The sequence below is a fragment of the Eleutherodactylus coqui genome, chromosome 10, assembly GCF_035609145.1.
Source record: "Eleutherodactylus coqui strain aEleCoq1 chromosome 10, aEleCoq1.hap1, whole genome shotgun sequence".
Lineage (NCBI taxonomy): Eukaryota > Metazoa > Chordata > Amphibia > Anura > Eleutherodactylidae > Eleutherodactylus > Eleutherodactylus coqui.
In genome coordinates, this window is record NC_089846.1 from 26,160,048 (window position 1) to 26,281,943 (window position 121,896).

Below are 121,896 nucleotides of genomic sequence, written 5' to 3' on the forward strand. Positions count from 1 at the left end.
TCTCATGAGAACAGAATTAGGTCATAACTAGAGATGAGCGAGCACCAAAATGCTCGGGTGCTCGTTACTCGGGACAAAATTATCGCGATGCTCGAGGGTTCGTTTCGAGTAACGAACCCCATTGAAGTCAATGGGCGACCCGAGCATTTTTGTATATCGCCGATGCTCGCTAAGGTTTTCATTTGTGAAAATCTGGGCAATTCAAGAAAGTGATGGGAACGACACAGCAAAGGATAGGGCAGGCGAGGGGCTACATGTTGGGCTGCATCTCAAGTTCCCAGGTCCCACTATTAAGCCACAATAGCGGCAAGAGTGCCCCCCCCCCTCCCAACAACTTTTACTTCTAAAAAGCCCTCATTAGCAATGCATACCTTAGCTAAGCACCACACTACCTCCAACAAAGCACAATCACTGCCTGCATGACACTCCACTGCCACTTCTCCTGGGTTACATGCTGCCCAACCCCCCCCCCGCACGACGCAGTGTCCACAGCGCACACCAAAGTGTCCCTGCGCAGTCTTCAGCTGCACTCATGCCACACCACCCTCATGTCTATTTATAAGTGCGTCTGCCATGAGGAGGAACCGCAGGCACACACTGCAGAGGGTTGGCACGGCTAGGCAGCGACCCTCTTTAAAAGGGGCGGGGCGATAGCCCACAATGCTGTACAGAAGCAATGAGAAATATAATCCTGTGCCACCGCCATCAGGAGCTGCACACGTGGGCATAGCAATGGGGAACCTATGTGCCACACACTATTCATTCTGTCAAGGTGTCTGCATGCCCCAGTCAGACCGCGGTTTTTTACAAATAGTCACAGGCAGCTACAACTCCGCAATGGGAATTCCGTGTGCACCCACAGCATGGGTGGCTCCCTGGAACCCACCGGCGGTACATAAATATATCCCATTGCATTGTCCATCACAGCTGAGGTAATGTCGTGCTTAATGCAGGTGGGCTTCGGCCCACACTGCATGCCCCAGTCAGACTGGGGTTCTTTAGAAGTGGACACATGCAGTTACAACTCCGTGTGGACCGACAGCATGGGTGGGTGCCAGGAAGCCACCGGCGGTACATAAATATATCCCATTGCAGTGCCCAACACAGCTGATGTAACGTCAGCTGTAATGCAGGTGGGCTAAAAATTAATTTGATTACACTGTAGGCGAGGGCCCCCAAAAATTGGTGTACCAACAGTACTAATGTACCTCAGAAAAATTGCCCATGCCCAACCAAGAGGGCAGGTGAAACCCATTAATCGCTTTGGTTAATGTGGCTTAATTGGTATCTAGGCCTGGAGGCAGCCCAGTTAAAATAAAAATTGGTTCAAGTGCAAGTTTCAACGCTTTAATGAGCATTGAAATGTATAAAAATTGCTTACAAAAATTATATGACTGAGCCTTGTGGGCCTAAGAAAAATTGCTCGTTCAGCGTGATTACGTGAGGTTTCAGGAGGAGGAGCAGGAGGAGGAGGATGAATATTATACACAGATAGATGAAGCAAAAAGGTCCCCGTTTTTGATGGTGATAGAGAACAATGCTTCCATCCGCGTGTGCAGCCTACGTATTGCTTAGGTATCGCTGCTGTCCGCTGGTGGAGAAGAGACGTCTGGGGAAATCCAGGCTTTGTTCATCTTGATGAGTGTAAGCCTGTCGGCACTGTCGGTTGACAGGCGGGTACGATTATCTGTGATGATTCCCCCAGCCACACTAAACACCCTCTCTGACAAGACGCTAGCCGCAGGATAAGCAAGCACCTCCAGGGCATACAGCGCGAGTTCAGGCCACGTGTCCAGCTTCGACACCCAGTAGTTGTAGGGGGCAGAGGCGTCATGGAGGATGGTCGTGCGATCGGCAACGTACTCCCTCACCATCCTTTTACAGTGCTCCCGCCGACTCAGCCTTGACTGGGCAGCGGTGACACAGTCTTGCTGGGGAGCCAGAAAGCTGTTAAAGGCCTTAGAGAGTGTTCCCCTGCCTGTGCTGTACATGCTGCCTGATCTCTGCGCCTCCCCTGCTACCTGGCCCTCTGAACTGCGCCTTCGGCCACTAGCGCTGTCAGATGGGAATTTTACCATCAGTTTGTCCGCCAGGGTCCTGTGGTATAGCATCACTCTCGAACCCCTTTCCTCTTCGGGTATGAGAGTGGAAAGGTTCTCCTTATATCGTGGGTCGAGCAGTGTGTACACCCAGTAATCCGTAGTGGCCAGAATGCGTGTAACGCGAGGGTCACGAGAAAGGCATCCTAACATGAAGTCAGCCATGTGTGCCAGGGTACCTGTACGCAACACATGGCTGTCCTCACTAGGAAGATCACTTTCAGGATCCTCCTCCTCCTCCTCCTCAGGCCATACACGCTGAAAGGATGACAGGCAAGCAGCATGTGTACCCTCAGCAGTGGGCCAAGCTGTCTCTTCCCCCTCCTCCTCATCCTCCTCATGCTCCTCCTCCTCCTCCTCAACGCGCTGAGATATAGACAGAAGGGTGCTCTGACTATCCAGTGACATACTGTCTTCCCCCGACTCTGTTTCCGAGCGCAAAACGTCTGCCTTTATGCTTTGCAGGGAACTTCTCAAGAGGCATAGCAGAGGAATGGTGACGCTAATGATTGCAGCATCGCCGCTCACCATCTGGGTAGACTCCTCAAAGTTTCCAAGGACCTGGCAGATGTCTGCCAACCAGGCCCACTCTTTTGTAAAGAATTGAGGAGGCTGACTCCCACTGCGCCGCCCATGTTGGAGTTGGTATTCCACTATAGCTCTACGCTGCTCATAGAGCCTGGCCAACATGTGGAGCGTAGAGTTTCACCGTGTGGGCACGTCGCACAGCAGTCGGTGCACTGGCAGATTAAACCGATGTTGCAGGGTGCGCAGGGTGGCAGCGTCCGTGTGGGACTTGCAGAAATGTGCGCAGAGCCGGCGCACCTTTCCGAGCAGGTCTGAGAAGCGTGGGTAGCTTTTCAGAAAGCGCTGAACCACCAAATTAAAGACGTGGGCCAGGCATGGCACGTGCGTGAGGCTGCCGAGCTGCAGAGCCGCCACTAGGTTACGGCCGTTGTCACACACGACCATGCCCGGTTGGAGGCTCAGCGGCGCAAGCCAGCGGTCGGTCTGCTCTGTCAGACCCTGCAGCAGTTCGTGGGCCGTGGGCCTCTTCTCTCCTAAGCTGAGTAGTTTCAGCATGGCCTGCTGACGCTTGCCCACCGCTGTGCTGCCCTGCCGCGCGACACCGACTGCTGGCGACTTGCTGCTGCTGACACATCTTGATTGCGAGACAGAGGTTGCGGAGGAGGAGGGTGGTTTAGTGGAGGAAGCATACACCGCCGCAGATACCACCACCGAATTGGGGCCCGCAATTCTGGGGGTGGGTAGGACGTGAGCGGTCCCAGGCTCTGACTCTGTCCCAGCCTCCACTAAATTCACCCAATGTGCCGTCAGGGAGATATAGTGGTCCTGCCCGCCTGTGCTTGTCCACGTGTCCGTTATTAAGTGGACCTTGCCAGTAACCGCGTTGGTGAGGGCGCGTACAATGTTGCGGGAGACGTGGTCGTGCTGGGCTGGGACAGCACATCGGGAAAAGTAGTGGCGACTGGGAACTGAGTAGCGTGGGGCCGCCGCCGCCATCATACTTTTGAAAGACTCCGTTTCCACAACCCTATACAGCAGCATCTCCAGGCTGATAAATTTGGCTATGTGCACGTTTAACGCTTGAGCGTGCGGGTGCGTGGCGGCGTACTTGCGTTTGCGCTCCAACACTTGCGCTAGCGACGGCTGGACGGTGCGCTGACAGACATTGGTGGATGGGGCCGAGGACAGCGGAGGTGAGGGTGTGGGTGCAGGCCAGGAGACGGTAGTGCCTGTGTCCTGAGAGGGGGGTTGGATCTCAGTGGCAGGTTGGGGCACAGGGGGAGAGGCAGTGGTGCAAACCGGAGGCGGTGAACGGCCTTCGTCCCACCTTGTAGGGTGCTTGGCCATCATATGTCTGCGCATGCTGGTGGTGGTGAGGCTGGTGGTGGTGGCTCCCCGGCTGATCTTGGCGCGACAAAGGTTGCACACCACTGTTCGTCGGTCGTCTGCACTCTCAGTGAAAAACTGCCAGACCTTTGAGCACCTCGGCCTCTGCAGGGTGGCATGGCGCGAGGGGGCGCTTTGGGAAACAGTTGGTGGATTCTTCGGTCTGGCCCTGCCTCTACCCCTGGACACCGCACTGCCTCTTGCAACCTGTCCTGCTGCTGCCCTTGCCTCCCCCTCTGAAGACCTGTCCTCAGTAGGCGTAGCAAACCAGGTGGGGTCAGTCACCTCATTGTCCTGCTGCTCTTCCTCCGAATCCTCTGTGCGCTCCTCCCTCGGACTTACTGCCCTTACTACTACCTCACTGATAGACAACTGTGTCTCATCGTCATCGGCCTCCTCACCCACTGAAAGGTCTTGAGACAGTTGCCGGAAGTCCCCAGCCTCATCCCCCGGACCCCGGGAACTTTCCAAAGGTTGGGCATCAGTCACGATAAACTCCTCTGGTGGGAGAGGAACCATTGCTGCCCAATCTGAGCAGGGGCCCAAGAACAGTTCCTGGGAGTCTGCCTGCTCCTCAGAATGTGTCATTGTAATGGAGTGAGGAGGCTGGGAGGAAGGAGGAGCAGCAGCCAGAGGATTCAGAGTTGCAGCAGTGGACAGCGCAGAACTCTGGGTGGACGATAGATTGCTGGATGCACTTTCTGCCATCCACGACAGGACCTGCTCACACTGCTCATTTTCTAATAAAGGTCTACCGCGTGGACCCATTGATTGTGAGATGAATGTGGGGATGCCAGAAACGTGCCTCTCTCCTAATCCCGCAGCAGTCTGCTGCGATACACCTGGATCAGGAGCTCGGCCTGTGCCCACACCCTGACTTGGGGCTCCGCGTCCTCGCCCGCGTCCACGTCCTCTAGGCCTACCCCTACCCCTCAGCATGCTGTATTACCAGTAATGCAGAAACAGAACGTAATTAAATGTGCCGCTTATTGGCCTGTGGTTGGAGGCTGACTTCGCTTGCGGAACGCCAGGAAATAATTTTGCGCAAGCCTGCTGTAACACTTAGCTGGCTGCGTATGAATTAGGAGGACTACTACACCCAGCACAGACCCAGAACACTGAGGACAGTCACAGGCAGCCCAAATAGATTTTTTTCCCCAAATGTTTTTGCAAAGGCCCACTGCCTATATTTAATAAATATGTCTTCTGTCCCTGCCTCACAATATATGTCTTCTGTCCCTGCCTAACCACCACTTCTGGCCCTGGAGTATTACTGTAGGGCGCAATGCTCTGCACGGCCGATATACCAAAAAAAAAAAGTGCAACACTGCAAAAAGCAGCCTCCACAGTACTGCACACGGTTAGATGTGGCCCTAAGAAGGACCGTTGGGGTTCTTGAAGCCAAAAATACGCCTAACACTCTCCCTATAGCAGCTCCGGCACCAACAGCACTTTCCCTCCTCTATGTCAGAACGCATCTGTGGCGAGCCGCGGGAAGGGCCGATTTTTATACTCGGGTGACACCTGATCTCGCCAGCCACTCACTGCAGGGGGGTGGTATAGGGCTTGAACGTCGCAGGGGGAAGTTGTAATGCCTTCCCTGTCTTTCTATTGGCCAGAAAAGCGCGCTAACGTCTCAGAGATAAAAGTGAAAGTAACTCAAACATTGCGTGGTACTCGTCACGAGTAACAAGCATCTCGAACACGCTAATACTCGAACGAGTATCAAGCTCGGACGAGTACGTTCGCTCATCTCTAGTCATAGCCAATCTTCTCACTCTGGAATGTAAACATGAATGGTTTTATTCACTGACAGCAGTCAGAGATTTGAAGATGGTGACGAATGGAAACACAAAGAATATTGGAAAGTTGCAGAACATTAGACACTGACTGAGCTTAAGTCACTGCAGGTAGGAGAAACCCTTTAATAGATGATATCTTTGACTGATAGCTGCACTATGAGCAAAGTAGGATAAAGGTCACCAGGAGAATATAAGATAACACTAAGACAACACAAAGTAATTTCAAGGTCAGTAGTGCAATAAAGAGATGATGAATCAAGGAAGAACTTGTAGTTTCATTAATAGTACACCTCAAAGAAAATCTCTGTGGTGTCAGATTAGACTCTTACTTTGATTGAACCCAAAAGCCAGGCCCTGATCACATGACGGTGACCTCATGAAAGATCCTTCATCTCGAGTCAATGAGTTACATGCTCCGCCCCTGATGACATGACGGTGATGTCATCACAAGTCGTATTCCATAGCAACTGAGGCTGCAGGAGTTTATAGGGGATACATAACTCACTCACTTGGGATTACCTCCGGATGAACTGATGATGTCACCGTCATGTGATCAGGGGCCGAACATGTAACTTACTCCGGAAGATCAGGGATGGAGTAAGACAGTGCTTCATCTGGAGTGAGTGAATTACATGCTCCGCCCCTGATCACATGACAATAGCGTTATTACAGATCCTAAGAACTGTGGAATAAGTTGGCGCTATACAAATAAAGATTATTATTGTTCCATAGCAACTGAGGCCGCATGGGTTTGTAGGGGATGCATAACTCACTCATTCGGGATGACCTCCGGATGAAGGACGTGTGATGACGTCATCGTCATGTGATTAGGGGGTGGAGCACATAACTCACTCCGGATGATATGGAGCGGAGCAAGAGTGGGTTACATGCTCCGCCCCTTATCACATCACGGTGACATCATCAAAGGTACTTCATCCTAAGTGAGTGAGTTACATGCTCCGCCCCGATCACATGACAATGATGTAATCACAGTTCCTATAAGCACACGGCTGCTGTCTGGCTAGGTGTTCATTAGTATTCCATAGCAACTGAGGCCGTTGGGGTTTGTAGGGGTTGGAATACTAATGAACACCTACAGCAGCCATGTGCTTCCAGGACCTGTCATGATGCCACCGTCATCTGATCAGTCACCTGTGGGAGAGTAGTCCGGGGTCACATGACAAGGGGGTGATCAGTGTGTGCACGACTCTGCTGTGCTGCTTTTCATCCCTGTTGTATGAAGAATGTATGTAGCAGAGCTTATGTGATGTACATGTAGCAGTGCTGTGTGTGTGTGATGTGCATGTAGCAGTGCTGTGCGTGTGTGACGTGCATGTAGCAGAGCTGTGTGTGTGACGTGCATGTAGCAGAGCTGTGTGGCACATTGTGCCACTAGAAACACTGGTACTATATAATTTCCTAATAATTACTAGTATGTTTTATATCTGTGGCTAGGTCAGACTGGCACACCAGAAGAGCAGGGGAACCTTCAATGGTCCCAACCTCAACTGGACCAATGAGGTCAAGCAGACATTACCTCCCTGGACTTATTGCAAAGGGTGAAATCAGTGCTTAAAATCTGCAGCATAAATTCATATGCTACAGATGTAAAATCTGCACTGCTGATCCATTTACACTGCAGATTTTCTACCACAGCATGTGGACAAGATTTTTTTTAAATCTGCAGTGTTTTCACTCTGTGTGGATGGACCCTTAAAAGAGTTCTATATACTGCAGACTGGAAATCAAAAAGTCTGGATATCTTACCAGGAGACTGGCATCAGTACAGATAGCAGGATCTAGCACTGCATTGTGCTCTAAGGACCGGGTATGACAACTACTTCTGCATCCACTAGCGCTATGCATTGACTAGACCAAAGATGTTTCGGCTGCAAATTCTGAGAATGGTCTGGGCCGAATGGTTTACATCTCTTTCATCAGGGAGTAATGGGCCATTCACATGGGACAATTATCACTGAAAATTCTACGAATTTGAGCGCTAATCGTGCGGTGCGAATGCAAAAACATCGCTCACTATTCGTTCACAGTTTTTTTCCGCTGGATCGTTGACTTTTAGTTCCGTGTAAACGCGCAGCGCTTCACAAAGAAGATGAAGTGCTGAGCAAGAAGCCCGCGATCCAGCGGTGAAGTCACCTAGTGTAGCATTGTAAAGGCCCATTTACACCAGCTAATGATCGCTAAAAGATCGCTCAAACGACAGTTTGAGGGTGCATTCACACGAACGTATATCGGCTCGATTTTCACGCCGAGCCGATATACGTTGTTCTCATGTGCAGGGGGGGAGGCTGGAAAAGCCCAGGAGCAGGAACTGAGCTCCCGCCCCCTCTCTGTCTCCTCTCCGCCCCTCTGCACTATTTGCAATGGGGAGAGGCGGGAGGGGGGTGAGGCTAATCCACGCCACTTAGCCCCACCCCCATCCCGCCTCCTCTCATTGCAAATAGTGCAGAGGGGTGGAGAGGGGGTGGGGAGGAGGCAGAGAGGGGGCGGGAGCTCAGTTCCTGCTCCTGGCTCTTCCAGCCTCCCCCCCTCTGCACACAAGGACAACGTATATCGGCTCGGCGTGAAAACCGAGCCGATATACGTTCGTGTGAATCCACCCTGAGTGACAGCTTTGAGCAATCATTTTGCATAAACTATTAAGTAGCTACTCAGCTACTTAATAGCAATTAAGTGTGCAAATGAAGCCTTAGCTGAAAGCAGTTAATAGCCCGAGGGCGATTATTTGCGCTCAGATCCTTTGTTCTCCACGGGGAAAAAATGCTATCAGCTCTACCCGTGGAGAACTGCTGATAAGGCTGACCGATGATTTTTAGGTCGGACTGAATTTAACGATCAGCAAGCAATGCCCGAAAAGCACACAATGGGCGTGCGTTTAGACACACCAATGATTGCTAAACGATGTAAATGGGCCTTAACATAGTATGTCAGGCTGAAAATAGACAAATGTCCATCCAGTTTGGCCTGTTTCCACCCCCCCCTCACCCTGCCGCTCCTGTTGATCCAGAGGAAGGCAAAAAAAAAAACAATGTGGCAGAAGCCAATTCCTCCCCGACTCAATAATGACAGACAGAATAATTCCTGGATCAACATTTGAGATCAACAACCCTTCTGGTTACTTAATGTTTATATCCTATAATGGCATAGTGCTCTACAGTAGCACAATGCTCCGCACAAGCTCTAACGTCCTTAGTGGTGCAGCCGTTTACCCGACTGTCGGCCGTGTGTAAGAGGGCCATAGGGTGTTTTTTAATTGATTCTGGAAGTTGTAAGTAGGGGGGCTGCATTCAGCCAAACCTGCCCAGCAGGGGTGTAACTATAGAGGATGCAAGGGATGCGGTTGCACCCGGGCCCAGGAGCCTTAGGGGGCCCATAAGGCCTCTCTTCTCCATATAGGGAACCCAGTACTATGAATAAAGCATTATAGTTGGGGGACCTGTTACAAGTTTTGCATCAGGGCCCGGGAGCTTCAAGTTACACCTCTGCTGCCCAGGGCTCCAAATCACCCTGTCCTGGCCCTGATCCTCTTTCTCCTGCCCTGGCTCCGTCTCCTACCCTCTGATGTTCTAAATCGTTGCTGTAAGCCTTTTTTAATTTATGTTATGAGTTTGGCTCTGGTGCTGTATTTATGTTATTATTTTGGTTTTGGTGTTGTATTTATATACTGAGGTTGTATCTGGGGCTATTTTATGTTATGATCTTGCTTCTGGTGTTGTATCTATGTACCGAGCTTGTTTCTGGTGCTGTTTTTATGTTATGAGCTTGCTTCTCGTTCTCTATTTATATACTAGGCTTGGTTCTGGTGCTGTATTTATAATCTTGGTTATGGTGCTATATTTATGTCATGAGCTTGGCTCTGGGGTTGAATTTATGTACTGAGCTTGGTTCGTCTGTTGTATTTATGTTATGAGCTTGATTTTGGTACAGTATTTATTTCAAGAGCTATTCTGGTGTGGATAAGCTACTATCTTGCTGCTTTGTGCAGAAGCAGGCTGCAAGTAGATTGCTTATCAGTGTACTATATACAGTTTTTTTTTTCTTATGCTGAGAGGGCAGCAAAAAAAATTCAGCACAGGTCCCATCTTATCCTAAGGTCGACACTGTACACATTCCACTTTGGAGGTGTTCAGCGGGTGAGCCCATGTAGTAACAGACCACTTTTCTGAGTAAAGAACTAAAAATTTTCAAAAAAACCCTATATTTCTGGGACCAGTCTGATTGTTTTGCGAAACGTTTTAGCTTCTTAGCTTTTTTCTTAACAAACCCTAAGCAGCAAAGGGTTAATGTATACTGCATGGGTCAGGTGCAATACAGATGAAGGCAAGAGTGACACCTAGGGGCGCTTAGTGGAATTGCTTTAAATTTGTTGGTACATTACAGCACAATTGTATTTTCTTCCTACCGTAACTATACTTTTGAAATATTTCCTTCTTAGTAATGAAGATTAGAGGATTCTCAAAGAGCTCACATCCCATAATGCAATGTTGTTATTGTAATTGCTGCCTTTATTAATGATACAGCAGGACATCCATATCTCCAGCAGCCTGGACATTAGAGTAACAGGCTGCTTTGTTTCCACAGACACAACACCTGTCTGGTATTTCAACTCAACCTCCTACAAGTGACCAAGACCACATAGAAATGTCCCATTGAAGGGAATGTGTCCTCAGAAAATGACCTTTTGTATAAATCAAGTTTTCATGTTATACGTAATATTTTTAAATATATATATATTAATTTTTGCCTTCACTATATATATATTCTTTTGAAAATCCTAAAATCTTGCGTTTTCACACTAACTGTTCTGTAGACAGAATTACAATGAAAAGTAACACCTCTCTACATAGTGCATGGTCATTCTGGCTTTGGCTCACAATTCCCAGTCTTTGTTACAAGGCTCATTTAAAAAGTCTAACACTGCCTTGCTGTCATCCATAGTTGGCGCTGCAGAGGAATTGTTCCATCTTTCCATTTCATATTTTCCAGAGCAGCATGGATGGCCTTATATGTTTCCTCACACATCTTCTAGGTGCTCTCCTTAAGGAGAAACAATATTCTTCCTGGCCTCTATATTGATAACACAGGATCCACCATGCACAATAGGAGAGGGTCACAGCTTACCTCCTCCCCTCCCTGCAATATGACCTTTGCATGTCTAGAACAGTCTCCCATAAAAGTCAATGTGTCAGTTCCTGACCATTGTGTCTGCAACCCATGATTTCTGTTGTAAAGCATATCTCTAAATGCTGTCAACTGCAGTTCAGGCAAGCCCAACCCCCACCCCTCCCATAGTCATGTACAGACAGTAGAATTAAATAAATCTACACTCAGAAAATAAAGTAATTTTGTAGATATGATATGGTACCTTTTAATGGCTAACAAAAATACTTGATGTTAATGCGAGCTTTTGGATCCTGAGGAAGGGTCCTAAAAGCATCTGAAAGCTTGCTGTGATATCATGTATTTTTGTTAGCCAATAAAAGGTATCATATCTACAAGAGTACTTGGTTTCTCTTACTGAGAACAAGCACATTTCAAACCAGGTAGTGGAACATTTTCCATTTTTCTAATTTGTAGATTTATTTAATTCTGCTGTCTGTACATGACTAAGGGGGCGGCCACACACCTAGCTTTACTGCATATGCGCATCACACACCCACACACACACAGCTTTACTACATGCACGTCACACACACGCGCAGCTCTGCTACATGCACGTGTCACAGACACACACAGCTCTGCTACATGCGCACATCACACATGCACAGCTCAACTACATGAGCGCATCACACACACACAGCTCTGCTACATGTGCACGTCACACATGCACAGCTCAACTACATGAGCGCATCACACACAGCTCTGCTACTAGCACGTGTCACACAGACAACTGAGCTACATGCGTGCATCACACACACATACAGCTCTGCTAGATGCATGTCACATATACACACAGCTCTGCTACATGGGCACATCACTAACACACAGCTGTGCTACATGTGCATGTCACTCACACACAGCTCTGCTGCATGCATGTGTCACACACACACAGCTCTACTACATGCGCGTGACACACACACAACTCTACTACATACGCGTGTCACACACACGCACACTGTTTTTCTACATGCATGTGTCACTGACACACACAGCTCTGCTACATGCACTTGTCACACACACACACAAACAGCTGTACTACATGTGCGTGTCACAGACACACAGCTCTGCTACATGCACATGTCACACACAGCTCTGCTACAAGCGTGCGTCACACACACACAGCTCTACTACATGCGCATGTCAAGCACCTACACGCACACAGCTCTGCTACATGTGCATGTCACTGACACATACAGCTCTGCTATAGGCGCGCTTCACACGCACAGCTCAGCTACATGCACGTGTCACAGACACAGCTCTGTTACATGCGCATCACACACACAGCTCTGCTACATGTGCGTCACACACACAGACACAGCTCTGCTACATTACATGCGCATGTCACACACACAGCTCTGCTAGATGCACATGTCACACACACAACTGTTCTACATACATTCTTCATCGGCCTCTGCTGATTTAGGATCAGTGATGATATCACCATCATGTGACCCTGGACTCCTCCCACACAGATGACTGATTACATGACAGTGACATTATCACAGGTCTTGTCAGCACACGGCTGTTGTCGGACTGTGCAGGTTTTTAATAAGGTGAAGCAGCTGTGATGATGTCAGCGTCCTGTGATCAGGGGCGGAGGTCAGAGCCTAGGTGACTGATCACATGACGGTGACATCATCACAGGTCCTGTGAGAACACGGCTGCTGTCAGGCTCTGCATGTTTTATGCTTTAGGACCTGCAATGATGTCACCGTCATGTGCTCAAGGGCAGGGCATTTGAAGCACTCACACACACACTCACGGACAAGTGGTCGTTAGCACTTTGACTGTTGGTTAAACCACTAGAAATCCTTCTAATGAATCATTTCAGTGGGAAAGTCCAGTTTTCAGTGGAGAGTTCCCCAGTAAATGGACCAGAGACAGATCCATGCTTCACCTGTATGGGCTGTCCCTTAGCATCTCCCATTCCTCGCACTTGGCACAGTTAGGTCCGATCCAAAAGGCAAAAGGCAGCATTGATGAACTCAGTAGATTAGTCATTATGAATCTCACCGGAGTGATAATACGCTCCACTCAACATTATCGAATTACTACCTGGATTATCAAAACGGGTGGAAAAAAAGTTTCCTTTCTATGCAGAGATTGTACAAGTCAGGGCCGTACATAGACCTCATGAGGCCCCACTGAAAAACTTGGATAGGGCCACCCCCCGTGTGGCTCCTGCTCAGTATTAGTCCACCTGTCTGACCCCTAACCACCTGCTGAACCATTCTCCCCCGAACCAATGGTCGACAGTAAAAATGTAATTACATACAGTACTCGCACTGATGCTGGCCGGACTGGTCAAGGCACCATCTGACTCCTCCCCAGTCTCCTGCACACTGCACGCTGACAGCAGGAGAGGGACGAGTCAGACAGCGCTCCAGCTGGCGTCAGCACAGCAGTGCCAGAACTTTATATAATCACATTTTTACTGGGGAGATAAAGGTTCTGCGAATGAGGTGGGGCAATTTGGCTTCCGGACCCCCTGCCTTGTGCGACCATAGCAGTCATGTGGTCTGCCTCTATTGGCAGCATGCCACTAGGACAAGTAGCCTCTCTCTTGCTTAAGCAAGGGTTTCAAAATGCACCCCTCCATCCTCAGGTCCCATCGGACCTGGAACCAAAGTATTATTAACTGTGAATCGGGTGGATGGTACGTGATGGCGGGGTGATGTCAGACGGAGGCAGTGGCACTACATTTTTATCAAAAATGACTTTATTGACCAAAAACAGTATTTACATCATGACACTCCATAGGAGGGTTTTTCATACTTAAACGCTGCGTCAAAACTTTCGTCTTAACTTCTCTTAAAGTAACAGTAAAGAACTATCTACTAAAAGGGCAAAACACTATTTACACCCTCCTAAGTGGAAGCAGCAAGGCACATACTGTAACAATCTGGGTTTCTGACTATGCTTCACTCTGATGCAGCACAACCGTTACCACGAGCATCTTCATCTGTAGACCTGACCTCTACCACTTCAAAGAAGCTGTGTCCTTTCTGCACTGGACACCCAATGTCATAGTCATCATTTTACGGTGGTCATCACACATGTCTTCGAATTCGCACTGTCGCCCTCTATCAGGTGTCTTGCTGCCTGATTAGAACTAGAATAAACATTATATATTACGCATAACATACATTATCCTAGCAAGTAATTACGCAAGGCCTTGCTCAACATATGGTGCCATATTTAAGTATGCTTGCCCTCGTTTAACAGTCCCCATAGGTGCATAACCCCCAGGCTGGCCAGGGATTTACACAACACAGTCCCAGGTGAATATCACACTCAAGCTTCTATGGGACTACTTTTGCAGTTTGCTGCCTCTTATATCTTCGCCTGTGAAGCATCCGCTATGCAGACCTTTGAGCGTCTGTTGCGCCTCTGCAAGTAGTGAGATTCCTTCTCCTCCCACGTGCTGCAGAATCCTTCGTCACAGTGAACCGGCCCCTGTCTCCTTTGGTGTCGCTTTTGCATCTCATGTTGCCTCTGGTCTCTGTGCTGTTTCCCAGCATGCAGACATGGCCTCGGCAGTCTCTTCAACACGGCCTCCACCACTTTAAACAGCTTCTGCTGGCTGCTCTGCTTTAGTAACTGCTGCGTCTACTACTCCTCACTGTGGTGCAGCTTAAATTCCTTTTATATGGTGCCTACAGTGCCATGAACTTTTGGGCGGTGGGCAAGGCGTGGTCCATGCCCACTGTCCTCATATTGGGCTGTCTCTCAGTCGTGATACTTCTAGATGCATCGCCGCTGACAGTATAGGTGGTAGGGCCTCATTGCTTGCAGCGCGGCCTCAGACCGTTTTTCCGGTGCTTCAAAGTGCCTATGAGTTCCCTCTCCACCCTGGCAGTGTTACTTTCCAGAGCACTAGGGGCATCTCCAATTCCCCTCACTTTCCCTTCCAGCTGCATCACAGACCAGAAAGGCGGGACTTAGCGTGGCACTCCGTGCCACTTTAATAAGAGCCGAGTGGGTCACTGCTCACCAGGAATGGGCATTATTACTAAAAGGGAGCCAGAAGGGGCATTATTAATAAACTAGGGCCATGAGGGGCATTATTACAAAACAGGGGCCATGAGGGACATTATTACTAAACTAGGGCCACGAGGGATATTATTAGTAAAGAGGTCCGGGATGGGGCATTATTACTAAAAGTGGCATTATTATTACTAAGTTGGACCAGGAGGGGCATTACTACTTAAAAGATGCCATGAGGGGCATAATACTGAGCGGGGGCATTAAAAGGGGCACTGTTACTGTGTAGGGGCACTAAAAGTTGCATTTAATGTGTGGGGCCTACAGTAAGCACAAAAAGGGGATACTATTCCTATGTGGTGCACATGGCATCGTACTGTCTGGGGCACCACGGGTGGGGGATTCTGTAGAGGTGTGGAACATGAAGGCAAGTAGCTGGAAAATTAAGGAGTTCTGCAGCTGCGGATTTGGGTGCAGCCTGCGGGCTAATTCCGGCCGGTGTTAAAGCACCCTTAGGCTGGGTTCACACAAGGCGGATTTGCCGCGGAAATTCCGTCCGGAATAGCGCCGCGGCAAATCCGCCTGCGGCTGCTAATCCTGGGATCAGCCAGCCATGTGGCGTGCGGCCAAGCTGCTCAAAAACCTCTGGCTAAGTTCCACACATTTTGAAGCAGCGGTTTTTCGCTGTGGGAACCCAGCCATAGAAAGTCTCTGACTCGGGTGTCTCCATAACCCCCATAATCTCCAGTGGGGACAGCTATGTGCGTGCACGGCTGCGTCTCCTATATTGGGCTGCAAGGGCGGGTCAGACATGGGATGGCGACGCTTGTCTGCAGAGATGGGACGGCGACGCCTGTCTGTTTTTCTGATACTGCAACAAATAAAGTGATGCAGTGCCCAGGTCATGGCGCTCCAGCATGCCTTCCTTATCCGTCTTCTGATAAATGAGGAGCGATCGCCGTGGGGAGCAGGAATGAAAGACGAGAAAAGAATGTTTCCACAAACTGGCATCATTGACCACCCGGGGAGTACAGCAGGCTGAGGTGCAATGTGATGGAGGGGGTAATGCCGTATCCTTACCCCTATATACCGTGAACGTGGCATACGCCCGTGGACGTATTCATAGATCTGGGTGCAGCCGGACCTCCATCTGCATGTTAATGCCTCGCACCATCCCTCCCGGTGGCTGGAAACCTCCTTGTTTTTTTTCTCTGCAGAAAAACACTGCGCTTTTCACGAGTTTGTCAGACGTGACAAGAATTGTACAGACTTGGATTCCAATTCTCAGACATACTCCTCCTAGGTTTATAGTGAGGGAGTACTGCCCCCTGCTGGGATCAGTACAACATAGCACTGGCTAGCCAGGACTGAGGCCGTAGATGGATAGGCGCTTTGAGTGTTGCAGAATTGTCAGCCTTTGGGGTGCGGAGACGAATCGCTTCACCAGTACTCCAAAGGCAGCTCCGTCTTAGATTGAAGCTATCAACCTCCCCACCGTTGGGGCTTCTCAGACGCCTGCAAACATTTTTTAAGGGCTGTTTTATATAAAGTTGTTAAAATGACCCCCTCTGTGGGCCACTGTTGGCAGCGCTGGCTCATAGAGGGGTCTTCAGGGAAGGAATCCCACTATGATATCCATGGTGGGGGGATTCTACAGATCCTATGGCCAGGGTGTATGTAGCGGGGGAACTCGGGTCCACTTCAGTTTCGGGCGTTTGGGGATGTTCTGGTGTGGCGCTATTACTTTAGATTGTCGGTATAGTGGCGCAGCACAGAGACGGATCAGTAGTGGTCCAACCGCTGGGAATCGTGTCCACACCTATTTCACAGTCCACAATCCCATGTCTGTAGTGGCGAATGGGCTGCTGGTCGCACATGCGTGGCAGCGGCTCCATTCATTTCAATGGCGCAGATATATAGCCGTTCGCCAGCCCCATTGAAATGAATAGAGCGGTGTCGCTCCATTCATTTCATTAGGACTCATGGATTTAGATGAGCGCTGCGCTCGGCTATCTATGTTTGCGCCATTTAAATAAATGGAGAGGCGAGCGCATGCGTGGCTGCAGCTTCATTGATTTCAGTGAGACAAACATAGATCGCTTTGTACAACGCTCATCTAAGGCCGCCCGCACACGAATAGATTTGCATTGCGGAATCCGCACTCGGTGTCCGCACCGCGGTTCTGCAGCAAATACCATTATAGGAAAAACTGCAGCAAATAGTATGTTATAGGAAATCGCTTCTTCCTGCACACTCGCAGAAACGAATTGCGATTTCCACAAGCGGAGGAAGAATCGCAGCATGCTCTATTTCTGTGCGGTGTTGGCACAGACAGCTTCCATTGAAGTCAATGGAAGCCGTCCGGTCCGCGGTCCGTCCGCAATTGACATTGTGGATAGGTCGCGGATGCCGTATCATTGCCTACCGCTGATGATGACAAAGAAAGGTACGCAGGGTCGCCGGCTGAGCACAGGGATGGATTTGGCTGCAGGCTCCCGCATGCAGAATCCGACCCATTCGTGTGCAGGCAGCCTAAATCTGTGAGTCCTAATGAAATGAATGGAGCGGCACCGCTCTATTCATTTCACTGGGGCTGATGAACGGCTATATGTCTGTGCCATTAACCCTTTCCAATCCACTGTCTGACCTCCGAAGACATTATGATTTAAGGCTGTACAGCTCCGATGTTGGAAGACGTCTGTCAGGGTTCTCTTACTGTATATTGCCAGCCTCTCTGCTGTCAGAGCCTATCCAACGTGTCACTCATGCAGTACTGGCTTTAGCCAGCAGATAGCGCCATTGTATAACGGCAGAAAAATAGTAAGCTCCCTAGGAAAATCTGGATACAAATTGGATTGGAAAGGGTTAGGGTGAATGGAGCCACGCATGTGCGATCAGCAACCCATTCACAACTACGAAATTTGGAGAAATAGGGGGACACAAGTCCCTCCTTTCTCAGGATTGGTGGGGATCTCATGAGATACCAAAGACTCGGTGCTGCGCCACAAGCCTGATCGTTGCCAGATCATAAACATCAGATGCTCCGACGATAATGTTCAGTTCTTTGGCAACGTATATTCGTTAAGTCTATGGTCTCATCTGATATGGCCCATTGCCACCACTCTGCTCGTGGCATACCTTCTGTTTTAGGTAAACCATTAACATCGGAATACACCTTTAATTGGTGTCCTAAATCCAATTGTTTTTCGTCTTCACATAATATTCATTATGGCTTTTATGGATCCTGATAATAAACCGCAATATCAATACTCCGCAATTCCTCCCAGTGCATGTACCCATATGCAAATAGTTCTTACTTGCAATGCCTCAGCCGATATATACACATATATATATATATATATATATATATATATATATATAGAGCATCCCTTAGCACTGGCTTCCACACACTGGCGCTGTCAGGTCACCCACATTTCCCTCCGCCTGCTTTATGCTTTCAGAAGCCAGCCGGTGACGTCAGAGCAGCTCCTGACCTGTTTTACTGTACCAGCCTCTCGCTGTAACCTGCCAGCTTCATTCATCTTTCAAGGCACCAATTCATGTTTAATGCAGGCTTTAGAAGAAATGTGATGAGAAGCCAAGCCTGGCTCTGGCGATAACGTCTTTGGCGCTGGAAGCCCGGTAGCAGAACATAAGTAGAGCATGGCATTCCATAGACCTGTCGTCTTTGGTCGTAAGGAAAGCTCATTAATGACCAGTGTTATTCAAGGTGAAACATGGGGTTCTGATTTAGTGCCACGCATATAACATCTGATGGCAGTCAGACCCTAGATTGTAAACCTATGCCAATACAGAAGAGCGATGGGCAAGCATACTGATCCCAATTTCTGTTCTACACATTTTCCAACTACTGTTATAGGGATTCTCTAGTATTCATTTTGCACACACCATATAGAACCAGGACCGCTGACCTTGGGTTAAATGGCACTCTGTGTGAAATTTTTTGTGTACCTCCCCATCATATGAAAACAAAAGATATATATTATACTGATAGGTAGTCTGCTGGTATTCTTTTTGTGTAGAAAGCAGCAAGATAGCAACATGCACACATCAGGACAGCTTAGTGAATACAGTACCAGAACTAAGCTCAGACCATGAATACAGTACTAGAACCAAGTTTCTAACATAAATACAGTATGAACCTACCTCAGTACATAGATACAGGACTAGAACCAAGCTTATAACATAAATATAGTCATAGAACCAAGCTCAGCACATAAATACAGCACCAGAACCAAGCTCAGCACATAAATACAGCATGAACCAACCCCAGTACATAAATGCAGAACTAGAACCAGGCTTCTAACATATATACAGACCCAGAACGAAGCTCAGCACATACATACAGCAGCAGAATGAAGCCATAACAGAAATACAGCACCCGAACCAAGCTTGTAACATACATACAGCACCAAACCCAAGCTCAGTACATCAATACAGCACCAGAACCAAACTCATATCTTAAATACAGCATGAACTAACCTTAGTACATAGATATAATACTAAAATCAAGCTTATACAATAAATACAGCACTAAAACCAAACTCCGCACAAAAATACAACACCAGAACCAAGCTTGTAACATAAATACAACATGAACCCACCTCAGTACATAAATACAGTACTAGAACAAAGCTTATAACATAAATACAGTCCCAGAACTAAGCTTAGCACATAAATACAACATCAGAATGAAGCTCATAACATAAATACAGCACCAGAACTAAGCTTGTAACATAAATACAGCATGAACCAACCTCAGTACATAAATGCAGATAGATCCAAGCTTCTAACATAAATACAGTCCCAGAACCAAACTCAGCAATACATACAGCAGCAGAATGAAGTCTATAACAGAAATACAGCACTCGAACCAAGCTTGTAACACAAATACAGCACCAAAGCCAAGCTCAGTACATAAATACAGCACCAGAACGAAACTCATATCATAAATACAGCATGAACTAACCTCACTCCATAGGTATAATACTAGAACCAAGCTCATAACATAAATATAGCCCCAGAACCAAGCTCATAATGTCAATACAGTAGTAATTAAGCAATTGTACTTCGGGAGTGCTGACAGGCTGACAGTGGTACCTCAAAACATCAGAGAGAAGGTGACAGAGCCAGGAGGAGGATGATTCATGTAGCTCCACAAGACACTGCTGAATGAGGGAAGAAGATCAGCTAGTTGGGTGGACCTAAGGGGGTGATTGCCTTCAGCCTACATCCACCTGGTGCCCCCCCCCCCTAAAAGTGGTTTGCCAACACCCTGTGGGACCACAAGAGATGCACGTAGCTAAGGCCAGCCATGTTTAAAACCATAACGACTAGTGGTATGAACAATGATGTCAGATACAATTCCTTTGATTCATAATGTAAGGACCACTTAGTTCCGAGCATTGGTGCCAGTTCTGGTTCACTGACCTTGTTGTCATATGCGCTATCCTACCAAAAGTAATTGAACACCTGAGCAAGAATCAAAAGTAGTATATATTTCCATATGTTAGTGGGGCTTCCTTTGGCCCTAACGTCATCTGATACTCTTCGTGGCAAAATAATGTCTGAAATACTTCAGCTGGTATTTCCCTCCACTCATCCTGCAAATGTCTGTCGACTTATCTCAAAAAAGATACATCGGCCCGTCTACAATGGTGCAAGAAGCATCGCCATTGGATAGTTGAACAATGGAAGAACATTGCATGGAGTGATGAATCACATTACTCCAGATGGACATACCTGGGTATGGAGGACACCTGGAGAACCCCCTTCTACCTAAGTGTGTTGTGCCAACAGGTGGGTATACTGGAGATTCTGTTATGGTCTGGGGATGTATTACATGGCATGGCCTCAGTCCATTGATTGTAGTGACAAGAACACAATAATGTGCTGCTGACAATGTGAGAATACTCTGGAAGTGGTCGGCCATACTTCCAACAAGTCAACGCGCCTTGTGACCACACTGCACCTACATGCTGTTAAAGAAAGCACCAGGATCACCTACAGAAGTGATGGCAGGGCTGCTTATTTTTGATGCACTATTCGCAAGAAGATGAACCGCAGTGTATCATAATGAGTATTAGATAAGTCATTTTTGTTACTAACCTGTTACCAGAGCCATATATAGAACAGAGCGGGCCTTGTAGGAAGGGTCAACATGGGCCACCCAGGACAAAAGTGCTTTTTATTTGTTTCCTCCTCTATGTCACAATTCTCCACCTTGCTAACAATGTCGTTCCTTCAAAACAGGTAGTCCTGCACAGGAACTCATTACTCAATAGTAATGGGGCGGGACCATTCAAGCTTGGGCTCTTATAACCCAGGGGCCCCATAGTGGCTGCATGATCTGTATTTGTGGCAGGAACACCCTTGCCTATTAGATAAGTCACATTGTAATACAGGATATAGTCAAAAAGCCGAATCCAGCGCTATATCTCAATACTGGTGTCCTTTATTGCCATAGTGTACTTGACTTGGAAGACATGGATGCGCTATATGATAGTATGGGGGGCCCTGAGGCCCCTGGAACATGGATTTCAATTTTGTATTGTGGCCCCAGTAACAGATAGAGAGTAAAACACAATTGCAATTTTGAAGAGCAGTATGTGAGAAGCAGAAATCGGCTTTCCGCTTCCCTCTAAGTCCAGTGGGACCGCTGCTAGGACTGACGTAAGGAAAGTGTATTCAAAGTTGTCCCCATCTGCTATGATACATATGCAGAGCCATCGTTGGACCTGTGTTCATTCTGGGGACTCTCACCGTGCCTAAATCTAAGTAAGTAAGCCAGAACTCATTCAGAAGTCTGCGCCATATCTCTGATCCGATGACCCTGAACCTACGCCCTCATGGAGCCTTGTGACAGCACTTGTTGCCTTATCGCGTTGCGCCTTGCTGACTCCAGAGAGACGTATATCAGACATTCCGGGAATAATTCCTGGATACGTTGACATTGTGTTACAGTGACCTGCTGGTAGCGATTACCTATGTCACAGACACCAGCAGCCATTGCCACTATGTGAGATGTAGCAGAGCTTAGTGTGTCATTACTGCTCAGCAGAGCCGAATTGGTCATCCGGTTCTAGCTCCGAATTGCACCTTTTTTCTCTGCAGACTATTATTTCTGCATCAGACAGATGTGCGGGAATGCTTTACGGATCCGACGAACATTCCTAGGTTTGCTCACCGCATCCAGTAATCTGCAGAGACTTTTTTTTTTCTTCCAGCATTGTCCTTATAAGGATGGACCCCTTTAAGGGAGATGGATGATAAAGGGGTGGAGAGAATGGATGATAGGGAGGGAGAGGGAAGAGAGAGCTACAGTTTGCTGGCCTGGACTGTAGGGGATGAGAATGTTTTAAATAGCATGGAATATGTTCACACAGTCACACAGCACTGCATCACTCCAGAAGGGCAGCGTTCCTCCCGGCAGACAAGGTTAATGCACTATTGATCACAGCCAGGTAAGTTGCGCTTCCCGCATTGGTTGGAGAATTTAAAGGGCAGCTCCAATTTCATGATTTCAGGATACAGATTAAATTGGATATTGAACCCTTCTTTGCAACCCATTTTTCATCCTCTCGTATACCGGAGTCAGATTTTTAGCATTCGCTCTCACGCTGCTTCTGATGAATGACTGCAGAATGTTTGTGACTTGTTGCAGTTTGCTTTGTGACAGTGTTTCAGTGAACTTGTTCCAGGGTATACATTGTTCTATACGCTAGGACTTGTCTCTCTCTGTGAAGTTGGTGCAGCGTTGTAATCTACGCCAGGTGTAGCAAGGGGTTAATCGTGCAAGCGAGGGGCGATCGGACGTGTCCAGACACCCCATGATGATATTAGGGGTTGGAATCTCCATTGTAAGATGGTAAGCCGCGTTATGTGTCTTCATTCTACGTCTTCATATCTGCTTATTCCAGGAAGCTGAGACGGGGGAGTTATTTGACAGGGTCTTCTCTTTGATGGTCCTGTAGATACAAAATAGCGGGAGTCAATGATAGGTTTTGTTCCCCACCGTATTTGGAAAATAAAAGACCATTAGAGACCATCCTGAAGAACGGACCCCTCAGCTCTGTAGGGAAAGGGCATATTAGGGTTAACTCTTGCTGTATAGATCACCTTAGCGACTTCCTAAATGTCTTCAAGGATTCTTATATTTTAGGAGAATATGTTTTTGACAAAGAGATATTCAGTCTGGAATATAGTATATTGGAATACACTAGACCGCGGGGGAGAGGGGGCTGGGTATTTTTGGCTTATCTAATGGAGCTCTGATAGATGAAAAAGTAAGACTTCAAGTTTGAGTGTGAGGACCTTAGAAGAAAGTAGTCCCAGGTGGCTTACGGGGTTTTTTCTTCTCTTCCTGGTGTCTCAAACAGGGATTGACTGGTATTTTGGGGCAATAGGGCAGTGGTGGCCAACAAGAACAAGTCCTGGTCAATTACAACACTCCTTAAAGGGGTAGTCCAAAATTAGATATTTGTTGTATATCCCTAGAATATGCCCTAACTGTCTGATATTTAACGGTCGCAGATTCCTTGTTCCGATTTTGAGTCCAGCAGAATCCGTTTGCAAAGGCGAAAGAAAGTGTCTGGTTCCTAACTGCATATCAGCACAATCCATGTATTATCTATCTATCTATCTATCTATCTCACATCTATCTATCTATCTATCTATCTATCTATCTATCTATCTATCTATCTATCTATCTATCTATCTCATATCTATGTATGTATGTATATCTATCTATCTATCTATCTATCTATCTATCTATCTCACATCTATCTATCTTTCTATCTATCTATCTATTCATCCCATATCTATCTATCTATCTATCTATCCCATATCTATCTATCTATCTATTCATCCCATATCTATCTATCTATCTATCTATCTATCTATCTATCTATCTATCTATCTATCTCATATCAATCTATCTCTTTTATCTATCTATCTATCTATCTAATATCTATCTATCTCATATCTATCTATGTATGTATATCTATCTATCTCTCTATCTATCTCACATCTGTCTATCTATCTCATATCTATCTATCTATGTATATCTATCTATCTATATCTATCTATCTATCTATCTATCTATCTCATATCTATCTATCTATCTATCTATCTATATCTATCTAATTCTATCTATCTATCTCACATCTGTCTATCTATCTCATATCTATCTATTTATCTCATATCTATCTATCTCTTGTCTTTCTATCTATCTATCTATCTATCTATCTATCTATCTATCTATCTATCTATTATCTCTGTCCGTCTATCTATGTCTAAGTTTCATACACCAGTCTCAGTAAATTGTGCGCCTATCTGCCAATGACAAATATATGAAGAGGCACAAACCTCTTAATACATTTGTTTCATCTAGCGGCATCCCCATGTGCCCGGTGAAAAGCTTATGCCAGTTAAGAGCCGGAATAGTTTTTTTGTATAATCTATGCCCCACCCACTTTTTGAAAGCATGGCGGGGCCTACGTAAATGTCAGTAAAAATTGCAAATTTGTTACTTGCGCAAAAATTGCAACTTTACCACCAGAATTCTGATGAAAGTGAAATAATGAATACGCCCCCTTGAGTCTGCTGATGACTCTGCAGGGTTAGTTGGGTTTTATGATATTTAGTGCAGCCCTGCATGGTAGTCTTTGAAAAACTCAAGTTCAAGAAGTACACATAACCTACCGGGAACTGCTGATTGAGTAATTGCCCATTATATCCCTGAAAGTGGCCCTAAGGGTATATTCACACAGGCATTTGTCAATTTGAACCGTATAAATTGGTCCAATTTTGTAAATGATTTTTCTGAGATTTTCATACTCAGTTTTGTTGTGTGATTTCTTTGGTGCGTGTTTTTATGACATAGAGCTCCAAATTTACATAGACTTAAAGGAGTTCTCCAGGACTTTTATGATTGTGTAAGAGGGGTGAGTAGTGCCCTCCTCCCCTCTTACTATTCACAGCGGCTAAGCCACTTTAATAGAAGGCCTGATGGGCATGTTTAGTCCCACCCCATCCGGCTAGTGATGCGGCCAGAAAGGGGATAGGGAGAAGACATAAAAAGATTTTGAGCTGCGCCACAGCAGGGAGAGACACAGCAGCAGTGAGAAGTAGGTGTGCAGGGACTGTAATGGAGACAAAGACAGTAAGTTGGGAAAGGAGACCTAAAGAGCAGTTCCCAGAGCTGCCAGAGGGAGATCTTTAGGCCCTGAGCTAGAGAGGGTCAATCAACACCGACAAGGGCACTGAGCGAGCAGCACTTCTGACCCGCCCCAGACTATGGGGTGGGATCACTGAAGTTGGTAATAGCTGCGACTGGCGCACAACAAACTGTAATTGGGGCCGGCCTCATCACAGATGCTAGATATGTATAGCAATAGGGACAGATACCAAGCAGGCCTGCTGTTGCATATATGGATTGCACTACAGAAACTGGACCGTGATAGACGTTTGGCATTGCGCGGCTTTCTTATTTACGGACTGAGACATTCTACACAGGGAAATAGAAGTCAAGGTGAAGGAGGGTTAACCCCTAAAGGAGAAGCTGTGTGTTATACTCATTACTCTGTATTTCTCTGAAATTGTACTGATATTAACTGAGTGTTATTGATATTGTTCACAAGGTATTACTGTAACTACGCATTGCTGACAAAGTATCGTTATTCCTATGTTTTAGTTAGCAGGAGATAGTGCCTAGGTACTCTAAAGTAAAAGCTCAATCGCTTAATCACTATTATTCTCTTGTTCACTTTTATTTTGATATTCTTAAGCAAATATTCTAAATTTTGGTTACTCCATCTGCTGCGTCGCTACACCTCCACCCAAAACAACTGATGACCTATTGAATTCAATTGGAGTTGTGTCTGTAGTACCAAACTGGGCTGCTGTAATGTTGGCAGCACTATCTACTTCCATTGCTGCCTGCATTGACAGTACCAGGAATCAGCTGATCGTGGGAATCCTGAGCGGTTCACCCCTGCTGATCTATTATTCATGACCTATCCTAAAGATAAGCTTTCAATAGTAAAAGTGACGGACAACTCCTTTAAAGGGGTTGTACCAAGATACGGAACCCCCTTGAGAATGTAGGGCTCAGGATGATGAGCTGATTACAGAGTCCCGCTCTTGGTACTCTTGGCAAACAGCTGATTTTGCCAGAGAAGCCATAGCCAGTGAGACATTACAAATCTGGCATTGCAGGACGGCAGAAGGTCAATCAGGATGGGAATTGCTTTTGCTGCTGTATGATGTTCGTATACCCTAATAGAGCATATGAACTGAAGATTCCTTCTTGGCGAAATTCCTTTAAATGATTCCTTTAATAGAATTTTTGCTGCATGCTGCCACCAGTAGGGGAAGCTTACTGTATACTATGTTATTATTAAGCTCAGCATGTAACCAGTATGCAGTAAACTCATAAGCTCCCCCTAGTGGTGACTGCAGGCAGTGAGAATTTCATTGCAGTTCCAGCTCCATATCGGAAAACAAAAGCTCCTATCACATCACAGACAATGTTGTTCATCAGCCACACTGCCGTAGAGCTCTCTTTCCCTGTTACAGAGTCTAACATCATGCTGAGTTCTAGATGGGGGCACACGTTGCCTTCCTCATGCTCTGCGCAGAACAGAAACGTTGGAGCTGCCAGGCACAAGCTGTTTAAGAGATTTTGCTGTTCATTTCTTAACTGCAGTGCTAGGAGCCCATATTTTTAGCAATCAGGTATGAGAAGCCAGGCAATTACTTTCAGCACATTGTGCATGCAGCTCTGGAGGTTATTAACAAGCTGTTAATGCACAAGGCAGACAGAGAGCTGGGATAAAGGAAGCCTTAAAATCTGCGTATCACTTATTTATAAAGCATAGAGGGATCGTATGAGAAGGTCTGTATTTTCATTCCAGAAACAGCACCACTCTTGTCTATGTTTGGTATTGCAGCCATATAGCCCTGTTTATTTGAATGGGGGAAATCTGCAATACCTGACACAGCCCATGGGCAGGAGCTGGTGCATAGCTTGCTCCTTTTGAGTTCTCCTTCAAAATTTGGGATTTACATATATAAATCAGGGTTCAAGCCACCTCATACTCATATTCTAGAACCAAAATTCAGTACTTATTCATTATATCAACCCTGGTAGCGGCATAGTGGCCCAACACATCAGTAGGTGTTCTTCTGGTTGGCCCAAATTTTATAGGGCCAAGGATGAATGGGCTGGAGGGGCCTTCAGGCCTGACGCCAGCTTATCATCAGGTTTCGAGCAAGCTTAGTTGAGTGAATCCAAGGGCAATGTCAATGGCTTTGGAGGGCTGCGGTGAGAGCCCCGCTCCAGGAAGTTTTGGCTAGACTTCCGGAAGAAGTCATGGTTACATGCCGTAAGGTGCCAAAACTATCAGGTTCATGCCACATTTTGCCAACATACCATTTATTGGAAAATAGTTTTTGTTGATACACAGGTCATGAGTTGATTGTAGGCAGTTATGCATGTGGCTCGCGGTGGTCGGAATCATGCCGAGATACGCCTTTCCTTACCACGTTCGTCAATTACAATTAGCATTGTGGTTCTTCTAGCCAACAGCAAGTAATGCTTTCCCCACTGCCTTCTACACTGGGGTCTTCACCTGGCTAGAACATGCCTGCCTACTTTGCTTGCTTCCCTTAAACTGCACCACACCAAAATGGTGCTAACTAGAGATGAGCGAGCGTACTCGCTAAGGCAAACTGCTCGAGCGAGTAGTGCCTTATGCGAGTACCTGCCCGCTCGTTTCAAAAGATTCGGGTGCCGGCAGGGGAGAGCGTTGAGTTGTGGGAGTGAGCAGGGGGGAGAGAGTGAGAGAGAGATCTCGCCCCCCCGTTCCTCCCCGCACTCCCCCACCGCTCCCCGCCGGCAGCCGAATCTTTAGAGACGAGCGGGCAGGTACTTGCATAAGGCACTACTCGCTCGAGTACGCTCGCTCATCTCTAGTGCTAACCTATCATTATATCGACTTCCGCCGGGCCACCTACAGTCACCTGACATATAAAACACCATTAAACAAATATTAAGAACACAATAACTAGAATGAAAGGGAGACGGGGATATTACCCTTTTACTCCGGTTTGGACGATATAGTGGTCCAGCCATGGCAGAGACCATAATGCCCACCAAACTGTAATGCCAAAGAGGGGCTACAAAGAGAATCTGGCAAGGAGGGTGTTCTTATCTATCATGTACTGGTAGTAGAAATGTACTTGGAGCTTGTAGAGAATATATTACCTTAGTCTGTCCCCTCATCCTCTCAGACTTGTCACTACTGATTATGGTGCGATGTAATAACGAGCTGTGTTACCATTAATTATCGTACTCATTATTTTCGCCCATAGCTTACATAATAAGAGAAGAGCCTCATGAGCGACTATAACAGAACATCTCACATTAACCAGACTCTACATCTTACTTTTATATAACAAGGCCAAAATAATATAGAAATCTGTGCGGACCGAGAAGTGTTCACGCTCTAACGTTGCAATATACAGTATATGTATCACAAACTCGGCATTACTATGTCCATGTAAGCAGCTCCCAGGGTGACCTATGTACGTAGAAATGCCAAACTCACCACCGGTAGATCTGTACACATGATGGGAGATGTAGAATTAGATGGTAGGTTCAAATATATGTTATATTTGTAGCTAAAATACCCCACAAATACCCCAGAGATACATAGTAACATAGTTCGTAAGGACGAATGAAGACAATGTCTCTCCAGTCCAGCCTGTCTCTCCTGTGTTGTTGATCCAGAGGAAGGCAAAAAACCCCAAGAGCAGAACCCAATTAGCCCTTTTGGGGAAAAATTCCTTCCCGACTCCCTAATGGCAATTAGACTGTTCCCTGGATCAACCCCTAATAGTTCCTACCTGCCTGTATACCCGGATTAACAATTAACCTAAGATTTATAACCTATAATATCCTTCCTCTCCAGAAAGACATCAAGTCTCCTTTTAAACTCCTCTATGGATTTTGCCATCACTACGTCCTCAGGCAGAGAGTTCCACAGTTTAACTGCTCTTACAGTAAAGAACCCCTTTCTATGTTGGAGATGGTAATATATTTGTAAGGATCTAGGCAATGCTGTTTGGGGCTTCCAACTGTACAAACAACAGAGAATAATTGATCTGAAAGATCTCACCATGTGGGGTCTTCAACTTGTAGCACTCCAGCTGTTATAAAAATTCAACTTCTAGCCTGGGGTTGTCACAGCATTCTCACCGTTGCATGAAGAAGTGACCCTTTTGGAATGACCTGGATCTCTGCATTGATTACTAATAAAATGGGGTCTGATTGTTATCCAAGTCGACAAACATAATCTAAAGTACTGTGTTTCCCTGATAATAAGCCCTACCCCGATAATAAGACCTAGCTAGACTACATGTGAAAAAAACCCAATACTCATCTAGCAGCCGGTGTTTGGGTCTCTCGCGGTGGGCTGCGGCTAAGGTTGCCACCTTTGCCATGAAAAAATACCGGCCATGGTGAAAAAGGGGTGTGTCAGAGGTGTGACTTGAGGGCATAGCTTATCACAGCTTTTTTTCCCTCCTTTATCTCCTGGATCCCATCCAGTGGCTGTGCACATGTGTGGGATCCAGGCCATCTACTCGCGAGAACACGCTGCAGATGCTCGCATCGCATACAATCTACACATATATAATTATATACATTAGATACCCAGGTTACCCCAGCATGGTCCATATCACTATATACAGGAGATATACCTCCCCTGTATATAGTGATGCTGATGTAAGGTAGATATGTCCTGTATGTAATTATATCTACAGCTGGTATAATGTATACCACCTAAACATACAAGATCACATGCAGTACATGGTACATACCTCGTATCGCATGTACTGCTCCTCCACTTTCCTCCTCGGGTCCCGACATTGTCACTGCAGCGCCGGCCGGACATCCATCCTGACCCCCCACACATCGCACACACACAACTCAACTACATCCATCCGAATCCTCACACATCACACAGACAGCTCCACTACATCCATTCTGATCCCCACACACATCACACACACAGCTCTGCTACATCCATTCTGACCCCCCCACACATCACACACAGCTCTATTACATTCATCCTGACCCCCACATACATCGCACACACAAAACTCCCCTACATCCACCCTGATCCCCAGACATCACACACACAGCTCCACTACATCCATTCTGACCCCCACACACATCGCACACACAGCTCTGCTACATCCATTCTGACTCCCACACACATCACACACAGCTCTGCTACATCCATTCTGACTCCCACACACATCACACACAGCTCTACTACATCCATCATGACCCCCACACATATCACACATACAGCTCAGCTACATCCATTCTGACCCCCACACACATCACACACACAGCTCTTCTACATCCATTCTGACCCCCACACACATCACACACAGCTCTACTACATCCATCCTGACCCCCACACGCATCACACACACAGCTCAGCTACATCCATTCTGATCCCAACACATATCGCACACACAGCTCTGCTACATCCATTCTGACCCCCACACACATCACACACAGCTGTCGAGTCTGCAGGTCTGGATTTACCCGGATGTCAGGAGGGTTTCCCCTGCTGGAGGAGAGTTAACCGGCGCTAGGGGGCAGTGCAGGCTCTGAAAATACCGGCCTGTAATAGGGCTGGTAAAAAAAATTCCGGCCCCAGCCTGACAGAAAAATACCAGCCAGGCCGGTGGCTTACCGACCGGGTGGCAACCCTAGCTGCGGCACTGCTGCAGGCTGCTGTCTCCTTCTGCACACTGACAGAGCAGTTCTTCCTGGTAGCAGGGCTTAAATACCCCGCCTCCATCAAGCTAATGCTCTGATTGGTGAATCGAGCACCAGGTCAGCCAATGAACGACGGCACTCGATTAACCAATCACAGCCATTCAATGATGTCATTCAATGAATGTCTGTGATTGCTTAATCAAGCGCCGGCTTTCATTGGCAGACGCGGCACTCGGTTAACCAATCAAAGCATTAGCTTGCTGGAGGCAGGATATTCAAGCCCCACTACCAGGAAGATTTTCTCTGTCGGTGCGAAGGAGGACACGGAAGCCTGCAGGAGCGATGGAGACCAGCGCGAGGGACCCGAACAACGGCTGCTAGGTAAGTATTATAATACACCCCCAAAAATAAGACACTGTGCTTCTTTTGAGGCAAAAATTAATATAAGACAGTATCTTATATTCAGGGAAACACGGTAGTAACATACAAAGAATTGTACCGATCTTGTCTTGAGTACATTGACATTCACAAAGCAGGGAGAAAAAGTAAGTGAAGCCTTGAATAACCTGTAGATGCAACTTGAGCAACAATCACCTCCACTAAAGATTTCCTGTAGCTGCAAATAAGATTTACAAAACATTGAGGAGGAATTGTGGACCATTCTTGCCTGCAAATATGTTTTAGTTCATCAGTATTCCTGGGATGCCTTGTGTGCATAGTCCTCTTCTGGTCATGCCACAGCATCTCTATATGGTTAAAGGGGTTGTCTCATGAAAGCAAGTGGGTCTATACACTTCTGTATGGCCATATTAATGCACTTTGTAATATACATCGTGCATGAAATATGAGCCATACAGAAGTTATTCACTTACCTGCTCCGTTGCTGACGTCCCCGTCTCCATGGCTCCGTCTAATTTCGCTGGCTTCTTGCTTTTTTAGACGCGCTTGCGCTGTGCGGTCTTCTGCCTGGTGAATGGGGCCGCTCGTGCCGGAGAGCTGCTCACCGCGTCGTCATCGTAGCTCCGCCCCGTCACGTGTGCCGATTCCAGCCAATCAGGAGGCTGGAATCGGCAATGGAACGCAAGGAAGGAGAAGAAAATCCACGGTGCACCATGGGAGAAGACCCGCGGTCCACCGTGGGAGAAGACCAGCGGCGCCATCTTTAAAAGAAGAATAGAAGAAGCTGCAGAACGCTGATACTGGTAAGTGCAATGTGCTTTTTAAAAACTAACCTATGCTTTCTTTTTAACAGGGCAGAATGCGGGGGTAAGTGAAAATTTTTTTTTTTCGCTTTCGCCGCGAGACAACCCCTTTAAGGTCAAGATTTTGATTTGGTCATTCCAAAACACAACTCTTTTTTTCAACCATTGTTTAGTTTGTCTTTTTTGAGTCATTGTCTTGTTGAATCATTTCAGGATTGCCTATTCGTGCTCTTAGGGTGATCCTAAAAGGCCTCCCAGGGAGAGTAGCAACAGTCCTGGATTAATAGATTACACTGTGTTACAGAAAAATGTTTTTTATTTTTTTCTGGACAAACATTTTGTGTTTTACAGAGTTTTGAGTGCCGATTTGCAAATTTGTGCTCAGGTTCTGACTCAGGAACAGATTTACAGAGAATAACCTCAACAGTAGAAAAAAGAAGTGTAGATATAATCACAAGTAAGAATGTTTTATAAATGTCATTATGACCAGTAAATCCTGAATTGGGTAACAGTTATAAGCAAGACATGGTTACAAGGTGGCAGATGAATAATAAAGAACTTCCAAAAGTGGCATGAAAATCTGGGAAGTTAGATGTAATGTTTGTATAAGTCACTTATTTCTTTTATGTCTGCCGGCCAGCCGGCATCGCAGGCATCCACTTTCCTTCATACTGTTTTTCAATTGCACATATGTCTTGGTGCAATCTTTCACCATGCTCACCTGATAAATCAATGCAATGGGCAATAAAAGCAGTTTTACAGTTGTGATAAATGAGGTAGATGGTTTTAATTGTCAATCTTTCTTGCAAAGAACAGATCTGTCAGTAACCAGGCTTTGTGTGCCTTTATTTAATAGGCAAAGAACCAGTAAAACTCACACATCCAATATTATCCCCTTAATTGAACCTTTTTCCAATTAGCTCTTGGAGAAGTGATTAACTATGAGGTTCACTTACTTTTTCTCCCTCCACTGTGGATACTACTCAATGTGCTCAATAAAATACATGAGCACTACAACATTTTTGTGTGTGATTAGTTAAATTGTGTTTTGTGACTTAGATAACAATCAGATTACATTTAATTAGCAATCATTGCAGAAATCCAGATCATTCCAAATGGTTAATGTACCTTTTGTACAGCTGGGGAGCTGCAGGTTGGAGACCACTGCCTTAGATAACCCAATGGATGCAGAACATGGAACAAAACTCATTACTGAAAAATGCACAGTTGTTTTTTTTCCCACATTTTCTTGACAGCTAAATCTGACGTCTCACATCTGTTACCAGACAACAATGATAAATAACTGAGCTCCTCCATAAACAAAGAATAACGTCTCGGGACATGTAGGCATCTACTTGGCCCAGAACACAACTTGGTGGACAGATAGATCATCGGCATGTCACAATGTTCATCATTATATCTCCTGATGGGAATTGGTGTTTCAGTGAGATATTATGATTGTTACGTTCGCACAGGACGCAAGTATGGATGTATGGCGCCTTCCACGGAGACTCAAACATGACAATCCACTACATAATAAATGTCCACAATGGACCAATATAGACATACAGGGGGTGGACAAAAATATGGAAGCACTGTATGAAATGCATACTTTAAATTCCATGGGATATATGAATCATATCTTAATAAGGCATGTAGAGACCAATTTAAAGTGGAAGTAATATGATAAAGATGCTGCCAGGCAGAAGTGAACATCTGCCTGAGCAACGGGATTCCATTGGTCAGGGGTTTGAACCACTCAGCTGCTGTTACCAGGTGGTCTTAAAACCACCCAGAGCAGGGCAAGAGGTGACGTAAACACAAATTTGGCAGATAAGCTTTCAGCCAAGCAGGGCTCAAAAGGGCAGCTCAGTACTAATGATTAAAATCTCATGCATTTCTTAGTTGTTTCCATATCTTTATCTACCCCCTGTATATATATTACCAAGATGTGGGAAATACAAAATAGGGCAAATAATGGTAACAGAAATACGGTAATAAGAACACTGTCCCTTATCAACTTTGGTGTGGCATACCCTGTCTAGAAGCAGGGCGAGCGCCACGATAGGGGCGGCCCCATGTCTGGAAAGTAGTGGACTTAGTCTGTCCGTAGATGGAAGATAGGGTAGATGTTTAATGCAGAAGGAAAGAGCAATATAAATAACACAGTATTTGGTTCAAGTGAATCAGCCTCAGGCTACCTACACACGGGCAGGATCGATATCGGGCTGAGAAGCTTGGCCCGATATCGTGTTCACCTATGTGAGTTTTCATTCCGCTGTGTGTTTTACTGGCAAAAACACCTCCCATCACGTCTGTGAAGTAGCGATCCTCCGGCGTGGCTTTCAGGCTCGTTACAGGATCGGCAAGTGCTTCCACAGCGTACAGTGTGTTTTACTGTCCCATTGAAAACAATGGGTGACGCATTCCAAGGAAGGCAAAAAGATAGGACATGCCGCGATTTTTACATCGCTCATGTATATGACTCTATTCATAAGAAGGCCAGTTTCACACAGCCGGGAATTTCACGTGAGATTTGTACGCTGCGAGACTCACAAACCTCTTTCGAGATTCTCGGCCGTGTGAAACCGGCCTCACAAAATGAATAGTCACAGGTACTTTGCCTCACCGAACACCTGAGGCAGGACGATAACCAGCACCCATGCAGAGGCGGACCAGGAATAAATACACTTCTATTATGGCTGATTGACCAGGTAGAAGAAACCTTTCTATGTCAGCCAATCAATCCATACAACATAATAACAAATAGTACAGGATGGACCTATAAAAAAATCCCAGAGCTCCAGATGCAGAAGATTTGTAAGCAATGAAGAACTTACTTCACAGGGGTGCCTCCCATCCTATACTATTTGATATTGTCTCCTTTTTTCCGAATACGTGTGCTTCGGATTCACATCGAGTCTCACCCGAGTGGATGTCCTATTGGACCAGTGCTTATGCTCATTGAAACTAGCCAGGATTTGGGGTGTATCAGAGCACCCATCCTTGGGTGACTCTGCTGCACCGGGTGTGTCCAATTAGGCACATGCACAGGATCACGTGGACTGGTAGGGACGCCGTGACGTAACCCTGATCTGATTCCTTCGCCGACATGCCATGACAATGATATTCCAACAGTAGGACATATGTATCTAGGCCATTCTTGGACATGAAACTGCTACCTTCAGGCAATCCCATTATATGATCTATTGGAGCAGCCAATAATACGGTGCTCCCTGATTAGAATCCCTGAAAGCTGAAAGACATGTCCACCACAGGAGAACAGCGGCTGTCCATTACTTGTAATGATGCTACGATAAAGTGGGCAAGGAACAGTTCCACCATAATGCCCAAATAGAACTGTAATAACGCTTTACAATATAGCGATATCAGTGCTGAAGTTTCATGCCAGGCAGGGGCGTAACTATATAGGATGCAGGGGATGCGGTTGCACCCGAGCCCAGGAGCCTTAGGGGGCCCATAAGGCCTCTCTTCTCCATATAGGGAACCCAGTACTAGAAGTAAAGCATTATAGTTGGGGGCCCTGTTACAAGTTTTGCATCAGGGCCCGGGAGCTTCAAGTTGTGCCTCTGATGCCAGGCTTTAGAAATTGGTACCATAGTTAGACCTTGCTATGAATCATTCTGTCAATCACTTTCACTGAGGCAGAAGAATCAAAATAATTTTAACAACTTTCACCAAATTGATTCTAAAACGTAACTTTTAATAATCTACATTAAAAAAAAATTTCTGGACTCATATGAACGAAAAGGCACACAGCGAAGGCTCAAATAATTATAGCCCGCTATGTGCTAATGCATCAAATAATTAACAGCAACCCACACCACCAATTGTAACCAGTGTACCCCAGTGGAATAAAATATTAGGTGTAGCATCACATACTGTTTCAAACTACATGACTGATATTGGACTGATATTGATTTACACATAGATCTAAGGGGAACTCAGATGAAAAAAAAGGCATCTCCCGGATAGTGAATTGCCCTATCAGAGCACACCTCTGATGATACTATATTGATCTATGGTAATAATCCAGCACACTAATATTTTTATTATAGTGAAGGGTGCTTTTCTGTCACAAACCCCGGTTGATCTAAATATGATCAGTGGGTTTTTATTATCCTGAAGAGAATATATGGTATATAGGTTATTGCCTTCTCCCACTGAGAGGACAATACTAAGGGTGGTGGAAGTACACTTGGGTGTATTGGTGCTTTCTGTATATACAGTCCAGAAATACATTTTAATGTAGATAATTAACCCTTTGCAATCCAATTTTATTCAGGGTTTCCTAGGGGGCTTTATCTTTCTGCCATTTTACAATAGCACCATCTGCTGGCTAGAGCCAGTACTGCAGTATGTGACATGCCGGAGAGGCCACCGACAACATTGCGGCCAGTAATATACAGTAAGAATACTCTGCCGGGCGTCTTTCGACTACAGAAGCTGTACAGCCTTCAATCATAATGTCTTTAGACGTCAGACAGTGGATTGGAAAGGGTTAAAAGTTAAGTTTTTAGAATCAATTCAGTAAAAATTCTGTCAATGATGGTTAAGGCCCCAGGTCCTGGGGTATTTGTCCCTTTTGCCATCCCTACAATGCGGTCCTTATCAATACCAGTCTGTTAGCAGACGTGAATGCCAGCGGCTGCCCTGCTCCAGCTGCTGGTACATTAGTCATGAGATGATCCCATACGTGGTGCAGCAGGAAATGTCATTTGTCATGGACTTCTTGTTCCTGTCAAAACTATGTTTTAACACTTTAAAATATTTATGACCATTCAATAATGCAAAAATGAAAGATGTTCTATATACCAAGCGTACGGGTTATCATTCTTGGCCCTGGAATGGTTTCTTGTAACACTCTGCTTTAGTTAACCATGCATGGATCACTTTTCCTGAGTAGTCACCCTATTGGGGTGCTGAATATTTTAGGGACATATGTTGCTAAATATATCGATGGTGACATTTGGTGGACAGTAATTTGTGGTAAAACCTTGGCATTACCACCAAAAGTGGCACACCACCCCAAATATGGAATTGCAGTAATGGCCCATATTTATAGGCAGCGGAATGTCTCCGTGAAGCCTTAGATTGCCTGTATTCCCTATTAGTGTATATGGACGTTATAGAAGAAGGGTTCCTCTGCCTGGAATCCTCTTCTATGAGCCAGATCAGTAAACCGCTCGGGCAGACCCAATATGTCCTTGCATTAAATGGATGACCATTCGTTTGCAGCTGTAGTGGAAATGTATAGCAAGACTATAGCTTTGCTGGAGGGTCACAGCTCATCACGTGGCCGAATCCGCATGACAAGACTTAAAGGCGCACACTAGCCATAATGCGAATAGTGTACAAGTAACGTGCGATGGACAGAATACACACAACCATCCGTGTGCTGTCCAATATACACGGACTCCGCACATTGACATGTATTGGCATGTCTTATTTCTCATCCGTGAAATGGACAGGAATAAGACATGCCATGAGTGCTTTCATGTGGACTATGGGTTCCATGCGTATAGCCATGTAGGCCGTAGTGGGCTATGTGCTGTCCATGGATTAACATGAGCAACACAAGACCCTAAGGGCTTCTGCAAACGAGCGTAGGCATATATATGCTCTTGTGACGTTATCGCGCTGTGAAGGGAGCGCAATCATGGGCTTTCGAGTGCGTATCCACACATTATATTGTATGTTTCCAAGCTGCCGAGCCTGTTCGCATTGGCTCGGGAGATACACCTGATTAAACTTGTTCAGCAGCCTAATTAGTCCCTGGTGTTATCAAGTAACACTGCAAAATCAAGCAGTTACGTGCACAATTTCGTGTAGACGGGGGGGGGGGGGGGGGGGGGAGGGGGGGGGAAATGGTGTCTTGCGTGCACAAAAATAGAGGGAAAAACCAATTTAAATCAATGGGTTCCATTGATTGCGGTTTGCGCATGCGATTTTGTGCATGCGAAAATGTGCGCAAAAATGCTTATCTAAATATGCCAGTGTTCCGGTGGCTTTAATATGTTAGCTGTATGGCCAGTATAAAGGTGACGCAATGTCTATAGATGGCCGTAATGGCTGATTTATAGAACTTGCTGTCAACTATCGCCACCTTTTCATGGCGTGAACAGCAGAATGACACAGACTATGCAGAAACCTCACTCCACATGTTCATTTGCCAGGTGCAGGCATGGGCATAATTAGAATGATCTTGGTAACTACGACAGACTGGCCCCAGTGGTCATTTGCCAACGGTTTTATCACCTATGAAATTGCTCTGTGCCATATTGGGGACTTTTTGATGTGATATATCAAAATGTACCCAAAAATGTCAACCCTTGTAGACCAACTATTTATTCATCATGTGGACATCTAGGATCTCTGGTTTATGAGCGCCTTCAGTCAATGGAAACTTTCCTTATGTCATCGAAACCTTGACTACTCCGATGCACTGCGCATGCACTGAAAGATCTGTCCAGAAGACAACATAGCACATGCGCGAGATTCCATTGCTACTAGCACTGACGTCAATACATGAGGGGAGGTGGAGAGTGGTTGGGTTTCTCCTGTGATGCCCTGACTTGGTGCCACCTTTTTGACTAAGGATGGCGCATTTGCATACTGGTTGCGCAACATTCAAAGTAAGAATTTGTGGTGAAGCTCCCAGGCTCCTTATGTACAAGACCACAAGTGCCCTGCTTGTGCCATGCTGCGTAGTGCTAGGGCGGTGGTTTTAGAATGTTTTTTCTGCTGATAGGCTCAGTTTAAGCTTAGTTTTTTCTTCAAGGAAGTTGAAGGTAAAGAGATTGCAACTACAAAAGCCCGAGCAATAAAGAGTTACATTCTGATGATCGGTTTCTTTGTCATTTTTCTTCCACAGGTCTCCAGTCACACTGAGTTACGGCCATGCCTCTCGGGAAAAATGGAAAAAAGAAAATTGAAGACATCAATATGGTGTACAACATCAAGGAGAAGCTGGGAGCGTGAGTAGCATTTAGTTCTACACGACTGGGTTTCCTCCTTATTGCATCCTTAGGACTTCTGATGTTAGTGGGTCTTCTCCTTACTAAGATATACGAGAGTTAGACATTGGTGAACCCAGTCTTCAAAAATGGCGCATATACTTGTATGATAGGTATAAAAGCTGCATGAGACCTTTTTGCAGAACTGTCCACTGTGTGATACACGGACAAGGCATTTTACAACCTTGTCAAGTGTTGGCAGACATTTCTTGCATTGATTGACTAAGTACTGGTGTCCCTTGAGCTTATGCCTGTTTGCGCGCACATGAGCGTTGCGTATTTGCCGAATGAACAATGCTTTTTTTGGTGCACGTCGGTGTATTTGGCTTAAATCTGCCTGCAATTCTGCAACAAAATTCACAGTTAGACTTGTGGATTTAGGCGCTGAATTCCACATCTTGGGGTCCGTCCTGGCAGAAAAAGTCAGCCGGTATGAAAGGTCACTATGGTCTCTGTGTCAGCAGGTTTCTATTGGTTTGCAGCATTAGTATGGTTGGATATGTAGGTAGGAGAAGGCACCCTGGCTTCTGGGTGATTGAGTGACTTGCTGGCATTCCTCTGAGTATTTAGATATAGGATTAGGCAAGGTGACGGACAACCTAGGTAGAACTCTGTAATATGGGATGATGTTATGGCTTTATATCACATATCACATGACCAAGCATAACCAGACCACCTTTATCCAAGGGCCCCCTGGGCTAAATCTATGGTATAGGATGTATAACAACCTATATATTTATGTAGGGTCAATTCTGTTAGAAAGGGAACTTTTATTTCCTATATTATCCTAGAATTGAGAGGTCCCTTATGGAAAAATGACATTTCGAGGTCCACCATAACAGAAGAATCCAAGTCTAAGAAAAAGAATAGAGATATCGTCTTCCACTTGTTACACCACCCATAATCATTTCTTGTGGGCATGTTATTTTAGGCAACGCATTGATATAAGGAGTAGAGAGTAACAGACAATGGGACTTCAAAATGATTTAAAAAAAATAGGATAAGAAAGGGTAAAGGTGCTGAATACATCTTCAGTAATTGTCAGCTGGACACTTCTTTGGCCAACAGCTAATTTCCCCGACTCCTCCGGTTTTTCCCATGAGGAAAGTTGAGAAAGCCACAATTTGACTTCTTTGGTGGTGGCCTATCTCCAGGAAGAACAATAGGTTGAGGTGTTAAAATTCATTGCTGCCAATCTTTCTTTTCCCTCTGAGATCATCTCTTGGGTGAAAGTCATTCAGTGCTAAATGCTACGTCGTAATCAAGCAAGGGAGCTCACGAGGTTTCTACTGAAAATGATCAATTAATGGGTGGCCCGATGACTTCCATGTTGTTAAAACAAGTAGTAAGTGTCGGCTAGTTGCTTTTTTAAGCTTCATTAGATGTGACCATGTGGTCCTTCGTGAACCATCAGCTAAAGGTGACATGCCAATTACAGGAAGTACGCTCTTCCGGCCTCCAGGAGTTAACTTTTCATTGGCTGAAGTTGGATCCACTGGGTAATAGGTTTATACTGAGAAGCAGAACCCTGCTGGCAATGAAAGACTGGGAAGAGGAAAGTCAGAAAGTATGTCCTAGAGGTCATCTATTTTTGGCGGCCTCGACCCACTACGACGTCCTTCAACAAACTATTTTCAGACAAAATGTTGTATTTGCTAAGAAGTTGAAAAAAATAAACATTGGAGAATCAACGTCGCAGTATAGAATCTTCTTCCCATATCAGAATAACAACATGATGTCTATATGGAGCCTAGAAAAAGCAGTGAAGGCAGCGTGGAGATTATTCATATTTCTGCACAATATACACTACTCTACCAAAAGTATTTGGACACCCCTCTCAGTAGAATGGATCGTGTTTTATTAGTATGTCACGTGTTCTAAACCACACTACAGAAGGTGTCAGACATAGTTTGTGATGGAAACTGAACTTTTATTGGATATACTGGTTATTGCCACTACACACAAGCCGTCCATCGCAAAGTGCAATGCGTCAGCCCATCTACAATGGTGCAAGGAGCGTCTTCATTGGACAGTTAAGCAATAGAAGAACATTCTATGAAGTGATGAATCACACTACTCCGTCTTCACATCAGATGGAGGTACCTGAGGAACGTCCTCTACCTGAGTGTGTTGTGCCAACAGTTAGGTACAGTGGAGGCTCCGTTATGGTCTGGGGATGTTATACGTTGCATGGCCTCAGTCCGTTGGTTGTAATGACAAGAATCGTGAACACGGAGGTGTACCCTGACATTCTAGACAATAATGTGCTGCTGACAATATGGCAATACTCTGGGAATGGTCAGCCATACTTCCAATAAGACAATGTGCCTTGTCACAAGTCCAATGCTGTTTTCCATTGCCTGGATGATATAGATGTTCCATGATTGAACTGGCCTACACAGAGTCACAACCAGAACCCTTTGGGACAAACTGGAATGTCAAGTCAGAAAATATGAACAGCAATCTTCTTTGAGAGAACTCAGCAGACGTTTGCAGGATCAGTGGATGGAAATACCAGCTGAAGTTAATCATACATTAGAAGAAAGTTTGCCATGGAGCTTATCTGATGTCATTAGGGTCAAATGAGTCCCAATACGTATTAACATATGGAAATAAATACTACTTTTGATTCTTGCTCAGGTGTCCAATTACTTTTGGCAGAATAGTGTAGACGCTGCTGTAATCAGGGCTAGAACAAGCTCCCTTGGTGTCCACAGTAGGGGTTGTGGACTTTGCCTCCTGCCCTTTCCTAACTGACAGTGGGGTGGGAACAGGTATCTGGTGGCTGTATTTGGACCTAATAATTTTTAGTGCTCACGTTTTCCCAACAATTGCTGGGCTGAACCTGCAAACTATTACACAGTGTTAACGATGCTTATATAATAGCAACTTAACTGCATTTTCTAAATGCCCTATGGTCATTGCCAGGTTGGACTTGACCATACCCAAATAGCTCTTAGTGTGCTGGCTGTATGCAATATACCACTACAGCAATGAAAAAATAGGTGTTACGTTCGTGTGGGCAAGTGAGCAGCTGGGCCACGTTGAACGTTACCAAAGATAGGGAACACCAGGTGAAACCACTACCAATTAACACCATTCCCTATCTTCTACAACGGAAGATGACCAAGGACCTACCTGAGTGGGGACATCGACCCAATAGGGGGCTGCCCAGCGGTCTTCGGATCTAGGACCTTGCTGCCCCTAGGAACCCAGGCCAAGACGCATACACATGCCACCACCGACAGGGACAGCTGGACAGAATAAGAAGACACAGAGAGCCATAATCACACCATACAGCAGCCAATATGCAAACGCTAGTAGCAGATGTTATTGCTATATATGTCAGGTATTAGTTGACATTTTGGCCAAAATATGGAAGCTAGCGGGCCACGTCACGGCTTCTGGCTATACTGCTAGTCTCTTCACTAACCAAGAGTCCAGCGAAATAACCAAACAAAATACAAACCTTTCTTGCAGCTACCACACACAGAACCTGCTCACACCACAGAGAGAGAGAGAAATGAGAACAGAGAAAGCTGACCACACCTGGGAAGACAGGTTCTATGTGTACTGACCTGGAGTGATTGGCTCAATGGAGACACACACACGCTGAGTTAGCACAGTCCCCCACACTTGAGCAGGACAACTCCAGAACACCTGTAGAACCACAGGACTCTGGAGACAGACTTGACACTAGACAAGCAAACTCGCAGTTCGAAAGAGTAAAAGAAAATAGTGCCTATTCTTGGTGCCATTCATTCAATGGTTGCTGGTCCTACAGTGGGCACTACTGACACCCTATTATATATTCAAGGGACGATCACTATACATCAGTGCAGAGTCTAGGATAACGATCCCCAGCCTGTGGCTCTCTAGTTGTTGCAAAACTACAACTCCCAATTGACTCTGAGTATAGACTATGAGCATCTTATATTTTCGCAAAGAGCAGGAAGTGGGCGCTAAGTGCTGCCCATCTGTTAGTCTTGTTTTCAGCCAGGATGGGCTTATGAAATATTCGTTTTTATACTTGGTTTTCATATTGATAGTGTACATATGGAAATTAACTAACTGGCAGCACTTTTCACACTAAATGCCATCTGAATTTGAAGATGCCTATAAATACAGACTGTTATTTATCAAAATGTCGCACAAACACCGGAGACGTCTTCTGTTTCCTTTCTAGTAATTGCATCTATTTATCATTGTCAAAATGGCCAGTACATGGTGCGAGAGACATTATTAAATGTACATGAAAACTATTTAGACTTGTCAGTCAGGAATATACTGTAAGTATGTGAACCCACAAGGCAGCCTAGTGTCTTATTAATTTCTTAAAGTCTATAGGTGTCAGTAAGAACCTCTACTTTGTCTCCCCCTTAGTGCTAGGGCAAGTAAAACAATGGGGCAAATTTACTATTGAAAATTCAACAGCTTTCTTGCGCAAATCGTGCCAGGAAACGGTCTCACATGCTTTGCACCACAGTTGTTATGTCTTTTAGATACTTTTGAACACTTTTTTTGACTTTTTCTGACAAACAGGCGTGGTTTGTGGGAAAAGGGCCATGGCATAATGCAATATTGAGTGCCTGAAATAACGCCCAAATTAGTTTTAAAATTTGATATAAACTAAGTGAACTAACAGATGGTACAAACTTAGTCTAAAAATGCACCAAATTTATCATTGAGTATGAGATAGTGTGATAAATCTGGCACATTATAAGACTGTCTAGTCTAGGTTTGCACTGCCTAACTGTAAGCGGATGTATATGGTGTATGTAACTGGCTCAAGTGTGACCCAGAATAGCTCGACCGTGGCCATGAGAATTTATTGAGTCAATTGCCCATATATGCCAATAAAGCCACCATGACACACATAATGGTTCAAACGTTTGCCCAGACTGAAGTGAACATCCTGTTCCCAAACCTGACATGGACTATTTCACCGACCCATCTTTCCCCAGACAATAGAGAACTACCCCAGCCTGAACCTTGGTCAAATCCTATATAACTATTAGATAATATCAGTAAATCTGCCCTAGCCAAACTACTAACAACCACTTGTCAGTTAGTATGTGAGTGCTTCTGATGCTCCACCCCAGTAATGTCATTGCTCCACCCCCTGGTGACACCATCGAAGGTCCTATAACATAGATAAAACACATAGCCTGACCAACAGAAGAACAACATCGTTAGGGCTCTTCAAAAGGAAAAGGGGAGGACAAAAATAACAAAATGAAAATACAACTTATTATCTCAGATACAACTCATTTGGGACTGGAAGACTTTGTGTTTTTTCCCATTCCATACTCTTTACAATAAACCTTAGACTAATTCTGTACGTCCTTGCTCGCTAACAATGCAGTTCCTCTTTGGAAGTAGATCCTAAATATGTTCTAGCTACCCAGTTGCAAAACGAATGGGGCAATCAGAGCTAGGGCCCTCTCTTTCCAGGGGCCCCATAGCATTCTCAATGTCTGCCTCTACAGTACGTATCCCCTTGCCTACAGGGCTGACACGTAGAGCAATGCTCATTCACCCAACCTATCATACTAGACTTAAGTTCTATGCAATCAAGTAGTAAATTAGTCAGAACAAACCTCTACAGATTCTACGGATGTAGCAGAGCATTGCAAAAAAATTAGATCCAAAAAAAGGAATTTTATTGTGCAAAAGTGGAAAAAACTAAAAAAATATATAATTTTGGCATTGTTGTAATCGTACCAACCAGCAGAAAAAATGTTTAATGTCATTTATACTTTATGATTAATGCTGTAAAAAACCAAAACAATGGCAGAATTTGTGGGGGTTTTTTCCCCTGATCTCCCAAAAATTTTTTTAAAACGTTACATTTTATGTACCCTGAAGATGGTACTAATAAGAACTACATGTTGATGAAAATATAAAAAAAGGCACGGGTTTTAAAAATTGGAGATAAAAATCCCCACAAAATTGTTATGTCCTTAGGCCCAAAATAGGCCATGTCAGTAAGGGGTTAAATGCTGCTTCACCTACTGTATATGGAGTGGACTCGGCTGCCGATCCCGCTCTCTGCAAACTTCACGCACCCAGGATCTACATATGTCTTTGGGTGCTAATTAGAGATGAGTGAGTATACTCGCTAAAGGCAATTGCTCGAGTGAGCATTGCCTTTAGCGAGTACCTGCCTGCTCGAGCCTGAAGGTTCGGGTGCCGCCGGTGGGCAGGGAGCTGCGGGGGGGAGCGGGGAGGAACGGAGGGGAGATCTCTCTCTCCCTCTCTCCCCCCCCGCTCCCTCCTGCTGACAGCTGCTACTCACCGCTCCCCTGCCCCGACACCCGAACCTTCAGTCTCGAGCGGGCAGGTACTCGCTAAAGGCAATGCTCGCTCGAGCAATTGCCTTTAGCGAGTATACTCGCTCATCTCTAGTGCTAATGGGTTCATAAACAAGGAGTGCCGTGACCTACTCTGTGGCACTTAGTTCCATCAATAAAAATAGTATCTGGCTACGGAAATATTTTGGCGCAGGGTACTGTATAATCGTAGCACCGTAAGTGAGTCATCACTTTTCCAGTCTGGTGGAAGCCAAGGCCAGGGGCATAACTACGGGCTCTCCTGTTACTTTGCCAACATCACAACTCATACATTTATCAGATTGTTTAACCCTTCAGGTGTGGATAGCAACCACCTACCCGGTCATCAAACGGGCAGCTCAGAGGAGACGCTTAGTGCAGAGCGACCGTGAGCATCTCTTGTCCTGTGACGGGAAACACAACAGATTAGAGGGTGTTTGCGCCCCGCAGACTGAATGACAAGGGTTGGAACATGCTGTGAGGGACGGGAGCAGGGAAAGGTCCGCTCACTCACTTCACACAGCGCTGTCACACACGCTCTCCTGTTGTCCGTCACTTTGTGTCTGCAGAGCCTTTATCATGTCTCTTGTTATTGCCATCTTTTTTCCTTTGTCTCTTCGACTGCATTTAGCAATCATAGGATAGACAGACCGCAGCTGAAGGCGAACGATTCCGAATCTCTATGTAGAATTATTAGAAGAGACAACCAGCAGCCCTCGGGAAGTTATAAAGTACGGCTATAAATCCCGGTTCATTAGACCAGAAGAGACAGTCAACACTTATCCAGTAACGGCGGGTAGTTACTCTCATATCATGTGGCAAGCAGACATTTGGAAGAGTAAATAAAGGATAGTTGTGAAGGAATGGAGAAGTTCTTCACCGTCCTATATAGGAAAACCCACTGGGTTTTGGGGGGCAATCTAGGTCATTATGTTCTACACTTGTCAAACCAAGACTGGAGTAGACATAGGCAGCATTGGCCTAAAGCTGCTTTAATGTATCTCAATTTGAGCACCAATCAAGCCTAGTCTAACCCCTTCCCGGCCGCATCGTGGTTGTGAAGGGTGTATAGAGTGGGCTCAGAAGCCGGGTCTGCGGCTATCAGCTGCTGCTAACAGCTGGGATCAGAGTTAGCTCTGATCACTGGCATTAACTGTTTAGATGTTTGCTGCGGTCAAAGCTGGCCACACATCTAAACAGTCAGTGGGACAACGGAACCCCTTCTCATGCCCCATCAGCATCCTCCACAACACAATCAGGGGGTGCTGTTGGGTTAATATGGGAGCCTGGAGCCCACTGAAGAGCTTGATAGGCAACATCAAAAATAGTTATATACTGCAATCCTGAAGTACTGCAGTATATAGTGCTGGCGATCAAATAATAGCAAGTTCAAATCCCCTGGAGGGACTAAATAAGGGTGTATAAAAAAGATTTAATAAAGTTTTTTAACAATAAGAAAAAAAAAATATTAAAAGTTCAAAGAACCCCCCAATTTTCCCATAAAAAAATCTAAACAATTAGAAAACCCCCACATATTTAGTATTGTCGTGCATGTAGAAGTCTGAACTATTAAAATATCAAAATGTACATCCTGCATTGCAAAGGTAGTAATAAATAGTACAGAATGGCAGAATTGCATGGGTTATATTTTTTGTTATCCTGGGCCCAAAACCGTTGACTAAAAAGTAATCAAGCGGTTGTATGTTTCCTAAAATGGAACTAATAAAAACTACAGCTCACTCCAGATAAAAAGAGCCATCAGTTAGCCCAAATGACAAAAAAAATTAAAAAATTACAGGTCTCAGAATATGGCAATGGGAAGCAATTTTTGTTCAAGAATTTTTTTTTAGAGTTTTTAAAAATAATTTTAAAAAACGATCTAAATTTGGTATCACCCACATCTTACTGACTCATAGAACTTAAAATTTAAAAAAAAATTGCGTAATTGCATTTAAAATTTTTTCTAAAAGCTAACCCTCATACATCTATGTCAATGGAGAAATAAAAAAAGCTATGGCTCTTTGAGTCAGAGACAAGAGAAAAAATTTAAAAAATTTAAAATCTCAGGTTCTGAAGGAAAAAAAGACCTTCACAGACCGATACGCTTTGTATTGCAGACAAGTGATTGTTGATGGGATTGATTGTCCCAATATAGTACAGTGTTATCACTGTCAGCAGCACACTCCCCATTCACACGGGGAGATGTGCTGCCGACAATAATACATTCTTCGGTTGCACAAAAGATGTGATCAGCCAATGAACTCCTGCTTGCTCATTCATCAGCTGATCAGGTACCCGGTGATTGGGCGAACAAAGGTTCCTACAAACGTTCTTGCTTGATCATTCGCCCATGTAAATGGAGACTTTAGATTCAATGATGCCCTCTCCAATACCTTCTAATCATGCTTCTTTCTTAGATAGCTAGTAGCTATAGAAGATATCAAGCAGGTCACTGCTGCAAACTAATGTCTAGTAACCCCAGACCCCTGAGGACGCCACTACGTTGGCAAAACATGGTGGGGGGCAGGGGCGTAACTAAAGGCTCAGGGGCCCTGAAGCAAAAGGTGAGCTGGGGCCCCCTTCTATCTGTATCTGTACCCGTACCCATATCTAAACCATGCTGCTCAGAGGCATAACTTGAAGTTTCTGGGCCCCAATGCAAAATCTGAAACACGGCCCCCAACTATAATGCTTTATTTATAGTACTGGGCTCCCTATATGGAGAAGAGAGGCCTTATGGGCCCCCTAAGGCTCCTGGGCCCGGGTGCAACCGCATCCCTGCACCCTCTATATTTACGCCCCTGGTGGGGGGGTCTATGCTTCTTTTAGCTCCAACACGCAGACCTGGCGATATTAATTAGGCCGAGTCATTAGTCTGTAGCAACGACCTGCTATGATATCTTCTATATCTGCTAGCTATTTAGGAGAGCTCTATAAAGCACAGTATACAGCATATTGCAGCAGCACTGATATGTATTATAGGGGGCTCAGCGCTCCCAGGTTTGCTGGGCAGGTATTTGTATTTTTAATCCCTATGCCTCTTAGTATTTTCATTTGGTTCAATTAAAGTTAGATTTTAATGAGAGTATTCAGCCGGGAAATTTCTCGCCCTTTGGGCAATTTTGGTGTTAATTACAAGTTCTGGATACGAAGCAGCGTATGGAATTACAAAATATACAATATTTATTTGCGAACAAGGAAATGAGAATGAATAATGTCCTAATAACAGAAGCAGTTTACCTTCGGCCGTAGATTTACCCTTTGCTGACTACGGCTAACTAAATCATGAGAGTAATAGTTTATGCGCAATGAGAAAACAGTAATATTTCGCTCCTAGTATGAAAGTTATAAGGCCAGTTATAACAATAATGCGGTTTGTCGCCAAAGTAGTAACACTCCACCGCTCGCAGATTAGTAAGGCAGTAACGCTGACGGAATAAACCTGAGGCTTGACTCCAGTTAATGTCACGATAATAGTCCAGTCCTGACTGCTTGAGCTCAAATAACTAACTGTTACGTTGATGCACGTCTTATTCACCTTGCCTGCACAATTGTAATATTTTTAAACTAAACGGGGTGACCCGCGGTGGTTTGCTGGCCGGAGAAATCCACGCTCTCAGCCAGCCAAATCAACCATGCCTACAACAGTGTGTTCTTGGAAGTACCTAGTACTACAGATCTCAGGAGCAGCACATGACACTAACATTAAAATACCTATGGCATTTACTGAGGCCAGCCTCACTTACGACCAGAAACTCACAAACTCCTCGATGTCCTCTTTAGGTCTTGATTCATATGCTCTCTAGTACACACGTCCCACACTCTATTTAGCTGGCAGCAGGCAGTTTCAATTTCCTCTCTCCCTTTCTCATAGAAGGCTCCCACTGCCTTCTCTCCCCTGCCAATAGCAGCAGTCTCTATGCAGATTGTTACACCCTTTCAGCAGCAGCCTCTAACAGCACTTCAGCTCTACACAATTGATGAATGTTCCCCTGTGTTGCAGCAGGAAATTATTATTTTATAGTGTTGACATTATCTCACTAAAATGTTCCCACGGAGCATGCTCAGTTCAGTTTGGAGCAGCTATCTTGGTGCTACATCATGAAGCCCAGTACACTCTTTAGGCATTGCCACACTTTCAGTCCTTTCAGAGGCAGCATTAATCACTTAGGGGTAAGTCCTTTACAGTAGAGATAGGTGATACCAGCCGTGGACATAGGGTCTATTGTGTCTCTGTTGTCCAAGGGCCTTCACACAGCTATCCCTGGATTCAAACTCCCTTGGGTGTTGTACACCTCCACTTAAGCTCTTATGTAGTATGGTGGTCACCCTTATGGTTGGCGGGCCCAAGAGTCATTCCACCCTTTTCTACTACAGCGAATGGGAAGGGGGTAAGATACAAACCACATTTTTTCGACATGAAGGCTGCACACTCATTGTACAATGTCAGAAACAGCCGGGGGGTCAAGGAACATGTTGCTTGGTCCTGCGCCAAACAAAGCATTTCAGAATGACTGCCATGTGTGAAATGAAGATGTGCAGCGAGCCTTCTGCTTCAGTGGAAAGATCTTATCATCAAGGATTTCCCCAGCTAGAAGAAAGCTTTAAGAATACAAATGACTTCTGTATTGTTGGTTGTATCTAACACTAAGTAGTTAATGCAACGGCTTACAAGATGGAGACGTTATCCGGGACTCAGATATTGCTGACCTATCCTTAAGGGGACTTTATACGGGGCAATTATTGCCCGAATACTCCCTGGAAACAGTGAATTTGGGTGATAATCACCCCATGTAGATGCGTCCACCGACAGGACACTGAGTAAGAAATCGCTCACTTGCCGGAGTCAGAACTACAAACCAAGCGACTATCGAGCCATGTAAACAGGAGCCGCTCAATGTATCTGTATGAAAGCTTTTGTAATGTGGCTAGCTTAGATACAGTGACTCAGGTCTAGTGGACCTTTATATGATGCCGCCGCTGTATAATTCTCAGTTCCAAGTTCTATATAGCGATTGCAGTGCAGTTATCTCCATTAATCACAGGTGATCTAGGTGAAGTCTATATTCAGTCTTCTTCTCTAGCTGGGCCCAGACTGCCATAAAGACTTTCAGCCGCAACTCGTCTCACACATGCCCACTCTCTCTCCATCCTGGCACTACTCCCTCTTTTCAGTGTCTCCCTATAGTAATAGCGCCTTCTTTTTAATCCCAGCACTGTAACTATTCTCCTTAGTACTACACCCTCCACAAGGTAGTACTGCTCTGTGCCCCCATATTGTAATAGTGGCCCCTTTGTGCCCCCATTTTCTAACAGTGGTCCCTCCGTGTCCCAATATTTTAATAGTGGTCTCTCCATGCCCCTATATTCTAATAGTGGCCACTTCTGTGCCCCCATATTCTAATAGCGGCCATTTCTGTGCCTCCATATTCTAATAGTGGTCCCTTCATGCTCCCATTTTCTAACAGTGGTCCCTCCGTGTCCCAATATTTTAATAGTGGTCCCTCCATGCCCCCATATTCTAATAGTGGCCACTTCTGTGCCCCCATATTCTAATAGCAGCCACTTCTGTGCCCCCATATTCTAATAGCAGCCACTTATGTGCCCCTATATTGTAATAGTGGCCCCTCCGTGCCCCCATATTCTAATAGTGATCCCTCCGTGCTCCCATTTTCTAACAGTGGTCCCTTCTTGTCCCAATATTTTAATAGTGGTCCCTCTATGCCCCCATATTCTAATAGTGGCCACTTCTGTGCCACCATATGCTAATAGTGCTCCCTCTATGCGATCAAACCTTCTGTAGCACCTTCTGTACTTTTACCCCCTAATAGGTCACTATCAGGGTGTAAAGGCACAGAAGAGGCCACAATTAGGGTGTGAGAGCACAGAAGGAGCCACTATTAAAATATGGGGGAACAGAAGGTGCTACTATTACTGCCACTGTGGCCCTCTCTGTGCCCCCATATAATCCACATTTTAAAAGTAGTAAACCCCTGACAGGAGAAAACTAAACCCAAACTTTCTCCGAGTAGGACTTATTCTGATCCCTCATCCCAATACCAATCTCTCACACCACAGTGACATTCTGAAATTCCTCCACAGACAGGCAGACGTGGGCACAAGAACACACAACGCTTCACAATGTATAACGCACCTCGGCTCCTCCCTCTCGTTCCCATCAGTACAGTAAGTGACGGAATCAGGGGGCGGAGTCGAGATGCATTATACACTGATAATCGCTGTGTGTGCTGCGAGAGCAGGAATTTCGGAACATAACAGCGGTGTGAGAGATCGACAAAGGGAATGGGGGGAAGCAGCGATGGCTCTTATCGTGGCATGGGGGCCTTTTGATCCTCCAGGCTTAGAGGTCCGGTCGTAATAGCATTCCTCATAGCTACACCACTGACTGACGAAGATAGCCATGCACTTGGCTGTTTCCGTAAGCCCCGTTGAAATAAATGGAGTGGAGCTGCACCTGTGCAACCATCGATCCATTCAACCTCCACATCACTGCGAGTGGGTGCAATGACATGGGACCTCCACTCTCTGGATCGGTTGGGGGTCCAGTGAGACCCCCACTGATCAGACTTTTATCACCTATCCCATGCAAGGTAAAGAAAAGAAGACGCTGCTGTAATCTACCAATATATTATGACCGCGACTGACTGATAAAAATCATCCTTGTTTTGCCTCATTATCGAGAGCCGAAATATGAAGAGGCTTTAAAGACGCGAGTGAAGACAGTGGGAGACGTCATTAATGGAGAAGGAAAATTAATTTCTTTCAGCCAAAAATGAACAATAAAGCGGACGGATCTTATTTTTATTATCTCAAAATATTTCGTAAGTTAAAAGGGCTTTTTGGACAGACTGCGGAGCCGAGATACAGAGTGAACTTAGAATCCAACGATTTAATGAGTATATCAAAGAAGAAGGGAAGAATATCAAATATATCCAAGATATCGCTGTGTTGTTATGGAAACGGTAAAATAGAACAACACATTGGCTCAAAATGGGGAAAAAGTTTGAAAGTAGATGAAAATATAAAGGTAATATACAATAGGATAATGAAAGCTAACCAATATAGAAGAAAGTGAGATATGAAGAACGCTTCAATGAATGGACACTCTATTAGAGACCTTCACCTAGAAGCGCGTTGGACCTCCTTTGGCCTTCCGTGTGTAAACTAAATTCTTGGAGACCAGTCTCACATGTCCTAAGGCTTCATTCTTCTTCTGGTTCATGGCGCCATCATTTACTTCTAGGGCTGAGTCCTGGGGAGGAAAGGAGCCTCCCTCTCCATCCACGCAGCCTGTCACCATTTTCTTTAGTGCAGCAAGTCTAATTGTAGCAAGGGTCACCTAACTGCTACTCAGAGGGGATGCATCATTCACCCATAACTTTAGAGATGCATCCTAGCTTGTCTTAATTCTCATCCATGATACGGATAAAAATAGGACATGCGATGCTGTTTTTTCACGAGGACCAAAAAATGCATGTGCATAACCCCATAGGCTATAATGGGTCAGTGAGCTGTCCGTGAATTAACATGGACAGCACACAGACCCAATGCTGGAGGCCTTATGCTGCACTCCGGGATCACAGTCCTAATTTCTATACAGAAAAGCTTTAATCATGAAAGGGCCGTTGTCTCTAAGGGTCCATTCACAGCTGCATTAGGGCTCTGCTAGTGCTTTCTGTTTCTCTGTTACATTTTTTGGAAAGAGAAATGGAATTAAAACAAAAATAAACATTTCACATTTTTCCCCATTGATTTCAATTGGTTTTCAAAAAAAATGGAAAGCAAAGGAAGGTTTTCTGTTTGCTTCTGTTTACATAAGTTTCCATTTTAGCTGCAGATTGCACTACTTTTCCATCCATTTTTTTTGAAAACCCACTGAAATTAATGGGAAAAAGCGGTAATATTTAATTTAATTTTAATTCCATTTCTCTGTTCCAGAGAGACAGGAAACCCTAACGGAGCCCCAGTGGCGTAACTTTAAGCTTCTGGGCCCCAATGCAAAACCTGTCACAGGGCCCCCAACTGTAATGCTTTATTCATAGTACTGGGCTACCTATATGGAGAAGAGAGGCCTTATGGCCCCCTGAGGCTCCTGGGCCCGGGTGCAACCGCATCCCCTATAATCACGCTAGTGTAGTGGCGCAGAGTTAGTGGGGCCCCTCCATAATGTTATATGTCTGTCTCGTACCATTGTTTTGTCAGTGTCTTATGTGTAGTATGCATTTGGATTGTGTGTATTGCACCTCTGCAGTACTAAATGGGTTCATGTCTGGGTTATGTCTGAAAAATGTTTTGTTGGGTAAGTCATGTGACTATGTTATATATGTATATGTATGTGTTCGCAAGAATGCTTGGAGAAGTCTAGTCTGTGAGTGTGAGAGAGCAGAAGAGAGATTTCTTGCAAGAGTTAGTCTAGGCTGGTTGAGAAGTTCTGCTGAGTGAGCCACACAAACACTGGTCAGTCCATGTGAGAAGAGAATGGAGGAAGCTGAGCGATTCCCTTCTGCTTCCCCTGGGACTAGTCTACCCAGGGTATGCCAGTGCTGCCACTAAGCACTGAGTGAGAGAGAAGGTCTGCTGCTTGGTGAAAGAAAGGCACAAGTAACGTGAGTGTTGACCAGTAGAGAGTTGCCAGGAGCAAGATCACACAGATAACTCGGACTGTGGATCGACTGGAATACCCCGAGAATCCTCCCTGTCGCACCACCTTATCTTGTTGTATCTGTGCCAGCTCTGTTGCTGTAAATTGGACGTTACTTAGTTACAGTAAACAGACATTACTGACCGTTCCTGGTTTGTCCAGAACGTTTTCCCTCTGTGTGGATTACTTTATTTCATCGTCAAAATTCACTGCAGAGGACAGAACAGTGGCGTGACAAATGGACTACAAGTAACCTTCTGTTACTTTTTCCCTGTGATCTTCCCCAGCAGTAACTTGGTCGGGTCCCGAGCTACTCCCAGGGGAGGAGATGGTAGAGCCCTGTAACAAGGTCTTTCTCTACTCCGCTATCTCCTCGGCTGTGGACCCGCACCTCGGACGCTGCACTAGTGTGAAGCCCTATTGTAGGTGTGGTATGGCCCTAACAAAAGTGGGCATCCATTGTATGTTGAAAGGTGATACAGAGTTGAGTCACATTATTATGACCACCAGTTAGTATCCAGAGTAACCGTCATGTACTGCACGGACAGCAGCTAAACAAGCTGGGAGTAACTCCATAAGGTGCTGGTAGTGCAGCGACCGAGACACAAGGCACACCACTGAGAAGATGGCTGGGGCAGTTGTTAGGGAAGTCACGGTGGCACTACCAACTCCTTCCCGGAGGGATGAGTGTGACACTTGGCCAAGGAGCTGGCAGGCCTCTCAAGGCAACACTAAGGCAGCAATTACCTGAATAAATGGTGTAGTGGATGGGAAAAATCTTGTTATGGGTGATGCCACCGTTCCTTGCTCTGTAGGATATCTGACGGGAAAAATGAGAGTCCACACATAGTTAACTTGAGAAACACAAATCCTCGGAAAGGTCAACAACTGGAGCTTTACTTGCAGAAATACGTCTTGAATATACACTCACAATTCTTTGTAGGATTTCACACACCAGTGCAGGAAAGACAAGTGCAGGATGTCAGGGAGGAAGAACACAGGATGACACCGGGCCTACAGTTGAGTTATCTGTATGACTCCACTCTTGGACACACACACTCCAGAGGAGGACACGAACACTCCACTAACACTCACTTGCTGACGGTTTCAGGACACTGCAAGGCGGTGTTACGATCGTGTGGGCAAACTAAGCACAGGACCCACACGATCGTGACCAAAGAGAGACGGATACACACAGGTTTCAGGCAACTTGCCCTGTGCTACCGGGGAGGATGGCATGGCCCTACCTAAGCGGGGACATCGCCCGCAATAAAGGGCGGCCCAGTGGTCTTTGGAACTGGGCCCTAGCTGATCCTAGGAACCACGCGTCAGAACAGGAGACATACAAATGCCACATAACAGGGACAGAACAACAGGGCACACAGAGCAGAGAACACAGCACACAGCAGGCAAAATGCAACCACTAGTAACAGGTGATAAGCTATATATAAATAACAGGTATTAGTTGACATTTTGTACAAAAATGGAAGCTAGCAGGCCACTTCATGACTCCTGGTTATATTGATAGTCCCTACGCTAACCAGGAGTCCAGCTGCAACAGAACAGATCACAGGTCACGCAGGAAGCTGACACAAAACTGACAGAAAATAAACATACAAACAGACATGAACCAACAAGACACTTCACACAGATAAAACTCACAGTAAGTCTATGTGTCCTCATACAGGGGGGACAGACAGTCAGCCACCGAGCTGACATAGGGAACTGTGTCAGGGATCCACCAACTGACACACAGAGTGAGACATAAGACGTTGGGAGGCCGCACCTGTAAAGGGGAAAGAAAAAGGGAGCTGCATGTAACTGCAGACCAGGACTACAGGTGTCCAAACCATCTTTAGGGAAGCAGAGAGACAGAACAGACCTACTTGCAAACACAGATCTGAGTGGGAAAATAACAGATACATCCGAACAGTACAAGACCCCTTTAGACTGACAAGAGCTGGGTTTATATGTGCTGAAGGCTAACAGGGATTGGCTGCTGGAGAATACTACACCCAGCCAGCTCAATTAACCATCAACCACCTGTGGAGTTTTGCTGCTAGGAAGCTTAGAACTACAGATCCCAGCAGCACACGTAACAGGCGGAACCTATTTCTCTCTTCACTCGCTCTATCTCATAGGATAGGAATCCTGGAATAAGATCATCAGGGAAACCTCTCTTTTTTTTCATTCTTCACCACATCAGGGTTGAAGGTACCCCCATGTGACCGGAACGCTCTCTCCACACCCAACTGTTGAAGCAATGGAAAAACAACAACCCACATTTTCACCTTGCACTCGTATATATACTTGCATACTCACGTGATATGACAATTTGTTACAATTTCCAGACATATCCCTGACATTAACCTCTTACATGCTGCAGCTGTGCAATACACATAACTAATGACAAGGAAATTTGCAGAGTGCATCCACACTGAAGACATGACCTGTGAGACAAATACAAGACAGTAACAGAGGGGCCCGATATATGTGTTTTGGGCCCTAAAATGTGGGTTGTTGTTTTTCCATTGCTCCTTAAGGCCGCCTGCAGACTGGCGGAAATTCCGCGGCGGGATTCCCCACAGAATTTCCGCCCGTACACGCCTGCATAGGATTGCATTACAACACGCAATCCTATGAAGACAGCCGTGGTTTGTCTGCTCGAAATCCCGCGCAGAAAACAAACCGCGGCATGCTCTAATTCTGTGCGGGCTCTGCGAGCCCCACACAGAAACGTCACTTACCGGCCGCCAGCTCCGCTCTGCGCGTGTGCCGGCAGCCGGCACATGAAAGAGCCGGAGCTGCGGGAGCGGGTGAGTACGCGCTGCTCTCTGCAGGCGCTCGGGTCGGGTCCTGCTGCGAGAACTCTCGCAGCCGGATCCGACCCGGTTGTCTGCAGGCGGCCTAACACACGCTCATTGGTTGCCGAGTTCACTGAACGGACATAAATATGTGACAGCAGTCTTCGAGTGAACGTTCACTGTTATGGTCTCTCGCTGGTTTGACTAAACACTTGATGCTGCAGTGATTGTATCTTCAAAGACCAAAACCAACCAGAGACAGCAGCAGGGAGTGTTCTTTCGAAGACCAGCAGGGACTCTTTAGTTGCGTATCACCTGGAAGTATTTATGGGTTTTTGGGAACCAATCAGTGTTAAGTGGGAGGGCAAAATGTTCAAAAAAATGCAGAAGCCAATCAGCATTCGGTGGGAGGTGCAAGCTTAACAAGTGCACACCACCTTGCAAACTTGTTGACTAGTCGGTGAAAGATAACGATTACCTGTTTACCCCAGATGAGAATTAATCAACCAGTGACTATTTTAAGGTCAGCTGAAACAAGGGACTAGTAATGGAAATGATCGCTTGTCACCCTGTGGGTGGCCGTGTCTACACAGAACAATTGTTGCTTACATTTGCTCTATTCAGATGGTAGTTGTCCTGTGTAAGGTCGCCCAAAGTCTCAAGTTAAACCTTTGCTACATCTGTAACTTGTTTGTAACTAACAGGACAGTAGGCATAGTAGCTGCTATAGGGTCCCAGATTTAAAGGGGCCACCTCTATGGTAAAAATATCCTCAGGAGTAAGGGGTAGTTAGTGTTTACTCTGGATGCTGGAGAGGGGCAGAGGAGTGTAGAGCAGAAGGAGGGAGACAGCGTATGATGAAATACAGACAGACCAAGAAGGAAGGAACTCACTTGGCAATGTTGGTCATGGCTAAATAGGGCCACACTAATTTTTTCATGATCGCCACTTGCTAGCAGGGTCGGGACAAGCTACGTTGGTGCCCAAGACAGGAGTTTTAGAATATGTACACCTTAAGCCTTTGCGACATCCGAAGCTGAGGCAGGCCGCTGTGGGGGAGACCACTGGGAAAGCAAGATGGATGTTACGGGTGGCTCTGCAATCTCTCCCGGCAATGGCATGTAACAGGGCCCAGCTCGGTCACACACAGTGGAACAGGGTGCAAAAGCAGTAACAATTCTAACAATGTTGTCACGTGACGCCAGTACCTTTGGGGGATGAACTCCACTTGATGGTTTGGAAATAATTGAAATGAGTCCGCGTAGCTTTGTTGCAAACCGCAGGTACACAATTTACTAGCTTTTTTGTAAATGTATGTATTATCAGTTCAATTTACAGCAGTGCAGACTTAAAGTGCATTTATCTATATGATGCTCCAAATACTTGAATAACGCATTCAGCTCTACTTCAACGCTCTCACTCTCTTTTGGTCTAAGGTTACTCAAGGAAGAATCCCACCAGTCTAAGTTATCCGAGGGTTTGTTTCCAAAAGATTAGCTTAGCAGAAAATGGAGTAACTAGGATAGGGCAGCTTGCACTTTCCCTGACTTTTCAGGGACTTGTACAACTCACTGTTGTGTAGACAGTTCTTAGTTCCGCTTTTCCTCCACATTGCACTTGATTCTGTAGCTCTCCATTTCAGCAACATGTGCTGCAGCAGCACGGTTGCACATCTCTCTCGTACACCTCCCGATGACAACCTCCTACCTCTCTCCTAACTCCTCCATCTCTGCCACCTGTTTCTCACGCTCTTTTTTTTCTAACCACGCCTCACATCCTGTCTCACCCGGCTCATTCCTCCTCCCTCTACCAATCAGGGATTTTCTTTGGCAGCAGCCAATCCAGAGCAAGCTGTTACCGGGCAGACTAGTCTAACCCCGTGAAGAAGGGAGGGGGAGACAGGGTCCCTCCGCCATACAATACCCTCTGTGTCTCCGTAGGAGCACATTGCCAGGTATTTTAGGACTTATGCTTGCGTGACTACCCTCTAGGACCCTCCCGGCCACTACACCTTTGTTCCTGAAGCATCCAATAACATGCATGTTTTCTTCTGCTGAGCATGCATGTTATGTCCATGCATGTAATTTTCATATATGAGAGTACAGTTGCGTCCACTACATATGTGATAATATTAAGTTAGACGCAAGACTTATTTTATTTCCTAAGTTGTGTCCCATCCGAATGGAGCCCTAGACAACTACCTACTCTGCCTATCCCCTGCCCTGGCACTGCTTCATTGTAATGATAGAAGCCAATTTAAAGACACCACCTTTTTGCACCCCTCTTTGAAAGTACAATAATGGAGTGACAGTCACACTGATTACAGTGATATGTTTGCTCTGTGGATCGTTGCAGTAGTCTCAGTGTGTCGCCCCACCATAACTCCCAGACAACATGCCCGTTCTCTTGAGGGTTATATTCGACTCTGATCTCTCTTTTACCCCCTACATCCAATCTCTGTCCCGAACATGTCAGCTGCACCTCAAGAACATCGCAAGCATCTGCCCTTTTCTCACTGTAGACACACTAAAAACGCTCACTTTTGCCCTCATCCACTCACGGCTCGATTATTGCAACTCGCTGCTGATCGGCCTCCCCTGCACCAGACTCTACCCCCTCCAATCCATCCTGAATGCGGCAGCCAGGCTCATCTTCCTGTCCAGCCGGTACTCAGACACCTCTGCCCTGTGCTGATCACTGCACTAACTGCCCGTCAAATACAGAATTCAATTAAAAATCACTACCTTAATTCATAAAGTTTTCCACAGCGCAGCACCACCCTATATTGCCTCCCTCACCTAACCACCTAGTCTGCACGCTCTACTCCGCTAGCGAAATCAGATTGATTGCCCATTTAACTTGAACCTCTGATTCCCACCTCCAAGACTTCTCCAGAGCAGCACCAGTCCTCTGGAACACACTACCCAAAACTATCCAGGCAATCACTGACACAGACAACTGCCAGCGTGCCCTAAAAATGCACCTCTTCAGGGAGACATACCGTATCCCCTAAACCAAGCCCTTCTGTACTCCGCCTGATAACATGCTCCCTTTCCTACTGACTGCATTCCCTGCTAGCCGTAATCAACTGCCCCCCTGCAGTCATACCAATTCAGCCATTATACAGCCTGACCATTGTCTATGTGTACAGCATCCCTCACTCTCCACCTTGCCATACCGGGCACATCTCCAGCCCCTATACCTTCCATATCACCCCATTATCTGCAGTATGTAAGCTCGTTGGAGCAGGACCCTCACCCCCACTGTCTCCATCAACTGATTACTACATGTAATCATGGTTTTGTTTCTGTTCCTCCCATTTTGTAAGCTCTGCGGAACATGTTGGCACTATATAAATAAAGATTATTATTAGTTTTGGAGAAAATTACATTTAATTAGTAGCAGCAAATACATAGAGGATTACTTAAAGTAGTCCTGGATATTGATGAGCTGCAGGCTAGCTACACCCACCCCACCCTCCAGCCAATGATTAACTGCTACCTTCTGATTACTCTGCATGGAGAGAGAGGGCTGCCAATCATTGGCTGGACAGCGGGATGGGTGGGGTAAGATGCAGCTCATGAATATACAGGACTACTTCTGGGTGCTACTAATTAAATGCAAGTTTCTCCAAAAGTACTGCACAGATCCACACAGCAGACATATCACTGTAATCAGTGTGACAGGCACTACCTTGTGGTGCTCTCAGTGAGGGCGGCAAAAGATGGTGATAGAGTTTCAATTTTTGACTAAACTCGTTTTTATTTTTTTTTTTTACAAAACTGAAAATTGGTAAAAACTGAAAAATAAATAAATTTTAAAAAATTGCAGTCTTGATTGATTTGTACTTTTTATTTCTCGAGGTCTTTTCTTTATAAGATAAATATCTGCCTAGATGTTCCTTGCTACCGCTCAGATATGTTTTTTCATGTTTCGCCTGCTGTCTTAATTATCTGTTCTGCCCACGATGTGTCACGGGAGGGAAGGCAGGCCAGTCATGCGTGCTTAGCTACTGTACCAGACATTTACTGTATCGTGAGGCCGCTGCGATCACGGAAATCAGCAGGATCCTGGATGTAGAACGTTGTAGCTTTCCTTCCTCCAGCTGATTAATCCAATATCTTCTCCTCCTCCGCTTTATTTGCCTGCCATCATGTCAGCCCGGCTGGGTGCTGTTGTCACTGCCCTCTTCTTCCTACGCAGTGCCATCGTCCGTGGGAGATGATGCCAGCCTTCCTCTGCTAATGAGAAGGACTGCTAGTTAGTGAGCTGGGGATATGTTGTGCGTAGGCTTGGGAGCATAGTACAGTGAGTGGGTGGATGTCCCTTCAGAAGAGCACAAAGTCACAAGTAAGAAGCGAAGAAGCAGTGTGAAACAATTACCGGGGAATGGCAGTGATTGGGGCGCTAATACCTACTGGCTGGATTCCGTTTCATGCGTTATGTAATAAGAAGATACAAGTACAATGTTCCTGAAGACGTGATGCAGACCCTTGAAGAATGTTTAGAAGTGTTTTTCGAACTGGCCGTAGACTTTTTGTTAAGCAGTACTAGATGTTTTTGTGGTCAGCTCATAATCTCTATCCCATCAACTAGACAACTACAACTGCAATTTATGGTTTTCAAGGATTTTTTTATGTTGGATCTGAGTATCTTGCGCTTCTTAGGTGCCCAGGGCCAATGGGCACAACCTCTGCATTAAAGACCAATACATAAGAGAACTAAGGAAGGGAGGTGGGGGGGACATTATTGAAATCCTAACAATGAGTACCAAGAGAAATTGCCCGGTCCCTACTTTCCAATTAGCCACATACAGTATATACTTCAATATTAAAAGGGTTTCTGGGACCAAACAGCTAACGCTCAAATACCTAGAACTGCAAAAATTTACTCATGCTGTTCCAAAAACAGTACTGATTTCGCTATAACGGCGCAGCTGAGGTCACATGGTGCTGCCGCATTGGCATTTATTGGTTGCGCTGCTCAGGCTTCCGTCCCATGGTCATCAAATGCCTAGGCTTCCTTCTAGCCTGTTCATTGTTCAGAGTGTCATTCTCTGTGTAACTTCCTGGTGGTTAGTGGTGCTTTTAGTGTTAACTCTCTGGTTGTTGTTGGTAGAGCCAATGTTAACTTCCTGCTGGTTAGTCAAAGGTACAGTTAGTATTAATTCCCTGGTAGTCAGTAGTGAAATCAGCGTAAATTCTCTGGTAGTCAGTGGTGCAGTCAGTGTTATCTCCCTGGTGATGAGTGGTATAGTCAAAGTTAGTTCCCTGGTGGTCAGTGGTACAGTCAAAGTTAATTCCCTGGAGATTCAGTCAGTGTTTTTTACCTGCTGGTCAGTGGTACAGTCAAAGTTAGTTCCCTGGTAGTCAGTTGTGTAGTCACTTTTATCTCCCTGGTGGTCAGTGGTACAGTCAGCATTAATTCCCTGGTGGTCAGTGGCACAGTCTGTGTTAATTCACTGGTGATCAGTACTATAGTCAAAGTTAATTCCCTGGTGGTCAATGGTTCAGTCAATGTTATCTCCCTGCTGGTCAGTGGTACAATCAAAGTTAGTTCCCTGGTGGTCAGTTGTACAGTCAGTTTTATCTCCCTAGTGGTAAGTGATACAGTCAGCATTAATTCCCTGGTGGTCAATGGTATAGTCAGCATTAATTACCTGGTGGTCAATGGTACAGTCAGCATTAATTCCCTGGTGGTCAATGGTACAGTCAGCATTAATTCCCTGGTGGTCAGTGCTGCAATCACAGTTAACTCCCTTGTTGTCAGTGGTGCAGTCGTAGTTAATTGTCTGGTGGGTGGTGGTACAATCAACATTCAAGCATGTAAGGGGAAGAACATTCAGTGCATCTAATACCTGGTGGTCAGTCATATGGCCAGTCTCTGGTGGTCAGTCATATGGCCAGTCCCTGGTGGTCAGGTATACAATCTGCAGATCTCCACTAGTAGTTTTTCTACTCTTCTGTACTACAATGTGTTAAATCTATGTGCAGTGTAGAGTCTGGTTGTGTGCTTTTCATCACAGAGGTAATGGAAGGCCTGTTCCGGCTGGAAAGGCATAGTGTGATTATCTGTCTACTGCTCTGGTGCTGATGGATAGAAGTGGGAGCTGCTGTCACCGAGGAGGTATTACGCTCTAAAGTCATGGCAGTATATGGATGATAATCATGGCACATAACTTATAGGCTGCGATAATTACCACCAGAGATGGATGAAATGTGCTTCACAGTTGCATCTATTCATCCATCAGACCTCTTGTTGAAATGATGACGGTCTCAGTCATCCACCGCTGAGTAGATGGAGCTAATGGAAATCATTATTTATCACTTAACACATAGTAATGGAGTATCAGCCACGGGAAATAAGCTTTAAACCAAAATTACTAGACTCTGTATTCTAAAGATGGTAATAGATGTCCCAATTTCTAGAATTACTCCTTGATAAACCTTCTTTAGAGTCTTACACCACCAGGTCTATTTAAGACATTAGTAGGCCCAGTGCAGAGCCTTGAGGAATGGTCCAGATTGCTAGTTTAAGAGGACCCACAGCCAGGATACCTCAGGCAGGACCGAAGATCGACCCACCATGCCCAAGGGGATTGCCGGGGTTTCCGCAGTCACAGTCCGGGAAGTCACCGTTTTAGGGAACCGATGGGAGAACTTCCGGTCACATGCTTTCCTCACTCCTTGGCCTTGCTGTATGGTGTCAAGAAGAGGCAACCACATGGTTATAGCAACTTTATTTGTTCAACTCAGATGGAAAACCGTTTCTCCCAGTGCCGGACTTGATTTCAGACTTGATTTCGGGATGGTGCTGAATGGCCTGAGGAACTAGTCACCTTCGAGCCCTATTGAGATGTTCCTCTTGATCTGATGTTGGGCCCAGTGAGCATCTGCTTGCTCCTCTGGCTCACACCTCTACATTTTAGGGATACCCTTTTTTTAGAAATCATGCATTGCCGTCCATCAAAGCATCAGCACTTGGGGAACATAAACTTCTGAAGTTGCAGTGCTCATTAGGACATGGCCACCATAACAGGGTGAAGTTGGGCCAGGTGGATTTCATGCAGTATGGTAAATCAGGCGCAAGGTCTTTGCAAGTGGCAATCAGTCAAGGGATAAAAAACAGGCTGAGGTCAGCCCAGGCAGAGTTCTGGAAAGCTGGGGATGCAGGCAAGGGTCAAAATCAGGTTGCAAGTGGAATACTTGAGCACTTTCACTTGAAACACTTGGAACCATTCTTTCAGGGACCTTTCGGTGGAGATAGGTGTCTTAAATAAGGGGTGAATGACTGAGATAGGCTGGGAACAGGAAAACTGGGTGCACATGCTGGCCATTTAAGTGGCAAGCTGGGCATGCACATGCACCCTATGGGCAGAGAGCAGTCAGAGAAATAATGCGGCACCTGCAATACAGAAGAAGGGAACCAGAATGATGCCAATGGTGTGGAAAGGAGGAGCTGATAGAGTGTCCCGCCAACCACAGCCAATGGCCATAACGCTGAGCTCCATACAGCAAAATGCGTAGGTCACCTTAGGCTATTTTCTATGCTCTTTTTGGTAACCCACTGGGTGAGTAGCAATGGGCCTTTGTGGGTGGAAGGAAAAAGGCTATAATATGATCTTCAGACATCTTTAGGTATGACCTATACATATCATGAGTCCTTCAAGAGGTGGACAGAAGATTAATTGGGGCCTGAAACATTAATGGGTTCAATCTTTGCATGCTATAACTAATTAAATAGTGTTGGTCCAACTTATAGCCTTTGTCCTTGGCTATGATACCACCTAGACTGGTGGTGACCTTAAGCCAAGTGACCTCCATGGCCATTGGTGGCCATACAGTCTATAATGGTGACAGACCCAACACTTGTGGTCAGCAGTAGGTAAGATTTATAAGCATAGAGGATACTAAAATGTCTCACTTTGCTGCCCAACATATAAAACATATCTGATACCAGAAAATGAGGTACTGAAAGGGTCACCAGAAGGTGCAGCATGGAAAAGAACAGAGTAGGGAAGGACTGTCCATAAATTAGGGTTGGAGACAGGAAGCTGAGGGCAGGATGCTGAACGCGGGATGAAAGAATTGTGATCTATAAAAAGTAATGCAGTAAATGACATAGGACTATGGTTTGTGTAGGTCTGATGAACTGTAGGGGTACTTTCACATGAGATGGAACATTCTGCAGGAGGCTATGGAATATTCCGCCACGCGGAAAAAATTAGCGCTAAAATCCACATGTCTAATGTGCAAATTTTGATCCGGAATTAAAAATGGCAGAATTCAGCTGTCAATCCTGCATCAAAATCCACATTCAGCCCTGTGCATTTTGGTGCGGCATCCTGTGAAATATTCTGCCCCATGTGAAGGCACCCTAAGATGAACAAACACTAATCTCCGGTCTTTTCTCTACAGGGGAGCGTTCTCCGAGGTCGTTCTGGCTCAAGAAAAGGATACCGAACATTTGGTAGCCCTGAAATGTATCCCGAAGAAGGCTCTACGTGGGAAAGAAGCTGTTGTGGAAAATGAGATTGCCGTTCTCAAAAAGTAGGAAGATCCCTAAAAATCACTAAAGATCAATAAATACAGTATATTGGTTTATATGATAAGGGATGAGAGAAAAAAACGGGTCCGATTTTTTTTTTCTGAGAAACAGCGCCACTCTTGTCCATCAGTTGTGTTTGGTACTGCAATTCAGCTTCATTCGTTTCGGTAAGGTTGACGTGCAATACCAGCCACAGTCCATTGACAAGAGTGGCGCCGTTTTAAGGGAATAAGTAAATAAGGAAGCTGGAACAATACAGCGCCACCTATTGGATGATAACATTCCTTCAAATTTATGCTTGACCCTTTATACTGGTCTGTGGAGCAATGATCTCAATCATTGCTCTATAGACCTGTATAAAGGGTCAAGAATTGATTTGCAGGAAAGCTGCCATCTAATAGGTGGCGCTGCAGAGGTATTGTTCCATCTTCCTTATTTGCATATTACCCAGAGGAGCATGGATGGCCTTATAAGTCTCCTGACCTTCTAGGTGCTCTCCCTAAGGAGAGATGTTACCCCTCCCAAAGGGAATAAGTAACCCCCCTTTTTTGCTATATCTTCCTTACCACAAACCAATCCGCTTGTCGGGGGAGTTAGCAGTGATACACTCCCAAGTTATGATGGCCCTATTTATCAAGCTATCAGTAAGTAACACATGGTTCACACAATGCCATTGCCTGATAATAATATAATTGGGGCATTCTAAAAGAAAACCTTATAGTAATATGTTCCTAAAGTGTGGATTCGAGCAGGGGCGTAACTATAGAGGATGCAGGGGATGCGGTTGCACCCGGGCCCAGGAGCCTTAGGGGGCCCATAAGACCTCTCTTCTCCATATAAGGAGCCCAGTACTATGAATAAAGCATTATAGTTGGGGGCCCTGTTACAGGTTTTGCATTGGGGCCCAGAAGCTTCAAGTTATGCCTCTGTGCAGCATGGTTTAGGTATGGGTACGGGTACAGATACAGATAGAGGGGGGGCCCCAGCTTACCTTTTGCATTAGGGCCCCCGTGCCTTTAGTTACGCCCCTGGATTCGAGGTCCCCGGTGTTTGCATGCGGCTGGGTTCTATATTGCGCGTGGTATACGCTGCTCTGTGCCTTTTTATAACCTATAATAAATATATTCACCGGAACGCCGGAATGTGCAAGATAATATAAATCCTGGTAATGGCTCAGACGGAGGCTTCCCATTTAACGACCCCCTTAGATTTACGCTCCGGGCCTGGCCTTTGAATGCAGGTAGATATACTGGAGGAGAGCCGGGATGCAGGTTGTTATACAGACTGTGTGAAATGATTGTAAATCCCCTCACGTTTTTCTGCATGCGTAATTGTCTGAGCGGAGGGGGGATGCGGTGTCATCAGCCGCCTCAGTATGTGAGGTACGTACTACAAACATCCCACGCTGCTGTGATACCGCACGCTACGCTGCTTTTTATGTCCCCGTCTGATTTTTTTTCTCTTTTACATCAGGATTTTCCTCCCTTTACTGAATCTCATTTGGCTCGGTTTATAATCTCCGGTCATTTCTAACCATGCTATCCTTGTAATACAAATCAGTCCTCTATGTAATCACCTGCTGGGGCGGTAGTGGTGGGCTGGTGCTGATATCTAGCAGCCGATCTGAATACGCAGAGCTGCAGTGTAAAACGTGTCGGATTGAAATTGCCCCTTTTCAAAATTAAAGTGATCAACCAATCAGCTGTTACCGTCAAAGGAAGCCTCGTTTAGGCATACATTCCCCTTCTATGTATATGGTGTCCAGGGGTGTAGCTATAGGCTCATGAGCCTGGGTGCAAAATTTAAGCTTGAGCCCCCCCACATTATTGTTCAAAATATTTTTTTATTGGGTTTTTAAGAGTATGATAACTTTGACATACATATCGCTTCATATGCTCTTGAGCATTTTGTCATAATATGTCATTCAAATAACAATTCGTATGAGAAGAAACGGAAGGAAATAATAAAGTTAACATAGTGAAGATTAGTAGAGATTAGAGAGAGCGAAAGGTAGAAGGTAGAGGACAGAATGGAGGGCAGATGGGGGGGGGTCAGTGGGACAGGGTGAGGGAGGGGGATGGGGAGTACTAATGGCCTCACTAGGGTATCTTGTATTTGAGCAAAATGAACCGTGAGAATAGTGGAGTCAAGCTGGGACAACTCCCGATTGGAGCCAGATCTTCAGAGCTTTGGAATTGCGGAATAGTATCCAAGCTGACCAGGCTGAATAGTACCTCTCCCTTTTGTTCTCGCCGTTATTTCCTCCATTTGGGCTATATGGTCCACAGTTTCCAGCCATTGGATTCTCGAGGGGGGTGAGGGAGATTTCCAGAGCCTCAGAATTATTTGTCTTATGGCTATTAAGAAGAATCTAAATGGGCTTTGTTCTTAGCTATGGAGCCAGGGAGTATAGAAAGTAGTGCCGCCTCCGGTGTGAGGTCTACCGAGTCTCTATAGATTGCGTTGTAGAGGTTTGTTATGTTACTCCAGAGGGGGGAGATCAGGGGGCACTCCCACCAAATATGGAGGAGGCTACCTCTTCCCCGGGAGCAATGCCAGCAGGTGTCTGGGGATACATCCTGGGCAGAATTGTGGGTGTTCTGTACCACTGCCAGAGTAGCTTGTAGTTAGTTTCTTGATATTTGGATGATGTAGTTAGGGCGTGGGTTAAAGCAAATGTCTTGAGCCACTCTTCGCCTGTAAAAGTTTTCCCCAGCTCTCTCTCCCATTTCCCTATATAACCGATAGCGTCATTATGGGTCTCTGCCGATACGAGGAGATGGTATATTACTGAGACCCCGGACTTAACCGGTGTGGGAGACATACAGAGTCGTTCAAATTGGGAAAGAGGAGATCTGAGGGCTTCCATGGGTCTCTGGGTCTGGATAAAATGTCTTATTCGAAGATATCGTAGCCACGCTCCAGGTCTGGAGTCCCCCCCCCAAGATCTCCTGCATAGGCCGAACCCCCGACGTGGGAATGACATCTCTGATCCGCAAGGGAGTAGGAGTCCCCTCTGGTAGTCGGGAGAGCTTCTCGTTTAGCAGGGAAAAATCTGGGTTCCCAGATAAAGGAGTGAGAGGACCCGGTCTAGATATCAGTCTAAAGCGGATCGCGAAGCTGTTCCAAATGTCCAGAAGCCGACTCGTCAGAGGTGGTATTGATGGGATTTTGCGAGATGAAGTTGGCGAGAGCCAAAATAGACCCATTATTTGTTAAGGGATGCTCTCATACTCAAGTTCGACCCAGAGCTTGGATGATCTATTGTGTATAATGTCTAGAATGCAGTTGCAAATGGATGCCTTATGGTATAGAGTGAAACTTGGAAGGCCCACTCCTCCATTTCTCTTTTGACGTATAAGAGTCTTAAATCTCACCCGAGGCCTAGAGCCACCCCAGACAAAGTCCAGAGATATCTGTTGAATCTTGTCAAAATAGGATTTAGGTAGTTTTAGTGGAAGGGTTGTGAAGAAATATAAAAATTTAGGGAGGGAGTCCATTTTTACAGTATTAATTATCCCGAACCATAAAATTGTAAGGGGCGCCATTTTTTGAGGTCCCTCCCTAGTTTTGCCAGCATTGGCTTATAGTTTCGATTGAAGAGAGAGCCCCCTCACATTAATACACACCCCATATATGCCTTCAGTAATAATAGGGTTAAATCAACATGCAGATCCAAGGCAAAATAACCACAGATTCCTGACGCGGCTTTACAGGCAGATGCTGCGTGGAAAATACAGGCAGAATCCGCTGTGTGAACATACCCTTACTGTACATGTATGTTTTTGAAACTTCATTATTCTAGTGGCCCCAACTAGTAATTGTGCCTTTCTCATAAGCCCCAATAGTTATAGTGCCCCAATAGTGGCTCAAATAGTATGTGTGTTCCTTAGTGGCCCCAATAGTAATAGTGACCGCGCTAGTGGCCGCAGTGGTAATAGTGGCCCTATTATGGCTCCAGTAGTAATAATGACCCCGTTAGCTGCCCCAGTAGTAATAGTGACCCCCTTAATGGCCCCAGTAGTAATAATGACCCTGTTAGTCATTCCAGTAGTAATAGTGACCCGTTAATTGCCCAAGTAATAATTGAGCCCTGCATTGTAGCCCCATTAGTGTTAGTGAACCCATAGTGGCCCCAGTTGTAATAGGTCCCCCATAGTGGACCTCCGGCCGGGCAGCAACCTGACACCATCAAAAATTTCATTCACTCTGTCTGTAGCTCCAGTCTCACGGTTGCTGGTTTAATCAGACCATGACCCTCTAACCTCTGCCCTTTCAGCGTCTCCACTGTGTATAGGACAGCATATGCGTGCAGGAATGCAAACACCGGGTGGGGGTAGATGTTAGGGGTCACATTCTGATTACAGAGGTACAGATGGTGCTAAATGCTTGATGGTGTTGGGTCGCTGTCCAGCTGATTGGCAACTGACGATTATTTTTGACTAGCGATTAACATGGCTGGTAAAAAACAAATACCGGCACCAGCCTTTAGACTTAATTACTGGCTGGGCTGTTGACTCATCGAGCGGGTGGGAACCCTACCATAGCACAGACAGTGAAATTAGCGGCTCTGCTGGTAATTACTAGACGTAGGCGGTGTCAGTATATAGCAAGGGGGGGGGCCTGTGGGCCCCATATTGCTAAGGGGCTCATGCCACAATTGCGACTCCTATAGCTATACCATTGATGGTGGCTATTCAAATGACTACTCATCCATGTTTTGTATAGACATACCGGGTGTTACAGAGAGGTTTGAGTGGGGGACCCCTCTCTATAGTATATATATTCTAATGGGGCATATGGACAGGAATGGTCATTCCAAGACAACCCCTTAAAAGCAACCTGCACAATGCAAGATGATCACAACGCTTCTCTGGTACATAGGAAGGGCGATAGAGCCACACCTTTAGTTCATATTGAATGGAATGATTGCCAAAGAGTGAAGAGGCAGTATTGCCAAATGAATTGTCTATGGTGCTGCCAGCCCACATTCGCCATGCACAGTTGGGGGCAGTAGAGTAATGGGGAAACACACAAAGGGATTTGGTGCAAATGAGAAAGTGAATTGTTTGCTTAGCATGGAGAGAGGGAACAGGTACAGATGCTTCCACCATGGCTGTTCATGTAACAGCTCTATCTGAGGAAGAGGCATGCTACGTGAGCAGCGCTGGCCAATCAAAGTAGCGGTATGCATCAGGTAGTAACACAAGCTATGCAGCCATGTTGGCTTTAATTTTTGACCTCCTCATACCCATAAGACAATGAAGCTATGCTTAGTATAGACCAATGGTATGGATTATGAACATCATAAAGGGGGCCCTTTGCTCAGCCTAGTGCAGGGAGCCGCTAACAAAGACCCAACCCATTTATGTATTATGTATTCCATAGCCAACCATTCATTCAAGTAGTGGTCAATAGCTCTGGTCAAGGGCCCCTAGGGTTTTCCACTATTTAAAAAGAATCTTTCCCCATTTTTTCTCCCTGTGGTATAAACATATAGTATAGAGAGGCTGAAGGTCATCTATGTAATGCTAAAGACTGATTCAGACGACTGCGTTTTCAGGCCGTGTGCTCGCTGTGTATTCACATGGCCAACTTTTCACACAGAACACAAAAAAAATGGCTGCATGTCCGATTTTTGTCCATTTTCACGGATGAGAATAGTACATGCAATGTGTCCGTGTGATTTCCGTGTTTTGAACCCTATTTTTCTGGAATATGGCCTTAGGGTTATCTCACTTTACAGATTATTCTGTAGGGGAGATCTTTACAAATTATGCTGCACTAGTCCCCGAAATAGAGGAGTAAATTTTATTTACCACTTGAGGGCTACAAACGACTGCTCTCCTCTTTATCTGGGGTATAATTAAGATTTTGGGTCTTTGATAAGTAACCTCTGTTTTTTTAGGACATCTTGTAGACTCCTAGGCTTATTTCATGGGGAGAGAAGTGTTGACAGGTTTGCTTTAACCCATTCATCCTCTGTGATGTACATGTGTAAGGGGTTATGGTTGTTGCTGAATGTTTTATTGTTCATTTGATGTTCTGCTGTGTCAATGATTTGTAAACTAATGTGACTAAAGGAGAGGGAATGAGGTGCTGGTCTCTGAGCAAGAAGAATAGACGTGAAGTAGTTAGTCTGTGCAGGTAGGCTGCAGTGTGAGGAGCATGGGATATTCCTCTGTGTATGTAGCTATGCTGCAGTGTGAGGAGCATGGGATATTCCTCTGTGTATGTAGCTATGCTGCAGTGTGAGGAGCAGGGGATATTCCTCTGTGTCTGTAGCTATGCTGCAGTGTGAGGAGTAGGGGATATTCCTCTGTGTATGTAGCTATGCTGCAGTGTGAGGAGCAAGGGATATTCCTCTGTGTCTGTGTAGCTATGCTGCAGTGTGAGGAGCTGGGGATACTGCAGTCATAACTCCTGGACCTTATGTGAGCTATCCTCGGAACCTTTGTGCGACCAACTCTCCGCACACATGTACATCACAAAGGTGTAGCTTAGGTATGCTGCATACTCAGTGAGTGTTGGCTGTGTGAAACGGTCGATACCCGCCACAAACAGCTGTGATCACAGCTAGCTGCAATCAAGATTGGTAGACAGCTTACATGAACTGTCAATCCTGACTATGGCATTTAAGAGAGTACGCTCTTCGACTCACCATCAGCCCAATGTGATATGATAGCAGGGTACCAATGGTTGCCATTGTAGTCTTGGGCCTAGTGAAAGCTGCCATGTAATTCACCATATTAAGCTGTGCCTGTGGCAGGGCTTTATAAATGAATATTAAAAATGCAATATATGGCAATATTGAAGTATTGTGGAATATTGGAAAGGTGATCAAACAATTGGGTACTAAAAAAAATAACAGCGCGAGTCAAATTAAATTTGTGGGAAACAAAAAAAAATTTAAACTATTAAAAAATACCTTTTTTTCCACAAAACTATCTAAAGGAAAACAAACTAAAAGCCCGCACTAAGTGTTGCAATACTTATCCGACACGTTGAATAGAGTTTTTGAGTCACCCCTTCTTCCAATAAAAAGTGACCAAAAAGTTGTATTTACCAAAAATGGTAGACATAAAAACTACAGCTTGCCACTGATTGACAAATACAAATTTTTGAATATGATAACAAAAAGTTTTTTGTGTTTTAAATTATAAATATAATTATTGTTGTAATGGTACCGACCCATAGAATAAAGTTAAGTGCACCATGAATTCCGCAAAAGCAAAACTTGCTACATTCGTCCTGGACTGCGACCCCTGGATCATTTGGTACAACGGCAGCCAGAACGGATATGTAAGTTTGCTATACAGGTGGCTAGATGCAGGAACAGACAGAGAAAACAAGGCTCTAGCACCCGACTAACAATGGACAAAGGGGACATGATAAGTCTCGGGCATCTGCCCACTAACAAATCGGGCATCCAACAACAAACGGATGGGTGGATCAGGCATGGAAAAGAATACACACATATACCAGTGACAGACAAACACGCAAAACACTCACCTCGCAAACCAGCATGCATAAACCAATGTAATTGCTACAGTACATAAGAGGTATTGGTTCGTATTTTTGCCAAGACACTTAAGCCCTCGAACCTGCTACAAGGGGCCTTATTGTCTCGGGGTCTTTACTCTCATAAGATAACTTACCCTATGAATCCTGCCTGCAAGCAGGGCGATCGTCCCAATTGGGACGGCCCCACGCTGGAACCTAAGGACCTAACTCGCCCTATATGGTAAATGATGCAAGCAGAACAGGCCACAGTTCACACCAGCACACATGGGAATGCATACCACACAGAACAGGACAGTTCACAGCACATGTCCAGCACCCTGCACATATACACAGAATACATTGCTGTTCACACCAACAGGAACAACACGCATGAATGCAAACACAAGGTAAAAATGAGGAAACCAGCCCCTCTAGCCCGGTGGTGATTGGCTGGCCGAAGAATTCCATACCCAGCCAGCTCAAATATCCTATACCTATGGAAGTGTGCTCCTGGAAACCCGTAGAACAACAGGTCCCAGAAGCACAACCTAACAAACCCCTCCTGGAAAATGGCACAATTGCATTTTTTTTTCCGCACTACTTAGAATTTTTTAAAGGTTTTTCACTATATCACATGGAACAAATAAATGGTACCATTGAAACATACAACTCGTCCAACAAAAAGCAACCCTTTACACATCTATGTCGAAAGAAAAATAAAACCGTTATGGCCCTTGAAAAGCGAGGACGAAAAAAATGAAAACGAAAACCTGAAATAGTGCTGGTAATAAAGGGTTAAGTAAAATGCAAACCAAGACTGCCAAACATTTGTCAAGATGAAATAGGATTTTCTGTCTCTGTAGAAGGTTTCAGCCTCCCTGTCACACTATATAATATATGATATCTTGTGGTAGTATTAACAATAGCGCGGCGAGGCAGGGAAAAAAATGTTTCACTGTTGGGAATAATCCTGAGCTTACAGTTACTGCGGAGTCAGTGGTCGGGATATGAAGCCGTTTCTTCCGATCTATCAATGGATATTAAGGGGATAAATGGGATTTTCCATAAGCTTGCATATGCATATAGATGGCTATAAGAATATCTATGTAATTATAGGGGGTGTAGAGCTCTCTATATTGTCCCCATGATCTAAGGATTTCATATCATGCTTAGTTAGCATGTTTATTGTGTTTAAGTACATGTACCTTTAAGAGGGACCTGGCCTGCTAAGCGTGGGCTGGTGAGGACCATGTGACGTGGGTGAAACCTAAGGTCCCAGGGTATGCAGTAGTTTGACGGTGGCTGGGGTGTGAGGAGCATCGAAGCAAGAAGCTATATTGCAGGAGTGTTTCGGTCTGAAGGAAAGTAACGGTCCCTCTAGTCTATGACTTTATTCTCTACTGGAGTATACATCCCACTGCTGCCCAAAGCAGTCCCAAAAGGGAAATTAAACGTGTAACACCGGTACCAAACCAACGGAGCATTTTACCAGACCACACCCTCTTGGCGTAAGAGACCATCGTGTATCTTGTTAGTCGTTTGACCGTTGGCAAGTAAAAAAGACCAGTTTGTCAGCAAGTATGTGGTCCTCGCATTCCTTGACTAGGGAGCGCCGGAATTTGAGACTACGCAGCACCCCAGGCCGGATGGCCTCCAGCCCTACATCATCTACCTCCTCGTTGGATCCCAGCCCGGGGCTTTTCCTGACTGGTCCTCTCTGAACTCTTTATCGAGCCTAGCTTGGGCATCAGTATGCCTAACCTGTCCGAGAAAGCTCTTTGGCTAGAAACCTCCGAGGAGAGATCCTTGGCCATTTGTAGTGAACTTTATAAAAACTTTTATTAGTCCTACTTCTCACTGCCAACAAGGGGCATCCAGATATGCTCACATATGGCCAAGATGATGCCAAAATATCTGCAATATCCTTTGGTTGTTTTTTTTTTCAATATGGCCAATCAGCAGCTGTAACACCGCCCATATCACGGATAAAGAAATGGTGCAGTTGCTGGGCTCTTCCTGGCTCGGCCTCCACCACTTCAGGTGCTGGTGATGCTTGGCTGTCCCGATCCTGCATCTGCTCCTTCTCTGTTGTTCCACTAACTTTGTGACTCAGCCTCGAAACTCCAAGCTCGTTCTCCAGGTGGAGAGTCAAGGGCTTAAGTTGGGGCCTAGCCCAATTCTCTATAGTGCTTGCAAGCACTCCCTACTGGCACTTGTAACGCCTCTCCCGAGTGCCTGTCAGTGCTCCCCCGCCTCCCCACTCTTGCTGTGTCACTGGGTCGGTGGTGGGGTATTCATACACAACACCGTGTGGTGCATTATGAGTCACATTTTGGTGCATTATCTCCTGAGCCCAGCTGTACACCTTTTTTGCAGACTCTACCCCCAGCGGAAGTCCCTGCATGGAGGCGGAGCTATATACAAAGCGGTAGAGCCACGCACCTATAAGAGGCGGCACCCCTCCTACACTTATATAAGAAGGCTGTTTACCCTGGTATACACTACTGTATGTAATTGCTTCGGTCAGTAGTCAATAGACTCTGATCTGTTTAGTCCGCGGCAGAGCCGGGATGGTGAAATGATGCAGCACGAGATATCCATTTCGACATTGCACATTACAGCATGAATTAAAGGTTTGTGAAGCAAATAGATAGCAATCTCGTCTTCCCAGACTGCAGAGGAAACAGACGAGAAGAACGTTCATTGTCTTTACAGATACCTTCCAATTTCCATTCTACTGTAGTCGAAAAAAGCCGATCAAAAAATTCTGTCCCGGGGCGTTGGCGTTCCGTTTTCCTGCGGGTCCAGATTAACCCGGCAATCCTAAAATAAGACATTGATCCCAATCAGTATTCCTTCCAACATACAGTAATAACATGGTGTTTGACTACATCACAGCGGGAAGGGGTTATCTCGCTGCTCGGAGAGCACAGCAGATAAGTGGCGGCTTTAAACATCTCATTATATTCTTTATGGATATGAAGCTTAATATTTCTGGTAGGGCTTCATTATACTTTGTGCTGAATATTCAGCCCAGTTTATCAGCCTGGTTAATTGGAGTTCAGATTGGAAAGTGACATCTTATTAAATCCTAGCAGTGGCACAGGTTCAGGCTTTAGAAGACCATCTGGAGGTTTGTTAAGAACATACCTCAGCATAATACCGAACGTAGCATCGGCTTCTCTAATGGCTATAGTCTTTTGAGCTTGTATGATTCTCCGCACATCTGGTCAACGATAACGGCCTTAATAGTATGCCATAAATAGCCTGCCAGCGCACATTGCATTTCTGATGGATCTGACAAGTTGCCAATTGACAATGAGATTCGGGAGCTTCATAGTGTTGTCCTTTCGAGTGGCATCTATTCCTTACCTCCTTGGGAGGGGTCTTGCACAGGTTCTCAACACCCAATAGCAAAGAGGACAGGGCCAACCAGAACAAGGCAACTTTTCTTCGTTGGACCTGTGTTCATTCCAGGGACTCTCACTGCAAATCGGTGCCTGAATCTCCGGTAGAAGACGGCGGATTACTTCCTGGACAATCTACCCCTATCGTAAGAGAAGGAGGACCCTTTCCTTACTTCATTTAGCGGTCCCACGTGACTTAAAACTTATTGAAAGGGGTGAAAATCTTGTGTGAGTTTTGTGTGTTGCAATGCGCACAAGACATGCATGAATATGAAATCTATTCTTTTGAATAGACTTATTCACATGAGCAAATTTTTGCCCCGCAGCACGTTTTATTTTCGACCGTTTCCTCGGAATGCCTTGCCCATTGTATTCAATGGGACCTTAAAAGACATCGCATGGCACTCACATGCCGTGCTATGTACATGTGAGTGCGATATTTCCTATTGAACCCAATGGGAAATACTCGCGATCCTCTGACAATTTCACAGAAGTGAAAAACTTCTTGCATCAGCAAGTAAAATGCACGTTGGCAAACGTGATATCGGCCTGATATTGCACTCGTTCCTGTTGAATGTAACCTTAGAGGGACATGGAAAGTAGGTTTCTGCTTCTCACATGCGCAATTGGGTTTTCTTAGAAAAATGCATTACATTGCCACCCTGAAAATTGCATGTTATTTCAATAAGAAAATTAAAAAAAAAAAATCGCATGTGTGTGTGATGCAATTTTGCGGGCTCCCATACAAACGAATGGGCGATATCACCTAAAAACTAGAACATGGTGTTATTTTACTGCCTTGTAGCAGCGCTGCGAGAGCAAACTCACCCATGTCAATACACCCATTGCAAATAAGGGGTTGTATTTCCGTGCTAGTTCTCGGAATCGCACAAAGCTCGTGCAAGATTCTCGACTGCATGAATATGGTCTAAGGGGGAACCTTTCATCGGAAACAATCTAGCTTGGACAAGTCCTTGAAGAAGGAATGTTCTAAGGACGGTTTTACATGGGACAACTATTGCGTGCTTTTACCCGGAGCCGAAGGAACAAAGGAATGAAAGTGAACAAGACTATGATGGCAAGTAAACAATTAAGGTGACGCTCACCCGAGCATGTGAGCCGGTGTGCTGCGGACGAGAGTCTCGACCGCGGGCATGCAACAAGTAAGCAATGACACGCATACTTGCTGCTTGCCACCAATCCCCATGCGCTATCTCCGTGTATATGCGTGCATAATATGAGCCAAGATAGAGCATGTTGCAATTTTTTTGCGCAAGCATTATGTGTTTGAAAAAAAACGCTGGTGTGAGCGGCCCAAGACAAATCAACGGACTATTGTTGTGCGTGAGAAAATTATGCACACGGCGCGCAATGACGCCCGTGGTAGAGCAGCCTAAATTTGTAGTTTGAAATAACCTGACACTAGCTGCAGCTAACTAGGTCTTCGGAATAAAAGTATATTATGCTCAATACAGTATTGAGTCGAAGGAACAATAGCAACAATACTCTGCAGATAAACCGCAATATAGATCACACAGTCCGTCTGTCAAAGGGTTAACACTCTACTAGTATCAATACAGTTTATTGGAAAAACACAGTGTTCAACCTTCATTCTAAATCTAAGCTTGCGCCCCTATAACACTGTCAGTAACTGTGACCTATGGTAATTTGCTTAAAAGTCTCTCAGCATTGCATCTACTATACAAGAGGACGGTTGTTTGGTAGTCATGTCCCTAGCAGTTTGCACACCTAATTTTTGTATTGAGGCTGACCTCACTTACAGTTTTTTGGGGGTGAAAATTGTCACTACTACTGGCTCAGGCTAGTCCAGAGTTGGGAGATTGACTCTACCTTGGATGCTTGTGGCAGATCTGATGCTTCCACCAGGTTGATGCTGTAGCACAGACTTTCTTTATACAGCTCTAGTCAGCGCTCTCACATCCAGGTTATATACTCCCACCACTCTTTCTCTGTCTCACCAGCAGCGGCTCAGCTCACTGACATAGTCCTTGTACTCCTCCTCGTGCTGCATCTGTAATTCTTCCCTTTTATATCAGGGCGTCCTGTCTCCAGAAAGTTCCTGATGAGCATGCTCAGTACCGGTGTAGATATACTGTGCAAATTGCACACAGAAACCGATGCAATTTTGGCACATTTTACTGTCATCTATATGGCAGCATTTTAACCCTTTAGGGTAGCCCCTTACAGGACCAAAACCAATCAAGAGTCCGTAGAGTTGGGTGTTCTTTCGAAGACTAGTGGAAACTGTTCAGTTGATTATCTGCATTCGGTGGAGGCGCATGCCAAAAAATGCACACCTCCCTGCAAAGCTGTTGGCTAGTTGTTCAAACCAACGATTACCTGTTCACACCAGACAATAAATAATCAACCGACTATTTTTAGGTGAGCTGAAAGAAAGGGACTAGTGAACAAATTTGTCACCTGGTTGGTGGCCATGCTTTAACAGAACAACTCTCACTTACGTTCGCTCTATCAAGTGACTATTCGGTCTATAGTTGTCCTATGTACAGCCACCCTAACAGTCTTGGGAAACGTTGTTCTCCAGTTCCCCAAGAACCACCAGCCCCACCACACCTTGCTGGCTACAGGGCATACGTAGGTGGCTGCATACTGCAACCATGGAAATAAGTTGTTTCAATGCACCCAAATTGGCTGCTATTCTCGGCTACATGAAATTCTCTTCTTATCTGCTCCATCATCATCATTAAAGATTTGCAGAAACATCTACCTCCACAAGCCTTCAAATCAATCTCATGCTCAGTTGCATCGGAAGCACAGTCTTGTAAGCCATTATCTGATCAAAAATTAATCTTTTTCAGCATTTCTATAGCTTTTTCATACTTATGCCCAAAAGCAGAACTTCTACGGTTGTCATGGTAACCTCAGAACTCTGTGTAGCTCTTCTGGTCTCCCAGGAAAGCTGAAATTACTCAAAGCAAAGTCCAACTTTTTTTTTATCATCCTACCCACCCACCTGATAATTATGTGTGTGCGATTACACAGACCGAGAGAATAAAGATAACTTCGAAAATGTCATTTATTATGTGGCGTGAAGCAATACCATGGGCAAGAATGACATCAGTGTTTACAGCTCCGCTGCAGACGTTCCATGACTAATAGCATAGAATATCACTGTCGTACCTATGACTCCCTACTTAGAACGGTTTACAAGTACAGTCTACTTCTTTAACACTGTAAGGGTGGGTTAAAGGGAATCTGTCACACTGCATCCGGTGTGGTCTGTAGGCAGCATGTTATAGGGCACACGGAGCTGAGCAGATCGATATATAGTTTCGTGGGGCAAGATTCCGAAAAACTTGTTATTTATTGATCTTTGCTCATTCTAGGCTTAGGAGTCCAGTGGGCGGTTCTTCTCAGTGATTGGCAGGTATTTATGTATGTACACTCATACAGTGAAGGCTGTCAGTCACTGATAGGACCGCCCACTGGACTCCTAACACAGAATACTCTATGATTTAGATAAATGAAATATACAGGGAAGGCTATCAGTCACTAATAGGACCGCCCACTTGACTCCTAATTCAGAATGGTCGGAGATTTAGATAAATTAAATAAAATCACAGAGGTGAGAAAAAAGTGCACAAAGACACAACTCACAGAAAATGAAGCCAGATACAAGATATATACTGCAGGGAAGGCAGTATACCCTGGTAGCATGCAGCAAGCTAGATTGCAATATAGAGGAGCAAAGTGTTCATGTGCAGACTGATGGGCAGCCACTCAACTCAACCCAGGGTGGGAGAGGGGTGATTGCTAATAAACTTAGTCTGCACAATATGAACCAATACCAAGAATGACCGCCATAGATAAGTGCGACACACAATACAGGAGTACAACCCTCACTGACAAAGCAGTGGATTACTCTCTATTAAAAAAGTGTGTCACACCAGCATGCCATCCTGGGCTCCTCCAGCATCTATAGTAAGCCGCATGCACAAAAATCTAACTCAGAATGATCTGAAATTTAGATAAATTAAATATAATCATATAGAGAAGTCTATCAGTCACTAATAGAGCCACCCACTGGACTCCTAACCCAGAATGAGCTGAGATTTAGATAAATTAAATATAATCATATAGGGAAGTCTGTCAGTCACTAATAGAGCCACCCACTCAACTCCTAACCCAGAATGAGCTGAGATTTAGATAAATTAAACACTCAATTATACTCAATCTTTTGGCATAAAACTATATGTATAAGTATTCAGCTTCTCCTCCTCTATTAACTGTTGCCTACAGATTGAACTGCATTTTCAGTTTGACACACTGTAGTTCCACCACAGCTTCCTATACAGGCACATCTCTAAAAGCTCAGTTCCAGTAACTTACATAGAAGAAAAGAAGTCCTATAGCAAAAAACGAAATGGACCTCCCATTGTGGTATCCGGTTTTGCCATCCAGAACACAAGAGCCTTGGGTTGGTTTTCCTCTTTACACCCTTTCTATGACTTTTGGGTCAATTCTTGACTCCCTGTTTGCTAACAATGCAGTTCCTCTGGGGAGATTCAGACTAGCTCGTTCTCACCCCTCAGTGGGAATGGGGATGGAACCAACCAAGGATGGGCCCCTTCTCTCCAAGGGCCCAAAAGCAGCTACATGGTCTACCTCTATAGTAGTTACAGTCTTGAGCCCTTGGTCATTGTTTTTTATCTATATGCTGAGGTGGGTTTCCACTGTATTTATGTACTGAGCTTAGTTCTGGTGCTGTATTTATGTTATGAGCTTGGTTCAGGTGCATTATTTATAAGCTTAGTTCTGTTGTTGTATTTATGCTATGAACTTGGTTTAGGTGCTGAATCTATATTATGAGCTTGGTTCTGGGGTTGTATTTATGTTATGAGCTTGTTTCTAGTATTGTAGCTACGTTATGAGTTTGGTACTGGTGCTGCCTTTATGTTGTGAACTTGATTTTGGTGCTATATTTATGTTATGAGCTTGATTGTGGGGCTGTATTTATGTTATGAACTTGGTTCTGATGTTAAATTTATGTCATAAGCTTGATTAAGGTGCTGTATCTATGTTATGAGCTCGGTTCTGGTATTGTATTTATGTTATGAGCCAGATTCTGGTGCTGTATTTATGCTATGAGTTTGGTTCTGGTGCTGTATTTATGTTATGAGTTTGGTTCTGGTGCTGTATTTATGCTATGAGTTTGGTTCTGGTGCTGTATTTATGCTATGAGTTTGGTTCTGGTGCTGTATTTATTCACTGAGCTGTTCTGTTATGGGTATGCTGCTATCTTTCTGCTCAAGCAGAATACAGACAGACTGCCTATCAGTGTGATATACATTTGGAAGGCGCCAAACAAAATCCCACAAATCTCTGACCTAAGGCTGGCACTGCACCACACCTTTATAACACGTCTACAGGAAAATACCTTTGTACCTGGTCTTTCTTTATTAAAGTTCTTTGGAGAACTCTTTAGAAGCATTTCAACAGGTAAACACAGCGCCTCCTACTGGTCCTCAATCCCCAACTCCTTGCCCAACCATTTCTTTAAAAAAAAATCCAACTCTATTACTGTAATCCCCAAAAACCGCTCTCAAGGGGCAACATTTACTAGACAGCTTATCAAAGAATTAGAGCAGGGAAGTTAGATGAGTATCATAGTAGAAATGAGCTCTAGTAAGGAAAAGCAGCTTCTCTTCTTCTAACCTTCGTCTTCATAATATTGTGTATACGGTATTTTTGTCTCTTTGTAGGATTAACCATAAAAATATTGTGGCCCTGCAGGATATCCACGAGAGCCCCACTCACCTGTACTTGGCCATGGAACTGTAAGTAATCATATGTTATACATGTGAGCATTACCGCAACTTGTTATTCGTCAAACTCAATACGTTATGACGGCGCCAGAGGTGTAACTAATAGGGAGCGCAGAAGCAGCAGTTGTATCCGGGCTCTGATGGGGCCCAATGGTTTTATCTCATATAAGAAGGCGCTAGTACTATTAATCGCACATGGCAGTTGGGGAGCCCTGGTAATAGCTAATGTATTCAAGGGGGATATGTGTCATAGCTGTACCTAATGCAGTTTTTATTGTGCCCCAGGTAAAGAGTTGGTAGCTCAGAAAGGCTTCATCCACTTGGAGGGTGCAGACCTGTTGGCAAAGAAAGGAGGAGAACTGGCTGAAATTAAAGTAACCTTTCAGTTTCAGAACAAAATTCTGTCCTGGGACTGCAGTGTTTGGGAGTATTCTACCTGCACTTGTTCTTTTCTGCCGTCCTTCTGATCCCACAGTTCCGGTCCCGGTTTTGGCTGTCCAAGAGGACTGCTTTAATTTCCTATCTAACTAATGCACAATGTGCACTGCTCTCTGATTGGCCAGTGCTGATCATTGAAGAATGCTGGCCAATCAGGGATAGGTATAGTGCATTGGTAGCGTAACATTACCAATGCACTATGAAGATTAGGTAGTCTGAAGGTTGAATGCTGGCCATCTTGAATGTCAAAAGTGGGATCAGTCGGATGGCAGAAAAGAACATGTGCAGGTAATTTATCACCTGCCCCCTCCAGTCCCTGGACAAAATGTAGTCCCGAAATAGGAGGGTTACTTTAAAAGTCTATCTTTTTCTATAATTGTTTGGTAAGTGCTTCCAGGATGTACCCTAGTGATATGGTAGTTGGGAAGGGGGTCCTAAACTTGCCTTTAGTTGCTGCACCCTCTACACTGTATGGACATCAAAGATGGATATCTTCATTTTTTTAGACTTTGATCTTCAGATAAAATATTATTCATTGCCAGGAAAGAGATGCTTAAAGGGAATCTGCCATCTACTTGTAGTCCTATTAGCTTGCGAGCTGAAAGTAGGTGACCTGCTGTGTCTGGGCATGTAATTGGTATACTTACCTCCACCGTCGTTCCCCCGGTGTGAGTGCTGGAAGCCTTCGCTGAATACATTGAGCAGTCTTCTAACTAGCCCGTCCGTTCTAATCTTATAATGGGCGGACAACTTAGCAGTGCCGCTTAATGCATTGAGCGGCGGCTTCCGGTGGAGACATCGGGGCAACGACAGGGAAGGTAAGTATAACACTTACACCCCCAGACTCCACAGGGATGTAAGAGCTAAAAGTAGGTGACAGATTAAGTCAAAAAAGTTCATGCAGAGATGACCTCATTACAGTGTCTATATGAAAGGTCAATGGTCAAATCAAGCTTGTGGCTTTAGATGAAGTGACCCAACCAGGTTTCGTTATTTGCAGCCTATGGGTGCTTTGGCAGAAGCATATGTAATAGACATGCACACAGCGGTCACACCAATGACTCACATGCCCAGGAATACCTGCTCTCTTATCCCACCGCCTCTGAGTGGGGGGTAATCACTGCTGTGACTCCAGCCTGAATCATGCCATCCCTGTATCTCCCAGTGTCACAGGCGGTGAGCTTTTCGATCGTATCATTGAGCGGGGATATTACACCGAGAAGGATGCCAGTCAGCTCATCCAACAAGTCCTGGATGCCGTCCAATATCTGCACAATATGGGAATTGTACACCGTGACTTGAAGGTACCGGATTGTGATATCAAGTCTGCCAGATGTCTACATTACAGATTATAATGTTGCAGTATACAAATAGAGCCGACCTACATAAAACTTTGTAAATGCATTCTACTACCTATTATACAGGGGCCCCGGAACATGGATTTCAATCTTGTGTTGTGGCCCATGTAAGAGATAGAAAATAAAACCCAATTGCAAAGAGTAGCATGTGAGAAGCAGAAATCCGCTTTCTGCGTCTTTCTAAGTCCGGTGGGACCGCTGCTAGGACTTAAGTTAGGAAAGTGTACTGGAAGTGTCCTCCTTCTGCTATGATACGGGCGGATCATCCAAGAAGTCGTCATCAGCAGGAGATTAAGGAACTGATCTGCGTTGAGAGTCCCTGGAATGAACACAGTTCCAACGGAGCGATCGCGCCAAATCCCAACCCACATGTTCACGCTGAGATTTGCATTGTTTCCTGATTGGATCGTGTTCTTATTAGGAATTTGCATTGCATCTGCACTGAATCATCGCTTCGCTGTTCACTAGCATGGTCCCTTAATGATAGCATCAGCCCAAGACTGCACTGGCGAATGGCTCCATGCATGTATCGTAGCAGAAGGAGGCAACTACCAGTATGCTTTCCTTAGTTCAGCCATAGCAGCGCTTCTCACATGCTAGTCTTCAACCTTGCAATTGGGTTTTACTCTATCTTACAGGGACCACAACACAAAATCGAAACCCATTTTCTGGGGCCCCCAGGAGCCCGTGCATCATACCATTGTGTAGTGCAACTATGTCTTCCTATTCGAGTACATTGCTGTTATTACATGGTAGAATACTGCAGAAACACACAGGGAGTGGGGGACGTGCGAGGCTGACAGGAGGCTGGAGGGCACCGGGAAGACTGAAAAGAAAGGACCTTTCAGGCTTGAGCCAATCGGGAGCTAGGGGTGTGTCAAAGCTTCCGGTGGCGTCAAGATACACTAATACCCCGGCTTTTGAATACATCCTGTGGGACTTATCTTGTGCTGAGTTACAGCTTGTAAATATAAAAAACATCACAATGATAAATCAATGTAACAAACATAATTACACATATTATGGCCTCGTTCACACCTGGGCTGTTACTTTCTGCTCTATCTGCAGTGCAGAACAGCAAACATAATGGAACTGTTGGATTTGACAGAATTTGCGGCAGAGTCTCTGAATGGAGCCGCCCACACAGATGTGAACAGAGAATAGCATCGGGGGTTAATAGGCTGAACTGGATGGATTTATGTCTTTTTTTTTGCCTTACATGCTATGTACTAACATAACAAAAAATACAACATAACTTGTTGCATAACATAATAATACAGAGTATCACTGCAGGATATTATAAAACTATATGTAACCTCCAGAGCTGCATTCACAATTCTGCTGCTTGTCAATAGGAACACCCAAAAGGTAAGCTGGCAGATACACTCTTAAAGAGGTTATTCCACTAAAAAATATTTCTCACCTATCCAAAGAATAGGTGATAAATGTTGGATTGCTGGGGGCCCAGGGATCACGAGAGCGGAGCACCCCGAGTCCCTAGGTGAATGCAGCAGTGGTATTCATGCATGACCACTGCTCCATTTATTGTCTATCTCCTTGAGACTCATAGAAAGGAATAGAGTGTTGGTCACTCCTGCACACCACCGCTCCATTCACCAGGGCACTTGGGGTGCACTGCTCTTGAGATCCATAGGGGTCACCGTGATCAGAACCACAGAGATCACATCTTAATCAGCTATCATGTGGATAGATAGAAAATATTTTTGGTGGAATAACCCCCCTAAAACATTTTAACTAAGCTTTCATAAAGCAGTGGGACTATTAGTTATATCTGCATTATACAGCATTACAAGCTCCATGTAGACATTAATCCAAAGGGTAATGTTATGGGATTTCAGCCGTGAAGCCAACAGATTTGTGAATGCGGCTCTGGAGTACGAGTATCTGTCACCTTGTTTTACTCTTCTGCACTGTGTGGATGAGGTGCCGATCTACCCAAATTTACAGATAGGTTACCCGATGCTATATGTATGGATGTATGGTTTGGATGCCTGAGGTGCACATACTTATGGAGGCCTTCATGTACCATGGATGTTTCTGCTATGATCTTATGGACAGTCGGGGCACCACAAGTAGTGTTACATGCACTGGGCCACCATAACAGATAAGGGGACATCTATACCAAGCTTTATAGCCCCAGAGAACCAGGAACCAAATGCAGAAGGGGAGAGGGGGTGGGGGGGGCATATATGTTTTAATTAGGGGCTGTCATTTCATAACAGAAGAGCATAAATATTATAGAGACATGTCCTTCATAAATTAGGGGTCCAATGGATGGCGTGAGAATGTTTGTGGCTTCCCCTCTGAAATAGCAAAGAGGAACTGCTCAAGGATTAAGAAGTCAGCGTCATGGACCACCATGAAGGAGGTCCAAGTTGGCTAGGCCTCTGCTCTCCTTTATTGATTAGGTCACTAACTGACTCAACATATCTTCTGAATGACTCCACTTTTAATTTGAATTGTTATTTATGCCTTTAGCCAGAAAATCTGCTCTATGCAACTCCATTCGAGGAATCAAAGATCATGATCAGCGACTTTGGCCTCTCAAAGATCGAAGATGGTGGAATGATGGCCACGGCTTGTGGGACACCAGGTTATGTGGGTAGGGACTCTACTTTTCCAGTGCTTTTTAAGCAGAACCTGTCATCAGGAATTTTGTTCTCAACCCCACCCAAGTGCTTACAATCATATTAAATATACTACTGACATCTCATTGGATAAAACAGAAGAGTAATCGTGAACCTAAAGGCTTACATTCAGATTTTTTGCACCTTGTATGCAAATTTCCCATTTCTTGGGTGCGGGCCACTGGAACCTGAGTGACCGTGTCAAGAGATTATATATGTAAATGTAGGCGTCCCGGAGGTTGAGTGGGGGCCCCTGGCAGGTATGCTGATAGGGGGCCTGCATCATCGTTCAGGGTCATCCTGGTTCATACCAGATATTGGGCATAATGTGCCCTGTTTTACCTGTTGGCGGAGCTCGGTGGTAGTAATGTCCTGATGCCATGCAGTAGCTTGATGCTTTAAAATCTTAATGACAAAAACAAGTAGTACAGGTAGGTCGAAGAGGAGAGGTGTCGCTGGTTCGTGGCTATGTTGGTTACTGGTCAAAGGTAACTCTGACTTGCCAGCTGTGTCAAAGCCTTTCCATTCTCTCAGACCCAAGTTATTCGACACAGTGGGTACTACCATCCTTGTTACCACCAGGAACTAGCCTACGAAATTTGGTCAAGGAGGGAGGCGCGATACGATACCTTTTCTCCCCCACATAATCTCTACACTCCTCAATCTGCTCTCTCTGCTAACCCTGAACTTCTGCTAGCTGCACCCGGACACCTCCTGTCCACACGACCATTACGAGCCAATCATCACAGTTTAACATTAAACATAGTACAAACACTCAGATGCAATTATAATTGCCACCACTTAGTGGCCCTGGTGCTTCATAACAATAACATTTTGCTACATTGAACAATTTGCTCCACTATTCTGGGGAGCTGCGGGGTCACCCCACTACATACGCCCCCTCCGTGCGTTGAAATTGCATGCTTGGCCCGTGTGGTCCTCTGTCCTTGTTGAAAATATACATGCGCGTTGGGTTGACGTGTCTACACCTCAACTTCACTGGTGCACCGTGCATGCGTCAAAAGTCAAGGTGGATGGATCGCTGCATCTCTTGGCTCAAGGTCACTGTGACTTGTGCTTAGGTCAGAAGCTGGGGAAGGCATCTAGTGGAAGGGCGTACATAATCTGACTCGAGGTTCCAGTGGCTGCTTCCCATGACTCGAAAAGGGGCATTTCCATACATGACGCCTGACGGCTCATGATCATTCTTCTGTTTTATACAAAGATATGTCAGTAGTGTATTAAATGTAATTGTAAACAATAGGATGGCAGTTAGAGAACAAAAATCCTGATGATGGGTTCCCTTTAAGACATATTGGAAGGTGTAGAACACTGTAGCCTTAATATTTTATATCATATTCTCCACTTCTCTCTACCAAGCGGAACTCCATAGAGCTCAGCTGAGCTATCGAGGGGTGTGCCTGTCGACATACTTGTCAGTCTCCAATGATAATCAAAAAAAGTTATGTTAAAATGAAGCCCGCCATTGTTTTTCTGGTGAAATTCTCTGCCAGTTTGATATATCACACACTGACCTTCCCAATGGAAAAATTAAAGTTAAATCCAAGATGATGACATTCAAAATGGCCGTCATTTTGGTGACATGGCCTAACAGGTTTCCCACTTCCTCTACAGCTTGTATGCAAAATTGTATCACAGTCTTCCCAACCATTGTCATTCTGTATGGGTGTTTCCATACAAGGTACAAAGGTGAACATAGCGTTAAATATATGCAGCGTGTCACTAGTCTATGCCATGGAGACATTGTGGGTATGAGTGACCTGTGCAGTTCCTCCAACAGGGCTGGGATGTTGGATAGTAGTTTTATAACAAAAGTTGTGAGAGTTGTACTCCTGTAGATCCCATTTACTATTCCTTTCTGATATCTGCAGCCCCTGAACTCCTGGAGCAGAAGCCATATGGAAAAGCTGTGGATGTTTGGGCCATAGGCGTCATCTCGTACATTCTGTAAGTATCTCTCACTTCAATGTCATATATAAGCAAAATCTACAACAAAACTTCAGGGCGCCCTCCCGAAAATGTGTTTTGTATGCAAGTGAAGGTGCTTTCTGGACAGACTAACCAAGATGTTGAAGCCAATGCACTTTAGTGCTGAGCGGCGTCTTGGCCACAACTGTGTGCGCTCCTTAGAAGTATCACCGTAATCTGCAGACAGCAAGAAAGAGTGAATGATGTTCTTTCTTAACCCTTAGTGACCGCAATATGCCTTTTTATTGACCTCACTAATGGGCTTTAAATCTGCACATACATCTTTTAATTGCTGTGGTTTGGCTGACTGCTGACAGCCAGGCTCCTGCTCTAAATTCCGGGAGCAGAGAAACCTCAGATGCAGGCGGTTTAACCCCTTACATGCCACAATCTATAGCAACTACAGCATGTAAGCAGATGAAAGGAGGAAGGGGCTCCTTTTGTCACCCATCAACACCCCTCGCTGTGATCACAAGGTACCAATGGGTTCCCATGGCAGCCAGAGGCCTGACAAAGGCTTCCATGTCTATAAGGTGACCAAACGTCCCGCTTTGGCACCCTGTGTCCCGCTTTCCGACAGGACTCCGTCAGGACAGCCATTTGTCCCGCTTTTGGGACATCTGGTCACCATAGTGATTACCAGCTTGGGTGCTCCCCGTCTGGTAATCACTTTGCGTGTGGTCCTGCAGTGGATGCACACACTGTCGGCAGTGTGTGCATCCAGGATCTTCCTTCCCCCCTCCCCTGACCTCTCCTCTTTAGTTCTGCAAAAGGAGAGGAGAAGGAAGGAGATGCTCCAATGGGTACACACACTTCCTCCTGCAGCAGCGCCGAGAGGAGGAGGAGTAGTCTCGCTCTGAAGACCAGGAAGAGGGTAAGTATATCGGTTTCATGGGTGGCTATACTACTACAGTGGGGGGTCACTGTTACTACTGGGGTCGATATAAAATGTAACCTCCATTAGACTAAAGTAATTCTTTGATTTTCATTGAGCCTCATGTGGCGCAGATTGTTAAGGTAGCAGAAATATAGTCCTAAGCTCTCGCTCATGACTGGAAGGTTGTGTGTTCAATTCGCACAAGGTTCACGTAGCTGGCACAAGGTCAACTCAGCCTTCTGAGGTCGGTAAGATGAGTACCCATGGTGGGGAATAATTAAAAAATTACTTGGAATTTATGTGGAATAAGTTGATGCTATACAAATAACAAGATTTATTTATGCCGAGTTTTGATTCAGCCTAAGATATTGTTGAGTTGGTGTTGATGTCCCATATGGTCTCTGCTTGTACCATTCTTCAGGCTTTGTGGATACCCACCATTCTATGACGAAAATGACTCCGAACTGTTCAACCAGATCCTAAAGGCAGAGTACGAATTTGATTCCCCGTACTGGGATGACATTTCCGAATCAGGTAGAGTACCCTTGTGTCTTCACGTGTTGCGCCTTCTCTGGAAGGACTTGATGAATGTCTCCTATCATGAGATCTTAGGAGCTTTGGCTGGAGAACAGAAGAACCTTTCATCTCATGTTCCTGCCACCTTCCGAGCCAAGTGTTTAAAACGCCTTCAGTGTAAAAGGATAATGTTTTTATAACCAGCCAGAATCAAGAAAATCTCAAGTGATGAATGTTTAAAGGTAGAGAAAAAAAAAGATCTCTCCTGGAATAGATGAAATAATGAGATCTCCTGGGGATTGAGGTGTCGGAGCTCCTAGAGATTCCTTCACAGGAGACACTCAGGGGACTGATTCCTTAATAGTCGTCCTGGCAGGAGAACACAGGTGTTAGCGAAAGGAATTTTAATGTTTGATATAAGGGCATCTTTCTTGATGTGTTAGTCATTTCTTTTGCTTCTACAGGTGTAGAAAAACCTACTGTAGCTGCTGCTTTTCTTTTCCAATAAACAGTGCCACACCTCACAACAGGTTGTGGGTGGTATTGCAGCTCAGTAACATTATTTTAAATGGAGCAGAGCAGTAACAAAAAGAATAGGACATGTAATGAGTTTGAAACAACATCAGTGTGCATGTCCTCATAGCCCTATAGTGGGGCCATGTGCTGTCCGTGGATTAAAGGAGGTCTGTCACTTTAATTTTTGACTAGCAGAGCAATATAATTTTACATCTGCACCAACATGAGGAATCCTGATGTTCCTTTATTTTGTTCCACTCTTACTATCTCCAGATATCGCCCCATAAATTGTTTGCGTGCCATATAAAAATTAGCTATGTACTGTTATGCAATGCTCCCTGGGAAAAAAGCTATGGAAATTAATGATATAGCGCCACCTATTGGAAGGTAATGGGTTTGCGGCACTACACTAGTGATGACCAATCCTCAGGATAAGTCATCAACAGTCAATCGGCAATAGATGCCTGGCGGCAGACCCCTACCGCTCAACTATTGATGACCTATCTTGGTATAGCTCACCAATACCATGTTTCCCCGAAAACAAGACCCTGTCTTATATTGATTTTTGCCCTAAAAGAGGAAAGGGTCTTATTTTTTGGGAATGTCTTATCATACTTACCTAGCAGGCGCCGTTCGGGACCCTCCCGCTTGACTCTGGGGCTCCGGCAGGCTTCCGTGCAGTCCTCAGCGCCTCCAGAGCATCACTTGCTGGTAATGCAGTTTGAAAACCGTGCCTCCGGCAAGTGATTGCTCTGATTAGGTCTTGAGTGCTGCGGCTCAGCCAATCAGAGCCAGCACTCGAGGAACCAATCACATCTATTCAATGCGATGCTGTGATTGGTTAATTGAGTGCCGGCTCTGATTGGCCTACGGAAGCGCTGGACACCAGTAGAAGGGACCCGAACGACGCCTGCTAGGTGAGTATTGCTTTTTTTCATGTAGTGCAGCTAGGGCTTATTATCGGGTCAGGGCTTATATTTCAAGCCCACCACCCCGAAAATCTAAATAGGACCTATTATTGAGATAGGTCCTATTTTCAGGTAAACGCGATAGTTTAGCGCTGGAGAACTCCTTTAATACAGGTGTTTAAGGTGGACAAGATCAGGGTAGGCTTTCCCGCTTGTAAGTTAGACAATGAATGTTACTATTTACTTACAGCAAGCACAGGGATTGCAAAGAACTGAAATATTTTACAGGTTTTATGATTTATTGACATAAACCCCGAACTGTTTAAAAATCCATATGCACAATGCACAGTACTATAGGTGTCCTGTCCATAGGCACTTTAGAGCCCCCAGTTGTCCTAATTATGAGCTGCCATATACTAAGGGGCGAGGATGATCATTTTTTGACATCTACTTCTAACATGCCTTCCAGCCAAAGACTTCATCCGCCACCTGCTGGAGAGGGAGCCGGAGAAGCGTTTTACCTGTGAGCAGGCACTGCAGCATCCATGGTAAGATCATCTGCTCCTCTATCACGGTTGCCCTACTTCCAGGCACTCGGCCAAGACTTACAGAGAATCTACAATATAAACTCTGAAAAGAACCCTCTTATTACCATCCTCTATTCTCAAGCACGTAATACAGTCCTGTGCCAAGAGCACAGACTGAGTGCAGTAATATTTTATCAGTGCCTTGATTGCTTTCTCCGTTCCAGCGTTTCTGACATTCTCTAACAGTCTATCCCTCAAAGAAGTGTATTTAGTTTATGACACAGGGCCTGTTATTTTTTTCCCCAGCAACAGCACCACTCTTGTCCACTGGTTGTGTCTGGTATTACAGCTCAGTCTCATTTAAGTAAATATTGCTGTGCTGCAATACCAGATACCACCCATAGCTAAGAGTGGCACTGTTACTGAAAGAAAAAAATCAGACCCCCGTTCTCTCATACAATGCCTGTAATTACCTGATTCTCTGCAACTATTGTTAAAGGGGTTGTCCAGTTGCATGCCTCCCAACTGTCCAAGATTTGGTGGCACAGTCCCAGATTTGGGATGCTGTCCTGCAGTCCCGGGAGGCAGGAGGCATGTCCCGCCCCTTGAGAAGCATTAAAGTTCCTATCTGGTGGTAGCGTTTGTGGCTTTAATCAGTGTGGCTCCTGACCTCTCCCCTACCCGATGTCTGCAGTCCTGTATGCAGAGGCCAGAGGGACAGTTCAGGGGTCAAACTGTTTACAGCAGCAGTAAACAGTGAGTTAAATGTTTGTTGGGTTACTGCGGCTGGTGTTTGGTCACTATTAATACTGAGGCTACTATGGGGGTCACTATTGTTATTTGGACCACCATGGAGGTCACTATCACTACTGGGGCCACTATGGGAAATTATTACTACTGGGGCCACTAACTGGGGCATTATTACTACTGGGGCCACCAAATGGGACATTATTACTACTGAGGGCCACTATGGGGATCACTATTAGTACTGGGACCACTATGGAGGTTAATATTACTACTGGGACCACTATGGGGTTCACTATTACTGGGAACACTATGAAGGTCACTGTTACTACTGGGGCCACTATGGGGAGATTATTAATACTGAGGCCACTATGGAGGTCACTTTTACAACTGGAGCCACTATGGGGTAACTATTACTACTGGGGCCACTAACTGGGGCATTATTACTACTGGGACCACTAAATGAGATATTATTACTACTGGGGCCACTATGGGGATCACTATTAGTACTATTAGTACTGGGACCACTATGGAGATCAATATTCCTACTGGGGCCACTATGGGGTTCACTATTACTGAGAACACTATGGAGGTCACTATTACTACTGGGGCCACTATGGGGATCCCTATTAATACTGATGTCACTACGGAGATCACTTTTACTACTGGGGCCACTATTACTACTTGGACCATTAATGAGGGAACTATTACTACTGGGGCCACTAACTGGGACATTATTACTACCGTACTGGGGCCACTATGGGGAACACTATTAATACTACTGGGACCTCTATGGGGGACACTATTAGTACTGGGACCACTAATGAGGGAACTATTTTTACTGGGGCCACTATGGGGATCACTATCATTAATGCATAACTAAAGTACATAACCATAAGAAATAACAGTTGACAAGAGGGAGGGCAGGTGGGGCAGCTTCCGGGACCCGGTGAGAGAGAGGGGAACCATAAAATATGCCTTCAAGAACCAGGAGATGATGAGAACATGCTGATTGGCAACAAGCCTGGGCCACACCACTAGACAGCCCCAAGAAAAGGGTGAGACAGGAATGAACTATCCCAGTAGCTTCATTGGACCAAATTAGCATCTTACAGCTGCCATAAATAACTATGTGCCCCCCACAGTCTGTATGTACCCACCCCATGCGGCCAGCTACATTAATACAGAATCCACGCAGCTTCCACATCAAATTTCTGCCATGTGAACATACCCTTGAAGTGTTGCGCAATCTGAGATTTGAACGTTGGCCGGTGTGATTCCGTGTTCTCCTACGCTAAGCTTGATGGCTGTAGAGCAGGAGACCATCATGGCCCCCCCATAGCCCAGAAGGCTCCGGCATTTGCCCAGGTTTGTCTGCTATAATGCCAGACTTGTGTTATAGAAAAAAGCACCCCTTATCTGAGGCTTATGTATAAGTATTAGCATCCGCCGCTTTATTTTATTTTAGCTTTTTTTTACTTTCCTGCTAATTATGTTCTGCATTCCCTGATGTTTCTCTTCTCATCTATTTGTATTGAAACAGCATCAGAAAAATACATCTTCATCCGTCACAATAAGCCAGCATCCTCCGGCCCCGTGGTGCTTGGCACAACTCCCAGCACGCTCCTAAAGCATTCTGGGATAGTTTTAAGAATCTCTGTAATGAAATGATTTTAATGTTTTATGTGATGACTGAATAGAAGACATTTAATAGAGGAAATTCTTTTATATTTATTGGATTCGTGAAGCCGTTCCACTGTATATACCCCTGACTCAGTAAAACTCCATCAATAGACAGAAATATGATGTAATACAGACACATCGGTCCCAGATTAGGAGACATGAGTCATCCTTATCCCATAATGAAACTTCTATTTTCAGCACAATGTTTGGTATTATACATCCTGCTGCCAAATTATGGACCAGTAAACCTAAAATAAAATGTCTGTAGAAAAGTTGGCCAGCACCAAATAATTACCATTGGTATTTCTATCTATGCAACTGATGGTATACAACTTCTACGCAGAGCTATGTGTTTCCACGGTTACAGACTACAAACACGTGCGTAGTCTGATCCTGCAGTTGTATCTCAATGTGATCATCTTAAGATGAGTCCTGTGTGGCACAGAGTGCGAAGGCAGCAGAAATGCTGTCCTACGCCCTCACTCACAACCTGAAGGTTGTAAGTTCAATCCCTGAATGGTTCAGGTAGCTGGCTCATGGTTGACTCATCCTTCCGAGGTCGGTAAAATGAGTACCCAGCTTAGTGGGGCTAATAAATAAAATTACCTGAAAGCACTGCAGAATAAGTTGGTGCTATACACATACTTTAGACAGAAGTAGATTGATGGTTGGACAGTGATCTGGTGGGCCATTATTTTGCAGACGCAGCCATACACACTTTAGTCGATATTGGCCATCCAAGTCGTTCACACTGGCCATATAGCATATGCTCATATGCTCCATTTTTATCAACTTTTGTCTAATGTGTATAGCTACTGTTACTCCACTGTCTATACTTCCTCTACAAGTTCCAGACTGATGGAAGAGACCAAAGCTGGTCGTACCGTTAATTGGGTATTTCCATCTTGGCTTTTCAAGGCTAAGATGGGAAAACCTGGCTACTCTGTCTGACCACTTGTAGGAAAGAGCTGAGTGCTCAGCGCTGTTTCTGTTGCTCTCATTGGAGTGAATGGCGGGTGCACTACATTGTATCCATCACTACCCGAGTTACAGAAAGAGCATAGCGCACTTTGCTATGCTGTTTCTGTAGCTCCCATCCACTTTAAGGAGAGCTGCGGAAATAGCACAGCTTGGCTCATCCATAGGCTCCACCTGGGTGACCTGTAGCCATTGCAGCAGTTTCCCATCTCGATAATGACTACCCAAGGTAGTGTTCGGCTAATAGCTATTCCTCTCGACTCTCCCATAAACATACATGCTTGGCTCGTCTAAGCAATACATTTTTTCGAGGTCGAGGGGTATAAGCCATTCCTAGACACCTCCAGCGGCGGGTTATCTCCCATGACGAAAAATGATTGGGCATGTTGAAACCAACATGCCTGATCCTTCTCCCCCTTGAAATCTGGCATTGAAGGAGAGACGGTAAATCCAAATATACATTAGTGAGTTAGCTGATCCAATCGAAATTGTCTTGTCCCAGGTTTATTGAATGTGTATGACCACCTTCACATATGACTACAGGGTCAGACTACACACAGGATGTGTTTGCAGTTTGTAACCATTGAGACACATAGGTCTGTATAGGAGTTGTAAAAACGAAACTCCAACACTTCTGTGGATTCCAGAATAAAAACTGCATATTGTTTAAATTTCATGGGTAAAAACATCTTCCAAAATTTCGCTAATTTACATACAGAGTTCTTATTCATAGCATATTCTCTCACGGAATGACCAATCTTTAACACTTTACACCTCCAGACCCCATGATTCGGCATTGCAGGCGCTGGGTTGGTTCCTGGATAAATTTGCTAATTATTCCGTCCCTTTGCGGGACTTTGGGATTATTGCACTGGAATATTTACTTACCCATCATTTTTTGGGCGATGTTTCATCTAATTAACCAAAGTCTCAATGGGTGCAAAACTTTCACCGCCCCTGGCACTTATTTACATGAGCTACTGGGAACACAAATACACTGCTAATTTTTGGTTTGTGGGATCTCTGGTCTGGTTTCATTGACGACCTCGGCCATGAGACAGCCATACCGGATTTCATTGAACATCTAAACCGTAATGATTAAAATCTCAGTTTTTCAGCAGAAGTGCAAAAACAGGAAGATGTTTTTTGATTTGTATTTTTTGGGGGGGATGTGCCTTCGGGTGTAGTGGTCTCTTCCCTTACCATAAGCCCATCGCTGGAAACACGTTCCTTCATGCGCAGTCCTGTCATCCCATGCATGTATAAAGAGCGTTACCCTTAGGGGAATTTATAAGAACAAGGAGAAATTATTCAACTGCATGGGATACAGAAAACAAAATAGTTGGTGAGCTTTTTAACAGAACGAGGACACCCTAAGGGGTTAATAGAACAAGCAAAATTTAAGGGCACAATGAGAGATTGAAATTCCGTGCTGAAGAACAAAAAGAGAGTGTTTGGCCAAAAAAATGCTAAATCAGGGTTAATTATTTTCAACTGTAGATGGTTCAGAATTTGGTCGTGTTAAAAATATTTTTTTTTGAGCCGTTTGCCAATTTTGCGACAGAACGGGATCCTCGATATTATGATAAAGGATGGAGTGGGATGTGTGCCTAGAAGGGCGCCTACACGGGCGCAAAAGGTGACTCCAAGTTTTCATTCTGAGAACAAAGAAAGCAACACATGGAGCTTTTCTTCTAGAATGATCCAAAATCTGATGCAGGGTTAGTGAATGGGAGAAGATTAACATTATCCGTTCTATATTCTGTAGGATCTCTGGAGACACCGCTCTAGAAAGAGACATCCATGGGTCAGTAAGTGAGCAGATCCAGAAAAATTTTGCTCGAAGTCAGTGGAAGGTGAGTTGAGCCTAGATTGCTGGTGGAGTCAGGTACCCTTAGATAATATATGGAAAGAAGAATGTGCAATCTGCCCTGTAGGCCCTATGATGTGGTCAACATTACCCAAATGGGCCTACTTTGCTAGTGTCCACATAGGGAAGGCCTCCCTATTCTCAGTTTTTAGTGCTTACTGCTAAATCTGCAGAATTTAACACAATATGATCAAGAATTTAAAATGTGTATGTTATAATCAGAGCTGCTCTGTGTTATTTGGGAAAGTCTTAGCAAAGTCATCTTGCATGTATTTTATCAGTTGAACGTTTAAATACTGAATACATCTTGGATTGTTCCTCTGATGGTCAGCAGATCTCGAAGTCTATGGCGCCTACCCACCAGCGATATGTTTTCTTGCGATGGGAGAATGAGTGAAAACTCAAGCATCGCAGCACTCTGCGATATCACTCATTGTTTTAAATGGGGCCGGTGGTCCCCGCGGGGATAAAGCCATCCACTGCCATAGCTGTCACAACTGTGGCAGAAGTCCGCGATGTACTCCTTATGCTTTCAACGCGCATGGCGCTGCTGCTGACGGCCCCATTGGACACAATGAGCGATATCGCAGATTTTTCTCTGCGCTGCGATGCTTAAGTGTAAAAATTGCAAATGAGTATCAAACCATTGAAAAGGAGGGGCAGTGTGCCGCCCCACAGCAAAGGCAGGACTGAGGCGCTCACCCGAGGTCTCCAGACATGAACACGGCCGTCATCAGTGCCCGAACAAAACCTGGATTTGTTGCTGAAGACAACCAGGTTTCACTCAGTAGTGTCCAATTTCGTAGTTCATGGCACCACTGCAAACTAAGGCAACAGTGAGGGAGTGTTAAAGGCCGTACATGTAATGAGTGCCATGAGACCAAATGCCCTTCAGCCAAGCGCCTGGAAATAGTTATGATAGACACAGGGGCCTGTAATGATGATGCCACCTGTCTCTGGATGGCAGACAATGCAACAGTTTGGCTGCGTGTTCGTGCTTGTTGGACAGTCAGATGATCCTCTCTACTGGTGGTCTGTCAAGGACGTCCTGAGCCCAGTCGCCTTGTATGCGTGCCCTAACGAAGCCACTAGTCCCAACATCTCCCAGTGGTCTGCTCAGAATGACAATTAGTCAATGTGATCATCCAGCTTCTCACATCCCAATAATGCGCCCCTCTCAAACTTTGTTAACTGCACAACATCTCTTCTCTGCGCCGTAGAGGTGTCTAGTGGTCAACAAGCTCTACACAAGCGGAAGAAGAGGTCACTACACACAAGGAGCCTCCGAGAGCCTCTTATAGGCCAAGGGGCGGAACCAGTTTTAGGGCCTCAGGTGACAAGACCGTTCATCTAATCACCACAACTATAATCATTTGCATATCTGCCTGAGATGGAACTGCATGCTGTGTTTTACAGTCTCCAGCAAGGCATCCAGTCTGGTTTGGCAGCACCTTTGTGCCGCTTTGCCATAACAATCCACTTCCTTATCTTCTGAGTTCTGCTATCATCACATAAACATATCTATCAACCATTTGGGTTTATTCCACCGAGTTTTTCCAACAATCACTTCTCTTCAGCTTTTCATAAAGTCCTCATTGTTCTTCTGATGAGAAGATCTTAAAGCCCCATCAGAGGTTTTGCGGAAATTAGTAGCAATAATGCCAACAATCATTTAGTATGGAATGAAGGCATCTTAGTACGAACAGGTATATTTTTCAATATGAGAATATGTTCTTACTGGGGTTCTGAAATCAACACATCCTGTGCATTACATCTTGGAGGGTTTGAGCAGATATCAAGCTCCCATAGATCTTGGGAAAAAGTTATGAAATTGTGCAATAGTAATTTGTCTAATTGATTGGGGTCCATCTAAAATAATATGAGCCCCATGGCATAAAGTTATGGCTATAGTGATCTAATGATAAATTATGTCTTCATATATCCATTCAGAGGGCCTTTAACGCAACGTCATTTCTGCGCCACATCACTAAGATGGGGCAAAGTGCTGAAACAGAAACGGAAGAAACGCAAGGAGAAGCTGTCCCGGATGAGAAGGATAAATGGTGATTAAAGGTGAGAAGATGAAAAGAATGGGAACCGCATGTTGGGTGGGAAGGGAGAACCTTATATTTGTCCCTTCAAAGTCATTGGTCAAGACTCTTCCTATGGTCACGGGTGATGGGATGTAACACAGAATATGTGCAGAATATGTCAACTAGGGAGTTACAAAAAAAAAAGCAAAATTTTATTTTAACCAATAAATGGAAAAGGAACAAAACATTATGCAGCTTGAGGAATCGGTTCATGAAGGCAATCAAACATTCACAGAACGTTACATAATCCATGGCTAACTAAAGGCCCTTTTAGACACAACGATTTTCGCTCAAAAATTGCTCGAAGCCGTCTTTTTAGCGATAATCGTTGTGTCTAACTGCACTGACATCGTGCAGTTTTCGTTAAGCCGTCGCTGATCTTTCAGCATGCTAAAAGATCAGCGATCAGTTATCAGGAATTCACAGCGGGATACAGCTGATACTATTGTTTCAGCTGTATCACGTTTCCTGAACACAGGCGTTCCAGCTGTGTTCTTCATACCTCACTCGGAGAGCTCGGCTGTATAACAGCCAGGCGCTCCGAGCAGAGAATAGCTGGATGCAGAAGACAAGTGGGGCCACCCCGCTTGTCTTCTGTATCCTCCACTCGGAGCACTAGGCTATATAACAGCCGGGAACTCCGAGCAGAGAACAGCTGGATGCAGAAGACAAGTGGGGCCACCCCGCTTGTTTTCTGTATCCTCTGCTCGGAGCGCTCGGCTATATAACAGCCGGGAACTCTGAGTAGAGAACAGCTGGATGCAGAAGACAAGTGGGGCCACCCCGCTTGTCTTCTGTATCCTCCACTCGGAGCACTAGGCTATATAACAGCTGGGAACTCCGAGCAGAGAACAGCTGGATGCAGAAGACAAGTGGGGCCACCCCGCTTGTCTTCTGTATCCTCCACTCGGAGCACTAGGCTATATAACAGCCGGGAACTCCGAGCAGAGAACAGCTGGATGCAGAAGACAAGTGGGGACACCCCGCTTGTCTTCTGTATCCTCCACTCGGAGCACTAGGCTATATAACAGCCGGGAACTCCGAGCAGAGAACAGCTGGATGCAGAAGACAAGTGGGGCCACCCCACTTGTCTTCTGTATCCTCTGCTCGGAGCGCTCGGCTATATAACAGCCGGGAACTCTGAGTAGAGAACAGCTGGATGCAGAAGACAAGTGGGGCCACCCCGCTTGTCTTCTGTATCCTCCGCTTGGAGCGCTCGGCTGTATAACAAAAACTACAGTGAAATACACTGATGTGCGCGCAAAAAAACATTGTTCATTCCGCAGATTTGCATTCGCTCATGTGAAGGGGGTCTAAGGCTGTGAAAACATCAGAATCAAGATATATGTGTAAACATCTAAGAGGTGGAGTTGTGAGAGTCATAGACATACTATTAAAAATGGTAATGTCATGACATGGTTTTCATCTTCTGGAGTATTGGCATGTCGAGGGGCTACCTATTGACATTCTTCTTTCTCTTCCCTCTTTTCTTCCAGCTGGAGAGTAAAGACTTGACGTCTGGAGTACCCTCGTACCAGGGATCTCCATGTCAGGCACAACACCCTTGCATGAGCTTGTGGTGACACCTGTCTGCATGATGCCTTCAGCGGCCAATGGCTGTTCTTCCCTTAGCCCACCACGGCCCCCTTTAACTTCCTGCCCCTCCAGCCGGCCCCAGTTTTTTGAGAGGTTATTGAAATGGAGCACAAACACCACTTAAGTATTATTGATTTCCATTGTCTCCTCATTCAAAGGGCCAGAAAGAGACAAAGAGAATTCACTTGCTGGAGTACCCAGTACTCCATCATAGTCAGCAATGCTGAAGATGGCCATGGAACCCAGAAGACTGCACTGTGATGGTCACATCTGAAGCCTCCTAATCTTATATTACTAATATCAGGGCTCTGGATCTTCCATAATGGTGACTTAATAGTCCTCATTGAAGGTTTCTGAGATCATATGCAGCATAAAGTTAAAAGTAGCTAAAGCCATATCTGGTACCCGAGAACCTGACTTGTCTAAGGTCACCACTTAGCCATTGCAATCTTCTTCATATGTTGTAGTCAACGCCAAGGTTCATTTTACGTTACTCAAAAATTAGTTTTCAACATAATTTAGATCCCCCCCCCCCCATGAAAAATAAAACTGAGGTACAAGAACGTTGCGTTGAATCATGGGTGTCTCAATGTCGAGGATAATTCATAGAAGACATAACCAAAAGGCTGAAAATTAAAACATAAGATACCCTTAAGACGGAGCATTTGGGACCTGGGAGGCTGGGAAGATCATGAGCTGAATTTTCTTTGGGTTTGGATGTCTTGGCTGTGTAGTGGAAAAGTGTTGCCGTCATTGTAAACCCTAGGGTCTTTGTGCCAAACCACAGACCTAGAGCTCCTCCATGCTTCCTTGTGAAGATGTGACATCCATGTTGAGGAGACACTTTCATGAAACACTTTGTGGACTCACCAACACTCATCGAAAAACCCTTTCCCCCCAGTGAAGATGTGCCAAAAATGTCGAAAGTGTGCTTAGGCTTCCGGTGTCATTATGAAACACATAGTTATTGGTGTATTAGGACTGTGGTTTAGTCTCTGGAAGAGTGTACTCTTGTGATTTTACTGTAATATATTAAATACAAGTGTTGACCTGTAAATCCTACCATGAAATGTGAAGAGTTTTTCTTTCCCATGCACCTAAAATAATCCTATATATACCGAATGGGACAAGATGGAGCACCTAGCATCAAGTTATTGCCGTGTATGGATTCACTTCACGTCTGGAAAGTATATCAAGTAGAAGCAAGGATAAAACTAGTGCAGATCTATTAAAATAATATCTGGGTTAATGATGGGGAATAGACATCTCATACGTGAAATAGTAGAGAAAAAAAGCCTTAAACCCATTTACACGCAACGATTATCACTCAAACTTTGCTCAAACAATGTCTTTTGAGCAATAATCGTTGTGTGTAAATGCTACCATTGTTTGCTTTTTGTCCGAACGATGATTTTTAGTTGAATTTAAAATCCATTGTTTGGACTTAGAGCTGATAGCAGTGACCGCATGCTGTGATTCTCCACGGGAAGGCTGATCACATTGTATTCAGCTGCAATCCCACAGCAAAACTAAGGGGCTGTATGCAGATAACAGACCACCTAGTGTTCTCTGCATACAGCAAAGGGAGGCTCATTTACATGCAAAAGAAGCTACTAAGCTGCTAATGGGCATTAGTGCCCATTACCAACTTATGCTAAATGATCTGTCAAACAGTCATTCTCCCTATCTTTTGAACGAATTTTGAGCAATCATTTTTGCGTGTAAATGGGGCTTAAGGGTTTTCTAGAACTAAAAGTATACTAAAGGGGTTGTCCAAGTTTTTTCTCCCCGGATGTAAAGGAAGTCTGTTACGTTATTTTTGCCCTATTAACATAATTTATACCTTTATTCTTTTTAGTTGAGGCTCCCGTCTTCAGATATCACTGTCGGAGTTATTCACATATGGCATGCAGATTAGTGTTGGACCGTCCGATGGCCAGTCCACCTCTGCAAGTGGTCCAGGTTCTCTCATTGCCTATTCATCTCATAACTGCCCCTTCCTTGAATAATGCCTCCATCTGTGCCTGCTGAAGACATGCGTTCCACCAAATGTGCCTGCGCCACACTTAGATCAAGTGCATGCGCTCTGGCTCCTGAATGATGTCACGTGTATGCGCCTGATGACTTAGTGTGGTTTGGGCACATTTGGTGGAACGCATGACGTCTCCAGTGGGCACAGCTAGAGGCATCAGTCAGCTAAGAATGGGGCATGCTTGAGAAGAAGAGGCAGGGGGAGAGCCCCGACTGCTTGCAAAGGTGGACCACCCATAGGACGATCCATCAGTAATCTGCATGTGGCGCGGGAATAACTCTGGCAGCGATAACCTGGAGACGGGAGGCTCAGCTGAAAAAAATAAAGGTAGCCCTGCATTCCTCCTTCTGGCGGACATGCATAGATATATGGTGGTAATAGGGCAAAAATAATATGACAGATTTCCTTTAAATTCTCTTTGCGCCAAATATTAATTTTTTTCAAAATAACTAACCTTATAGGTCCAGCACTGTATAAGGGACATCACTGATGACATTCCATTTCAAGGGAGGAGATTAGCTGCAGTGGTCATTGGATAACTGAAAATTGATAGATTAGTGGGACCAACTGATGGGACCCTCCACGGTCACCGATACAGGGTCCTAGAAGTTCTCTAATTGAATGAAACATGGGCCAGGCACGAATGCTGCTGTTCCATTCATTTCAATAGAACTGTAGCAGACCCATTTGAAATGAATTAAGCGGCGGTGCACATATATAACCACCACTCCATTCATTTGGAGAACGCCAGGAACCCCAGTCTGGCGATCGGTGGATCAAGTGGATAGATGGACATGTGAAAATTATCACCTAACTGCAATACCCCTTTAATTTATCTAACCCCAATCTAAACTCTATGGATGATCCCTGGTAAATGAAAAGGACCAAAATAGTAATCCAAATAATAGTCACTATATGCCAAAACAATACCTTCATACAGCTATAAATAATAGTACCATACAGTGCCCAAATAATACCACCATGCTCTGCTGATATTGGATGCCTCTAACCTATGGCTCTCCAGGCAAGGCAAAACTGCAACTCCCATTATATCCTGACAGCAGTATGGAAGTTGTATAGTCTTAAGACATGGCGAGCCACGGGCTTACATAGTAGTGCCATCTGGTGAGCATGTAATACCCATACAGGATCAGGATAATAACACAAGTACCAAGACAAAAATTAGCAATAAGCCACCAGACAGAAAAAAAAAAAGATTAGTTCGACCAAGAAGAACCGGCGTAGCAGGTAAAATAAATGGCGCGTGTGAGAAAAAGAAAAAACACTAAGTTTCAGTTGTTGAGATGTTGCTAAAAGGTTAATAAACCGCTAAATACGGAGTTCACAAACTGATTTATTAGTTAGTACAGAGCTTAGTATGACGTCACAATGTGGGGGGGGAGTTGATTCGGGAGAATCCCACATCCACTTTAGTACTTGAATCACCGCCAAGTCGTATGACTAATATCATCCCATCACTGAGAGCGGGCGAAGCAGCTATTTGTAGGAGACTGCGTGACTGAGCTGCACTTGTTTCTTGGAACGCGGCTGTAGTTCACGAGTATATTTGTTTGTCTGTGGGTTTCTATGGTACAATATCTGTGGCTTGGAAACAAGACAATTCACCCTTACGGCAGAAGTGTGGCTAGAAGGTGCAGAGGTAGCGGTCGCTTCCAGTGGCACTTCTCTTAATAAATTTGTAGCATTATTGGCTGTCTGTACGTCTCTAGAGTCAAATTTCCACCAGTCATGAGTTGTCATATTGTGCTATAATTTTCACCTGTTTTTTTGTGAAAATTGTAGAAAATTTGTCAGGCTGCGGGTGGCTCCACCCCTTCCACCAATCCCTGCTAACTTTGCAGAGAAATAGAGCGTGCAGTGGAAAAAGGCAAATAAGTTGCACACTTTTGCGCATTCAGCTGCATAGCAAATAAAGAGTATATACACTATGTAAACAAAAGTATTGGGACACATAGAAGGTGATGAAATTCTATTTTATTCACATTTTCCAATATGGTGTTGGGCCGCCTTTGGCCTCAATGACTGCAGTAAGCCTCCTAGGCCACTTTCCACCAAATTCCGGTAGATGTGTGAAGGGATTTTCCTCCATTTCTCTAGAAGAACTTCAGATAATAATGCGAGGGATTAAGGGCATGTTGGGCGTGCATGGATTTAGCTTTCTAGTTCGTCCCAAAGATGCTCAATGGGATTGAGAACCGGACTTTGAGTTGGCCAATGAAATTTGCAGACTTCTGCTCCACCAACCAAGCTTCAAAACCGCCTGCTGTATGACATGGTGATGTTGGTAGAGATATGGAGCTGTACCAAAGTATTGCCACAGAGTTAGGTAAAGCCACATTGTCCGGAATGTCTACCCATTGGTGTTGAGGATATACTTCACTGTAACCAATGGGCATAGTCCTTCCCAGCAGAAACACTCCCACACCATAACAGAACCTTCTCCAAACTCCACTGTTGGGACGATGCAGTCATGTTAAAACATCTCTCCGGGCAACCACCATACCCAAGTGCGGCCATCCGATCTGAAGATGGTGGACTGTGATTCGTCTGTCCACAACACTTGTTTCTGCTTATTCACAGTTCAAGAACGACGCTCCAAGCCCCATCCCAGGCGCCTCTGTGCAGTCACTGCTGTGATGTCAGGCTTTTGTGCAAGCGCTCGTCCATGGTAACCCTTCACATGTAGCTCCCTACAGATGGTTCTGGTGCTAAAGGATGTTCCAATCGGCTGTGAGACCTCGTGAGCAAGCTAGGTAGAGTATGTGCTTTGTTGTCCACGTTCTATCAGTTTACTAGGTCTCTCTGAATGTGGCCACACTGCACCCACCAGGTGTTTTTCATTTCCAAATAACATTGCCAACAATGGACTTTGGAAGGTCCAAAAGCACTACGATGTCCTATGCTGATTGGTTGCTCAGGTCACCTCCTCATCCGTAGCTCCTCCCAAGGGGTCGGCCTAAGTAACTCTATCCATCCCCAGGAATGTTTGTCTCTTCCCAGTGCAATGACTGGTTGTTTCTACTTTATGGACTGGGGCCAAAACCCACTTACACGGCCATCATACTGCACCACGCCAGTGCCCAAAAGTTATAAATTTATCCCCTACCCACAGAATAAGGTATAACTTTATGATCAGTGTACGTCAGACAAAGGGACCCCTATTGATCCTGAGAACGAGGGTTCCGAACATGCTTGCCATTACTTCATTCATTTCAACAGTAGCACCGAAATTGCCCAATACAGGCACTCGGAAATCTCCAGCACTCCCACTAAAGTGGAGTGGTTGCCCACATGCACAACCGCTATTCCATTTATGTGGGTACCTTCAGGACCCCCGTTCCAGTAGTCAACCCCGCCCATCATAAAGTTATACCCTATGCTGTGGACAGTTGTTAACTTTATAGCTTCATACAAAGCACTTCAAGGATAGGGGAACTGTTCTTTCCCCCCTCTACATACTTCTAAGGATACCCCATCAATACTAAAGCCCTGGAAAACCCCTTCTAATGCAATTTCCATGTGTGCCGTGTTTGTGTTACCCCCAATATTCAGGACACAGAGTTAATTGGACAGTCCTACATACAAGGACAGTTTATATACAGTACGTTGAAGCTGTCCAGTCCTTTACAGCAGGGTTAGTTATCATTGCTTTAATAGGTTTACATGAGTTGGCCGGGCTCGTCCATAGTATATACACACATTTCCTGGTGCTCCTCTTGAGGCTGCAGTATAAACACGTAGGACTTGAAGTATGCACTGGGAAAGTAAGTCACGAGTTGTGCAACCTCTGGTCTGGACTCAGCTCCCAGTTGTCATAACAGGAGCCGGATATAAATGGGATTGTGCATCTCTAAGTGGATTATCTAGAAGTGTTTATGGCAGCGGTGTCCACACCAGTCCTCCCATCCGCATACCTCCGCCACCCCCTCTGCTCTGGAACATTTCACCGAGAGCTTTTACCCAGTCCGGGCATCTCCTGTCATCACCATATAGAGCTAACATTACAGGCGCCTAACGAGTTCTGTGCTCATTTTTGAGGTTACACAATATAATGTCCTTGATCATGAAAGATCGTGGTTACCGTCTTGAAAAGTTCTTTTTAGTGGTATGCATGGATGAGAGGGGTCCTCGAAGGAAATTTAAAAACGGGCTCCCATTATGGTGCTGTTTTTGGCCACACAGAGCAAAAGGGTCTTATGTTTTTTTTCCCCTGTACACGTTTTCCATCACCCTCAGACCAGTCCCCCACTCATTATGTTTGCTAACAATGCTGTTCCTCTGGGGAGGGGAGTCCTGCACAGGTTCTTGCCACCCAGTGGTTGAGGCCCCTCTCAAAGGATCCCCCAACCCAGAGATGTAGCTTGGATTGCCTTCACCCCTGGTAAGGATTCAGGCTGTAATTATCTTGCTCAAGGCAGAGTGGCTTGTTGGGGTCTTGTAGCACCCAGTAATGCCACCATTTTGGGGTACATATAACTTATTGATTAACTATTGTTAAAGGGGTTGAAAAGTACTGATGGCCAATCCTTGGGATAAGTCATCAATAGTAGATTAGCAGGGGTCTGTTACCTGGGATCCCCACAGATTAGCAATTCGCCAGGCTGGTGTGCTTTTGCAGTGAGCTGATTTCTGCAGAAAGCAGACCGCTCCATTCTTACTGTAGTGGCCAGGCTTCGTATTGCATGTAAAGTTCCCATTAATTTCAATAAGAAATTGTCCTGCAATACCAAGCTTGGCCACGGCAGTAAGAATGGAGCTGTCTACTTCATGCAGAAATCAGCTCAGTGCATGAGCATACCAGCCCAGAGAAGAGCTGATAGATGGGGGCCCATGCAGATGGACCCCGCTAATCTAGTATTGATGACGTACCCTAAGGATAGGCCATCGCTACTTTACAACTTGACAACCCTTTTAACTGTTTCTGGGAAAGGAATGGAAAAACAGTAATCCTTTCAGTTTTTATTTTAAATTTTGTGAATTGTATTTTCTTTTTTGCATTAATATTTTAAAAAGTTTTTACAATTTTTTGTTTTATTCTTTAGAGTTTTTAATATGCTTTACCATTTTACTAAACTTTAAAAAAAAATTCAGGACCTTAGGAGACTTGACCATGCAATTTATTAATTGCTGATTAGAGATGAGCGAGCGTACTCGGAAAAGCACTACTCGCTCGAGTAATGTGCTTTATCCGAGTATCGCTGTGCTCGGGTCTGAAGATTCGGGTGCCGCTGCGGCTGACAGGTGAGTTGCAGCAGGGAGCAGGGGAGAGCGGGCGGGAGAGAGGGAGAGAAAGATCTCCCCTCCGTTCCTCCCCGCTCTCCCCTGCAGCTCCCCGCTCCGTGCCGGCACCCGAATCTTCAGACCCGAGCACAGCGATACTCGGATAAAGCAAATTACTCGAGCGAGTTGTGCTTTTCCGAGTACGCTCGCTAATCTCTATTGCTGATATAATACACTGCAGTACTTTTGTATTGCAGTATATTATGCCTGCCAGCATAATGATGACAAGCATCCTACTAGGTCATACAATAGGTGTACAAGCATTGCAGACTTTGGGGGCTTTCATTAGGCCTCTTGTTCCAATAGAAACTCCTCCAGAACCTGTATTCGCTTTGCAGGGGTACAAATGAGTTGACAGCATTGTCATATAACTTCTTAGATGCCGCAGTCACTATTGAACGGGGAATCTAAGGGGTTATATGGCTGGGACTGGAGTTATCTCTGATCCCAGCCATTGTAGCAAGGTGTCAGCAGTATGTTACAAGTGATACCCATTGCTGATATGTCTCATCAACCACAGGTGGCACCTATAGACTCATCACAAAAAAGGACCCTAGATTCCCTATTTGTGTTGAGGAACTCTTGTGTCTCAGAAGTGAGCTTGGATGGGTGAGCAAAAAATGTGTAAGTGGCTAATATAAGAAAAATATGTGTTTTCTAGGGTTAGAGGGAATCTGTTTTGGATGTGCACCTCTGTGATTTGGGTGCAGCACAGAAATGCAATAAAAAAGTAAGTAACACCAAAAAACTCGGGGAAAAAAAGTACAGCAAAAGTGCAAATAACATAAATTGTGTGTGTAGGTGGGAGAAACAGCAAAAACGCAATAAAAAACGGCAATGAAAGAACTGGACTCCTTGTATGCAAACTGCAACATATTTGTTTCCAAACTTGCACACAGACCCACTGAACTCAATAGGCAAAAAGGCAGCAGAGAAAACTGCCTATAACATAGTTATTACACTAGAACTGCCACTTTACACAATAACCAACCTCAGATATGAACTTGGTTTTTATTACATTTTTTTGGCTCGTGCCTCTTCCTGTGATTGGGGCCTATAATGTTTGCTGTGCCATAGCGCCATCTTGTGGTACTTCAATGTCATGAACATTTTCAGTACTAGAATGCTACATTATCTTACAAGGAACCAAAGCACATAATGGAGTCATATCCATCCATATCATAATATATTAATATATCTTTATTGATATTATAATATCCAAAATAATTTTTTTAATACAAATGTTCAAATGGATTACAAACCTACACACATAAAGTAGCATAGCACCCCAAAATGGGTAAATATCTCAAAGTACATGGTAAGAAATCGAGTAAAAAAATAAATCTCGTTATTTGTAAAGCACCAACTTATTCTGCAGCGCTTTCAGGTAATTTATTACCCAGTACCAAGCTCCTACCAACCTTGGTAGGATGGAAGGCTGAGTCAACCAGGCGGGGACTGAACTCACAACCTTCAGGTCGTGAGCAAGAGTTTAGGACTGCATTCTGCTGCCTTAACACTCTGCCTTAACACAAGGCTATATCAACAAACAAATCCATAATAGCCCCACGTAGTACACATATGCATTAACTGACCCTGCAGTCAGGGGCGCAATTATAGGGGATGCAGAGGTTGCATATTGCACCTGGGCCCAGGAGCCTTAAAGGGGTTGTCCCGCGAAAGCAAGTGGGGTTAAGCACTTCTGTATGGCCATATTAATGCACTTTGTAATATACATCGTGCATTAAATATGAGCCATACAGAAGTTATTCACTTACCCCCCCCCCCCCCCCCCCCGGTGTTGGCGTCCACGTCTCCATGGCGCTGACCGAAGCCTTCTTCTGCCTGCATTAGACGCGCTTGCGCTGTCTGCCCTCTTCTTCAGAAGAAGCAGACAGCGCAAGCGCGTATAATCCAGGCAGAAGAAGACTTCGGTCAGCGCCATGGAGATGGGGACGCCAGCACTGGATGGGGGTAAGTGAATAACTTCTGTATGGCTCATATTTAATGCACGATGTATATTACAAAGTGCATTAATATGGCCATACAGAAGTGCTTAACCCCACTTGCTTTCGCGGGACAACCCCTTTAAGCTTTAAGTTACCCCTCTGCTCGCAGTATAAGTATGAAGAAATATCATTATAACATACCATCCCCATGAGAGTATAAAGTGCAATAACATACAGGTGGCGTAACATAAAGTTAGTTATAAATGATCAATGAGGCAATATTCTATAGTAATGTCATACCCATGTGGTGGACTAAAATCTGTCTTCCTTAGTCAGACCTCATCTGGAATACGGTGTCCAGTTCTGGGCACCCCACTTTAAAAAAGACATAGACAAACTGGAGCAAGTTCAGAGAAGAGTTACCAAGTTGGTGAGCGGTCTGCAGATCATGTCCTATGAAGAACAGTTAAAGGATCTGGGAATGTTTAGCTTGCAAAAAAGAAGGCTGAGAGGAGACTTAATAACGGTCTACAAATATCTGAAGGGCTGTCACAGTGCAGAGGGATCAGCCCTATTCTCATCTGCACAAGGAAAGACTAGAAGCAATGGGATGAAACTGAAAGGGACGAGACACAGAGTAGATATTAGATGGTGAGGGGGATGAATGAGTGGAACAGATTGCCACGGGAGGTGGGGAGTTCTCCTTCAATGGAAGTGTTCAAACAGAGGCTGGACAAATATCTGTCTGGGATGATTTAGTGATCCAGCACTGAGCAGGGGGTTGGACCAGATGACCCTGGAGGTCCCTTCCAACTCTACCATTCTATGATTCTACTTAAAATCCAGGAGTTAGTTGCCAGATTCCGGATGGCGTATGCCTCTATTATGTGTTTTGGTTCCTAGTTATAATGGAGTTGTTACAAAAATAGGAGATGGATGTGTTTAACATGGGATGTGTTAATGATACACCTAGCCATGTTACGTAATTCAATGTCTTTGAGTCTGTTGGTAATAAGTACATTATTGCAGCGTCCCAAAGGGTAACTCAAGGATACGGGACATACGCTGAGGAGCTGGGAGGGTAGAGTGGTCACTTGTCACAATGCCACTTACCAGGCTCCCTCCCAAAGGGACACACATAGCCTCGGCCAGAGCAGCGCTTGGCCTCTTCCGGACACCCCTAGGAGAGGGATGGCTAATATAGATGAAACAGAAATACATTTTTGTCATGCGTGACAGCACCTTTTACCCACCGGTATGACCCTCAACGGTAATAAAGAGAATTCACACACAATGTAAAGTTGAAGTAGCTCAGTCCCTGGGAATGGTCAGGGCCTGGCAAAACTTTACTAGAAAACTTCAATATCACACACATCAGGAACACACTAGTAGGTAAGAACAGACGGTTGGAGGTCAGGAAGGAAATTCAGGACGATACTGTCCTGCAGGCCTGAGTTATCTGTCAGGTACCGCTCCTCAAAGGGGAACTCTCTAGAGGAGGATAGGGGCAGGGTTACTTCACAGACAATCTTGAAACACAGTACCTCTGCATGGTGGTCTTGGACTTCTCATACTTTCTTTCTCACTCTCTTTCTCCTCACTCTCTATTAGCTCCTGGCATTAGGGGCCTCAGGATACCTCTCCTCTTCCTCCATCACTTCCCCATATGAGGGTTGAAGGTACCCCCATGTGGCCGGCACTCTCACTCCGGAACGCAGAAGGTGATGGACTGAACTGAAAACAACTCTTCTCCCCTCTTCCCTGCTTTCTGACACTCACATTTATAGTCTCTAACATACCACATGACAGGACATAAATTGATATATTTGCAGACATCTCCCAGTCTCATGCAGACATTAACCTCTCACTTGCTGCAGCTGCGCAATACACATAACAGGAGACTAGACAATTTGCACAGTGCATCTACACAAAAGACATGGCATTTATGGAGGGGCCAGGAATATATGTTCTGGGCCACTATATTATCTTGCTACCCTGAGGCAGAATAAAGCCAAACACATCAAATATTTACTGACCAAACAAACTGGAGTCAACAGGATCTATTGACAACCCAATGTGTATGGAAACAGCTCCGTTGGCACCCGACATCTCTTCTTTGAATTCAACATGATGGATTTTTACCCTTTAATGGGGTAGTCTGGGCTCTTTTCAACCCGATGACATCAGTAGTTGATGGATGAAGACCTTGTCATCAGCTGATAGAGAAGGAAGTGGGAGTATTGGCTTCACTCGCATTGAAACCAGTAGGAGCGCCACGCTGAGATTCCACTTCCTGCTCCTGTTACTGACATCCTGTCCTGGGCAGGAAGTGGAATAGCAGCGCGGCGCTCCCATTGATTATAATGGAAGTGCAGCCTGCGCTCCCACTTCTTCCCATCTGCTGTAGACAACATATGGCCCTCTGCACTGGACAGCGGGTCCCAAGCGGTGGACCTCCATCCATCAACTAGTGATGGCATATTCACAATGTCAGGAGTTGAAAAGAGTCCAGACTTCCCCTTTAGGGACAGAGTGAATCTGTCACCAGCTGCAATACGAAAAGGACAAGCTTCATTTTAATGATCGACGTAACAATATGCGTTTTTTTCATGGTGAGTTGTATTTTTCAATGGTAGCATTTTGGCGTACGTATAATGTATTGTGTAACTCGGGGAGTATATGCCAGTTAGTTATTTTACTGCATGAGGAACAAGGTTTTAACTTAAACTACCAACTCAGACAGCCCCTTTAAGAGATTGGTTAAATGGCCAGGATCGGAGTTGGCTCCAATCTTGGCCTTTAGTGCAGGGTGCCAGCTGTATATCACAGCTAGCAACCACAAGTGATGGTGTGGGCACAGCTCCTGAGTTGGTGCCATCACTGCATTGTAATGGTATGGCGGATCGAGCTCAGTATATAGCAGCGTGACGTACTTCTACGGGCGGGCAGGAATTTATCTATTCCACCTTTAGATTACCTAGGAGATAAGTTCTCTGAAAGATGTCTGGCAGCCGCTTATCTCCTCCGCTTCCTGGTAATTACCATGTCCACTTAGAGAAACACATACAAGCCTATGGTAACCAATCTATAACTCTGAACTCCTGCAAAGTTTCCCATCAGTATTTTGCCAATAGGTGGCAGTATTGCATTGTCTTCAACTAAAGCTCATTGTCCCTTCTTTCATTTTCGATCTTTTTATTTCCATATAGCATTTAATGTGACAAAGGTGACCATGAACTGACAGTGATTACCATACAGCTTCAGGCTTTCGGACTGCATAATGTCATCTCACTGAAGCAGGGATGTAGCCTTCAGCCCAGTCCCTTCAGTTGGGGTCATAATGTCCGCTGGAATCTCGTGTAATTGTTGCATTAAGAAGGATTCCCGCAGACAATACATGGCATCAGGACACAGCACAAACTGTTCGCTGTCACAACTTCCATGGCCCTAAAAACTCAGAAGATACCCTACCAGCCGGAGTTGGAGTTAAAGGACTTGTCCAGAACTGAACTATTGATAATCTTATCCTCAGGATAGGCCATCAATAGTTAGCTGGCGGGGTCCGCTACTCTGTAGCCCCTGCTGTCAGTGTGGACATTTCCAGAACTGATAGCTCTATGCAAATTACAATGACTCGGGTTGGTAATGCGGGCACAGCTCCCACTGAATTCAATGGGATCTGTGCCTGCATTACCAAGCCTGGCTACTACTATGTTTCCCTGAAAATAAAACCTACCCTGAAAATAAGCCCTAGTCTGATTTTTCAGGGAGGCTTGAAATATAAGCTCTACCCCGAAAATAAGCCTTAGTTACACTACATTGAAAAAAAGGATACATTACCTAGCAGGCTCGGTCTAGGTCCCTTCTGCTGCTCTCTAGAGGTTCAGTGCGGTTCCTGCAGTCCTCAGCCACTCGTACAACATAAATCCCACCTCCAGGAAACTATGACTATGATTGGTTATTCAACTGCTACTCAGCCAATCAATGCAGCGCCAAATAAACCAATCACAGCCATCGCATTGGTTCATCCAGCGCTGCATTGATTGGCTGAACAGCGGTTGAAGAACCAATCACAGTCATCACTTCCTGGAGGTGAAATTTATGTTATACGAGCGGCTAACGACTGTTTCTGTATATCTGCAAGTGGCCTGACGAAGGAGCCAGAATGGCTCTCTAACACATAGTCCAAGACTGAAGAAAGGTCTGTCCATTATCTAGCATTCTCTCCTGGTTTCCTTGCAAGGTCGGCTGTGCCGACTTTTATCTTCTCTGGTGAACCTTCTACTTCAGTGTTCCCCAACTCCAGTCCTCAGGGACCGCCAACAGGTCATGTTTTCAGGATTTCCTCAGTGTTGCACAGGTGATGTAATTATTGTAGGTGCCTCACACATCGCCACAGGTGATCTTACCATAGGATATCCTGAAAACATGACCTGTTGGTGGTCCCCGAGGACTGGAGTTGGGGACCCCTGATCTAGAAGACAAGAAAATATAGCTTTATTGGCCAGTCATAAGTATTTTTATGGCAGCCACCAAGGGGCCTTAGACTAGGCTGCCATAAAAACATCTGCTTTAAAAAAAATGTTTTCTGTGATTCATCATATAATATTATACTATAAACAGTAAACTGAAAACCAAAAAAACTATGGAATTTTTTTTCTTTGCAACCCCCTCACCCCCCCCAAAAAAAGTTAAACATTACATTATATGCACCCCAAAGAGGTGCCGTTTAAAAGGACTACAACTTGTCCTGCAAAAAAACAAACCCTCATTTGGCTATGTCAACCAAAAAATAAAAATGTTCTGGTCCTTGGTATGAGAAGATGAGAACACTAAAAAAAGTGCATAAAGGGGTTATCTGGGACTAACAGAAATATCAGATCGTGGGGGTTCACAGATCACAACACATACTGATGTTTGAAGAAGCCACGGTGCTCGTGTCAGTGCCGCAGCCTCTTCTCAGGAAAGCTCAGTCCCATTCAAGAGGTTATGCTGGTTCACAGGGGACAGAGCCTCACAACACTGTCATTCCTGGATCTAGTCTATGGCCGCCTGCACACTAGCGTTCCGGATTCCGCTAGCGGATTTTCACGCGCGTATGGTATCTAAATGTGCTTGCAGATAGGTGCGGACCCCTTATTGTAAACCCAACCCCTAGAGAACTGCCCATTCCTTGGAAAACAGCTTAAAAACCAACACCCAGACTCCGTTTTGTCCCTCTTGCTTGTGCGAGCACTGTTAAATTATTCTGGCAACATGCTTTCACCCGGTGAGCAGATGTCTTTGGGGGCATGGTTGATCCATGTAACTTTTTTCGGGTGCTTCTCCAGCGTGACTTTATTTCAGTCACTGCAAAAAAATTCACAAGAGGAATTCATTACTACAGATTTTGCATTCTTACATCCTGCATTGGCAAGAAATCCTACCTATCTCCCTCTACACATTGCGGTGTCTGCTGAACAAGGCTATTAACCCAATAAATGCCGCTTCAGTGGCACCAGTGGAAAATACAACTGTTCCCGCAAAAAACAAACAGGGAGGCCTTAGTAACTTGGGCGCATCCTGGCGGCTGATGCACCCGTCTTCCTGCACAAGACGGCCGCAATGCAGGATGGATGTCTTTCCACAGAGCTGGAGGAAAGAACACAAGTCCGGCAATGGAGCCGGTCATGTGCTCTTTTCTGCCAGCGTTGCGGAGAGTCGTCCGTCCTGCAGTGTGACCGTTTTGGTATCGCTGCATCCGTAAAAGTCTGATCTATCAAACTAATGTATGATTTACCCTGCACGGTGAATGTGGTAAAAAAAAAATAAAGAATATACGCCCAAAATGCACTTTTTCGGTCACCCTATTTCCGAGAAAAAATTTAATAAAAGGCGATCAAAAAGTCAACTGTATGCGAAAATGGCACCAACAGAAACGTCAGGACATACCGCACAAAATGAGCCCTCACACAACTATGTCGCCAAAGAAATAAAAAAGTTATTGCACGCAGAAAATGGACACAGAAAATAATTTTAAAAAATTAAATATCTTAAGAAAAAAAATACAAGTACTACAGCAAAAAAAATCCTATATAAGTTTGGTATCGTAGTAATCGTACTGACCCATAGAATAAAAATATCAGGTCGTTTTTGTTGCACTTTGCGCGCTACAGAAACAGGACGCACCGAAAGATGGTGGAAATTCTTTTTATTCCTCTCCGATTACAATTTTTAAAAGGTTTTTCAGTAAATTATATGGTACAATAAATAGTGCCATTGCAAAATACAACTCGTCCCGCAAAAAAACAAGCCCTTATACAGCGACGTTGATGGATAAATAAAGGAACTACGATTTTTTAGGGAGTAGGGGGAAAAAAAGGAAAAAAGCAAAAAAGCTCCGTCACTAAGGGGTTAAAAGTGGGGATGGAAAAAAGCACAAAAAAAAGAGTAAAACTGCTTGGCCACTAAGGGGTTAAAATGAAAAAAAAAGGGACATTTGACGCAATAGCGAATAATACTCACGCAAGTTCTTCTTTTCCGCTTCTATTGCGTTCGTCCAGGCATCCCCATAAACCTGAGCAGAGAGTTGAAGCCAGGATTGTTCCTTTCGATTCTTGTCTAGGTACTCTGGGGAGTTACTGTCCCATATGCTAGGGAAGTCCTGCATCATTGCGACAAGTTTGCCCATGTTGATCATTATTCGTTACGCCTGGTGGCTTGTGGCTGCAGGCTGGTGGCTGATGACTGGTGGCTGCAGGCTGGTGGCTTGTGGCAGGCTGGTGGCTTGTGGCTGCAGGCTGGTGGCTGCTGTCTGCTGTCTGGTGGATGAGGTGACTGGAAGGGCAGTGCTGCTGCTGAAATTTGCCTGTGAAGCTCTGTGCTGTGTGTTGGGACGCCTCCTACCATGCCTACTTCCTGTAGTCATAGCAACCAGTGACTCCATCCGCAGCTGCACTGCGGATGTACTGCGTGAAAAAACGCACCCATTCACTTGTATTGGAGGCTTCACGCGCAGAATCCGACCCAAATTAGAACAGGTCGCAGATGTTTTCAAGCGCGTGAAAAAACGCGATACAAATCCGCCCGTCTGGGGACAACTGCTGATCCTCATAGGAGTATATTGGCTGCGGTCTGGGGCGGACAATGTGCCTAAAATAACGCGCTAGAAATTCCATTCGTGTGCAGGCACCCTATGAGAAGTAGTGTATTGGGAAAGCTGCAGACTCCAGGGCTATGGTGAGAAATCCACAGAAGCAGTCTGGAGCTAGAGCCTGGCTACACACTCCAGGGCTGTTGTGTGAAAGTCACATCAGCAATATGGAGCAAAAAAGGGTAACACTAGCTTAAGCCACCATCCTCAGGACTGGACTCTGAAATTGGATTATACACTTTTGTGCCTTCATCTATTGGATGTTGAACCATTGGGCTTCTGGATAAAGTAAAAGTGAGATGCACTGTTATCCTCACCTTGACTCTCTGGACTCTTCTTCTCACATGGGGCATTGTGTAAGGGGGTATATACATGCTCTGGCATTTTTTGGCAGACTAAACCCTACGGGTGACCAGTCCTACAGACCCTACAGGCAAGATTTTGCAATTACGCCATCCCTGCATGTCTGAGATGGAGCAGTCACTTCACTTCTGTGGGTCCCCATCTCCACTAGCCAGGATGGCTATAAGACACTCCTGTGAGTACCTGGGACTCTTTCATACTGTGCAGCTGCACTGGAGATTTAGGATAGTGGAGACTGCATTTAGAACACGGACTGTTTGCATTATAGGCTATGGCGAACTACTGTCCTATTATCCTTCAGGTTTATAGTTCCTACAATGCCCGTTGCATGGACTTTTTGCTATAAGGATTGCGGCTGAGTACTGCTTTCATTACTGAAAAGACTTGTTTTCATTCAAGCATTTTCACCCGTTCAAGTCCCAGATAACAGGTTCTTGCAGGAACTATACAGCTGATTGTCCCATTTACAGTTCCAATAATTTATTTAATAAACGTTGTCAAGCATTTAGGGGGAAAAAAAATTCCTTACCGACTGCATAATGACAGTCAGAATAATCCCTGGATCAACCGTGAAAAGTTCCTAACTGACTCAAAGACCATCAGTCAGAAGATACCTGGGCCATCAACCCTTCTAGTTATTTAATGTCTATATCCTGTAATGTCGTAGCACTCTAGGAAGACATTCTTAAACTCCTCTATGGATTTTGCCATCACCACGTCCTCAGGCAGAGAGTTCCACAGTCTAACTGCTCTTATAGTAAAGAACCCCCTTCTGTGTTGGTGATGAAACCTGCTTTCTTCTAGATGTAGAGGATGCCCTCTTGTTACTGTCGCAGTCCTGGGTATAAACAGATCCTGGGAGAGATCCTTGTATCGTCCCCTCATGTATTTATACATAGTTATTTGGTTGCCCCTTAGGGTGACTACCCACTACAGTTTTTTTCCACTGAGAAATTCGCAGCGTTTTTTTTCTGCAGGGGTCTATGGGACTTGTAATGTTAAAATCACGATCGCGCAAAATCGCAATTTACTGCAAAATTGTGATTTTGAGCAATCGCGATTTTAACATTAGAAGTCCCATAGACCCCTGCAGAAAAAAACCGCAGCGAATTTCGCAGTGGAAAAAAACTGTAGTAGGTAGTCACCCTTAACCGTCTTTCTTCCAGGGTAAATAATCCCAATTTAGTTGCCCTTCTTTGAACCCCCTCAAGTACTGCAACATCTTTCCTGAGTACTGGTGTCCAGAACTGTGCGCAGTATTCCATGTGAGGCCTGACAAGTGCCTTATATAGTGGGAGAATAATGTTCTCTTCCCTTGCCCCTATACATCTTTTAATGCACCTCAAGACTTTATTTGCTTTTGCAGCAGCCGACTGGCATTGGTTGCTCCAGTTAAAGGGGTTGTCCCGCGGCAGCAAGTGGGTCTATACACTTCTGTATGGCCATATTAATGCACTTTGTAATGTACATTGTGCATTAATTATGAGCCATACAGAAGTTCTAAAAAGTTTTTCACTTACCTGCTCCGTTGCTAGCGTCCTCGTTTCCATGGAGCCGTCTAATTTTCGCCGTCTAATGGCCAAATTAGACGCGCTTGCGCAGTCCGGGTCTTCTTCTCTTCTCAATGGGGCTCCGTGTAGCTCCGTGTAGCTCCGCCCCGTCACGTGCCGATTCCAGCCAATCAGGAGGCTGGAATCGGCAATGGACCGCACAGAAGAGCTGCGCTCCACGGAGGAAGAAGATCCCGGCGGCCATCTTCAACCGGTAAGTATAGAAGTCACCGGAGCGCGGGGATTCAGGTAAGCGCTGTGCTGTTTTTTTTTTAAGTCCCTGCATCGGGGTTGTCTCGCGCCGAACGGGGGGGGGGGGGGGGGGGGGTTGAAAAAAAAAAAACCCCGTTTCGGCGCGGGACAACCCCTTTAAGTCCACAATCCACTAGTACCCCCAGGTCCTTTTCCATATCACTTTTCTCTAGCAGTACCCCATTTAGTGTATATTGGTGACATCCGTTTCTCCTGCCCATGGGCATAACCTTACATTTATCAATATTGAACTTAATTTGCTATTTTCTGCCCCAACCCCCAGCTTATCTAGGTCCGTTTGCAGAATTTAAATGCCCCGATCAATGTTCAGGAACTGCGGGGTGCCATTCAGTTGCCATGGCAGCCAGGGGCCTTCTAAAGCCTCCAGGGCTGCCATTGCAAATTGCTATCAAGCCATGTCTGATCGTGGTATAATGTAATACTATGGTATTACATCATACTGTGGGAGTGATCAAACTATCACAAGTTTATGTCGCCTACAGGGGCTAAAAAAAGGTAAAAAATCAGTTCTAAAAAGTTTTATTAATTTAAAAAAATGAAAAGGCAATAAAAAACCCTAATGCCATATATATATAAAGTAAAAAAAATCTAAATAAAAAACCTCAAAAACATATTTAGCATCGCTGCGTCCAAAAAGTCTGATCTATCAAACTACCGCATTATGTACCCCGCACGGTGAACGTCATAAAAATAAACAATGCCAGAAATGCGGGGGGGTTTTTGGTCACCCAGTCTACATGAAAATGTAATAAAAAGCAATTGAAAAGTCATATGTACCCCAAATGGTACCAATAGAAACTACAAGACATTCCACAAAAAGAAAGTGTGAAGGGACCCTAACTCATCACCCATTATGAGCATGCAATTACCCCTTGTTTTACCCTGGCATAAACAACTCCTGTTCATCTCTTCTGACTGGCGGCAGCAAGGCACGTGATTTAGGCCTCCTTCCCACGAACGGATTTCCGCCGCGTAATTCGCGGCGAAAATCCGCTGCGTTGCCCGCAGCTATTAGGTTCTATTGAACCTAATAGCACAATGCTCACGATGCGTAATTCCAGCGCGGAATTACGCACCGCGATTTCTCCCGTCCTCACCCGCAGCATGCTCTATTTTCTGCGGGTGAGGACGGGCTGTACGCACTGACGGCTTCCATTGCAGTCAATGGAAGCCGTCCGTTCACGCTATCTCCCGCTGTAACCAGCGGGAGATAGCGTGAAAAACCGCTTTCCCGCCCACCGCCGCGCGTCATCTGACGCCAAATGACGCGGCCGGCCGCGTCACGTGACACGGCCGGCCGCGTCACGTGACACGCTCGGTGACGCGGCGGTGGTGGGCGGTGACGGGCGGTGACGCGGCGGTGGTGGGCGGGGAAGCGATTTCACGCTATCTCCCGCAGGTAAGTATAGGGGCTCTGGGGGGCGCCGTGACGGGCTTCACTGCGTAATATTACGCGGCGGACCCCGTCACGCTCGTGGGAAGGAGGCCTTACGGGCCCAACTTCATCATGCCTGACAGGGTTTTTCCCATTTTTTTTACTGACCCATTACCCTCCATAAAAGCTGCGTCCTTTACTTACCCGATGCCTGACCCAGTAGATGTCTTCAGAATCAGGGCCTCTAAAACGAACCATCACGTTGGGCTGCATCATACATACTGTGTTTCCCTGAAAATAAGACCCTGTCTTATATTAATTTTTTTCCCCAAAAGAGGCACTAGGTTTTATTTTTGGAGGATGTCTTATTACACTTACCTAGCAGGCTCCGTCCGCTCCCCTTCCACTGCTCTCCGGAGCTCCGGCAGGTTTCCTCCAGCCCTCGACCGCCCACAGAGGATCACTTCCTGGTTACGGGATTCATAAATCCTGTCTCCAGGAAGTGTTGGCTCCGATTGGCTGACTAGTACTCGAGAACTAATCAATGCAGCGCTGGAGGAACCAATCACAGCCATCACATTCATTCATCAAGCACTGCATTGATTGGCTGAGCAGTGCTCGAAAACCAATCAGAGCCATTGCTTTCTGGAGGCAGGTTTTATGAATCCTGTAACCAGGAAGTGATCTTTTGTGGGCAGCTGATGACTGCAAGAATCATGCTGGAGCTCCGGAGAGCAGCAGGAGGGAGCTGGACCGAACCTGCTGAGTAATGTATTGCTTTTTTTTAATGTAATGCAGCTAGGGCCTATTTTTGGGTAAGGGCTTATATTTCAAGCCTCCCCAAAATCAGGGTAGGGCTTATTTTCAGGGTAGGTCTTTTTTTGGGGGGGGGGGGGACAGGGTAGTAACAACCACTCCTGCTCCATCTTCATCAGACTTCTGCACACTTTATTTCCATATTTCCAGAGGTCCGCGGCATGCACTATCATCATGGCTCCATGCACTGTAGGTACCAGCATCTGTACATAATACAGAGCAACTCTTTCTCATACTCTGTGATTTAGGAGCTCTGCACTGTCTAA

The 121,896-nt window shown here is 45.2% G+C and overlaps 1 protein-coding gene across 1 annotated transcript; it reads left to right on the top strand.

Annotated features, from left to right (window-relative positions):
- Positions 1–22,310: 22,310 nt before the first annotated feature.
- Positions 22,311–101,901, top strand: PNCK (pregnancy up-regulated nonubiquitous CaM kinase). The gene is made up of 12 exons (XM_066580661.1): positions 22,311–22,461; positions 38,895–38,997; positions 65,252–65,383; positions 82,036–82,110; positions 83,702–83,840; positions 86,394–86,517; positions 88,435–88,510; positions 89,830–89,942; positions 91,818–91,896; positions 97,049–97,136; positions 99,101–99,223; positions 100,740–101,901. Exons 2-11 carry the CDS (start codon positions 38,921–38,923, stop codon positions 99,215–99,217), a joined length of 1,020 nt encoding a protein of 339 aa, XP_066436758.1. The 5' UTR covers positions 22,311–22,461; positions 38,895–38,920; the 3' UTR covers positions 99,218–99,223; positions 100,740–101,901.
- The last annotated feature ends 19,995 nt before the right edge of the window (positions 101,902–121,896 follow it).

Excerpts from the sequence above, each read along its gene's own strand:
- PNCK (XM_066580661.1), top strand. The coding sequence starts at position 38,921 with ATGCCTCTCGGGAAAAATGGAAAAAAGAAAATTGAAGACATCAATATG. Across the intron at positions 88,511-89,829 it reads GGCGTCATCTCGTACATTCT|GCTTTGTGGATACCCACCAT; the intron begins GTAAGTATCTCT and ends ACCATTCTTCAG. Across the intron at positions 97,137-99,100 it reads TTGCTCGAAGTCAGTGGAAG|AGGGCCTTTAACGCAACGTC; the intron begins GTGAGTTGAGCC and ends ATATCCATTCAG.